Source organism: Ascaphus truei, chromosome 3 (assembly GCF_040206685.1).
Source record: "Ascaphus truei isolate aAscTru1 chromosome 3, aAscTru1.hap1, whole genome shotgun sequence".
Classification (NCBI taxonomy): domain Eukaryota; kingdom Metazoa; phylum Chordata; class Amphibia; order Anura; family Ascaphidae; genus Ascaphus; species Ascaphus truei.
The window spans coordinates 327,832,449-327,976,511 of record NC_134485.1 but is presented as its reverse complement, the minus strand read 5'-3'; the positions used below and the strand labels follow the sequence as shown (position 1 = coordinate 327,976,511).

The following is a 144,063-nucleotide window of genomic DNA, read 5'->3' as shown; positions in this document are numbered from 1 at the left end:
CACCGCCCCCAGCCCCACCAGCTACCGCCCCCCCACTGCCACACCGCCCCCCGGCACCCCCCCCTCCCCCTCTCCCCCTCCCCCTCCCCCCCTCCTTCCTTGGGAGGGAGTGGCATATATTTGTAGATGTATTGGGGGGGAGTGGGGTATATTTGTAGATGTATTGGGGGGGAGTGGGGTATATTTGTAGATGTATTGGGGGGGAGTGGGGTATATTTGTAGATGTATTGGGGGGGGAGTGGCGTATATTTGTAGATGTATTGGGGGGGAGTGGGGTATATTTGTAGATGTATTGGGGGGGAGTGGCGTATATTTGTAGATGTATTGGGGGGGAGTGGCGTATATTTGTAGATGTATTGGGGGGGAGTGGGGTATATTTGTATATGTATTGGGGGGGAGTGGGGTATATTTGTATATGTATTGGGGGGAGTGGGGTATATTTGTATATGTATTGGGGGGAGTGGGGTATATTTGTATATGTATTGGGGGGGAGTGGGGTATATTTGTATATGTATTGGGGGGGAGTGGGGTATATTTGTAGATGTATTGGGGGGGAGTGGGGTATATTTGTAGATGTATTGGGGGGGGAGTGGGGTATATTTGTAGATGTATTGGGGGGGAGTGGGGTATATTTGTAGATGTATTGGGGGGGGAGTGGCATATATTTGTAGATGTATTGGGGGGGAGTGGGGTATATTTGTATATGTATTGGGGGAGAGTGGGGTATATTTGTATATGTATTGGGGGGAGTGGGGTATATTTGTATATGTATTGGGGGGGAGTGGAGTATATTTGTATATGTATTGGGGGGAGTGGGGTATATTTGTAGATGTATTGGGGGGGGAGTGGGGTATATTTGTAGATGTATTGGGGGGAGTGGGGTATATTTGTAGATGTATTGGGGGGGGAGTGGGGTATATTTGTAGATGTATTGGGGGGGAGGGGTATATTTGTAGATGTATTGGGGGGAGTGGGGTATATTTGTAGATGTATTGGGGGGGGGTGGGGTATATTTGTAAATGTATGGGGGGGTGGGGTATATTTGTAGATGTATTGGGGGGGAGTGGGGTATATTTGTAGATGTATTGGGGGGGGTATATTTGTAGATGTATTGGGGGGAGTGGGGTATATTTGTAGATATATTGGGGTGTGGGTGTATTTTTAGATGTATTGGGGGGGTGGGGTGTGTGTTTATATGTATTGGGGGGTTAAGTAAAAGTTCCGTGCGAAAAAAATATTTCCGTTGTTGGTGCGCTATGGATTGGGGGGGGGGGAGGCTGCTCCTTTCATTTGTCCTGGGCCCCATGATTTCTGTTGGCGGCCCTGATCTCACACACACACACACACACACACAATCACACAAACACACACAATCCCACACACATCCCCCCTCACCCTGCATCAGGAGCTAGCTGATTGGTTTACAGCCTGTCACATGGTGAGACCGTCGCCTGAAAAATCAAATTCTACTGACTACAGAGATTCACATCGCTCCGCCGCCGTCGTGCCTACTATAAGCGCATGCTACAGATTCAATGCATTTGTTTTGAAGCGACGTCGCCGGCACTATAAGCGCAGCCTTAGACCTGGTCCCCGCTGGCTACTGCAGCGCCCGCTGTGGCGGACGCTGCAGGGACGAGGGCCCTCCCCTCAATGGCGCCGGGCCCGCTGCGAGGGGGGGCCGCAGCGCAAAATGAGGGGGACTTTATTAAAAAGGAGAATATCCTGTGATGTCAGCTCCTCTGCATAATAAAAGTAACAAATCTGTAACCATGTCCCTGAAAGGCACGTTCTGTCACCACACACTGTATGTTTTAAAGATTATAAGCAACAGATATTGATTTGTCACCTAGATTGGGGATTAAACCGGTCATATTTACACTTGGCACGACCACGGTGAGTGCCTGAATGTATTGATGTGTCTCCCGTGTGTGTAAGAACTGTATTACAGAAGTAAAGTTATGAGTATATTTAGATATTGAAAAGGAGTTTAAACATCATGTGGTGGGAGCTGTTTTACTCTGTCATAAAACTGTCAATCTCACATCTAATTTATTACAGGGGCTGGTTTTAGGTTGTGTTCAATGGGAAATAATTGTATTTAATTGTATTTAAATCTGAACAGAGATTATAATAATCAGATTTCAACAGAGGCGAATTTAGGACTAAATTCTTGATTTCTCATATTCATGATCCAGCAACCTCTCTGGGGAAAATCCATAGCATTTGGTAAGGTATAGGCTTTTCTGTCTGTTTTACCCTTTTATTTTAAGAAGCTGTTCTGCATTTCATTGTAACTGTATGTTTTTCATAACCCTTTTTCTGTAACCTAAGCACGCTATTTTCATATATATTAAAATAATTAATAAGTAATCCTTTGGGCTCTGAATTAACTATTGCACGCTCTGGGGAGAGTATTAAAGTGTTCGGACACATTTGGCTACAACTGATTTTGTGTGTTAAAGTGCATAGTTTTTTCTATAATAAACGGGGCCCTGGGGCCCTGGGGCCCTGGCAAATATTCATCTGACATCTCTTATCATATTTGCATACCCTCAGGTTGTGGCAGTGGATAGATATGATTTGCAATTTAGTAGGGTTAATATTAACTCACTGGTTCCTTGCGGAGGAGAAAGGTGGGTTGGCTAGAGTAGCTGTGTGTATAAACCCTGGTTGCATATCTAAGTCACGTGCTCATTTGTGTGCTGTTCGTGGTGGTATATTGGGACGGATTGAGGAGAGATACAACTCATTCGAGGGACCTTTGCGGAGGTGAAAAGTGGGAGAGCTTGCAAGCGTCAGTATTAAACCTTATCCCGTATGCAGCTCGTGTGCTAGCTGGGTGCCGTACGTGACAGGGCTTAAACTGTATGGGAAGGAACCTAAATAAAAAAAACATACTCCATTTATATAAAAATGAAAAAAAACAAGCAACGTTTTAGAAGCTAAGTGCCGCTTTGCAAGAAAAGTAAAAACGGGAACTAATAACCGGTGGATCGGATTTCTGTTATAGATGTGGAGAAGAAGGGCACTATGCCATCCATTGCCGAAAGAGAGAGAATCTACCTCAGGTCGTTAAGCAGTGTGTCCACTCTCGCTGTAACATGGGAAACGACCTTGGGACCCAGTGAAGGAGCATACTGGGCCCCGTGTGCAGAAAGGCTCCTTTTGGGCAGCACCAGCAAGAGACCATCATACCACCCATTTGCCCAGGGGGCTTCTGGGGCTATCAACGTGAGTGAAGGCGAAGATCGAGGGACAGACATGCAACATACTCTTGAATAGTGGGTCTCAGATATCCATTACTTTCAAAACCCTGGTACGATCGATACCTAAAACATCTGCCGTTGCAACCGCTTGATGGTCATGTGGGGCCCCAGTACCGCCAGCTACCCCTATCTGGGATATGTAGTGGTGAAGCTCGATTTTCCAAAAAAGATAACCGGTGTAGCAGGGCCATTGACGGCGTTTGCCCTTATATGCCAAGACGTTCGCAGTAAGGAAGAAACTGGAGCCAATGCCAATATCTTTGGGCATCTAGCAAAACGGTGCCAGGCCATATGCAGAAGCAACTATGGACGGACGTTGATTATTGATCCCTTATGTTTGAATTTTACCAATGGATGGAAAGGAAAAATATTGCTCAGAGTGAGGGGCCCTTTTGGGGGGAGGTCACATGGGCGTTACCCCACCCTGGTTGAGTGCCACAAAACAGTGTACAGAGGATAACTGGAAAAGTGACCCTCTGATAAAATATAGAAGGGTCCACTCGTGATAGACACATCCCATGGGGGATACCCTGGAGGGCTATTGGTGAAGAGCAGTGTATTATCTGTGTCCACGGGGAAAGTGGAAATGATAGGGGTACAAGTGAGGAATTAGACCACCCAGGATGTGTTGGTGTGGAGGCACAGTAGTGGCCCACTTGTGTAATGCCGAAGTGATGGGCCCAGTCCAGATGAACAAAACCGATGCGGGTAGGTTGACCCCGGATATGTTTAACTTCAGAGACGGTACTGCTCTAGAACAGTGGAAGAAATGTCTGCGGGAGAAGATGACCCAAGGTTTTCTCCACTAAGGAGTGGAATCTAGGAAAGGCCAAGAGAGAGGAGCAGCAGATTCGCCTTCATGATACGTGCCCATTCAGGGAAAGTCATGGAGATTTGGCCCGGCTGATGTGGAGGATATGAGATGACATCTACAAGAATTGATGGGTGACCGCTTAATCTTGGAATTCCGCAACACATACGCATCACCCATAGTTTGGCCCAAAAGAAAACCGGGCAGTAATAATGTGTATTGACTATCGCATGTTGAACAAGGGGACAAATCCTGATCAATATACTATGCCACGCATAGACAATGCCTTGGATTGTCTCACAGGGAGCAAATGGTTCTCGGTTCTGGACCTCCGTAGCAAGTATTATCAGATTCCCATGTGCAAACAAGACCAAGTGAAGACTGCTTTTATATGGCCGTTGGGGTTCTATCATTTCAGTGCATGCCCCCAAGCAGTGTCAGGGGCCCCAACCACTTTCCAGGGACTGATGAAACCTTTTTAGGGTTCTGTGGATACTACAGATGCTTTGTGAATAACTTCTCGACTATAGTGTAGCCTTTCACCCAATTAACTAAAGGCTACCCGCCACCGCGAGTATAAATTGTTTATATATCACACCAAGTACATATTTCCCATTGTCTGACCTCAAGCCACATGTGGCATATCAGGTAGCAATAAAGGACTCGGGCACACACCTCAGCACCAGGTATCAGTCTTGGGCCTAGAAGTAGAGGGGTACATTTAAATCTATGCATCTAGAAGATCTTCTAAACTCATATTGGTAGCCTCCAAAAATGTATATTTATTGTGTATGTGTGTGTGATCACATAACCAGCCAGTCCCCTCCCTCATACATTTCCAGTTGTGTTGTAACCTTCACTGTTAGCCTGGTGTTAAAACGAATGGCCAAATCTGTTTAACCATTCAATGTTTTTCCCTTTTCTTATAAAAACAAATGGTACTGCAAGTTTTACTCATCTACCACTAGAGTGTGCTCTCCTCTGACATTTATAAAAAAAATCCCAATGGGCCCTGAAAACAAGCAGTATTTGTGGAATTCCTAGGGTTTTTTATTTGGGATGGAATCGTTTTTTTTCCCTTTTGGTGCAAACTTGATAAAAGCTAATACTCTAGTAATAGCCACCCATTAAATTATCTCCCTAGTCCTCTAAAACAAATTGTTTTTATTTATTAGAGCATTTATAAGAAAACAATAATATTTCAGAAAACTTCAGGGAGGTTTGCGATGCATTCCTATGCAATAGGTTGCTGGCTCTTCTGTCAGCGAAGAGATTACATCAAATACCATATGGACTCGGGCCCAATGCAGCAGGCATATCGTGGTTTCAACCCCTCCGCATTCTATCAGGTTATGTCAGTTTGATATTCTTTTCTCTTTTCTTGATCAGCAGCTCTTGTGACTTGAGTTATATAGCTCAGACAATTCGCTATTCCTCCCATTCATCTTTCTTGTAGATTCTCTCTCTTGCAAGCAGGATGCTGAACATACTGAAAAACAGCAATCAAGTCTCAAGGGGCTGGGAGAAAGAGCAACTCTTCAGGAATCTCCTGGCCAAACGGGGTACCAGTAGGAACGTTTCTTGAGCATCAAGAGTCTTGAGTCGGAGCCCATTTAAGCTAATGCTCACTGTTAACACAGCTTTAAAGCACAGCATGGGAATCAAATGCAAATCCAGAGAAACCACTCACAGACATGTTTCTGTAACGGATCGGGGGACTCGCTCTTTCCAGCGTATCCCGTCACCTTGGTTCCTCCGGCTAACCCTCCCCTTTCCTTGACTTCCCAGTCTCTGTCTCATTCCCTCGCGGCGCGGTCACGCTCCCGTTCGCAGTCTGCACACATGCGTGGTCCCCTCACTGTGCGCGCGCGTTTCCGGTCCCTGGTCTCCCGTCAGGGGACTCACGCCCCTCGGCGTACCTCCGTCTCCCTACCTGGTTCCGCCGCTCCTTCCCTCTCTCATACTCACCAGCCGAGTACCTCCTCCGCGATCCTTCCTCCACGCCCTGGTACTCGCGCGTCGCGCGCGATTGTGTTACAGAAGGCGCGCGCACCCGCTCTACTTACCAATCCTCCCCAGGTACTGGCTCCGCCCCCCGGAGCTTGCAGGCCATTACCCTAGATTACCTCCCTGTCTCCTCCCCTGCTCTCTCACACCTATCCCTGCAAGCTCCCAGACAAACCCCTGCTCCACCCCTTCCTACTATTTGTCCGCCCTCCTTTATAACCCCAGTCTGTCCTCTCTTTCCTTGCTCTGCATAGCTTTACTGTAGCTCCTGTGTGTGCAGTGTCTATGCCCAGCTCCCTTCTCTGTTTCAGCTCTGGTTCCTGTCCCTGCCCCTGTTTGGATTCCCTTGGTTTGAACTTGAACACTGCTTTGGACTTTGACTACGCTGCCTTCTCCTGCCCTTGAACTCTGGCTTTCGGACATCACTACGCTGCTCTCTCCAATCCCTGGACTCTGGCTCTTGGACAATACCTTCCGACCTCTTGCGCCCCGGACTCAGCAAGTATAACGTTAACCCTTACTCACCAGGCCCGGCAACGCAATTACCACACTCCGGGCACGCCCTCACTGCTGTGGGTGCGTGTTATACAGTACCCTTACCCACCTCAGTACTGGGGACTGGCCAGGTCTGCGGGCATACAGGCGTTACAGTTTCAACCTTAATGGGCATCATCAGTGTGAAGTTGGTTGTACTGCTGGCTTTGCAATTTTCAAGACTGGAGGGTTTACCATCACGTTTTAAGTTATGGTGGGTGAAAAAGGCAACAAGAAACCTCCACCGTGTTGCATATAGCAAATAAAAAGATCACTTGTGAGCACATTCACATGTCTTAGGCATGTCTGCATCCCTGCCTTTCGCCATTATCACCCAGCATACAGTATTTCCACTGCAGCAAGTGATTCTGGGAAATGACATGCAAATGAGCACGTGTCACCTTTTGCCTGAAAAAGCTGTGTTAACAGCGAACATTAGCTTATATGGGCTTCATGTAACAATGGTTTTTCAGGCAAAAGGTGACACGGTGTGCTCATTTGCATGTCATTTCGCAGAATCCCTTGCTGCAGTGGTAACACTGTATGCTGGGTGATAATGGCGAAAGGCAGGGTTGCAGACCTGCTTCGACTACTTGGAGAAGTTGAGCATGGCAGGCATAGCACTGTACCTGGAATTTTGCAGACACAATATGTCCCTAGCCAGAAGATCTTACAATCTAATGTTTGTGCCGGGTGCACAGGAAGACAAAGAGACTTGTCCAAAGTCAGAAGAAGAGCTGACACTGGGAGGCAAACCAGATTCACCCACTTCAAAGGCAATGTTCTTACCACTAAGCTACTCTTTCAGCCCATAAGCTTGACAAACCACTGACATAGGCTGTTCCCATCAGCAATGGCTATTGTCTAATAATCTGCAAATTAGCGAAATAAAAGGTTTCAAAACTAACAAGGTACATGATTTTAGAAACATAAAATTACAAATAAATATACTAATATACTAAAACCTGTCGCTTTTTTCTCCGCAATATCACAAAGATACGCCCTTTCCTCTGTTGCTCGACTGCTAAAACTCTGACTCAGGCCCTCATTCTCTCCCGTCTTGATTACTGTAACCTCCTGCTGTCCGGCCTTCCTGCCTCACCTGTCTCCCCTACAATCTATCCTAAACGCTGCTGCCAGAATCGCTCTACTCTTTCCTAAATCTGTCTCTGTGCCCCCCCCCCCTCCTGAAATCCCTCTCCTGGTTTCCAATTAAATTCCGCATCTCACACTCAATTTTCCTCCTCACTTTTAAAGCTTTACACTCTTCTGCCCCTCCTTACATCTCAGCCCTAATTTCTCGCTATGCACCATCCCGACTCTTGCGTTCTGCTCAAGGATGTCTTCTTTCTACCCCCTTTGTATCTAAAGCCCTCTCCCACCTTAAACCTTTCTCACTGACTGCCCCGCACCTCTGGAATGCCCTTCCCCTCAACACCCGACTAGCCCCCTCTCTATCCACCTTTAAGACCCACCTTAAAACACACTTGCTTAAAGAGGCATATGAATACCACTGTGGATAATACTGGACACATGATACATAAAGCTTGGCCCCCTGCAGACGCACTTACTAGAATTCCCTCCTACTGTCTCTGTACGTTCTTCCTACCTGTCAATTAGATTGTAAGCTCCTCAGAGCAGGGACTTCTCTTCCTTAATGTTACTTCTATGTCTGAATCACTAATTCTCATGACCTGTTATTTATATTATTTGTTATTTATGATTACCTTGTGTATTACTACTATGAAGCGCTATGTACATTAATGGCGCTCTATAAATAAAGACATACAATACAATACAATATACACATACATATATATCTATCTTACTATATATTTCTGAAAGCATTGTATGTTTCTCTGTCTGCACTGTCCCTAGCGGCAATCTCATTGGTCCCTTGGCCCGCCCGCCCCCGCACACCTCTCATTGGCCTGAGGCGGAGTGACGGGCCAAAGGTCCAAACACACACACACACACACACACAGCACCTCAACTTCCACACCCCCCCCCCCACCCTCCCTCTCCCGGTGCCCGAAATAATTCGGCACGGTGGGTCCCTTACCCAGAGTCCCGTTGTCCGGTTGGGCCTGCGCGGATAATGGGGGAGATGTGATCACTAGGAGCCGTTGGTGCGGCTGCTGTGGCGGCCGCTTGATCCCCTCCCGCTCGACGCAGGTGGTCGGTGGTGGTTTGGCGCCAGGGTAAGTGTGCTCGGGTGGGAGCGCGTGTCTCCCGTGTGGCGGGTGGGGGCTCCGGCCGTAATCGGGGGGCGGGTGCGCAGGTTCCCCCCGCGCGTTGCAGCCTCCAGCACAGCAGGAGCGCTGTGGTGGTGTGTTTGGGGTGGGTGGCGCCGGGGGAGCCTCTGACTAACGGCCTACCCACAGGCCCTTCCTGCCGAGGTGAGGGGGGGGGGACAAGCACCGGGACAGAATAACGCTAAGCCCACACCACTCACCGCTCACAGCCGCCCCACACGCACACAGCCACTCTGCTGTTCTCCTCCTCACCCCGCGGGATGGGACGCCGACCGCCGCCGACCAGGGTGAGGTGGGTGAACGGTCACGCGCGCCGGAGACCGAGGTGAGGGAGGGGGGACAAGCGTCGGGAAGATTTGCGGAGCGCCGCCTTCTCCTCCTCACCTGCGGGACCGGGGGGGCGAGGGGGGGGGAAGGAGTGCCGGGGACAGGGTGACCCCAGCGCCGGAGAGAGGGGGGTGGGAAAACAAGCGCAGGGGACAGGGGGGGGGACAACCACCGGGGACAGGGGAGGGAGAGTGATGAGGGCTGCAGGGGGGGAGAATGATGTGGGGTGCAGGGGGGGGGAGAGTGATGTGGGGTACAGGGGGGGGAGAGTGATGTGGGGTGCAGGGGGGGAGAGTGATGTGGGGTGCAGGGGGCGTTCGGCGGGGGGGAGAGTGCCGTCTGGTGCAGGGGGGAAAGACTGATGTAAAGTGTCCCGGGGGGTAACGGAGCTTAACGGGGGGAACCGAGCTGGGCAGGGGGGGGCAAATAAAGCTAGGAACGGGGGAGGGGAGCGGAGACAGAGGGGGAGCGGGAAAATGTACTCCCGGGCAACGCCGGGTATATCAGCTAGTATACATATATATATCATATATTGCTAAACTCTCTGGCAGCAATATGTTTAAATGACCCCTTGTTCAAGAAAATATTAGCCTCTGAGTTAGGGTGACTATATTTGTCCCAACATAATCCGGGACAAATGTTGTGCAGTTGCGAGCGCTGATTGCGCCTGTGTGAACGGCAAGCGTCGTGAACAGCATATTTCGACTGTGCATGCGTGATTGTCACGTGCATGCACGGCTGGCAAGCGCCGATCGCGCATGCGCCGCTCGCAAGTCCCGATAGCGCATGCGTACCTACGGCCGACAAGTGCCGATCACACATGCGTCGCCGGTGCCGATAGAGAACCGGGACAGTTGCCCAAAAAGTAGGAAGAGGCCTAAAATCGGGACTGTCCCAGCTATACCGGGACATCTGGTCACTCTACCAAATCTTGCCAATTTTTTGGAACATTATACCATCTACACATTTTGTTGTAAATTTATACTGTGTACCGAGTCAGAAAATATTACATTGATAATTTCCACTTTACGATATTAACTCCTTGCGCCCCCTGATGACATCCACTGGCTAGTGTGCCGACCCTTGTGACGTCCAACGAATGTCATCAGCTTTTTGCTAATTTCTAGGGAAGATTGTGCTCACAGCTCTCTGAAAGATGCAAACAAAGTGGTAAGAAGTACGAGGGGTACCTTCTTCCATCTGATCTATTTTACACTTTTATTGACAGCAGCATTTTTTGGTGCTCTTCTCTTTTTACTTTACAAGAAATAAAAAGAGCAACAGAGAAGCCCAATGCTGAATCCAATATGACAAAAATACACAGTAAAATACTTCTATATATATTCTCTGGAAAAAGAGTAATTTAGTTTAACCCATTGGCCAAAGCATTGTAAGCCTGTGAGCCACGACAAGGCAGACCCAGTATTAGTATTTTATCTGGTAGTGTTAGGACCTGTGAACTGGGTCTGCCTTGTCATGGCTCACAGGCTTACAATGCTTTGGCCAAAGGGTTAAACTAAATGACCCTTTTTCAAGAGAATATATAGTATTTTACTGTGTATATTTGTCATATTGAATGAAGCATTGGGCTTCTCTGTCATAGTTACATAGTTACGTAGTAGATAAGGTTGAAAAAAGACTTCCGTCCATCAAGTTCAACCTACAGTATGCTAAATTTAGACAACAGATACTTTATCCTATATCTATACTTATTGATCCAGAGGAAGGCAAACAAAAAAACCCATTAAGGGGAAAAATTAATTCCTTCCTGACTCCAAGAATTGGCAATCGGATTAATCCCTGGATCAACATCCTTCCCATGTATACTTATTTGGTATATCCCTGTATACCTTTCCCATCTAAAAAGATGTCCAACCTTTTTTTGAACAAATCTATTGTATCTGCCATCACAGTCTCCATGGGTAATGAATTCCACATTTTAACTGCCCTTACTGTAAAGAACCCTTTGTTGCTGGTGAAATTTCCTTTCCTCCAACCTTAAGTGATGTCCCCGATTCCTTTGTACTGCCCGTGGGATGAATAGTTCTTTTGAAAGCTCCTTGTATTGTCCCTGAATATATTTGTATATAGTCATCATATCCCCTCATAGACGCCTCTTTTCTAATGTAAATAAATCTAATTTAACTAGCCTCTCCTCATAAGTTAGAATGTCCATCCCCTTTATTAATGTGGTGGCTCTTCTCTGCACTCCCTCTAGTTACATAATGTATTTTCTTAGGATTGGTGCCCAAAATTGTACTCCATATTCAAGGTGTGGTCTTACTAATGCTTTGTAAAGGGGCATAATTATGTTTACTTCCCTTCCATCCATTTCCCGTTTGATGCAAGATAAGATCTTGTTTGCTTTTGCAGCTACTGCATGACATTGGGCACTATTGCTAAGCCTGCTGTCTACAAGCACTCCTAAATCCTTCTCCATCAAGGATTCCCCCAATATATCTCCATTTAATTTGTAAGTCGCCTTTTATTCTTGTATCCCAAATGCATAACCTTACATTTATCTGTATTAAACCTCATCTGCCATTTACCTGCCCACGTGTCCATTCTCTCCAAGTCCTTCTGAAGAGAAATTACATCCTGCTCGGATTCTATTACCTTACACAATTTAGTATCATCAGCAAAGATGGAGACTTTGCTCTCGATCCCAACCTCAAGGTCATTAATAAACAAGTTAAAAAGCAGGGGTCCAAGTACCGATCCCTGAGGTACTCCACTCACGACTTTAGCCCAACCTGAAAAAGTTCCATTTATGATAACCCTCTGTTGTCTGTCCTTTAACCAGTTTTCAATCCAGGTGCATATATTATTACTGAGTCCAACTTTCTTTATTTTGTACACCAACCTCTTGTGTGAAACCGTATCAAAAGCCTTTGCAAAATCTAAGTAGACCACATCAACAGCATTACCCTGGTCTTGATTCCTACTTACCTCCTCAAAGAAACAAATAAGGTTAGTTTGGCAAGATCTATCCTTCATAAATCCATGCTGACTATTACTAATAATTTTATTTTCCATTAGGTATTCCTGAATATTATCCCGTATTAAACCTTCAAGTAGTTTCCCTACTATTGAAGTCAGGCTTACAGGTCTGTAATTTCCCGGTTGTGATCTAGCTCCCTTTTTAAATATAGGTACCACATCTGCTTTACGCCAATCTTGTGGCACTGAGCCTGTGGAAATGGAGTCCTTGAATATTAAATATAATGGTTTTGTTATTACTAAGCTTAACTCCTTGAGAACTCTTGGATGTATGCCATCGGGGCCAGGTGCCTTATTAACTTTAATTTTTTCAAGTCGCTTATGAACTTCTTCCTCAGTTAACCAATTGTTCATTAATATGGAGGTTGTGGCTTCCTCCTGCGGCACTACTATTGAACTTGATTCTTCCCTGGTAAACACAGAGGCAAAGAATTTGTTTAATACCTCCGCTTTTTCCTTATCTCCAATAATCTGCCTACCCATCTCACACTGAAAGGGTCCTATATTTTCTTTTCTCATTTTTTTGTTATTAAGGTACTTAAAGAATTTTTTAGGGTTGACCTTACTTTCTATTGCAATCCTTTTTTCATTATCCATTTTTGCTAATTTGATTGCCCTTTTGCAATTTTTGTTACATTCCTTATAATTCTGAAACGATGTCTCTGTCCCTTCTGACTTAAAGAATCTAAACGCCTTCCTCTTCTTGTCCATTTCCTCCCCTACCTGTTTATTTAGCAACATTGGTTTTGACTTATTTCTTTTATACTTATTACCCAAGGGTATACACTGATAAGTGTGCTTTTCTAACAATGTTTTAAAGACTGCCCATTTATCTTCTACATTTTTCCCTGCAAAAACATCATCCCATTGTATTACTACTAGATTAGACCTCAGTTTATTAAAATCTGCCTTTCCAAAGTTGAAGGTCTTTGTTGAACCCAAGTAATCTGTTTTTTGATAATTTATTTCAAATGAGACCATGTTATGATCACTGTTACCCAAATGTTCCAGGACTTGAATATTTGTTATTACTTCTACATTGTTTGATATGACCAAATCCAGAACTGCCCCTCTCCTGGTTGGTTCCTCAATAATTTGGGTCATATAATTGTCTTTAAGCACCCTCAAAAACCTGTTCCCTTTTGTTGTAACGCTAATCTCATTGCCCCTGCCGCTTGTTGTATACATTTGCCACGCTCAATAGCTCTCCTTTTTGACACTTATGTACATATATATTTTGTGGGGGCTCAGGGGTTCCCAAAAGAGCTTGCTGGGGTTCTGTGTGTTGTTTGTTAAGAAATAAAAAGAACCTGACCCACAAATTTGAGGGGTGGAAGGGTTTTTTTGTTTTTTGTTTTAACATTTATATTGAAGGACTCACCTGGCACTAAATGTGTGCATCAATATAGATTAGCTTGTAAGGGTATCCTCTCTAAACAACCAGTTGGTGGTTTTCTCTTAATTAATATCTTTTACTTAGCTCTTACCACGTTTCACATATAGTAAAGCAAATACATTATTATTATCATCCTTTATTTGTAAAGAGCCAGCATATTCCCTGATAACAGTGAAAACAAAAGAAATTAGTGCGCAGCTAATACCCAAAGAAGGGTGTCTTTGCTCGTTTCCCCAAAGTATTTTGTAGCGTCTCTGGACACTGTCAGTAAGCTGATTTATTTGACGCATGTGCGCTGCACACTCCGTTCGGCTGGGAACTTGACACGCACACTGTGCGTTCCAGGAGAAGGTTGCCGGAAGCTGATGGGCGATTTGTGACGTCATCGCCGGGCGCCCCGCAAGAAGCAGCACGCCGCTTGGAGCTGTGTGCTCTGGGACTCCTACTATAGGACATTCACACAACATTGGAGCCCGTAGCAGATGAGACGTTTGCTGACACATCCCCTGCTGTGATCCCCGCAACTGTAAAGTAAGAAGCAGACGAGACGCTTGCTGTTACACCCCCTGCTGGTATTTACCAAGGGTGCTACCTCCGGTCATTACATGGTGTGGTAAACCTAACAACCAACCGCTTGTAATTATTACCTTGATGTACGCAGATTTATTTATTTTTAACCATAAAGTCACGTTTTATACTCTATTACACTATGTGCGTTGTGCGCCTTGTTTTTCTGTTTTTTGCATATTCCCTGATACCCTGACAACCAAGACCTCTGCCAAACTAGGGGTACTTTACAGGAACAAATCCTCCCTAAGTCTCCTGGTCAGAAAGCGTATTGCACAGCAGATGCTAATGTCAATTATTGACTCTGGAGACATAGTATATGGCTCGGCACCTCAAACCCACCTTAGCAAACTTGACACACTCTACAATTCAATTTGTCGTTTTGTTCTCCAATGCAACTACAACACACATCACTGCGAAATGCTCAAAGAACTAGATTGGTCATCACTAGAGTTTAGGCGCAAAGTTCACCTTTCCTGTCTTGCCTTTAAATTCTTTATGGGCAAGCTACCCAGCTATCTGAACAAGCTCCTCACCCCTACCACATGCAGCACTTATCACCTGAGATTAGACTCCAAAAGACTGTTCATGGTCCCAAGGCTCAACAAAGTATCTGGCCGTTCCTCCTTAAACTGAATGACATACAAGTAAGGACAGACAAGCGCAGATACAGAAGGTAATGAGGGCCTTCTCATGAGAGTTTACAATCTAGAGGGAATAAGGGGCAATGTTGAAACAACAATGAAACATAGTACCAGATAGTGGAGTGTACACGTCTTATTTCCAATCACTTAAACTAAGGATTATCTTTCTACCATTAACCATTATTCTTATGCAGCTCTGTACTTAGTACATACAGTGGCGAGAAAAGTTTGTGAACCCCAATGAGGATTATGTAAGTTCCATAGTTTTTCCATGATAACTTTCTTGAATCAAAACCAGTCTATTCGTAAATATCCAATAGGGTTTATATTAGCCAACTCCATATCTTTTGAAACAAAATAATGCATGAATTAGACAAACAATGAGTGATTAAGAGTCAGGGTATGTGCAAAAGTAAGTGAAACCCTGGTTTTATCAGCTAAATTAAATGGGATAATTAGAATCAGGTGTTTAAATATTCTGGTAGATCCACCATATATAAAGATCTGAAACTTTGTGATTTTGGTCTTCACCATACAGGTGTGAGAAAACACGTCATGCCACGATCAAAAGAAATCTCTGAGGACCTCAGAAAAGTAGTTATTGATGCTCATTAGTCTCGAAAGGGTTACAAAACAATTTCTAAGGATTTGGGCTTCACCAATCCACTGTCAGACAGACAGTCTACAGATGGAGAAAGTTCAAGACACAGTAATGCTACACATGAGCGGTCATCCTACAAAATCTATCCAAGAACACACCGGCAAATCATCCAGGAAGTCACAAATAAACCCAGAGTAACATCTAAGGATCTGCAGGCCACTCTCACCTTGGCTAATGTGAGTGTTCATGACTCAACTATCAGAAAAAGACTGGACAAGAATGGTGTTCATGTAAGGATAGCCAGGAGGAAACCACTGCTCTCTAAAATAACATTGCTGCCCATCTGAAGTTCACCAAAAACCACAAAGATGATCCACAAGAGTGTTCTCTGGACAGATGAGTCAAAGGTAGAACTTTTTGGCCTCATTGAGAAACGTTATGTTTGGTGAAAAACAAACACTGCGTTCGAATAGAGGAACCTCATCCCAACCATCAAGCATGGTGCCTCAGGACCTGGACAGTTTGCCATTATCGATACAACCATGAATTCTGCATTGCACCAGATGATTCTAGAGGACAATGTCAGGCCCTTCGTTCGTTAGCTGATGTGAAAGTGGGTCATGCCGTAAGACAGTGATCCTAAACATACAAGCAGATCTATAAAAGAATGGCTGCAGAAGAAGAAATTCCACATTTTAGAATGGCCTAGTCAAAGTCCGGAGCTATGCCCCACCAAAATGTTGTGGCAGGACCTGAAGTGAGCTGTCCATGCATGGAAGCCCTTAAAAGTCACTGAATTAAAGCAGTTCTGTAAGGAGGAGTGGGCCAAAAATTCTAAAAACTGATGTGAGAGACTGACCAGCAGTTAGAAGAAACGCTTAGTTTAAGTCATTGGTGCTCAATGGGTTGCCACCAGGTACTGAATGTAAAGGTTCACATACTTTTTAACACATAGATATTGAATGTTGAATCATTTGTGGATAAATAAATGTTGAAAAAGTATCATGTTTTTATGTCATTTGTTTGACCAGGTTATCTTTACCTATTATTAGAACTTAGATTAAGATCTAATAACATTTTTGGTTTGAAATATGTGAAAATCCTAAGCGGTTCACAAATTTTTCTTGTCACTGTATGTCTGCTCTAAGAGTAGACTTCTTGTCTCTAGCCACTGTTACTGAGGAACATTATACAACTGTGAGACACTCCGCAATTGTATTGGATGTATTGTAGTATAAATACCTATCCCTATCTAAGTTTTTGTATTTGTTTTTTTTTTGGGGGGTGGGGGGTTTGCATTTGTCTACACATATAGGACTTGTTTTACCACACTCACGTGGCATACAGATGCAGCGGCCGTTATTCGAACAAATCATGGCGCGTTTTCGTGTGCGCTGCCATACTCCACGTGGCATTAAAGCGGCCAATCGCCCCAGGCACACGTGTTTATCGCGGTAGCTTTGTTTGGATTTCAAGGATTCTGTTTCCTTGTGTGCAATGAAATGAATGAATTGTAATGTGTACATGTAGGCGGACGCTCACAGAGGTATGCAAGGGAGACTGGTTATGGTGAAATTAAATAAGGCTTTTATTGCGCCTGTTTCCTTAACATCAGGAAACCATCCAAACAAGGGGTAAACAAAGCTTCTATTCACTTGGGAGTATTTCTAGTGAAATACTATACAGTCCACAACTCCCTTTAGATAAGCATGTCTCCCAGCCCCAAACATATATCATGAAATGAGCAGATATAAAAAGTCTTATAAATGAAAGTCTTATCTGTTTGCTGGGCTGCTGTAGGGGAAGCTTCTCTGCTCTCTTGGAACCGCACCCTTGTGTGCACAGGCAATATCAGGCTCCAAGTTTAGAATCTTGTCCCCTTTGTCTTGTGGTCAGCTTGTCGCTCAAGACATCTGTCCTTCCTTGATTCAGCCCAGTTGTGGATTAAGGAATCTCTGCTCTGTCTCCTAGTTCAGCTCAGGTGTGAGCTAAGGAGTCTTACTTCCTGTCTCAGAGGCAGGCTTTTTCTACCACCTGTAATCAGCCAGGTGGTGTTAGTTAATTGCCTACCAGCAGTTAACCACCACACTGCTGGACTAGAGGCACATTTGTGAACAGGGATAAGTACCCTGTTACAGTACAGTACTGTGCAACTGTGTCAATTTCTGGTGTTTAAAAAACAGAACACTAAAATGCCATTTCCTGCACTTGAGTCTTAAGGCGGTACAGTTGGAAGAAATCAAGCGCCATGACGTGGGTATCCCGAAGTATACAACGCGTGAAGTGTTTGAATAACGGCCGCTGCATCTGTATACTGTAATCCATACTGGGGTTAAGTTTGCATTGCATGTTTTACTGTGTTAAACTAAATATGTCTGAAATGATGAACAATGAACTATATGGAAATACAGTTTCCTGGTGCTTCTTTTTTATGAGTGCTGGGAACATCTTGGTCTATTTAGTAGTTGTTTCGATCTTGAGGGGAGGTCCTTTGTTTCCGTGCACCAAATTTCACTAGATTTAACACATCATTTGAGTATATGTCTTTTTGCTGTCTGCCCTGCAGTTCATAAATATTGGCTTCCTTAAAAAGGCAAGTTTTCTGAGAGTTTTTAAACGTCTGAAAGCTGGGGGGCGGAGTCTGAGGGTGAGTGGAAGGGAATTCCAGAGAGTGGGGGCAGGCAGGAGTGAGAGCAAGTAATAAGGCAGGAGGAGAGGCGAATATCATGGGCAAAAGAGGGGAGGTGCATTTAGGGGTACATTTGGGGACAAGGGCTGAGATATAAAGGGGGGCAGCATTGTTGAGACCTTTGTAAGTCAGAGCTAGAATTTTGAATTTAATTCTACAGGATATGGGAAGCCGGTGTAGGGATTTGCCCAGTGGAGCAGCAGAAGTGGAGAAGTGAGTGAGGTAGATGAGCCTGGCAGCAGCATTTTGGATTGAAGTTGGGGCAGGCGGACAAAGGGAATGCCAACTAAGAGAATGATGCAGTAGTCAAGGTGGGACAGGATAAGTGAGTGAATTAGGATTTTAGTTGCATCATGTGTGAGAAAATGGCGTATGTTAGCAATATTTCGGGGTGGAGGCGGCAGGACATAGTGAGGGCTTGAATTTGAGGAATGAAGGATAGGGCAGAGTCAAAGATGACCCCTAGGCAGCAGGTTTCGTATGTTGATGAGATTGTGGTATTGACAGTGAGGGTGAGTTTGGAAGGGGAAAAATTATTAATTCTGTTTTGGACATGTTAAGCTTCCGGTAACGGTGGGACATCCAGGAAGAGATGACTTAGAGACAGTTGTTGACATGGACAAGAGAGAGGGGAAGAGGTCAGGGGAAAGGTATGTAACCCTTATCCACCCCCCCCCTAGACTTATCGGACATATCTAGGGTGTGTGAGGGTGGATTACATGTATTGGGTGATGCATACCTGCGTGAAACAGGAGGGCCTGAGTCTCCCGCGGTGGTGTGGGGGATAACAGGACCAGGCTTCTGGGGTAGTAGCCTCCATTCTCTTAGTGGTGGTGCAGCGCCTCCTCTATATCTTCCCAGGGTATGGGGTAGGATCCGTATAGAAGAGTGACCCCTGGTCCCAGGGTGGATGCTCCAGAATCACACAACAGTCTTTAGTAAAAGGTAATGTCTCTCTTTATTTCTCCGAGCCGCGCCCGGCAGTAGTAGCAACAACAACAGCTGCAACAACAACAGCAATCTCCACAGCACACACGACCCTCCACTCTGTACAGGCCTTTCCTCCTCTCCTTCCCTCCAAGTGTGCACTCCAACAGGATGGACTGTGGTGGGGCCTCAATACCCCACTGCCCACCTCAGAGGGTATCCTCCGGGTGGGGGATGGATTCTCCCCACCACCCCTTCATCGGGGTGAGGGGCATTGGTCCACCTGAACTCGGCTCGCTCTCCAAATGTAATAGGCCAGAGTTCTCTCTCTCTCTCTTGCTTGCTCCCAGGACGGAGCTTGGTCTACTCCTCCAACTCCCAGGACAGAACAGCTCAAGAGCCGGATGAGAACAGCTCAAGAGCGGTCTCAGAACAGACTGTCACTTACAGGAACTGGCTGCTAAATAGTCTTAGCCCCACCCCTCATGATGTCAGCAGGACCTCCCCTCTGTCTCTTGCCTTCAGCAGAGTCAGGGGCCTGCATCTATCACTCAGGGCAGGGCTTGAAGGGGGGAAAACCCATGATTACTACTGGTGCCTGCCCTTAACAGGACTTACCTCAGTAGGAGAAAGATATGTATAGCCTGTGCTGTTTACAGGGGGCTACAGGTAGATGTGGGTGTTATCAGCATAGAGATTATACTGAAAGTCAAAAGATTGTATTAGTTCACCAAGAGAAGAGGTATAGAGTGTGAAGAACACAGGGCCAAGGACAGAGCCTTGTAGGACCCCAACAGAAAGAGGAAGTGAAGACGAAAGAAACACCAGAAAAAGTAACACTAAACGAGCGGTTGGATAGGGGGGGACTTGAACCACGAGAGGGCTGCGTTAGAGAGGCTAATGGAGTGTAGAGTGTGCCAGAGAAAGGGGTGATCAACAGTGTCGAATGCAGCAGAGAGATCCATAAGAATTAGCATGGAAAAATGACCCTTAGACTTAGCTGTGAGTAGGTCGATGGCCACTTTTGTTAGTGCCAGATGGCAAAGAGACAAGCAGGTAGTCGGAAGAGAGAAAGTGAGTTGAACGGTTGTATACAAGTCGCTCTAGTAGCTTGGAGCCAAAGGGCTGAAGAAAGATAGGGTGGTAATTACACATCCTCTTAGTCAATGTCTTCAAAGATATTAGCTGTGTTTCCATAATTGAATCCATATTTATTTCATTAAAATTGTTTTTTTGTAGTTCATAATTACAAATTTCACTCATATGGATCCTTACGGATGTCCAGGCATTTGTACCATCCAGTGTTAGTGTCTCATATACAGGGTTCTACCCTAAAAGAGGCACAGAACGCCTACAAGTAAATGCACTGTGCCTCTTTTTGTGTGAACATCCATGTACTTCCTGTTCACAATGTAAGATCTCCCCCAAACGCATTACACCACAAAGAGGTCTAATTTGGCGAGGGAGACAAACAGTCCTAGACTAACATGAGTGGAAGTAATGAGCAGACTGATCACACTCACAATCAGATGAAATACCAGACACAATTGCCCTTTTTCAATATGCTGTGAAGCTATTTTCTTGTACTGGAGAAGCCTTTTGTCCCATTTATCTTCTATATCATTGGGAAGTGGCTTCATATATTAAATATTGGGGCTTTGGAGAGAGAAATATAGAGAAGCATTTAGGTTGGTGGGTCCAGAGATACCCTTGCACAGAGAGTGCGTAGAAACAAACAACAAAGAAGCTGCTATATTAGAGGTGACCCTAACAGAGCCTGACACATCACAACATGGGGTGGAGTGTTTGTGAGCATGTTTTTAGCAGAGGGTGCTGCCATTTTATTTAGCTTGATTTAATGCTTCTAGCAGTCCACTGATTGTTCTGGGTGTTTTGTATTAAAGAATCCAATGCATCAGCATTCTAAGCATTGCTGAAATACAATTAGACAAAGCCCCGAACATTGATCACACTCACTGCCTTTTAATTCACCCTCTATGCCAGAACAGAATAAAGGGTCACATGACAATTGGACAGCTTTTCTCTCTGTATGGTTCACCCTAATGTTGGTTCTGCTATGTTGTGCTGATGTGTGTGTTTTGCTTAAAGCTGTATGTGACCAGATCCACTTGAAAAATACAACAGAAAAAAAAACCACTGGGACATAGAATAAGGGGTCTGGCTTCTTTGAGTGCACTGGTACAGTAACTACTTTTCATGAAGTATTTAACATAGGGATTAACATAATTAATTGAAGGAGTCAGACTTGGAGAGGACAGATAGATGAAAAGCAGATATCTATTACATAACAAAATAATATCTATATTAATTGTCCAGAAAAAAGACAGTTGTGTGATGCCGCTAATACTTTAGACTAGGGGTGCGCAAACGTCTTGCCTTGCGCTCCCCCTCCCTGCTCACGCCCCACTTATCTGCTCTGAAGCGTCAAATGACACTGCGGGGTCGTGTCACGTGACCCCGTGGTGTCATTTGACGCCTTGTTGCCGAAGCCGCCTGAATCACGGTCAGTGATGTTGCAGAGGGCTCACGCGGTCCCCCGGCATTTAATTGAAATGCCTTGGGGAAGAGCGCAAGGCCTCTGCACCCACCGTGCCCCCCTCCCCCCCAAAAAATCTTGTGCCCCCCAGTTTGCACACCCCTGCTTTAGACCAGTGTTTTTTCCCTAAAGATATCCCTATAATTTTCAGGTAATTTTAAAATTGTACCAAATACAGAAGAATTTACAATGTATCAGATGCGCTGTAAGAGAGGGTGGGGGTTCCTCAGAATTTTACATAGTGGTCCTTAACCAAAAAAAGGTTGGAAAACACTGCTTTAGACCAACAGTGGGCATTTTAACCCCTTCAGTCACACAGCGCAATGTGTTTCAGTCTCTTCTAGCACCTCAAGAATGTAAAATTCTAATCCAGGAGATATCTAATCCATACAACATATAAAACTGTTTTCCAATTATTTTGGAATCAGAGCTGCAAGATGGAAAGCGTCCGTCGATATCTACTAACACCCTGAAATATAACTACAAACGTGTTTTAAGCATCAGAACCAGCTACATTGGTTCATGTGATACAAACTCAAAAATGCTAGGCAGGAACACACACGTCGTACACACCAACAGCTCTTGATTTTAATCCATATCTCTAATAATTTGCTTTTGATGATGTTTTTTTGTTTTTCATTTCTTTTTGTCTATGAAGATGAAAGGGCCCCCATGAATCCCTGAACAATGGTCTCCCAGGCAGCCTGAGAAATGAGGCCCAGTCCACACAGCTGCAGCCCTCACCTTGTCTTTCACATGCTAATGGAGTGTTGGTCACCGCAGCAACAGGGACCTTCACATATGGATTTATAGCCAAGAGCCCTTCACACTGCAAAGTGGGTCCCATCAGAATTTGTCCCTGCCACATATATAACAGTTAACCAATTTGATGCTGGAAAGTAGCTGTCCAAACATCTATTGTTGAAACTCTAGAGTCATGTACCCAGTTTGATTTATGGACCAATCTGCTTGATCTTGAGCTCATCTGAGTGCAAAAGTGGCACTGTCCACTCCAGTCACGTTCACACATTTTTACAAATCCTATTGTGTTTTCTTACTAACTGTAGTCCAGATTCCAGTTGTTTTCCCATGCATGACATGTGATATACATTATCCCTCTCAAGTGCTGCATGGATGAATGGGTTAGATATAATATGCTGTGCTATTCCATATCTCTATATCCATATGTTGTAGGCATACCTTATGACCATTGCCTTTTTTACTGCAGAAACCCCGCTCTCTGGTTAGGGTCTTTGGAAAGGGGACCAGGCAAGGCAAGCAGAGGAAGATGTGGTGGAGAGGCGGTTCCTTTAAGAGGAGCTGTTTTATACAGAGGAGGGATTTGCCATGAAAGCACCTTGGAAGAGAAGCACTAAACAAAGCTTGGACCTCAATACTTCTAGTCTACTGCACTACAGATCTCAGAAAGAACCTGGGCAGGATGGTTATCAAAGAGGTAAGAGGAGCGGCACAAATAGCTATTCTTCAAAGATCTGCAATCTCCACTTGAGTCCTTTCTGTTATTCATCACCTGTCACCCTACCGTCCCTCATTTCACTACTAAGTAGATCCTTATTGTTTTTAAACACCACCAGTACTTACCCCATGTCCCTCCTCTCCCCCCTCCCTGCTTCTTACCCTTCCACTGGATTACTCTTCTTCTACTTACCCTTCCCTATTTTTTTCCCTTTTCTATCTCCTATTACAAGCTATTTTTATTTTACCACTCCCCTGTTTTATTCCTCTACTTTTCCCCCTTTCTGCTCGTCTGTCATTCTCTCCATCTCACTCATCATTTTCTGGCCTCTCAGCATTCCCTTCTTTGGTGTGTCTTAAGTATCTGTTCAGCATGGTGAGTAGTCATTACTACAACAGTTACAGTTCATTAACTTTCATTTAAGTGAATGGAAGTTCCTGCATCATCAACTACATGTAAACATCTTACACTAATAAATAGGGAGGTAAGTTTCCAGCTCCCACTACTTCCTTCCCATACCTTTCTCTGTATCTGGTTTGAATCAATAACTTCATTAAGTGCTGCATGTCTCATGATTTGTGATTTTTTTCCTCTATCCCCATTTATACATGTTCTGTTTATGCAAAGTACAGTATATCAAACCTGTGCGCTGTCTACAATTATTTTGACTCTTCTGTTATCAATCTTATGCTAGTCCCTATTTTTATTGTGTTCTTTTCATTCTTTATGATCAGATGTATAGATCATTCGCCTGTAGAATATATGTTTATGTAATTCTATACCTTTGTGTTCTAACTATTCACTTTATTTTTGTTATTAAATACTACCTGTTCGTTTCAAGGAAGGAATCATTTAAAGGTAACACAACTTCTGTAGTTAGCAGAACCTTTAAAATCTGAGAAGTAAAGTCTACTTCATGTTCAACAATTTTCTCACCCCTAAAATCTAACTTGCTGCAATATGAAGCAATTTTAAGTATAACTATAGACCTCTAACCAGTTGAAACTCTTTTGGGTAGGAAAATCACCATTACCCAATTATAATACTTTTAGCCTACTACAAATGACTGTGTCCCATGGATGGGCATGTTTGAGGGTTCGAAATCCAAAATTCGCTAATGTTGCATTCAGTTTCATTCAAGCAGTTAAAGAATTCGACATTTCATTCAAACTCTGAGTTGAATATTGGAAAACAAATTTTCGAATCTGAGCAAAATTTAAGCCAAAATCCCCCCCAAAAAGGCTCATCCTTTCGTTTGGTTTAATGTGATTTTTTGTTGTTGTTTGGTTCTATTAGAGTATTTTTTTTGTGTGTTTCCTTTTTCTAAAATGGTCAAAACCACACGGAATAAAACATGAAAAAAAATGTCAACATTTGAAAAAATTCAACCAACATTTGAAAACATTTTTCCCATCATTCTATAACAATCCAAAATCAAAACACACCTTTTTTTAGAACTACAACCAAAACACGAAAATTTGTTAGAGCCAAAACACCAGTGAAAGTACCCACCCGTAATACTATGCATAAGGTCTTTTATGTTGGATTAAAGTCCAAGTGTAAAACAAAATGCCAGGTATGGTGACGCTCTGCAGCTGTTTTTTTTGTTGTTGTTTTTGTAGGATGGAGTAGCTGTTCCAGTTTATTAGTGGTTGTAAGGGAGTTAATGTAGCTAACAATATCATAGCTTAATTTGAGCATCAGCATTCCAGACACTTGATGACAAGTACAAATTGAATGTTAAAAGGGGGTGTACAGATCTGAACTGTTTCTCTGCCAGAGGACGATGCCAAGAAGACAGTGAAGATGTTCTGTCCTCTATACTTTACACTCAATTTGTAACTTTCATCAATTAATTTTTGACCTCCTAGTTTGTGTTGCAGGAGCTGAGGAGGCGCCGCTTCTGGCGCTCAGTGCTGGCGGAGGCTCTGGGAACATTCATGTTGGTGGCTGTAGTACTGGGGGCATCTTGCCTTGAGATGGGAAAGACTGAGTCGCCCTCGATTGCCCCGGCTCTAGCAGCAGGACTGTCAGCTGTCAGCCTGGTGCAGTGTTTCGGGGAGATCAGCGGTGCCCAATTGAATCCAGCCATCACATCAGCCCTGGTGTGCGCTCGGAAGCTGGACCTGCTCCACGGTGTGGCCTTTGCTGTAGCTCAGTGCCTTGGTGCCACATGTGCCTCTGCTTTATTCTTCCTGTCTGTACCAACGTCCGTCAGCAACCAGCTGGTCACCAGAGTAAGTTGTTACCTGCTGCATAAATGACCCTATATCATAGTATAAAAATAGCTAGAATACTGGCCAACTACTATTAAGCTGCAGTCTATTCATTGCCTGTCAATACAGTACTTTCCTTCCATGACCCGTCTCTGCCTGCTGTCTCCTTCCCTTCATCCATCTATAGGGCTTTTCTTTGAATAAACCCTCATTATCTAAATATAACCACAAACAGAAAAATAAATCAAAACTCTCAGCGTACTTAAAATTGGTCCTTACTAATCTCGGAATACTCTTCAAACCTTGAACCCACACTCAATCTTGTTAATCAGGGAGAATTTTTTTGTTCTACCTGCTCTTCAATAAAGCTCCCTCAACCCAATGTATGTCAATAAAAGATAACAAATTATCTTCCTACAGATAGCATGCACCCTCGACCAATGCAAAAACAAGGATGGCTTAATCTAAAAAGGATTAACACACTCAGAGTATGCTTCTAAAAGGTTTACCATAGAGTGCTTATTTTACGTACAACAAAAAAATAGGGCACATTATTACAATATTAAACATCTACTAGGCGCCAGATAAAAAGGAAAATGATAAAGGAAAGAATAAAACCCACGAGTTGCTCAAAGATAGATTTACCTGTGTGACAGACAAGTTTGACATATATTTATTAAGTAACAGCTTATTAGAGAAACGGGTTTACTTTTAGTGTTGTCTAAATTTAATTTAGATTAATTTTGTTTAGCACTAGGCCTACACTTTACCAAAGCGTAGTATCCATGGCGACCAAACTCTTTGAAACTTGACCACAGAGTCCTTTATATAGGCCAGATTGTTCAGATGCAGAAGGTCTTGTTTGATACTGATACTGTTTAGTTTTGATGAACCCTGGAACTCTGTGAAACCAGCCATTGTTTCATCAGGAAGTCTATAGTCATCACTGTCAACAATCCTGACACTCCATCTGTCTTTATTTCACAGGTGAGTAGCAAGGGAAATGCTGGACAGGCTCTAGGCATGGAAATTTTCTCTACCTTCCAACTGGCTTTCACCATCTTTGCTGTGGATGATCACCGGCGCCGGGACATTACAGAGCCAGGGAGTCTCGCCATTGGCTTCTCCCTCACTGCAGGCTCTTTAGCAGCGGTAAGAGCCACCATTCCCTTTTGTGTATCGGATATCAGTGTTCATTAGTGTCTTCAACACCAGTAAAGGCATTTGACCATACTGGGAATGAAAACTGCAATGAACTACAGTATGTCTGTATATTGTGCCTACATTATAAGGCACTCAGGAATGACTGAATAGACAAATGAATGTCCCAACACAAAGGCAGGATGGAAAATAGTAGAAAAATCTAGTGATGATCAAAATAAAATCAGCCATGTGGTATTTGTGGGTGATAGTGAAACTCCTGTACAGTACAGCAGGCACTGTAGTGAATTTTTAGGGCACATAGACAACATGGGGTTGGGAATTGCAGGGTTATTGGCTAGGCTGCTAATGTGCTGAGAAGGGGTAAAATTGTCTTTAAAGAAGGAGACCATCTCAAGGAAGCTCCCTGGTGGAGAGATTCATTGTGGCTCTGTTATTTTACATTATGCAGCGTTATGTACACTATATCAAATTCCATGTCATACATACATTTTTAGTAAATGTACAAAGAAGTAAGACTAAGCAGTTCTTGGTAGAGCTATATGTGCCCACATAATAATAATATTTTTGTAAAAATCAGTCATCTGTTCTCGGGCCTTAGCAGGTGTCTGTAGAAAATCATTGAGAGAGCTTTTAAGTGAACAGTATACTGACCTCCACACAAATCTCTCTACTTCCAAACCTTCCTCCATCTCTGCCATTCTTCTTTACACCGCTCACTGTCCTTCTCTTTGTCACCTGCTTTCTCTACCCTGTGTTCTGTCTCTCCCATGTTCCTTTTTCCTCTCTCTTCCCCTATGCAGGGACAGTTCTCAGGTGGCAGTATGAACCCAGCAAGATCCTTGGGTCCAGCAGTGGTCACTGGAATTTGGGAGCATCACTGGGTGAGTGTCCATCACGTGGCTCTGCCACTGGATCTAGTAAAATGACTGTCCCTCGGGGGACATGCTGTCCATTTATGAACTCTTAAAGGGTGCTAGTGGCCGTATTTGTCACAGAGAGTAAGCTGTGATATAGTTTCACGAACCGACATATCAATAGTACAAGGTTTTCTTCTGCATTATCTTGTGAGCATGCAGCGGTATGAAGGGACAGGCCACTGATAGATTTCAGTATGATGAAGGTCACTTCATAATAGGGAGGAAAAACAGTAATGTGTCAACTCCCCTGGGCAGTGGCGGATTTCCCATTAGACCCGGGCCTACGGGGGCAATATTTTGGGGCGGCAAATTTTGCTGTTTCATTTTTATTCCCCCCCCTCCTGTTTACAGAGGCCCCACTCTCTTCCCCACTGATTGCCGGGGGAGAGCGTGGGGCCTCTGTAAACTTCTTATCTTCTCTTTCGTGCCGCCCTCCTTCTTCAGCGTCGTGGCCTCAAATGACGCTGCCACATCACATGGTGTCACATTTCCATGGCAACAAGACATCTCATTGCTGTGGCAAAGCGACGTCACGTTCCCATGGCAACGTGATGCCACGTGACATCGCAATACCATGGCTACGTGGCGTCGCAGCGTCATTTGAGGCCGCGACGCTGAAGAAGGAGGGCGGCACAAAGGAGGAGGTGGTGGCCTGGGCGGCACCAAGGTAAGTGCCTATGGTCGGCGGATTTGTAAATCCGCCACTGCCTCTGGGCCAGGATCAGTTATGCTGTAAATCCCATACATAGTGCTACTAAATCTGTGCACATTATATAATATGCATTATTATTATTATTATTATTATTAAAGTATCGCATTCTATATGTCTATACTGCTGGAAGAATTATAATGCAATTTGAGATGACAGTTTTCATGCTATTTTTTTTATGTTATCCTTTAGAAAATTAAACAAAAATCAAGGTTAACCTAAAACATCCTACATTAAAGATCCCTGTTCATTAGGACACATGTCACTGCTTGGGCCACAATCCCATGTTGTCTGCCGAAGAACAACCTTTGTAAACAACGTAACAATCGAATCGGCTTCCTTAGACGTACCTAATCACGCCAAAAGCAACAACTTTATAATCTTATTTCTCAATAATGACAGATTTTATTTCTTCGGGGCCTCTGTATGGGGGTGTTTGTCAATCAAATGTTTTCTTTGCCCTGATCCAACCCTGAAAAACAAAAAAAGGGGCGCAATAAAGAAAACAAAAAGCAAAATGAGTACTAGTAAAGTCAAATTTATATAAAAAGCACACTTGGTGCTTACAACATTTAAAACATCACTAAAAATCATTTCAATATGAAAAAAACCACATATAAGTGTTGTGCACCGAATTACTAATAACCACAGAGTATAGGATCCTGTAAAAACAGGACCACTCAAACCCAAAGGATTCAGTTCTCTCTGCAGGTGGTGTATTCAAACAACTTAGCTTGGGGTTGATATCCTCGTGGAGTAATAAAAACAGGTACACGGCAGCTTGCGAATCTCCGTCGTCATGTGTTGCGTAATGAGGTCACCTCTAAGCGTTTCGCGCACCAATAGCGCTTCATCAGGGGGTGGTCTAAAGTATCCTGAGGTGGGGCTTAAATACCAGCAATTCTTTTTAACCTTAACCCTCTTTGGTTATTATACCCTTTAGGGTTATATGTATTTGCTCATTTGTTTTTATTAGCTTCAGCATTGTTCGCACTGACAATGCGCTGATTGGTTGGCTTCTTAGCAATGACCTGGTATTTTCCTGGTTGGCAAGCAGGCATAGACTTGCTGGTATTTAAACCCCACCTCAGGATACTTTAGACCACCCCCTGATGAAGCGCTTTTGGTGCGCGAAACGCATAGAGGTGACATCATTACGCAGCACGTGACCCCGTGACGACGTACATTCGCAAGATGCCGTGTACCTGTTTTTATTACTCCACGAGGATATCAAACCCAAGCTAAGTTGTTTGCATACACCACCTGCAGAGAGAACTGATTCCCTTGTTTAGATCTGGGAATCCTTTAGGTTTGAGTGGTCCTGTTTTGACAGGATCCTATACTCTGTGGTTATTAGTAATTCGGTGCACAACACTTATATGTGTTTTTTTTTTTCATATTGATTGATTTTTATTGATGTTTTAAATTTTGTAAGCACAAAGTGTGCTTTTTATATAAATGTGACTTTACTAGTACTCATTTTGCTTTTTGTTTTCTTTATTGTGACCCTTTTTTTGTTTTATACAGTATGTATATAAGGGACCCCGCTGATCACGGGAGAATGGGAGCTGCAGGGAGATAACAACAACAATTCTGAGTTGATAAAGAACGTTTGGGACAGCGCGCTCTGAATACCTGTTTCCTGATCCCACCCTGGTCTTGTCAGAGAGTCAATACAAATAAGCCGTCTAGGACAGTTGGTCGCAGCCTTTTTGCTGTGACCAAGTGACCACCAGCATGAAGCTGCTGGTCACCTCGCTGCAGGCACACTCAGCCGCCAGCCGCTTCACCGCCAAGGTAAGTCTTTAACCTTAGTCCTTAGCCTAATAAACCCCGAATCTTAACCCCTATTACTAACGCTACCCCCTACCCTAAAAACCTTTACCCCTTACCGTAACCGCTAAAACCACTTATAATAACTGTCACAGAAGCCCAGAATCTACCCCCGGGATCAAAGCACCAGACAGGACAAAGCAGTTCAGTAAAGAGTATTTATTCCAGTCGGAGCCAGCAAGCACAACACCAAACACAGATCAGAGCTATACTTACTATAACAGGGGCATACGGGGGAATCCTAGCCGACTAGGTGCTGGGCGCCACATTGAAGGCGTACCCAGGGTTTGTTTCCACACTCCGTTGGGGTAGGGACCGTCCAGACCGCTGGGGTAGGGACCGTCCAGACCGCTTTGGTACACTTCTCGGTTGCGTAGTTTCAAATTCCCCACTCAAAAAACCTGCTCTCTGCTTTTCCGGCAACCCATAGTCCCATAGCACAAAACCATTTTTGACTCTCCGGCTGGGCTAGGATCCCAGCCTTGTTTTCAGGTGTCCCTGGCACAGACTCAGTTCACCTACACGTCAGGATCAGAATGACCTATGGAACACTGATCGGGTTCCCCTTACATAGATTCCCTGCTACCTTCGGAAATCATGCTAGACGGGCTGGGGCCAATCAGGAAGCGAGGGCTCATCTGCATTGTACAATCATGGCTGAAGGTAGTAGGAGCAGAGTTATGGGGCTTAGGAGGGCCAATGGGAGCAGCGCCTACCAGCGCCTACTAGCCTTTTATCCAGACATTTGGGCTGCATAAAGGGTTTCCCTGCCCGGATTGTCCGGAGACCTTGCTATGCTTTATTGTGGGCAGAAACACATTTTGACACTTCAGTACAGTTTATACACTCAGGAATAAAGAATCACAGTTACAGGGTATACAAGGGGCTACCGGGCATATAAAAATGGGTTAACTCCGGTGTCTGGTGGCCAGATGAGCCACATGGAAGGATAAACTTGGAACTGGACTTAACCTTTATTATGCTGATCCCTGGACACCCTTCCATGATATTGACCTCCTACTCTAACCGCTAAAACCCCTAAAGTTAGCCCCCTAGCCTAAAACTTACATTACCATTGAAGTGGCCAGCAACGGAAGCTCCAGCTGCTGCAGTGAGGGATTTCTCTGTGGCCAAACTCTGGCGGGTACTTGGTCATGGAGAGACGACTGCGACCAAATGTCCCATTATGAAAAATAGGGGGTGGTGGAGAGAGAGCGGCCCTGGTTATGCAAACTGTTGCTGAGCACAGTGATATCACACAAAAAGAAGCAGCCGGAAGAAATCTAACACCCCCTATCCCCAAGTCTCATTTTACCATGTTAACAAACTAACTTTAAAAGTTATTATTCATTTATTGAAATTACTTATAGGTGTCATATTTTGGTTATTAAAAAAAAAAAAGTAATCAACCACCCAGATGCAACCCCTTAAATATTTCACTGGCATTAGTACACTTAGGTCCATGAAGTTGTCTGATTATACTGAGCTCTGCTGTCCCCTCAGGTTTACTGGATTGGTCCCATGCTGGGCGCATTCCTGGCCGGTGCTTCTTATGAGTTCTTCTTCGCCTCCAGTGCCTCACGGGAGAAGCTGGTTGCCTGCCTCACCTGTAAAGACATTGATATAGTGGAAACAGCAAGTGTGTCACGCTCCTCCCTCTCCACCGCCACGCAGACTGCAGCACGCACACGACAGCCCGAGCGCAAAAATGAGCTCAGTTAGCGGGTGGGGATGTGGCGCACAGGAGAGAATGTGAGAGCTACAGAGGAATAACTTCCAGCTCCATTGTTTGGCAATGCCTGATTCATAAAGGCCAAATTATACAGTGAATACTAGAATATAATTCCAATAAATGTAATAATACATGGTCAGCCATGAACTATTACATTTATTTGAATTATATTTTACTGGCATGTTTGCCTTCTATATAACTTATTTATGGGATCATCTGCGTTCCCTGGACGAGGCTTCTCACAGCATTGGATGCAGCACCCTCTGAGTTTACTTTGTGTGATTGTGTAGTGTCATCTTTAGGGATCAGTCATAGGACTTTCATATATTTGCAACATGTATTGGAATTGTTATAAAATAAAAAATCCTCAGGCATTAGTTTCATAATTATGCTGTGTTTGATAGCTCTTTATTCTTAAGCCTGAAAACCATACAGCACAATAGAAAAATAACAAACATTACACAACCCATAGTGCATTTGTTATGGGCTACTAACATTTCTACCTGCTTCTTTCTAAGTGAGAAAATATTGCAGCAGTGTCCTGGGTTATAAGATGTTTTATTGATTGCCATTTTTAAGAGACCCTGAAAAATAATGGAGAATTATAGGAGAATTTCACAAAGAAGACCATGAGAAGAATAAAAAGGCAAAGTAAAGGTGATTTTTTCTGACTACAGGGAACTACATCTTTTAGGTAATGAAGAAGTTAGTAGTTGGGTTACCATCAGTTATCAAAACCTCGCGAGATAATATGCCCAGTTAGTGAAAAAACGACTGAGTCTATTGATCTGTTGCAGAAGTATAACAGGATTGTCAAATATATGAACCTGACAGGCATTGGCATAGCTAGCTATGCGCAGGCCCCCGGCAATCATTTTTTCAGGGCCCCATTAATATTAATACTGCCATGGCGACGCGTCGCCGAAAACAAGGTAAGTGAGTTACAGAGGCCTCACGCGATTCCCCGGAATTTAATTAAAATGCCTTGGGGAAGAACGTGGGACCTCTGCAACCACCACGCTCCCCCTGAAAAATCTTGTGCGCCCCCCTGTATTAAGGCATAATTGGTGCCGTTCTGGAACATAACATACTGCACCAGATAACAGAACAATTGTAGGAAACAATGGATTTTACTCCTGGTAATGTGCACAAAGAGATGAAAGACTGAATAACTGGAGCTGTGATATACACATGAAAAACTACAAACGAGATTAAGAATACTTAGCTACAGCTCAAATAAAATCTGGCACACAAAACAAAAAAGCTGGTGACATAAGGAAAGGCTAAATAAAAAAAAGGCATTAACCATAATATAAATAATAAAAATAAAGAGTTCAAAAGAAAAATCTCACAATCAAAAACGGGAATATTTACAGAAAAAGATACAAGGGGTGGGGGCAACGTTTCGGGATAAACCCCCATCTTCAGGCCCGTTCCCACCGGTTATAAGCACCTGTCACAGGGAACAAATACACAAATATAAATAGCCTTCATATGTTACCAGCAAAACACGGGCATAGATTACCTATCTATGATCACCTTGGATATTACGTCGAAAAACAGTCAAAAGAAGCAAAGGTCTGTAGCTTTGGAGCATCCGTAGTGAGCGCTGCTCAAAAGTATCTGCACCAGATATATCAGACACAATCTATCTTTCCTGACAAAATTATTGATATAAATACATCAATTATGGATATCATTATCCGACAGTATTAGACTTTTGATATAAAGGCTTTATGGACACTGCGGATCTGTTAGCATCCTGTTCATGGGAGCAGAAGATATTGTACTTAACATGGCTGCACCTGAACTACGAATTACAAGTGTATACGTGGACATCCAAAAATGCAACTAAGTTTACATCATCCATGCAAGCCTCATTCTCAAGGGCTTGCTGTAAGAAATCTATTTGTCTCTTGCCGTTCTTGTCATTTTACGGTATAGAGCCATGCAGACCACTAACACTGTGTAAATGTCCATGGTGTAAACGTGTGATGAAGCTCTTCAGGCTGTCCTCGAGAGGAGGCAGGCGAGGAACAACCACAATGTGAAGAACTGCATACCTCGCATCGCTGTCACCATACACTTTTGTGGACATATTGTCTGCCTGTATTTATATCCCAGGATTAACTTGAAGACAAGGTGTACATGCTCCTTTCTGTACAATATTCTAAACTACAATCGTAAAATACAAATCAGTGATGATGGTACAAGGGCAGGGGTCTGCAACGTCTCAAGGAAGAAGAGCCATGTTAATGTCTTTCTCCAAAATATTCAGAGAGCCGTGTAACAGGGACTTATCCCTGTTTAAATAAAGCAGCGGCAGATCTCTGAGAATTCAGCAGAGAGATAGTTAGTTAATTGCAGCCAATCAATTAGCTAGTCTCTACTGTCCCGGCCGAGCTGAGTCTAACAAAAGACGGGAGCTGGCCGAGATCGCAGCGGGCTAGCCGCGGGTCCATTCTCCGGTTTAAAACCGGAGTTTCCCGCGCTTTCCCACGCTTCAATAGATAAGCGCTATGGAGCTTACTATTGAAAGCGCCCGAGGCGCGGGAAACCCGGCCTGGTTTTCGGCGGAGACTGCCGCGCGGCGCCCGCGTTTTTTTAAAACTGCGGTGGCGGCCGCTTTAGATTAAGCTCTGCCGCCACTGTACCTGGACTAATGAGAGCTCTGTAAAAAGCCTCATGTCAGACACAGGAGAGAGATTCCTTAGCTCACATTTGGGCTGACATGAGGAGAAGGACTGCAGAGATTTTCCTCAGCAGACAAGATGCTGCAATGAGCAGAGAGTCTTGAAGCACACAGGACAGTGTGTTGACATCAAGACACGAGGGGACTAGACCTCTATACCTGGACATGGACATTTCCATAGCACACAAGGGTGCTGAGCCAGGAGAGCAGTGGCTTTCCCCTACAGCTACAACAACAGAAACAGATAAGAGACTTTCCTGATGGACTGTTATATATATATATACATATATATATATATATATATATATATATATGTAACGGATTTTCTGACCTGGCCTGACCCACCCAATCTCACATTGGCCCCTGTGGTCTAACCAGCCCCTATTACATGGTCGTGTCTGGTGGTGCACCTGTTGGCAACAGGACTCCTGAGTCTCCCGCATGATGTTGTGTGGGGATTGCCAACCCAGACAGGCAGCTGAGGTAGTGTGCATGAGTCCTACCTATATCCAGTGCAGCGCCTCCATCTCATCAGGATCTCTGCGTCCGCAGGAAGATGTGACTGATGAGGAACTCCTCTGTGGTGCCTCCTCCTGTGCAAGAACTTCACACCCACACAGCAAGGATTTGTTGAACTGGAGCATCTTTATTGTATTTGCGGTATGGGCTAGCTGCCCCTCGCAGTGATGAACTCAGCCGCACATCTCGGCGTGTGATCCCTTCAAAGGTACACCCTCCCAATGGAGTGGGATCCCCTCTCCCCTCAGGGAGTACACCCCTGTGCCAGGTCCCTGGACACAGTATGGCGTTGATCGCTTGATGCTGATTGATATAGAATGAGGCCCCTAGTTACAGCACTAGTGAACCTCCTTTCCCCCAGGTCTCAACGCAGATCTGCTCCTTACTCCAACACACTAACTTTGAGCAGTGTTGTGCCTTATATCTCTCAGGAGGCAGGCACATCTCTGATGTCACTAATGGTGGACTCAAGAGTATGTAGCCACTCCCATCCACACATAGGGCACCTCACCAGGGTGTGAGGGCAAACCTCCATGATTACTGCTGGCATCCCTGTAACTTACCAGGCCTTACTGCCAGCAGGAGAGGAAACTGCAGTCCATTTTACAGCATGGCTACATATATATATATATATTTTATATATATATAAATATATATATATAATATATATTTTTAGGTCCAAAGTGGAGTAGGCCTTTATTTTGTTTCTTTTTGTATGTGTTGCTTGTTAAAGGAACAGGCGCAATAAAGCCAAGATTTAATTTCACCCTAATCAGTCTCCATTAAATGTACCTCTGCACAAATCTCTTACAAGCCGCAACACATGCATGAATATTACACCCCCACACACACATACATATACTGTATAAGCATAAACATATGACCAACTTACTTTAATCAGAATAAAATGCACCTCACAATAATAAGTTCCTTTATTTAGTTTTTTTTCATTGTTTTTCTGTGCAAAACAATTTCCATTTACAAATACACAATACAGCTCAACCCCGTTATAGCGCGATCCGCTACAATGCGGCTCCTGATTTCAAAAGCCAAAAAGCAGAAGATCTCCTACCTTTCTTAATTCCCTTTTGCCTGCTTTTCTTGATTCTGTGCTCTTGCTGCCGGTGCGCCCCTCCCCCCCCTCGGCTCCGGTGTCATATGACCCAGAGGGGTCATGTGACGTCATGTTGCCATGGCAACGCGATGTCACCCTGCGGGGTCATTTGACGCCGAGGAGAAGGAGGGGGGGGGGGGTTGGGGAGCGCCGGAGGCGAAAGCACACAATCAAGAAAAGCAGGCAAAAGGGAATTAATCGCTTTGTGGTGGGGTACAAATAATAATAATAGCAATCAAAATATTTCTCTCCCGGCTGGTTGAGATTGATTCTGCCTGCTTCATCGATAGAGGTTAGGGATACCTACTGTGCACTGTATCATGGATGGAGTTAGATTACATGTAAATGTAGGCCAATAATTCATGCTGTTATCTATAACTTGTGGTGGATAAGCAACTTTTTTCCTTGACTGGTGTACACACGCACACACGAGGGACAGGAGAGAGCTGATGCCGGGTAAGCCGAGATACCTGCGTGGGGGTGCCCCAGCGCTGCCGGATCTTGGACAGCTGGGAGAGTTATCACAGCTCTCCCCCTCCGGCGGACATGGAACCCATGATCGCGGCCATTTGTTTTCCGCAATCTGCTTATTATAAAGCGATTGCTTTGGGTGGACCCCGAGCACCGCATTATAACAGGGTTCAGCTGTACATACATACATACACTAACCCCCTCAAAAAACACCTACACGACCCCCAAATACATATACATATATATATATCAACACACAAACACACACTTACGTTGGGCCTCTTTCCCTCACTGTCCTGCCGGTGGCTGCGGGGGGAGGGCTGGTCGAGCCTCTTGTTGCCACCGCGCCGACGTCTCCCCAGCTGCTCGACTTCCTCTCGTGTAGTGTCCCCCGCCGGGCTCTGTGACGTCGGCTCGCGCCGGAAGTTGCGACATGCACTTGGGGATCGGCAACCTGCAGAGAGCTGGAAGTAGGAACAGAAAGAGCTGCAGGTTGCCTTCCCCCTATACTAGGGGTATGGACGACCACTGCTTCCTTATTTGCAAACCTGAGTACTACTTTTAACGAAGGTGGATTTATGTTAGAAAAAAAAGCTATTTTTTTACAGTTTTTATTAAATAAATATTGGTTTATTCTTTCTAAATTAGGTTCACAAAGCTTAGCAATGCATTTCAGGACCCTCCAGGCATCAGAGGCATTTATGGATGAGTAACATATTTCAGTAGATCTCTTCTGCAGCAAAAGTGTTAGCTAGGTATATATATATATATTAATATATATATATATATATATATATATATATATATATATATATATATATATATATATATATATATATATATATACACATGTCATTGTATATATATTGTTAATTGTGTTTTGAAGCTTCTGAATGCTGACACTGCAGCACACCGTGAGTGAAAGAAACCTCGCACACAGCAAGCGCTTTTGTTTGCAGAGGATGCTCGCACAGCGCTTTGCAAACAATCCTAACCGCACATAGGATAATCCTGCAGGGGGCTGTGGATTTAGGATCTCCCTCTTCCCCCCACCCTCCCCCCGGATGAGAGGTGCCAGAGAATTGTCCACAGAGGCAGAATCACACTTCATATGCAAACTGTCAGTCCAACAAAATCAGTTGTGGAAGGTATCAAAGGAGAGATTGGGAGTTATTAACCCGTGGTGCCCTTCACAAGTTAGGGTACCACTGGAAAATTCCTATCCTCCTTCTAAATTGCCAGTTTATAGGGTCAGGGATACAAGTAAGCACAGTTACCATCATTATCTGAAGATCTCTTAGTGTGAGTAGTCTACACTGCAGTAACTTTGCAGCTGTTAAATTACTTTCCTACATATAGTCCATATTTAATGTATATATTTGTAATATCTACTTATATCCATTTGAATGTGCAAAATGATACCCCAACTAATGTGAAATATTCCATGACATTATTTTGGGGTATATTTTGTGAGGTTTTAAGGTTAGGGTTTCTGATGGTATACTGCAGCAGTGCCCTATTTCTATTTTAACTGTGTAATCTTGATGCGTATACTAGAAAACAAAAAATACAAGTGCGCAACTATATAACCTCTAATGTAAAATAATTAACCCATTAACCACCTATGTGATAATATAGTTGAAAAACAACCTCTATATTGGAGATAGGCGTCTGCAGCTATATTGATAGGGATGACACAACACCCCTAGAGCAACTGGAATACAAAAAGAACAAAAGCGCAGACGCACATAGTGAAGTATGTTAAAATAAATAAATATATATTGTTAGGGTAAGATATCTGCGTACATCAGATCAAAGCATAATCAGCATTTCATGTACAATGACATGGGTTACCCGACATCACACAGCCACCGCTGGATCGAAGGATATCCACTTTGCTGTCTTTAAGGAGATCTTTGCCTGGGAACACACCGCCACGGCACTTGAAGAAAACCCTCCACTCGTCTCCCAAGGTCCAGGTGAGACGCCCCTAGAAGTCAGGGCCGTCGGAACCGCCGCTCCGTCTTGCTGAAAGCCGATGGGACGCCCTCAGGAGTCAGAGCTGTGGCTCCAACAGCTCTCACCTGGACCTTGGGAGACGAGTGGAGGGTTTTCTTCAAGTGCCGTGGCAGGGTGTTCCCAGGCAAAGATCTCCTTAAAGTCAGCAAAGTGGATATCCTTCGATCCAGCGGTGGCTGTGTGGTGTCGGGTAACCCATGTCATTGTACATGAAATGCTGATTATTCTTTGATCTGATGTACGCAGATATCTTACCCTAACAATATATATTTATTTATTTAACATACTTCACTATGTGCGTCTGCGCTTTTGTTCTTTTTGTATTCTTGATGTGTATAATGCCTGGCATCATAGGTCATGTGCAAATCGAGCTACAAAACTGTGCCGGCAGATCCACTTAATAAGACACCACTGGGTATCTGGGGCACAGGAGAAGCTTTGGATGAGATCAACACAGCCCTGAAAGCATATAAAGGGGGGCCGCCAGGCAGCAATACTCATACTGTAGCAGTGTATGGTGTCATAATCAGCACAAGCCACCAGTCTGAACCTCCAGCTGAATACTGCACTCTGCATGTGGAGAAATACATCAAATCTGCTGCCTAAATATTTCCCTTTCCGCTGCAGGGTATCAACCTGAGACCATGCAACATTTCACTCATTTCCTTGTATTATTCTGCATGGCCTTTCCTTATCACACCCGTCACTGCATGACAGACCCCGCAGATCATCCCGATTGATCCTTTTGCTTCCAGACCAATATATAGCTGGGCTCCAGCAGTCAAGAAGTTTTATTGTTATATTACTCCCTGACCAGCCAGAAGCAATACCCACCAGACCTATTTTGCAAGTGACTAAACGCTAAAGATCTGGGGTAATGCAAAGTAAGATTAATGAACGGCACAAGAGTTGTGTGTGTGTACTTACACAATTGCAAATGCATATATTTATGCATAGTTATATGTGTCCATGTATTAGGTACTAGTGCAGGACAAACTAACATCTGACCAGAACCTGCCGGTGTGGCCTTATATCATGTGCTGCCAGTGGGAGGGGCAGCATCAATATGAAGAGTTAAACACTAGCACTCCGACACTCTGTCCCTCCCCTCGGGGGGTGGTGTGTGTCTGTATGGGGGGATTAAACATGTCACAGCCGCTGCCCCTTATAAATCCCCCCGCCACTCTATAAACAGGTTGGGGGGGAAGTATCCACAGCAGTTGGGAGTTTGGAGCAGTCACTCTGCCCGTGGCTTTTTTGGGGGCTGTTTTTTTTTTTTTTTTTTTTAACGTTTCGTTTTTCTTCGTGATTTTTCGTTAAGTTTGTTTTACATTCTGAAATAGCCTTTAGATTTATTTTTTATTCAGCGGGTTTCCCATTCCATTTTTGGGTTAGAACCCCCTCTTTCCCACCCCCCCGCTGCCCGGGCCCCTTCACTCCTCCTATCCTCACACACATCCCGCAGCCATGTGGGAATTCCGCTCGTTCTCCTTCTGGAGAGCGGTTTTCGCCGAGTTCTTTGCCACCATGTTCTACGTTTTCTTTGGCTTGGGCGCATCCCTGAAGTGGGCAGCCGGGCCAACTAACGTGCTGCACGTCGCGCTGGCCTTCGGCCTTGCCCTGGCCACCATGGTCCAGTCTGTCGGCCACGTCAGCGGTGCCCACATTAACCCTGCGGTCACCTTCGCCTTCCTCATCGGCTCGCAGCTGTCGTTCTTCCGCGCCTTTTTTTACATCGCAGCGCAGCTGCTGGGCGCAGTGGCCGGAGCTGCAGTACTATACGGCGTCACCCCTGCAGCTGTCCGTGGCAACCTGGCTCTCAACACGGTAATTACTCACCAGCGGTAAAAAAACTAGGAGGGGGCTAAATATTGCCAGGATGTCAGTTGTGCACAGTGTCACCCAATCTGTCCGTCATTTCCTCTTTACTTTATCTTTTTTAATTGTTACAAGACTGCACATGCCGACTGGGAGTAGGGAGTTTAAGTCTAAGTGAGTTGGAATTTCCGGCAATGACAGATCCACGATTTAAAATTATACATAATTGAGGTAATATTAATGTCAAAGGCAGATTCTCAAGGGCGGTGACTCCTATTCAGAAAATGTGCACTATCCCTACAGGATAATTAGTTTCTGCTCTGTGAATAAGGATCCCCCTGTGTGGTAGGGATAAGCACTTTAGTTCATGCAAAGGTAAAAGTTGGAAAATTGGACTCTGCCATTAATACTTAAGTAATTTGAGTTCTCACACTCCTCATCCTCTGAGCACGATTTCACTGTGAGATTTAAACACATCATTCCTGGTTGGAGCAGAAAAGAATGCATTTCAGTAGGCAGAACTCGGTGAGCATGTCTCGGCACGCACAGCTCTGCGATTGAATATTCATTTCGCACATGAAGTCCAGCTTGACGTGCATGCTGCGCTAAATGTAATTAATGACATATGCAAACACATGTTTGCCTAACGCTTTCCTGCTGTTACATTTTTTCATTTTCTCGATTACTTTATCCCTAACACGTCACTTTCTATTGTGCATGCAATGTCTTGTATATAATGTATAACCCTGCTCACTTAATGTAACGATCTATTTGTAACCATGTATTGGTCATCATAACTCTGGCATTTGTCAACCTAAGGACATACTTGAAAGCGAGAGGTAACTCTCAATGTATTGCTTCCTGGTAAAACATTTTATAAATAAATAAATATCACCTGATGCGGTGAACAAGTGAGCTCCAGGCACTCGTGTTGCATTCTCCATGACTGTACAGTATTTCTCTTCTGGTGTTAGAGCACTCTCTTCCTGTGGCAGAGAGTACTGTAAGAGCAAATGATTGATTTAAATTAACAAACCCTTACCTTAAAATTACAGTGGATTGCTGCAACTGTTCCCAGATATAGGGTATCCTATAGGGTATCTACTGGTGCTAGATTTGTCATAAATAGTAACCAAGAAGAGACAAAATAGGAAAAATACACCTTTGATGCTTAAAGCCAGATGGGAAAACGTAATTTAATCCAATGTTTTTTCTTCTAAAAGAGAACTTGATATATAGATATTCGGATACTAGGTGTGCCTTTAATATTTGGGGCATTAGTATGTTATGTGTAAGTGCTTACTGGGCATTAGGGAAATAGCAGCTAAGGTGGTTGGAGTTCCAGATTTAGATACTAGGTACTCCAGTTATATATAGCATATATGTATTTTCATGAGTACAATTAGTATGCCTATGGGAATTCACGTGGAGTAGATATCATGCGTCTGCATGGTTGCCACATGGTGTTCGATTTTTTCCGAACGGGTCCAGCCTGTCATGTTGGTACTGTATATCAGACAGGCATGTTAAAAGGATTAAAGGCGTCCTTGGAGTGATAATTAGATATCAAATCTGATAGCTGAGGGAAAGGTCCGTGCAGGATCCTCTGACGGTGAAGGGGTTAAAAAAAAGCATCATCCAATTTGTGCTTTCAAATCTCCCAACCCAGTTAGAAATAAGCTGGAGTGGCTGGATCTGTTCCTGAGCTGCGGAGTTTGGTGGGAAACCTACTGTATACTCTATGCTTACGGCTTATGTTAAACTCATGCCCTATGGTCAAACTGTAAAGATACTATGGGGTCCCACAATTCCTTTTATTTACAAACAGTTACCACTACTTTTTGTATTCACAATTCAGCTTTCTTTTTAAGAAGCATAATAATTAATGTCAATAATATACACCTTTCTCCTAAAAAGTTTAAAATGTCTTGAAATCCTGAGACTGCCAAGCAGGCATGCAGGCCCTTCTGGCAACGAGGGGCTTGAGGTGAGCAAAATTCCAAAGGAGCACTCACAAGACTTCAAAAACTGCCACGTGTGCTCTGCATACAGTAGCAGTGTGGTCCAGTACAGTACAGATCCAGCAGACAAGCAGGAAAACGTGGTATCAGGTTACACGTGAGAGCCAGTCTGCTTGTCTGCTGGATTTCTGACGAAGAGATACTTCTGACCATTTATCTGTCTGTTTCTTTGGCTCTGTTGTGTTCCTCTCTATCATAGGCTTGTTATATAGTCCTCGCTGCTGCACATGCGGGCACGCGCCCTGCGTTGCACCTAGGGTTGCCAGGTGTCCGGTATTGAACTGGACTGTCCTGTATTTGGATACTCTGTCCAGTAAAAAATGAGAGGTACTGTAATACTGGACATGTGCCCGGTATTTTCCTCAATGACATAGTGACCTGATGCGCCTTTCACCATTGAGTCTAGTATTTTCGGAGAAGCCACCTAGCAACCCTTGTTGCACCTGGCGTGCGCGTTTAGTTGCTAGGGTGCAAGCGGTGATGCGCGTGGCTGGGGGGCGTAACTCTGGCATCACAACGTTAGGCCGCGCTGTGATTGGTTCGCAGCGTGGCAGCAGCGCGAAAATAAAATTTTACTGTACTTTCCCAAGTCTGCCGCGCCACCGCTCACGCCGTGCACGCGCGTGTCCCAAGTATATAAACGTCAGGCTAACACAGCCAATTATAAATGAGGCGCGCACGGTAGCGCACGCGCGCGCACTATATTACACGCCTTAGAATGTAAATTGCAGAGTTTGCAAACACACAATGGAATCTGAGGGGAACCTCTGGGATTCGGATGTCAGAGTCAACATTAATAGTGTATGATCAATCAAAACATACAGTATCTAAGCGTGATTACCTATGTTACCCGCTTGTGATCAGGGGGGACTGCAGCAGGTCTCCAGTGAATCCTGCAATGTGTTGCTGACATCTAGCAGCCAAGAGTTTAATAAAATAGCATTAAAGAGGAATATGGCTGTGCATTACTAGGCTAAGATCTCCCTCCCCTTTTTCTCCGCCCCCCTACTTTTGTTTTTGTAATATTTGTTTCCCGGCTGTGTTGGAAATGTAAATGACTGATGGATGCATAATTATAACCATCAAGCCAATCAATGATGCAGCAACGTCCCCCTAACCGATTGCTGGATGAAACATTGTAGATTCGCTGTTTTCTGTTAAGGCCGCACTCATGGTGGTGGCGTTGCTACGTACGTGCGCGCGCGCACTTCCGGGACTCTTACCTGATTTCCTATTGCCGTTCCTCAAATACCCGCAGCACTGTAGCGCGTCGACGCTGCTACATTTTGGCCCGACAAGTAAATGTGAGATTTCGGGCTGCCGTCGCGTGATGTCAGCGTCACGTGAGCCGGTTCAGCTAATGAGGGCAACCCAGCTGCGGGACGCGTCCGTGACGCGTTCGCCAGGCCCCCGCTCGCCTCCCCAATCTCCTGCAGCCTAGTGCACACATCTCTGGGGCTGCAGGCGTGCGCGCACCGCCACCATGAGCTCGGCCTTACTCTACAAAAGTAAATCAACCCCTTTTGCCCTCGCATATATGTAAACGCTGTTATTGGAGACGGCACCTATGCACTTTACTTTACAAAGGTCGCTGCCATTTGGAGACATTATTTCATTTATTTTTCTCCACAGGATTATAGTAGCACTGTTTACACTGCCGATTTTTTTGATAGTGACAGCTTTGTCATTTTGTTGTTTATAATTATGTTATTTATGTGTTTGTTATTTGGATTTCTTTTCTATGATTCCGTTTTTTTTTTATACATTGGGTTGTTTGTATATTTTTCGGAGGGGGGGAGGGGTGCATTTTCTAATTTGGTGATAGCTATATTAATAAATATATCATTAAATGAAGGCATTCCCATAATGTTACACATTATTTTTTCGCAGAGTTGTTCTATTGTTATTTATTTAAAATATGGTAACCAGAGCACCAATAGTTAAAGAACAGGGAGTTAGTTAGCATCTTCCGTACAGGAGGGGCCCCCCATGAACATGGAGAAGGGCTACAACAAGCCACACACAGTGCAATGTAATGATGTAAATTATTGGATTTCAGGGGCTTATTGTTTCTGTTTTATAATCCCCCCGTCATAGCTCCACCCCGGGGTGAGCATCGGGCAGGCCACCACAGTGGAGATATTTCTGACTCTGCAGTTTGTGCTCTGTATCTTTGCCACTTATGACGAGAGGAGAAATGGCCGCCTGGGCTCCGTGGCTTTGGCTATTGGATTCTCCCTCACTCTGGGACACCTCTTTGGGGTAAGTCGCCTGCGCGCTGTACCTGCTGAGCCGTGCGTGTGCACGTGCGGACAGGGGAGTATGGACTGTGTCAGCTCCACATTTATGTGAGAAAATGGAAGAGCCACTGAAACGCAAGTTCTCTTAGGGCTGTTATGTAGTGTGTGCGGCCGTGCGCGCGCGCGTGCCTGTTCGAAGGCGCGTGCACGTGCCGCATGCTTTTTGTGTGTATGCTGTGAGCTGTGAAGGTACTGTTTGTGTGTGTTTGTGTTTGTATGTGTATGTATATGTGTGTGTGTATGTATGTGTAATTTATTATTTCTTTAAAAAAAAATTGGTAAAAATTAAATATTTATTACATTTGTACAGACACACAAATACACACACACATACATTACATTAGCCGTGATCACGTACATCATTTTGTGAACATCCCTTATTCTTATGCTTTCTGAAATAACTGAGGTCAAATCATATATGTGACGATCACTAAGGATAGCTGCTTCTGTGAGTATTGTTAAGGCTCCCCCATTATTAATGCATTATAGGAATTAGTTGTGCACACTATAAAAGAAAGCAGTACACATTGCGTGGGAGGGGGGGAAGGTAGGAGGCAGTTGCCATCATGGTGGCACGGTACCTGTAATGGTTAACGGCAAAGTAAAAGACTTGGAAGTTTTCAACACTTGTAACCTCCAGGCTAAACTCCTGGACTCACACTGATTAGAGAGCCTCTCCCTTTCTCTCCAGGCCTTGTTCTGCAGCTCTCTCTAGCACAGATACAGTATATCTTAACTCTCTATGTATCTCTCTCTAGATGTATTACACTGGAGCCAGCATGAACCCAGCACGATCTTTTGCACCTGCGGTACTCACCAGAAATTTCACCAACCACTGGGTAAGGAGACAGAGAGAAGCAGTGGAACAATATCAGAATGGAGATATACACCACCTTTTGTTTTTAACATATATGACCTCCCCAACGACCTCACAAGCCTACCCCTCCTGAGTCCTGCACATTACACCCATATCAGCATGTAAACAAGATGCAGTTGCAAGAGACAGCATAGCACAGCACTGTTTTACAGCCAGGAGAACCTTTAAATAATACAAACGTCTATGCCGTTGAAGGTACATGCATACACTAAATTCATCTTTTCGATGCGAATGCCATCGCAATCTTCATCACACTCACCATCTTGCAAAATACTATTTGTCCCCTTAGTCTTCAATGGGATCAGCCATTGAATTAATGGTCTGAGTACTATACCCATGTCCTCTTGATTTGGTTTATTAAACTGTGGTTGCTCCTATGGATCACCTCCAGCGCATTCAGTTTGGCTAAACTCTTGAGCAGGAAGAAATCAAATGGTTGAAATGATGTGTTGTTATAAAAGGTATTTGTAGACACATCAGGGAGATACCTAAATACTGAATCAAAGAGCCTGGGTATAATAATGTCTTCTTGCCTTGTTTTATCCGCACCACTTTCAAAGGAAAAAGCAACAGTTGAAGGCTTCAATTTGGTTTGGTTTCAGTTTAGTTGGATTCGGTACCCGTTAATCTTTTTAGGCGATTCAAAAATGGGTTGTTCCCTTATCTGGGATTGAAGTGAGATTTTGGAGAGGTAATATACCTGTAGGAAGCTGTCCCTAGATTAAAGGTATTAAATCCGTGCCTGCTCTAACGTATAGATGTGTCAAAGCTTCAAAAGACTGGCCAGGTTCAAGCTGTTCTGATTCATCCTACAAGCTTTTAGAAACTCCATCCCAACAGATTTTTGATCCAGTGAGAAATGCAAAAGTAGTGCCACGTGAGACTGTGTTTATGCTGTCTGTAGGCTGTCATGTGAGAATGAGGCTCAGCATGCAGACAATCTCAGAAAACGCAGAGTATAAAGCAACGCTGAGCCATCTGACCTCCAGCTATCCCATGTTGCTTGATCTTACTGCAAAACCTTCTTCACACATGATAAATTAGTGCTTTAGTTATCAAACTCCAAATGTAGTCAAACCAAAACACAAAATATGTATAGTTATGTTTTGTAAATAAACATTCCTACGAGCTTTTCTGACACACAGGAGTGTTAATAAATTAGGAGTTTCAATAGCTATAGTCTAGCCATTGAAAAGTATTACGTGTGAACCCTGTGCATGCAAAGTCTGTTGGGGCAAAATAAGAACTTCTGATTGGTTAATGTCCCAAACATAATTCATCATCGTTGTTTCACCTTATACAAAATTATTCTCCTTGCTCTCGTCTGTAGGTCTACTGGGTCGGTCCTATCATTGGAGCAGCACTGGGGGGTCTGGTGTACGACTTCATCCTCTTCCCCAGGATGAGAGGCCTGTCCGAGAGACTTTCAATCCTCAAAGGGGTTCGGCCCGCAGAGCCAGAGGGCCAACAGGAAGCGACGGGCGAGCCCATAGAGTTGAAAACACAGTCCCTATAAATGAAACCTCTGCACACCCACATAGCAGGACACAGACACTCACACGCACACACTTTGGGCCTAGTTAGCGTAATATCCGTCATTGGGTGTGTGTTGGGGGTGGAGAGGGATTGGGTTATACTTTGAAAGACGTTTCTTTTCTTACCGGCTGTGGGTATTGTGTTGAAGTAGAGGCAGAATGAACGGTTAATGTGCTTGACTTTCTCAGTGGCGTGGCGGAGGAGGGAAAGAAGGTGGGAGGGTTTAAACGGGCAACACAACTCAGGGGCATAACAAATTTGTTAAAAAGGATCAATCCTCCCTGCCAGGGAAATGTGGCACTTAAGTGGGCACTAGATGATAAAGCAGCGCCTAAGTACATTGTTGCTTTGCAAACAACGGGTATCTAATTAATTATAGGGGAAGGCCACCTCCTGTTCTCCCCAAACTTCTCCCCCACCCTCCTAGCTGCGCCTCCGATGCTGCTGTACATCTCAAACACATTTCTTTCTACTGCGTTTCATTTTTTGCTGGTTTAAGGAAATGTTTTTTTTTTTTAAGCGGGTGGGGAAAAATACGGGCCAACAACCCTTTTATTTTACCTTAGCCCCATTGAGCGATTCTGTAGATATCTTGTAAGTAAAGGTGTTTCTCCATTAACCTATATCGACTGCATTTTAAATCCCTCCGTGTGGCACTTTTTACCCTGTAATCTAAAAAGGAAACCATGGTGTTTTCCCGACACAAGTTTGTGTATCACCTGGTTACTTTCCATTGTCAGGGACAAAGGGGTTAATAGTTAAGGGAGGGTCAGAAAGGAATCTTAACATTCCTAAAAAGGGTGGCAGGGACATTGCTTGCTATACAATTAGTATTTATTACTAGTGACAGCCTCCCCATTTAACAAGCATGTTGTAACCTCCATAGTAATCCAAAGAATGATGGATATGATGGTATCCTCAGGCCTGTTTCACACAGACGTATGCAGAGCCTTTCCCACAGATCCCTCAAACCTCTCTCCAGCCCCTACTCAATATGCTCTGCAGAGGAATTCCATTTCCTTCAAATGAATGGGACTGAAACCTTCTCCAACACGGGAAGACGACTTCACAGCATATTAAACTTGGGGGTCTCTGAGACTTACAGTAGTTAACTGTTTAAAGCTGCAGTTCAAGCAATATCCTACGTGTGTTTTTTTTTTTTTTTTTTAATAAATCAGTTCTGTGCTATGAGAAAATACTTGTAGTATTTAAAAAAAATGTTTTAAAGACATTTTTAATGTTTCTAATGTAGGAAGCATTTCCAAAGTGACAGCCCCCTTCCCCTTCTGATAGGCTCTGGCTCTTGAGCCCCGCCCTCTCTCTAGCAGTGAACCAATGGTATCTAGTAACTGCCCAGTCAATCATATTCTAGGAACTACATTGCCCAAAATGCTGTGCAAGAACTGAATTAAATAACCCTGAGCGAGCGAGCGATCGATTACAGGAGAACGGATCGATCTGCAGTTGAGCTAATCACTTGTCAGCGTGCAGATTGTATTCATGCACATATTGAATGGGAAAAATATATATATATTTTTTTTAAACGACAGCTTGAACTGCAGCTTTAATTAACATTATCTATTTCTGATATCGGGATCTCAAAACGAAATCTCAAGTGAGAGATATTAAAAAAAAATATATATATATATATATATGTATATTTATTTATTTATTTATTTATTTAACCCCTTTACAGCCCAAAGGTCTGCAACACTCTAACCAATAGATTAATATATTATTATATTAATATTCTATACGGTCAGGATCATCGGGCACTAACTGGGATAAAAGAGAGGCGCTACTAGTGATCTGCACATTGAATTCCACAACCAACAACACTGCAGTTCTGCAGAAGAAAGGGTTTCACGTTTCAGACAGGGAATTGTGGGTGCTTAAGAGAGCAGGAATCAGAGGAGTGACAGTGCTTGTGAATACATTTGGACCACAATTAAACAAGTTTAAATAAGAGAAATGGGGTCTGTGAATATACTTGTATATGATTATTGCCCTTCCTGAAACTGTACAGAGTTGCCTTTAGAATCACCCTCGGTTTGGTGGTGTACATAAAAATGTCTACACCAGTAGAAACTATCCAACCTAGGCCCAGAGTCACTGAAGGTGGCTAAACTTTAGAACAAATGAACTCCCGTTCATGTGAACGTGAAGTGGAGTTAAATTTGTGCTAAAGATTAGTACTGTACTACAGTATTTGGTGAATCTGGGCCTTAATCTGCACTTGTTAAGAAAGCGGGAATGCATCTTTGAAACTACTAGTCTATAGAAAAAAAGAAGAAGGAATTAAACCGAATATATTGGAAAACGGTGACATGCTATCTTACTTGTAAAAAAAATCTTGCAAATCTTTCAAAGAAATGTAGCTGCACATATACAAACGTAGTCAGACATGGTTTTGCAGCTGCCGTTCTATGCTGAGCTAAGTTTAGTTCTAGGAGAGGTGAGTCGGGGTACTGGATATACTGGAGGGCTACCTTCTTAAAAGCATAATACCCACTATCGCTATTCAACTGCATGGCCATTAACAAGTGAATATAGCTTATAAAGCGAGGATTGGCTAAACCTGTCCCCAGAAATCTGGATGAGGTAGTCCTACTCTTGTAAATCAGTTTTTAGAGGCTGTGCTCATCACGCTAACTGTATTTGTAAAAATACATTTGCCTACCCATCATTATCTACTAGCTGCCTTTGTGGCATTTGTGGGAACGGGACTGTTTATCAAACATCATAAAGAACTGCAATCAATTGATCTCGTGGCAGACTAATTTATGAGGTGCCTTAGGAGTGAATGGGGAAAGTACCCCGCTAACTTCTCCCATGTTAGGAAAGGGTAACAGTGAGCAATGTGACGGGATTAGCATTTTTGTTTGGAGACAACATAGATTGATAAAGCTCAACATTTGAAGCTCCCAGAATCAAAAGAGACCTGTAATGCAATGTGCTGCAGGCTTGTTCTGCGCTGAAGATGTAAGGAGAAGAAGAGCAGACCTATAAAAAGCCTGTAACTCTGGAAACATCTGCAAAGCACGTTAGCACCATGGTTAATGCCATGCTCTGCAGATCCCTTTGTCCCACCAGCGATTCCATCAAAATAGCCGGGTATTTTTCACTGCTTTGGTGTGGAAGAATTTATTACAATGAATCTGAACTTTTTTTTAATCTTATTTTGCTCTGTATTTATTTCCTTCAGGTTCGGTCTCCGCTTTTAAGGGCTTTGCAAATTTCAGTGGCAGAGGGATTAAAAAAAGATTGAAATTATATATATATATATATATATATATATATATATATATATATATATATATATATATATATACATACATTAAAGAGAAAATATGATTACATGAATAAAACAATAGATAGATATATACTTGCAGATAGAACCCTATAGTTATCTACATCTTTATTCATTCAGTTAAAAAATATTTAATCCCAAGATAAAAATGTTTATGCACAATATTTCAATATGTATATAGATATAGTACACTTGTGGATTCTTCTACTGTTAATAGTGTGGTCATTTGTTCCAAAAATCTGTACATTTATCCCATCTAATTTCTTTCAAAGTGATTTGTATTGCCTGAAAACAAATCATAAGACTAAAATGCCCTAGGAAGCATGCAAAAAATGCCCCAAATCCTGAAGCTGAAAAGAACTGCCACTGGTTTATGATCTCTACTGTCCTTGGGGACATATAGTTTTATTTTAAATTTAATTTAGAAAACATACATTATCTGTATGTATCATTATGTAAACGGATCATATTATCATTGCTTCCCTTTGTTCCCTGTCAATACATTCTATAAATATGTAAATATAAATACATATGTATAAATATATATGTGTATATATATGTATTTATCCTTTATCTGTAACTCTGGTAATTGGCTCAAAACAGGACCATAGGATTTGGCATCTTTAGACAATATAAATTGATCCTTTCTTTGGAACCTTCTTCAATAAACGTTTGAATAACTTAGCAGTGGATCTCCGGCCCTCTCAGTTCTCAGTCTAATACAGTATGTGTTTACCTCAACACTGCATTTTCCAGAAGGTGAAAAGGACCATAGGAGCTGAAACACCTGTCTTTCCAATGCAGTGGGAAGTTCCTGACCCAGACATGCAGTGGGGTGTCACATAGTGATGGAAGAGTAAGGGTGGGGGAAGATATATCAGCCCTACAGGTGCCATGCATGGGAGAATCATCCTTACACCAGCACCCACCACATACAGTACTTCTGAGTACTGCAGTTCTGCAGAATAAACACTAAAAAGCTTCAAATATGTTTAGCTGTTCAGAAGCATCCAGTGACCCGTGATTTATCTCATCCATGTTCTGCCGTTTTTTACAATCCTACAAATTTTTTATGCGGAGTAGACCTGCAATCCCCTAGAGCAGTGGTTCCCAACTCCAGTCCCCAAGAAACCCCCACCGGACAGGTTTTAAGGATATCCCTGCTTCAGCACAGGTGGCCCAATCAGTGGCTCAGTCATTTTGACTCAACCACCTGTGCAGAAGCAGGGATATCCTTAAAACCTGACCTGTTTTGAGGACTGGAGTTGGGAACCACTGCTCTAAAGTCAATAGCATAATGAGATCCCACAGTGGTCAAAGTGCAGTGCAGAAAATAGTGATTCTAATAGTAGTACTAATCAGAGACATTGTTAAACAATGTTGTAAAGCTCTTTAGCGCTACCATTTAACATACACGTTTCAGTCAATTAAAAGGGAACTGTATCATGGTAATTAAATGATTGGTACGCACACTAAGCGCCCAAACACTTTGACCTCACTTTGTAGTCAAACAAGTCAGGAAGTGGCCATAAGGTCAGAGCCTCTCCATCTTCTGAACAAGAGGCCTACAATGTATTGCTTTGCAATGCGCTGCTGGCTTTGCCTGGCACTGACGGGCTTGTGCCCATTACAGAAGAGACATATGCCTCAGAGTCTCCATTGCCTCTCCCATGGTTACACATATAGTCAAAATGCAACTCTGGTCCTTCCCCTGTCCTAACTTCTCATCCCTGGCTTTCACTCCTGTTTTTTTTTTTTTTTTTTTTAAACACGGCTGCTGAGATTTTAGAGCATTTATTCTTGGATTTCTGTGACAAACGTCCCATAAAATTCCACTAGTTATTTCCATGCAAAAACTTGTTTTAAATGATTTATTTTGGTGTTTTACCTATTTTAAGCATCTTTGGTGGGAGGCAGAAGGGAAGAAGCCAGAAGAGTTAACCCCTCCAACACCAGAGACTACAGCGCAATGCAGTTCTTTCCAGCTGTAATTATTTCTTATTTATTCCTTATTTTTATATAGCACATAATTGTACAAGGTAGGCTAACACAGGCACAGTTACCACTAACCTGAAGCGCTTGCAATCTAAGTCTGGCACCAGAGTCATAGTGCCCGCCCTGGAACAATATCTCTGCGGAGAAACAGCTGGGGCTCGGATTCTAAACTCTTCTGTTTAGATCACAATCGCCAGTCTATGACAATAGCATACTAGAAAATAGAAAGAAATTGTATTGTTTAAATTGTGATCAGTTGTTAACAAAATAAACTGGTGATGTTTTCTCTGATGCTTTTTGTGTGTTGTTTGCTCAGGGCTGAAAATGTCGGCGTTCTTACTGACCAACTTTATTTCTCAGGGGGATTCTTACATTTAGGTGACATTTTTTTTATTGTTTATCTACTACAGTACTTCCCTGCAAACATTTCTCTCAACCCAATGCAAGTCACCCAAATCCTCTTGATAAATGTGTCCACTTGTGGACCAGCATAATAGAGTGTGTGGTAGAGTCTAGAAAGTTACAATATCATTACTCAGGTCATAGACAAACAGGAGTTGATTTACCATTGAATATTATCACCATGAAGAGCGGATTACATATAAAAAATCAACTGCAATTACCTCTAATAAGAGATTTGGGGGTTTCAGACTAAAAACCGCCAACGTTAAATAAAACAAAGACAGGAAAGTTTGAGGGTGGGGCAAAATCCAAGCTCAATGAAAAATACATGGAGAAGAAACGCTGACAGGAAAAATACCAACAACACAAACACGAGGTTGTCCTATATTGCTCTCATGATTACAAAATGTATTACATGCATATCAAAAAGTTATTATTAACAGTCTATCCCAAAACATAAAAAATGATCTACACAGGTCTAAAAGTACATCTAATATGATGGACTGAAAGATGCAAGTAAGGAGACAAGGCAAGAGTAACAGCAAGAGTAACAGCAAGAGTAAACTGAATAATGACCATGTCAGTTACTACATGTATACAGTGTTGTACGTATATAGGTGCATGCTTGCTTCTACTCTATGATGGACTGTGTATGGCTAAAAAGTGCTATACATACCGGTCGGTCTCCAACAGCTATATCTTGCACAGACTCATACACCCTTCGCGTTAACTCATTAAATGCAATTAAATACATTCACGGGGGGGGGGGGAGGGGAGGGTTCATATGTAGCCCAATAATATAGTGAAATAGCATGCAATTGTGCAAGACCCGTTACTTAATGTTAATGCTCAATATGGGTTGACCCTCATATCACAGACGCGTAATGAAACAAAACAATATGTCCAACACAGGACAGAAAATGAGTGAAATATTCTGAGGTAGGCTTAGTTGGAATACATCCTGAGATTCCTAACCACACAGCAGATAACACCGGTGTATTGTATTGTATGTCTTTATTTATATAGCACCAAAAGTGTACTCAGCGCTTCACAAAGAATACAGTACAGGGAATTATAATAATACAATAAGTGCATCAAAAATCAGACAATGGGAAAGGAAATCCCTGCCCCGAAGAGCTTACAATCTAAGGTGTAATATATCCATGTGGTCAAGTGACCATGTAATAAAGTGTTTCAATTTAACTTCAAACATCAATAAAGTTAACACAGCTAATGCACCTCCCCTGTAATGATCTGTGTTTCTCTTGTAAGGCAGCTTATAGGAATGAACACTTTACAGATACTAGTGACTTTTATAAATGTACACTCGCATAAACACAGGCTAAATGTCTCATATACATATCCTCATATAGATTTTCATCTTAAAATGCTAATTAGCATCACAGCACAAATGTGAGCGTATTATATCTAGCAGCTTCTTCTTACACACGTAACAAGGGCAGCACACATGGTGTACTGCAGCCTGCAGGGCTCTAACCAAATGTGGCCGGCGAAGGGTTCTGATGTGGCCATAATCTGTTTGCCAGTGCTAATTTCATACTTGTTGCTTAGGCAGCAAAGTGCACTATTTCACACTGAAACTCACTTGTAAGTTAAGGTAATATAAATATATATGTGTAAGGATCCGCGCCGCGGGTACACCCGCTTCCAGCGCCTCCTTACCTTGTCTCCGTGCCGCCCAGGCTCCCCGGCGGCGTGCCTCACTCCTCGCTGCCTCCTCCACGACTGCTCCCGTACTCCCGGGTCGCGCGCGTCACCCTTATGGGCGCGCGCGGACCCAGGCTTCCATTTACTGGCGCCGTGCGCGTGACTCCGTCTCCTCAGGTGCTGCGCGCGCATCACACCCTTCCCTGCCCCTGCTCCATCAGGCCCCAACAGCAGTACACGACAATCTTCTGCCAAATGCAGTCCCACTCTCAGCTACCCACTGAAGGATGGTCCCTGGACCTTCACTACAGGCCAAGGGCACCCGCAGCAGTCCAAGCTCTTCCCTGCCCCTCTAGCAGAGGCAGAGTTCACACTCACTCTCCCCCGAAGGAAAGAGGACCAGAGAAGGCCCAATAGTCAGGCTCTTGGCTGTGTGACCTGCCTCTCTCAAGGGGGTAGAAGCACTGCTAAATTTAGGGCAGCACTGCCCTCTTACGTACAGCCAGGAAGAGGTCTTCAGGTTTGTCCCATGATTGGACATGCTCAGACCTGATGTCTCTGTCTCCCACTGTCACTCAAGTGCAGCACCAGTGAGTGGGGAAAACCCATATTGACTACTGGCAGCCTGATTTTACCAGGGCTTTCTGCCAGGTAAGGGCAGTAGGGCACGTTAGTAGCCAAAGGTGGCATGGCTACATATGTATTGGGGGGGGAGAGAGTCTCGCATATTTTAGCATTGTGTCCAGTATTTTTGGACAAGCCACCTGGCAAACCTATTTGGGAGAAATACAGAACAGGAAGAGGCACAGCTTAACACAGGGCCTATCCAATTTGCAGTCGATGGGCCAAATCTAGCCTTCGCAGGGTTTTTTGTAAGTGGCGCTCAGATCTGACCCTTCTCATTTTAACACAGCTATTAGAAGTGAAATACAATTGTTTTGCCCCCACAGTAAAACTTTTCGGTTAATAAAAATAGATGATGCAAATGTTAAACTTTTTTTTTTTTAAACATACAAATGGTTACTTTTTGATAGAAGTGAAATAGTTTTGAATGTTTTGTTAAATCCCGTCCCCTAGGGAAAAGTAACTAGAGACCCGGCCACGTCCATAGGACAGGCCGCGCTGAGCCGTGCGGACGCTCGGCACTGAGCCCCGGCATCCTCAATGAGGATATCTTCAGAGGGGGCTCACGCGAGCGTCCGCAGGCGTACTGACGAGTTGGATTTTTCAGCCGACAGCCATGCTGTTTTTCAGCACGCTGTCTGCTGAAAACATCCAATCAGCGCGAAGCAGCGTCAACATCATGGCGCTGTGACGTCAGCGCCGTGACTTCGGTGCGTCGCGGGCAATTGGTCCAGCGACGTCACTGCCCGCCTACCGATCGCGGACGCTGGCTCGCCTGCATGGGCATGAAATCGCTCATACTTGATCAGGTGAGCATCAGCGTCCGCGCGGCTCCACGTTCTGTCTCAGCCTAAAATCCTATATTTAAATGTAATACAAGAGCGCATAACACACCGTACAAAACAGAATATTTATTATGGTAGCAAGAAGCACCAACCCAGACACCCAGGTTTCCTCACACAGTGTAAATAAATGAGCAGCACCCAGGTTTCCTCACACACAGTGTAAATAAATGAGCAGCACCCAGGTTTCCTCACACACAGTGTAAATAAATGAGCAGCACCCAGGTTTATAAGCACAAAGAAAGTGCCAAATGAAATCCCGGCGCGCCGCCTGCATGAGATTCGTTTATACAGCAGGAGGGGTGCTATGTAATATTGAATCTCCCTTATTTGCACCTTGTAAAGAACATTAACCACTTAATTAAAAAAAAAAGTATCATTTATTTTCTGTGAAAATCGTGCAACATGCCGCTAACCATCGAAGATTTTTAGTGCACACAGAGCTCCCCGCTCCCCAAGAGAGCGGGATCTACCTGTGTGCAGCCGCAGAGCTAGCGCGTGCGCGCCCCCTGCTGTCGGGAGCGCGGGCGTTGCGTGCGCGCCCCCTGCTGTCTGAATGGGAGCGCGGGAGTTTCCCGCGCGTTGCCATAGTGACGGGACCGGGGAAGGAAGTGAAGCCTGGTGAGAGAGGAGACCGGGAGAGACAGCCACACCACCTCACGACAGGGGAGGCCAGCCGGTAGGTGGCTGCAGAGACACAAGACTCGCGAGTGTGATGGGAAGCGGGGAGACCTTGTAATGACTTTAGCCTGAGAAGTGTCTCTTCTCTTCCCCCCTCCTGCAGTCCCAGTATCAGGGGCCTCTTATCGCCTCTGCACTGCGGGTGATGTGAGTAACTGGCTCACCATGTCACAGTGCAGGTTCATTCAGTTAGGAAGGTTTTTTTTTTAAACCTATGTAATCCCGCTCAAAGTGCTGTGGGGGTTGTGACTCTTATTGTATTGAGTAAAGAGAACCCTGAAAACTGCCAAACACACTGTCGGGGGCAGATACCGGTGGAGCTTCAGAGCTGTCACCCATCTCATTGTTGTTCTTATGCTTTTGTTGTGCTGATGTTGTAATAAACCCCAGCATGGAGCAATCGAACATGTACAAAGTAAATACGGAATTCATTGAAAACATGTTTTTACTTTAAAGTAACACAGTACAGTCAGTGCTGTGCATGCTATTTTTTTTATGTGCAGGCCTGTGCCACAGGGGAGCTTGTAATCTTAAGTGTTTCTACCTAGAGCACCTAGAATAACTTTCTTACCCAAGGTTACAAGTTCCTGGCACTGGGATTTCAGGCAGCTTCACCCATTCAGGCACAGATTCACTAAATTACGTTAAACTGTAGCACACCTCTTATAACACGTTTGCTGCGGAGGGGGGGGGGGGGGGGGTGTTGCAGTGCAGGGTGCTGCCAGCTACCCGTATGTATGGTGAAGCTACTAAAAAGCTCTGAACAGATAGTGAAATGGGAATCCAAAGGAAAGAATGCCCCATAAATAATCGTAATGTAGTAATCTGTCTGTTTCTTGACTGTGAGGGTAAGTATAGCGCTGGATCCGTTTAAGAATATGAGGGTAAGTACAAGCAGGGTAAATGTCAGCCAGGTATTAGAGTGAGAGCTGGTAAGGGTATATATCAAAGAGGAATAATATTGTTTTACCTCTATGTCCCAGTCCAGTGTATACCTCTCCTTCCTGGATGGCTGTAAATCCCTTTGCTGTGTAAGGCACTGCAGAAAAAAAGTGCCGTCCTCCTGTTAGCCTGAGCCCGTTGGAGCTCCCGAGTGTCGGAGCTGCCTGGAGATGAATCCTCCGCTCCGCTCCGTCAGCTGCTGCAATCCTGTAGTCCCACGTGGAGGTATCGGCGTCTTCCCGTGGTTCCTAGCAAGAGATCCATCTGGCGCGCCCTCACCGAAACTGTGCGTCCGTCCAATTAACAGATTGAACACGAGCAGGAACCGATTGGTATAGGACAGCCAGATCCAGAAAAAGCACCTTCAACTCACCAGGTAAGTGGAAAAATAAAAATCGTTTATTGCACTACATTAAAAACAAAAAACAGAACAGGAAAAACCTCCCACGTGTTTTGGACTATACAGCCCTTTCTCAAGGAGTATCTCCTTGAGAAAGGGCTGTATAGTCCAAAACACGTGGGAGGTTTTTCCTGTTCTGTTTTTTGTTTTTAATGTAGTGCAATAAACGATTTTTATTTTTCCACTTACCTGGTGAGTTGAAGGTGCTTTTTCTGGATCTGGCTTTCCTATACCAATTGGTTCCTGCTCGTGCTGCCAGCTACCCCTCTGCCAGTGAAGAGGTCAGGTGTTGCAGTCATCAGACCTGCCAACTCTCACAGCCTTGTCTACTACGTGGATCTGCCGGTCATCTTGATGCTCTCGGGACGGAAAAGGACGCTACACATTGGCCTCTGGATCTGACATTATCCATGACTCTCTGTGCTCCAGTTAGCCTGCAATACTTACTCCATGCTGGCATCCTTTTGATGCTTGGGCTGAAGGAGTAGCTCAGTAGTAATGTCACTGCCCTTGAAGCAGGGAGACCCAGTGTCACCTCCCCTTCTGACCTTGGGCAAGTCACTTTATCTTGTGCACGCCACAGGGACTTCATTGTACATCTTAAAAAAATGAATCTTTTTCACACTTTTTTTTCCTTGGAATCCCAGGAGAAGACACAACTCCGACTTCTAAACCGTATCATAGGGAAGGGCAGTAACATAAACAATTTACAGGGGAGATGAATGGGCAAATATGAGACGGGATGACACTGGTTCAAATGATTCACTAACATACTACGAGACCCTGGCAAATATATATTAATGACATATTTTGCATACTTCTCTGATGGTGCCAGTGAATAGATGCAACACACACACCCCTGCTCTGTTTGGGGCTGCTTGGGCACTTCTCTTCGGTGCCCACTGCCATGGATACACACAGGAGAATAGAAAATTGTATTTACTGTCTTAACGTAATTTTCTTTTCCTGGGTAGTTCTCTGTGGTAGTGTGCACCATTTTCCTAGCCCGGCTATCAGGATGTATACACACACACACACACACACGTTGAAAAAGAAAGTACACCCTCTTTGAATTCTATGGTTTTACATATCAGGACATAATAACAATCATCTGTTCCTTAGCAGGTCTTAAAATTAGGTAAATACAACCTCAGATGAACAGCAACACATGACATATTACACCGTGTCATGATTTATTTAACAAAAATAAAGCCAAAATGGAGAAGCCATGTGAAAAACTAAGTATACCTTATGATTCAAGATAATAAAAAAAATGCACAAATGCGCACCAGGGATTAATGGAAGGTAATTTATTAAAAATACACAAAAACTGAGGGGATCCAACCCCACCTCAGAACAGCTGTGCAGCTGGACGGCTAAGTACTACCAAGGAGAACACCTAATGGAGACTAAACCCTAAGTTGCACAGTATACAAATACAATAAAATTTATATAAAAAACATGAAAGAAAAAAAAAAAACATGAAAACAACCTATCAACAGATTTGTATAGAAACCGCCATAGGGTTGGGCACTGGCAAGGGGAAACGGACACTCACACTGAGACAGTCAGCAGACTCGCGGTGTCTGCACAGGATCCGGATCTCGGCACCGCGGAGATGGATAAAACCGCTGCTGTCTCCTACAGGCTCCATCTCAGCTTACCAGCATACACGCGCAGGATGACCTGTCGTGACCTCTACGCGTTTCGTACCAAGTACTTCGTCAGGAGAGGTAACGGCAGGTCATCCTGCGCGTGTATGCTGGTAAGCTGAGACGGAGCCTGCAGGAGACAGCAGCGGTTTTATCCATCTCTGCGGTGCCGAGATCCGGATCCTGTGCAGACACCGCGAGTCTGCTGACTGTCTCAGTGTGAGTGTCCGTTTCCCCTTGCCAGTGCCCAACCCTATGGCGGTTTCTATACAAATCTGTTGATAGGTTGTTTTCATGTTTTTTTTTTTCTTTCATGTTTTTTATATAAATTTTACTGTATTTGTATACTGTGCAGCTTAGGGTTTAGTCTCCATTAGGTGTTCTCCTTGGTAGTACTTAGCCGTCCAGCTGCACAGCTGTTCTGAGGTGGGGTTGGATCCCCTCAGTTTTTGTGTATTTTTAATAAATTACCTTCCACTAATCCCTGGTGCGCATTTGTGCATTTTTTTTATTATCTTGTATTTCGGGGTGCCTTCCCCCCTTTCTAAGGGGGGTTCACCTAGATTTGAGAGTTTCTGGGGAGACGCTTTATGTACATGCTGCAAAGGGATCATCCACACCATCACACAGCACGAGCGCTGAATATCCTGTTTTTTTTTATACCTTATGATTCAATAGCTTGTAGAACCACCTTTAGCAGCAATACATTGAAGTAATCGTTTTCTGTATGACTTTATCAGTCTCTCACATCGTTGTGGAGGAATTTTGGCCCACTCTTCTTTACAACGTTGCTTCAGATCATTGAGGTTTGTGGGCATTTGTTTATGCACAGCTCTCTTAAGGTCCAGCCACAGCATTTCAATCGGGTTGAGGTCTAGACTTTGACTGGGCCATTGCAACACCTTGATTCTTTTCTTTTTCAGCCATTCTGTTGTAGATTTGCTGGTTTGCTTGGGATTATTGTCCTGTTGCATGACCCAATTTCGGCCAAGCTTTAGTTGTCGGACAGATGGCCTCACATTTGACTCTAGAATACTTTGGTATACAGAGGAGTTAATGGTCGACTCAGTGACTGCAAGGTTCCCAGGTCCTGTGGCTGCAAAACAAGCCCAAATCATCACCCCTCCACCACCGTGCTTGACAGTTGGTATGAGGTGTTTGTGCTGATATGCTGTGCTTGGTTTTCGCCAAATGTGGCGCTGTGCATTATGGCCAAACATCTCCACTTTGGTCTCGTCTGTCCAAAGGACATTGTTCCAGAAGTCTTGTGGTTTGTTCAGATGTAACTTTGCAAACCTAAGCCGTGCTGTCATGTTCTTTTTAGAGAGAAGAGGCTTTCTCCTGGCAACCCTTCCAAACAAAGCATGCTTGTTCAGTCTTTTTCTAATTGTACTGTTATGAACTTTAACATTTAACATGCTAACTGAGGCCTGTAGAGTCTGAGATGTAACTCTTGGGTTTTTTGCAATTTCTCTGAGCATTGCACGTTCTGACCTTGGGGTGAATTTGCTGGGACGTCCACTCCTGGGAAGATTGGCAACTGTCCTGAAAATTTTCCACTTTTTAATAATCTTTCTCACTGTAGAATGATGAACTTTTAAATTGTTTGGAAATGGCCTTATGGAAATCTTGGCCAGGGCACCTGCATGGTCCGTGGAGAAGCTTCTTGCACTATCCCCAGCCTGGGCTCTTATTTATAGTATTTTGTGTTGGGCTTCCTCCAATCAGTGTAGTAGCAAAATGCATACTTAACTGATGAGTTGCTTCCTTTGCAGTAAACAACTCTATATATGGTAAACATGTGACAGGAAGAGAGCTCTGCTAACTCAAAGAACATGTTATGGCATACTTCAGCTAATAAGTGGTACTTCCCAATACACAGGGATTGCCCCTTTAAGTGGTACTGGAGTATTACCTTATGTGCTTTTGAGAGAATGTGATGCCTTTCGGTGGTCATGTAACATACACAGCCTCATACAAGGGAATGAGACATCCTGCAGAATTACCCTTTGATAGATTATATCTGCAACTCACCGAGTGGCAAATTATCTGTGATTTGCTAGTGGTGGAAATAAATTAACATTTAATCTCCAGATCTGTGCCCGGTTTTTACAAAAAAAAAATTCTCTTCTAATTGAGTGGAGTAGGTCTCTCTTTATGTCTCTATTTATAGCATTAGCCCTTATGACCTTTTTGGGAACGGTATGTGATTTTTGATTGATGCTAGACAATCTGAACGGAAGTGTACGGTGCTTCGCTGTCATTTGCGTTACTATGGGCCTGGCTGCGACTACGTCATCATGTGCTGGTTCCCATGTGCATCAGCAATGTTCTACGATTTGCTTTTGTGCTGCTATATTTAAATTGCCTGATATATACTATTTTTTATTTTTTTTAAGCATTTGTTTCAAAGTAGTCCATTCACATTTTTCTGTGTGTGAATTCTGCTTGGAAATCATAGTTACATAGTAGATGAGGTTGAAAAAAGACATACGTCCATCAAGTTCAACCTATGCTAAATTTAGACAACAGATACTTTATCCTATATCTATACTTACTTATTGATCCAGAGGAAGGCAAACAAAAAACCCCCAGAGTCATACCATCCAATGATATCTCATAAGGGGAAAAATAAATTCCTTCCTGACTCCAAGAATTGGCAATCGGATTAATCCCTGGATCAACATCTTTCCCATGTATACTTATTTGGTATATTCCTGTATACCTTTCCCTTCTAAAAAGATGTCTAATCCTTTTTACACTTTGCACAATCTTGTGCGTGTTCCTTTTTTAAAGTTGCTTGAATTTTGGGCCTTATGACAATAATCCAGGCTAATGCACCGTTTTTTGCATTCATTCAATGCAGGTTAATTTAAACCCTGAACCGAGCTCTACTAGATTTTCAGTTCTCGACGGGAGACGGTAAGAGGCCCTGGCTTTTTACTTTCTAGTGTAGTTTAATTCACAAACGTAGTAAATATCGGCCCAAATTCTTATCTTGGTATTTTCTAAGAAATCTTCTGCAATAAGACATGCAAGTCAATGGGCTGGAAGGTGTCCCATGGCTTGGTAAATATGGGCCATCATTTCTTACAGAACAACATGTATGGGGCACAAAGAAAAGATGACATGTTTTATTATGCATAATGTTTTTTTTATGCAGGAAACGGCAACCTTTTGATTGGTAAAATCGTTTGTACTTAACATATGGCTAAGAATTCTTTTATTAAACTTGCCCTTTTATTCTCTCTTTTCGGACAGGCTGGCATCCCAAGAAGTTCCTGTTTCCTTTTACCCAAGGCAGGTGAAGCATTGGACGTACAGTATTTCCTTACGTTTGTGAAGCATCAGCTCCTTGTCGGGCTGACTTAGTTAGAGCTCAGACCACCAGCGCTCCCCTCTCTCTCACTCCAGTAACAGGCTCTGCATCCCCTTTTTTCTTCCAACGTGGCAAGCGATTTTATGGACTAGTACATGATGAATTGTGAATTGTTAGCAACGTGCAGTGCCTTGGGGTACCTGGAAGGAGATACTTACCACAAAGAGCCTGATTGCCTTGGTGAGTATAGGTTGGGAAATGTACGCATCTCCACTCCAAATGGGACAAGCTGTTTGACTTCGTTCAGTGTACCTAGAAAAAATAACATGATCTGTACAAATTGCAGGTCATATGTTCTTGGTAAAATGCCAACTAAGTAAATATTCCACAATGATCCGGAAAGTTGCATTATGCAGGGGGAAAACCGTTAATGTAGGGGGTGTGTGTGGGAAAAAATCCTTGCATAACTCCACATGCTTCACCTAAAAAATAATTCACCAAGCATAGTCAATGTGCAAGGTCACCTAACCTTTACATTCTGCCAGTTACTGTCATTCTGGCAACAATTTGGTCAAATCAAATGTTGCAGAAAAATTTAAACTTTTTCAAAAATGTTCTGAATAACGCGAAACATAAAGAAAAATAGCAAAGTTTTGCAAAGCACATGTGGAGTTATTCGCACATCTCTACTATGCTATCAGTTCTATCAGTGTGATGAGGATCCCATTACAACAACAAAATCGTCCTCTTACCTAAAATAAGGGGAATTATAGATTTGTCCCAGTGTATGCATAGAATTTGTAAATTTGTCTGATGGCAGTATTTATTTTTAATATCTTCTAGGGGAGCACTTAAGTTTTTGTTCCTGGTGGTTATTTGTACAGCATAACATTTATTTAGCAGTTCCTCTGAATTATGAAGGGGTATAATGCTGGCAGACCTTTCACGGTCTTTTTATTAGTATTGCCGTTATTAGTGGTTACACTCTTGGATATAATTGAGTTTTTCATTTGTTGTGTTGCTTTCAATCATGCAATCCTTTAACCCAATCTCTATTGGATTGCTGTGGTTGTGATTGGTAACCTACTGTATTTCTTACTTTGTGATCTCTCAATTGATCCCTCAATTGGTACAATTGATACATCCGTTCCAGTGCAACCAAGGGCAACGTTTAATTTATTTATGGTTGTAGAAGGATCAAACCAAAAATGAGTTAATTGATCTGGAGATGAATTTCTGTACATTTTAACCTCTGAGGCATCACAATCTCCCGTCTGTTCCATCTAGAGAGCGTGAAAGACTTGATTCGCTACCTGCGACATGAGGATGATACACGAGATATCAGACAACAGCTAGGAGCTGCCCAGATCCTGCAGAACGATCTATTGCCATTGGTCACTCACCACCACCAGGACAAGCCACTGTTTGATGCAGTGATCCGGTAGTGTAACCTCTGCTTTAACTTGAAGCGGGTTAGCTCGGTAATCCGTTCTGTCTTACTGTTGTTTGGATGAACTGACCCACGCGTTTACAATCTATATTTCCTGGTAGTCCCCAAGGTAGTGGTCATCAGTGGTCTCAAGGAAGCAGCAAAGGAACCTGTGAAGCCAGTGGTGAGCACTGCCATGGAACGACCTTCCAGGAAAATAAAATTACGGTAACATCTAAATCAAAGGAAAAAAACAGACGCACAGAGCACACCATGGGTTAATAGAGAATTTATATTTTTGTGTATTATAGTCACATTATGTTGCTTATGGAACAGTAGTTACATCGGTCATGAAGTCCAGAGTAACTTCATATTGCACTATTTAGTTATATAGTTTACCTTTCTAGTTTTATTACAATATGTACATCACTTATGGAACACTAGTCATAAACAGAAACAAACAGAAAGGTTCCCTTAAGAATGCACTCGGATGGATATAGTGAGGTAAGTGAAATATAATTAAAATAAATGTAATAATAGATACACAATAAAACGAAATTTGTATAGAGGGGTGTGGTAAGAAGGTCCAAGACCACCCCCTAATGACAGACCAAAAAAGTATCCACATAAAGTAAATAGGAGAGGAGACCTAAAGTAACACTACAAGTGGCCAGTTGGTATATATGCCACGATATTAATTCCAATAGAGAAAAGTACCCTCCTGCAGTGGAGCGGCACTATTAACTAAAAAACTGGCAGCATAATAAAATAATATCTACCAGTGCTACATCTATAGGAATATAATCAAATAGCACAAAGGTAGTAACCAAAAAATGGCCAATAGTACATACAGAATATAGTGTCATATAACTTGAGTAGCGGCGTGTGGTCACAGCTCAAGCGCACTATGGTGTAGAATAATAACCTACTAACATATTATTATCAAAATCCATAAATGAGGACACTAGTAAAGACATATAACCCTAAATAGGGCAAGCATAAAGTATGCATATATAACGCCCTGAGGCACGGTTCAAAGACCATATCAAGTTATAGCCTCTTGAACCTTAGATGTCAAGAACACTTACAAATGTATGAGAAGCAAATGTCCATGAGGTAATTTAGGCAGAGTCGTCACACATCATCACACAGAAAGTGTAATGAGTGTCATAATAGTGTCCTTAAAATAAAGTCAGACCCTAAATGAGTGTGACAGACAAAATGTAGGAATATATGCTGATAGAGATTCCAGCCGCAGTGTGGCTGGCGCGTGTCTCCGTGTACCGAGCGCTGAGGGGTGACGTCACGTCCTGAAACCACCTGACATATGTTTCGCGCTGGAGTGACGTCACCCCTCAGCGCTCGGTACACGGAGACACGCGCCAGCCACACTGCGGCTGGAATCTCTATCCGTGTTCCTTCTATGGCAACATGCAAGAGCTCCCGCTGATTGTAACGAGCTAAGTACATTGTTGCTTAGCCCACCTAATACTATACAATGTTACTATGCACTTGATGGGGCTTTACCAGGAGCATTGCAACTCCGTGTTATACTGTATTGGTAACTGACAATAAGTATGACTTCTGATGTCTGTATTTTTCTTAAACCTACTATAAGCGCTATGACCTTGTAGCACTCATATTTTATCAGCATATATTCCTACATTTTGTCTGTCACACTCATTTAGGGTCTGACTTTATTTTAAGGACACTAGTATGACACTCATTACACTTTCTGTGTGATGATGTGTGACGACTGCCCTAAATTACCTCATGGACATTTGCTTCTCATACATTTGTAAGTGTTCTTGACATCTAAGGTTCAAGAGGCTATAACTTGACACGGTCTTTGAACCGCCGTGCCTCAGGGAGTTATATATGCATACTTTATGCTCGCCCTATTTAGGGTTATATGTCTTTACTCGCGCGGGAGCTGCTCTTGCTCTCAATAGAATTGAGAGCAGGACTCGGGACGAGCGATACGGCACGCCCCCGGCGGTTCAGCCAATGAGGGCGAACCTGCCGGGTGACGTCATGGCCGCGCCCCCGTCACTCCTCCGTCACGCCCTCCCCGGTCTCTGCTCCTGCAGTGAGCTGCAGACCGGGAATCGGCTGAACGCGCTGCCAAAAGCGCGGGCGCGCGTTACAGCGCCGTGACCGGGGCCTTAGCCTTACCCGTACACATTTATTGTTGGTGTGTATTTTTGATGTATTAATAAATATTGTGTTATATTTTTTACATATAGTTTGTCTCTTTTGAGCCTCATTTACATTGGTGATTCTAATAATCACCTTTTGGCTATATAGTTTTATAATTGTACACAATGCCTCTAAACATGCACAGTGTTGCGTAATTATCTATTAACCCTCGGTGGGCTGTGTGCATCTCTGTTTTTTTTCCCGTTGCATGGTGGGATCGTATTAGGGCGTTCTTACACAGGAGTGACAGGGAAGTACCCCCATGCATCCAGCAGCAAGGGGCTTATTCCACTTGACAGCACGAGCGGTGTCTCTGCTTCCAATAACATCTAAATCAGTTTGCTCTTTTCTCTGTGCAACAGTCACGGGAAGCAAATCCTGTTAATCCGAGCCATGTACAACATTATTCATTTGTTTTTATAATCAATGTCTGAACCACTGATTGAGCCACCTGTGCTGAAGCAGGGATATCTTTTAAACCTGACCTGTTGGCCCCTCTTCAGGGCTGGTAGTTGTCCACTGTCCTTAAGTGTTCAACTGCATCAGCATATAAAGTATGTACTGTTAAGGTCCTTTTCACCGGTGCTGAGGAGAAGTAGTCCTAGTAGCTACAATTAGTCTGAGACTAGTTGGCAATTTCGCACATTTTAATGTTTCTTTTCACTTTTAAACAATCACTGCCCCCAATCCATTGTTGGCGCCTAATGCTCAGGAAATGAGTGGAATGGGGTTGTTTATATGGAGCGTATGGATATCATTTCCCAAAATCAGATTTAAAAGATTTTTAGGACAAGTGTTTTATTTTCATGTGTTCTTTCTGTCACTGCATATACTTCTTCCTAATATTAAAATTGCAAAACCTAGTTTGCAGTCAAAATGCACACATTCTGCTACTGATGATGGGTAAGGAGAGACGAGTAGCCGGCATAGTTTTAGACTTGAGTAGTGCCTGTATAACGCATACGTGAACATCTGGGAACAGGTCTATGCCTGAAAACATTCTCTTGCCTATACTTCAATCTTCAGTTCTAATATAGGTCATTATTTATTGAATTATTAATGATGCACTGATTATAACTTTATGGATATATCTTTGTGTCTCTTTCCGGTGTATGTCTTTTATATGTGTCTGTTAATCATATACTGTAATTAGTATTCCAGATGGAGAGTGCACAACTCCCCACACCTTGTACATAGCGTAGAGCAAGTCAATATAATAGTGTTGTAAACTACAGAAGCAGGAGTGTCTGAATTTGAAATGTTGAATCAAAGGTGGGACGTGTTGAAATTTGTTGCATCTTGGCACCTTTTTTTGTTTTCTGCGTTTTTGTTAAATAAAATTGCGACAGATAATTAAAAAAATGATGTGTGAACATGGTAAGCAGAATATTGGGAAGGGCTTTATTTTCTCTAGCTACACGCTCGTGTTGTGTGAAGTCCCCGTCTGGACAAGGACAGGGTGAGATAAAAGTATAAGGAACACTTGATTGACACGGTCTGAGCATTTTGTTCCCCAACTGAAAAGAGCCTAATGTGAGAGAGATCGTGCTCCTCATTCCATGCAAAGTGTGTTTTATTTATTTTTATCCTTTCTCAGGTTGATGGTGAATCTGACTCAGCCAGCACTTCTGTGTTTTGGAAAGGTACCTCAGGATCCTACATTCCGACACCATTTTCTGCAGGTTGTTTCCTATTTACAAGCTTACAAGGAGGTGAGTCGACATGCTTTGCATTGGGTGTAATGATTTCAGTTTGAGCCTTAGCTCTGCATTATTGCAAATCTGTAAGCGAAAGAGCAGCCTTTCACAGTAGGTAGTAAAGATAACTCGCATCATTAAGACTGGGCATATATTTAGTTGCTCCCATTATAGAAGAACAAATATGTTGCTTGATCCGAGCACTGAAATTATTAAAAAATTTTTTTACCTGAGGCGAATGTGTTTAAATGTTATATTGGCATGTATAAGATTACATATGACACGAGGTTAGGAAATTAAATCTGCAGTTCAAGCTGCCATTTAAAAAATAAATAAAAATGTATATACCCTGTATATTCAATATGTGCATCAATACAATCTGCACACTGAGGGCAGTTCCATTCTGCCGCAGACCATGCAGAGGCGTCCACGTGGGACGCGATCACATTGCCTAAAGGCATTGATTGCGCCCATAGACGACGCTGACACGCGCGAGCGGCAGCAGGAGGTGGCGCGCGTTGCGCAAGACATCAGTTGAAACTGATTTCTTGGCGCAACAGGCAGGTCACGTGAGCCAGCTCTGTCACGCCCCCCTCCCTATGGAGCGTATTATGGACGGGAAACGCACCCGCTTTACGCGGGTGACGTCACAGCCTTCGCCCGTGCGGGCGAAGGCTGTATGGCCTTGGCCTGACAAGTGATTAGCTAAGTTGCAGATCGATCTGTTCTCCTGTAATCGATCGCTTGCTCAGGGTTATTTAATACAGTTCTTGCACAGCATTCTGGGCAATATAGTCTTGGATTATGATTGTCTGGGCAGTTACTAGATACAATTGGTTTACTGCTAGAGAGAGGGCGGGTCTCAAGAGCCAGAGCCCATCAGAAGGGGAAGGGGCTGTCACTTTGGAAATGCTTCCTACATTGGAAACATTAAAAATGTCTTAAACTTTTTATTTTTATTTTTTATGCTACAAGTATTTTCTCATTGTACAGAACTGATTTATTATTTAAAATAAATAAATCGTAGGATATTGCTTGAACTGCTGCTTTAAATAAATGTGTGTATATATCAGAATCTTATGTGCTAACAATAGGTGGTTGCATTAGTTACCCAATAGTCTTGCCAAGCAATAAAGGCAAAATAACATGATGCTGGAAGCATCACTATAGATTAGATTTATTTTCAAAAGTTTGATACAACATATCAAATATTATGGTTTAGTAAACTTCAGGAAATTCTGGATGTCTGTTTCTTTACTCGTGATGCAATGATATAGGATGAAATCACAACAAACTCTTTACATAAAGCCACATTATTCTCTTTGTTAGGCCTTTGCAAATGAGATGCTGTTTGGAGTCCTGAGTGAAAAGCTGTATGATTTGCTGCAGTTGGTAAGTATCAGTGTGAAGATTAAAATACATGTTTCTCTACAGCGAACTGAATTGCTTCCCTATACCCTGTTCAAAGTGGCAGCTTGATTCTAGTTCCCCAGAAGCCTGAAAACAATTCTTCAGTAAATCATCTGAAGTGTTTTAATTTTTTGTTTTTTTTCCAAACTGGAAAGGACTGGGAGCAACGGGAAGAGGAACATAACTTACTTATTGAAAGGATTCTTCTGCTAGTGCGTAATATCCTGCATGTGCCTGCTGACCCGGAGGAGGAAAAGGTAAAAGAACGGGACATTTCAACCTTTCTGCGCACTCATCTTACATAGCAATATGCAAGTCATTCTGCAACAATTCAGAGCCTGCACTTCTATGGTCTTATAAAGAAGGAACGTTTGTGGTCTTCAAATATTTAGCATAACGATACAAGGAGTATAGTGTTTATACTAAACCAAATATTAGCTTTCACAAGAAAGACACACAGATTCCCAACAAGCTCTGAGAAACCCCTACCATTACCACATAATATATATGTATATGTGTCCAAAGGAGTGCTAATGTGCGTGGCTAAATGTATACAACAAAAAACAGATGCCCAAAGCTACTTCCAATATGACAAAAATACACAGTGCAAATACCTACATATTCTTTTGAAAAAGGGTCATTTAGTTTAACCCTTTGACCAAAGCGTCTTAAGCCTGCTGCCACTATCAAGTCATGACCGTCCAAAGGGTTAAACTAAATGACCCCTTTTCAAGAGAACATGTAGGTATTTGCACTGTGTATTTTTGTCACATTGGAAGTAGCTTTGGGCATCTTTGTTTGTTTTTTGTTCTATCACAAAAGTCCAGTTTTCAACTGTACAAATAGGAACCAGTCAAAAAAGTTCTTAAAGTGCTTTTTAATGTATGCATTTTATTGCACTTAATGGAAAAAAAAAACCAATATCACGATCCATATGCGAATATACATAAAGCAGTCTAAAAAGTCTTATGCAACACAGAGTAATACACTTGTGAAGCAGGAATGCTTTAAAAGCAGTACATTTGCTTTGAGGGAAAAAAAAATAATAGTAGGGGTCTGTCTTATTCCAAGTCAGGTCCCTTATGGTGGGTAACTTCATGTGAACCAAATTTCCTTCTTCCACCTCTGTCAATATGAAACCTCCAAAGGTCCTATCCAGTGTCGATCCATCTTCCACTGGTATATGTTGTTGGTGCCGTTATCCGCATGGTCCCTGCTCTAATTAAAGATGAAGCTCCATTCTGCAGCAAGCAAGCCTGATACGAAATTGTGCCGGAACTCCATTCAGCTTCTGAGGCTGATGGGAGGCCTCAAGTATGCAGATTCAAATTATGATTACAGTTATTTACTTGCAATTATAATTATACCTAATATTTTAGGTAATTCATAAATCTTAGAATTGTTGCATTATGTTGCTAGAATGCCATTGGATTGTCATGGAGATTCTGCCATATATAAAGCTCCCTGAGAACGATAGCCTTGAATACAGCAGACTTCTGTCCCACTTACATTCTGTGTTATATTGAGTATATCATTGTATTTGCCCGTCTTTCCAGGCTGCCTTGAAAACCGGCTGTGTGGCTAATTTCCTAACGGAGGATGTAAAACAAATGTGAAGCATTTTCCTTCTTTGCAATAAATCCTCTCTAAGCCCGATTTTTTTACTTTTTCAGAGTGTGGACGATGATGCCAGCACCCACGACCAAATTCTCTGGGCAATCCATATGAGCGGGATGGATGACCTGGTAAAGTTCCTGGCCAGCTCTGAGACGGAGCAGCAGTGGAGCATGCACATGATGGAGATTGTGTCTCTTATGTTCAGAGATCAGGTGAGACAGAGGAAAACCACCTATTTTATTGTACAATAGGTGCTGGAAAAATTGAGGTGCTAGTGGGAGCAGATCCTGGAGAGTAGTATTGCAATATAGGAATTGTATTTTTTTTGTACGTCAAATTATACATTGTAATTGTGGGCTTTTAAAAAGTATTTATTTATTTTGATATAAATTAGAATTACTTCTTACTAGTTGTCTTGCGAATGCATCTTAGGCTGCGGCCAGGGTGGAGCGAACCGCTCGGCTCGATCAGAGTGATCACTCTGCCCTCGTCCAGGGTGAGTGCGTGCGTGTGCATGCGCACGCACGTACCCGTGCGCTTGCAACTTGACAAGACAACAAAATTTGATTTGGCTGCTCATTGATGCGTCACGTGAGCGGTTTGCCCAATAAGGGCGAACAAGCTCTGTGATGTCAAGGCCGCACCCTCCCGAGACACGCCCCCCCTTCCCCGCGCGGGCACAACTAGCTGAACAGAAATCGCCCGGCCAAGTGGAACGCATGACGTCACTACACTCGAGCGCAAGAACCCCAGATCCCAGCCTGGCCGCAGCCTTGGCCTCCACTAAAATAAGACGTGGAGTTTTTACATAAGAATAGTGAATTACCTGATGATGAACCAAGTGTGTAAACGTCTTACTATCCAGAACGCAGAGCATCTGGCTGCGACAGGTCAGGCACGCAGCGTTAAGGAGAGAGGCACTGACATGAAGGATCTGGAGATCCTGAGGCAGCGGGAAATGGCAGAGAAGAAGAGCAGAGTGTTCCAGCGCAGCACCCGGTGAGTCCTGAAACTCTGGAACATATTTACAAGGAATCAGAGGAAATTGGGACAATTAGTGCTATTTTTTTCTACATTATTCCTTTGGGATAAGCATCTGTGCTCTGCTTGAGTTTTCATGTGGCGACTGCTTCTTTTGTATCTATATCTATATCGATATATACCTTGTGATAGTTTAGAATAAATGATTTGGGAGTTCTCCTCTCTTCCTCAGGTCGGCAATACTGATTAACAAAGAAATCTACGGCTAAAACAAGTAGAAAAAAAAAAAACAGATGTAGATAAGGTAGGATGAGAAAGTGGTGTTTGAAGACATGGAAGGGTAATAAAACAATGACAAGGAACAGCATGGAGGGGGTAGGGGTGTGTGTGGGAGTGTCCTTTGACGCCGCGTTGCCATGGACACGAGTGACGCCGGCAGAGTCAAGGTGAGTATAGAATTGCAGAGGCCTCACGCGATCCCTCAGCATTTAATTGAAATGCCTCGGGAAAGAGTGTGGGGCCTCTGCAACCGCCCGCGCCCCCCCAGAAAGATCTCCCGCCCCCCTGTGGGGCGCGCCCCCCACTTTGCACACCGCTGGTCTATTGCCTTCTTAAAGACACTGATAATGGCACAAAACCGTGCAACAACACACGTTGCAAACTCTGCAAACATATATGCCAAGATCCCACAGCCAGTCACAACCATTGAACACTCAATGTTAAAGGATCATACTGTCGCACATCCAGGAATGTGGTTTATATGATTCAATGCAACAAATGTGACCAAGGATGCTACATTGGGGAAACCAGCCAAAACTTCAAGGCAGAATGAATATGCATAGACACTATACAACACCACGAAGGAGGAAGATACTGCTCACCAGTGGGACATCATTTCTCACAACCAGATCATTCCATAAATAATTTAAAAATCAAAATCCTCAATGGAATGTTCAAACGCACCCTAGAATGGAAAACATTTGAACTCAGAATGATAAGACTATTTGACACCAAAACAAGGGGGCTTAATGCGGATATAGAGTTTCTCTCACTATCACAATTGTTTGTAATTATCCTGCCTGACAATGTTATCCACACCTTCCCCCCCCCCCCCCACACACACACACACCCCTTCCCCCTCCATGCTGTTCCTTGTCGCCGTTTTATTACTCTTCCAAGTCTTCAAACACCACTTTCTCATCCTACCTTATCTACAGCTGTTTTTTTCTGCTTGTTTTAGCTGTAGATTCCTTTGTTAATCAGTATTGCTGACCTGAGGAAGAGAGGAGAACTCCCAAAAGCTTGTCCTATGACACAAATTGTTAGTCCAAATAAAAAAGGTATCACCTAATACTGAAGTACTCATTTATTCTGATATATAATCTGCTTTAAAATGCAAGTCTTTTAATGGTGTAGTCTCCTCTTGCCAATTTTATATTACGCCCTCTGCATCTGAGACTAGTTTTAGATGATGTGTCGCATCATCATTGTTTATCCTCTTCCTCAGGCATTCTCGGTTTGGTGGCTCTTATATTGTCCAAGGCTTGAAGTCTATAGGAGACGGAGATGTAATTTATCACAAGGGACTGCATAATGTAAGTAGCCTCTGCTCCTCTGCTCTTGTACCAGGTGTACATCAAATTTCAGGTCATGTGTAAATTTTATAACTGCTTCTCCGTCTCAATTGGGAATTCAGATTCTTGTATTATGAGTTCAGCATGGCGGAGTATTAACTTCAACTATTCACCTCCTCTGGAGTAACGACAAATAAAGACTTAAAAGCAGTTTGTTTTGTGTAGTGTGCAAGACTTGAGCAATTTTTTAAGTTAAGCTAAAAACTAGACAAGCTTTTACACCTTGCTCTAGTTGGTACAGCTCAACCCCGTTATAACGCGATGCAAGCTTGGCTCGCAATTTTCGTATTTAGGAATACTTTACAACACGAATATTGATATCTTAAATACTTTATTGTACAATGCATACAATTGTACATTATTTCTAACGCGATCCTCTTATAACGCAATGTGATTCTTTGGACCCCAAGCACAGTGTTATAAGGGGGTTGAGCTGTATTTGTGATATCTTGGTGAATTCTATTCTTGCTTGGCCTCCTGTCATAAAGTAATTGTAATGCTTCTTACATTTTTGATCCTTGAAATAGTTTAAGAATTATACTCATGACCTTGGTAAGGCAGTGAGGAGAGTCCCCAAGAGAAAGCAGCAAGCAAAGGACACCGAGGCCCTCCGCCGCTCTGCACTCAATGTCCGTCTGTTTCTGAAGGAGTTTTGCATTGACTTCCTGGAGAATTGCTACAATCGTCTCATGTGCATTGTGAAGGTGAGTCTGGGAGGGAACAGTGCAACATTACCAGAGCGAGAGGATATTGCCAGGGCCACTATCACGTAAGTGCAATCTCAAGAAAACGTAAATAAAGTGTTTATTGATTTTGGATGAACACGGTTTCCCCTCCAGGTCCATGGCAACAGGATGCTAAGAGGCATCGTGACGTCACGTGGTGCCATGTTGCGGGGGGGGGGGGGGTGAGAATCGTGATGGGGGAAGGTAAAAATCGTGATGGGGGGGTGGTAATTTTAATTAATGTGTGGCCCGAATCTGCTTTCCTTGGAACAGTTTGTCCCGTTTCACTTTATAAGTTGTGTAGGCCTGCTTTACACATAGTAGATGCGGTTGAAAAGACCTATGTCCATAGAGTACAACTTATGTTAAATTTAGAAAAACGATACTTATCCTATATTTGTATTTCCAGTATTTTGATCCAGGGGAAGGCAAACAAAAAACCACAGTGAAACATTATCTAATGATGTCTCATAAGGGGGAAAAATACATTCCTTTCCTTTCTGACTCCAATAGCAATAGATCAGTATTGTAAAGTAGATGAGTTGACTTTTTAATTTATTTTATGTGATATGCACCAGCCCAACAGTAGTAAAACATTAACTCTCCTATGTAGCTATGAGATGAGCAGATGCAGCTGTAACCCAAAACAGTAAGGGCTAGCTCACACTGCCTGCTTTAGAATAAAGGGAAGCAAGGAAATGCAACAGATCACTTCCTATTACCCCAGATTAAGAAAATCTGTTTTATATAGCAGGGGTGCGCAAAATTTTCTGGGGGGGTAGAGCGCTTACAGAGGCCCCGCACTCGTCCCCACAATATTTAAATGAAGTGCCGGGGGAGCAGACGAGGCATCTAAGTTCCTTACCTAGTCTCCAGCGGGCTTACATGATGCCGCGGGGTCACATGATGCCGCGGGTAACATGGCGTCAGAAAACACCGGAGAAAAGGTAAGGGCAGGGGCGTGGAGAGAACAAAACTTTGCGCACCCCTGTTTCGTGGTTTAGTTTATTTAGCTTTAGTTGTCACTATCTGCCCTAGTTATTTGCAGATCACCGTGCACGTCTATTTTTAAAGATCTCTTCACCAGATTATACAGTAAACTGTCTGTCTTAATTTCTGGATTTTGTCCTGTTCGCTGCGTTTTGGAAACGGTGTCCTATTCTTGAAAATTACGTAAAAACAGAAGTTAAAATTGTTGCAAACAACATTCCTCGCCAAAGCACGTTGCTCTCCAGCCGGCAACACAGATTCGTACTTAATAATAATAATAATCCATTTGTTAGACCATTTCTGCCACTGCTAATACAGTATCATAAAATATTGTTACTAGTCCAAAAAGAAATGATTGCATTCTACTTGTAAACAGAGTTCTGTGTTTTTTTACCAAATTAGCTTTTTATTTCACTTTGGAGAATACGCAGGTCTAGCGTACAGTTGATAGTGAGAAATACAGTGTTATTGAAGTCAATGTAACAGGCTCGGCTTTGGATTTTGGATGAAATTACAGTTGCATTGAAAAATATTAGCTGATAACAATGCAACTGAATTTACAGAAGAAAATAGTACAGTACAGTACCAATGCGATTTCACAAAGCTGGCCATGTGATAATGAAAATCCTGCCCAGCAAGCAGGCAGCACAGGTATGTTCTGCATACTTCAGAATAGTGGTTGCTGGTTTCAAGTACACATGTTTTTGGTCTCTACTAGATACTGAGTAAGGCTGCACTTATAGTGCCTTGCAACAGCGATGCGACGTCGCTCCGAAACAAATACATTGACTTATAGTAAGCGCGGGAGTGACGTCGCAACCAAAAATTTTGAAGCTGGGTAAATTTGATATTTTTTTTTAGAGACAGTCGCCACATGTGACTGTCTCTAAACCAATCAAATTGCGCGGCCCGCCCCTTTTAGTGACGTCACTGGCCTTGACGCCAGCAACGTCTTATCAAACTATAACTTTCGCTGGTGGCGATGGGTGATGTCATCAGTCGCGTCGCCAGCACTATAAGCGCTGCCTAAGGCTGAGTTCAGACGGGCTGCGATGAGACGTGCGTGCGCACGTTCACCACTCTTAAGCTTTGGTGTGTGGGAGTTTTCAAACTGGAAACGACACCCGGCGGAGAAGTACAGCGTTGACGTCGCTGCAATTGAAGGAGACAACTGCGAAGTTGTAATTTCAAGCGGCAGCCGCGTCACATGCACTTCGCCAGCCAATCACAAACACACACACTTTTTTTTTATTTTTTTAAATTCAATGCCTGAGTAGTCCCTTCTCCAAATCGGTTCATTCTGTCTGCTGGGCAAGAGCACACATCGCCCAGCAGACAGAGACGGGGACGCGCTAACGCACAGTTTCCTGTCTGAACTCAGCCTTAGATGCCTATGATTCATTCCAGTTGCTCAGTCTCCAAATGGTATAAGTGACCCTGCTTCTTCAATGGGAGTAAAGTGTCATTCTGTTGCTCTTTGTTGTCAGATCACATCAGTTCAATTTCAGCTTTGCCACATTTTGCAGTAATATAAACATAAGATGTCTCGGGCACATGAAATTGTATGACTTACTACTCGATACACTGTTGAAAGCCATCTCGTGCAGATCAGATTTTTTATTTTTTGAAAATAAAATATTTGTTCATTTCTCTTTTGCCATTTATACGTATCCCCGTGTATACACACCTGCTATGTATACACACCTGCTAACATTGTTGTTTTGTGCATGCTGATTGCGTTGTGTGAATGCTCTAGTACTCCATGAGTGATCCATTCTCAGTCAGATTAATATCTTGTATGCTGGTCTGGTGCATAATGCCAGCAACTTCTATATTTTATACGCTTTCCCATTTCGCTGCAGGATCACCTAATTCGCGAGAAGGCCCAGAAACACGATGAGACGTACTACCTGTGGTCTATGGCCTTCTTTATGGCCTTTAATCGCCTCTTCCGCTTCCGACCGGAGCTTGTGTCGGAGACGGTTAGCATCAGGACTTTCCACTTCATAGAACAAAACCTCACCAACTACTATGAGATGATGCTGACCGACAAGAAGGAGGCCTCCTCCTGGGCTCGCAGGTGAGAGAAGCACAGTGACGGGCTATGCGAGAGGGTTTCCTTTTACCATGTGTTAATGCTTATAGACTATACAACAAGGTTCTGCGCACAGATGCTGTTGGGCACTTACCTAAAGATGTTGAACTAGTCATCGGACTTCAGAAATGGCTGGTCAAATTCCTTACACACTCCTTTTTGTGAATCTATGGCCAATTATAGTATGTCCCTTCCAGCACACCAAAAAATGAGTAGAACATTGTTCCAGGTGAATATATCACATTTTACTTAGATGCAAAAACATCAAATGTACAAGTTATTTTTACAAGAACTATTCAAAGACCCATAACACAGACCGCCGCAGCTAAATCACTGTTTTCACACACCAAACATATCAGACATTTTATAATACAAATTAGTTTTCTATTTTTGAGGGGGGAAAAAATCTATATTTAATGGTGATTAGGGAAATGATACCTTCTAGATTTTTTTTTTTTATTTCTTGCCCATCCTCGGATAAATCCGTAGTGTACTGAATTAGTGCTGCTGACACAACCGTTGTTTTATTTTTTTATTTGCACAAGCTGATATGTCCATTGTTTTTCCTACGCTATTGCAGGATGCACCTTGCTTTGAAGGCATATCAGGAGCTTCTCACCACCATTAATGAAATGGATCATTCCAAAGAAGAGGCTGTCCGGGAAAGCAGCAAGATCATTAAAAGTGAGGCTTCCTTTCTTTCTGGACTGCAACACCCTGTGATTAGCTGCAGCTGATCTTTGTTTTTTCTGTTCTTCTACACATACCTAATGTTTCCCTTCCTAAAATCTACCCAACACATACATAAAACTATTCTGTTTGACAGAGGCACAGCCAGACCCTCATTTGACATAAATCGAAATAAAGTTTTCATTGTCATGCTGTTTCACTGCCTTACGTCCCGCCTCTAGGTTGGTATCTATAGGAAAATGTATGAGCAGGGAAGATTTAGATCTAGACAACTTGACTTCTTTTTCTTGAGCTTTGCAGCTTTCCCAAATGAATAGCTGCCACAGTGCTGCACCTGGAAGTGTATGTTGAAATTGCAGATGGTGCGCATTTACACACGCACACTGGCATTTACACACGCACACTGGCAATTACACACGCACACTGGCATTTACGCACAATAATAGGCTGTGAAGGGAGTTAACACTAATTATCAGTTCTTTTCAAACTATCCTACAGAGTTGCATCTATACTGGCCTCATTAAAGCCATCACAACATGCACAAAAGTACATTCTCGCCAGTCACAGCCCAAATCCTGCCTGCAAGCTAAGAATTATACAAGATCAGTCTCAGTCATTCTGAAGTAATGTGTGTTGATGGAAATGTACTGAAAATACTTAAGTTCTCCACTCTTTCTTGCTGCCGACGAAAGGAAAACCCATAACCAGAGACTTTGAGTCCTGCAAAGATTAGCATTGCAGAGCACTCCTGATCTGAATGATTTCAGATGCCATACATCTTGCACCATTCATTTAATTGTGCAGCGTCTTTTCTTTTTCTAACATGCCTTACAATAAATGTACCTCCACTTACCCCATACAATTATTTTCCCCACAGATAACATTTTCTACTTGATGGAGTATCGGGAGCTATTTTTGGCCCTTTTCAGAAAGTTTGATGAGACCAAGCAGCCACGTTCCTTCTTAAAGGATCTGGTGGAAACCACTCATTTGTTTCTCAGGATGCTGGAGAAGTTCTGCAAAGGGAAACGGAATATTGTGGTCCAGGTGGGTTAGAGCAATAGCCCAGAACTGCAGGAGAGGAGAGAGAATGCAAATGGGAGGAAAGGGACAGTCTCCTTTGTAAATTATGTAGTAGATCTCTTTATGTACAATGAATTGAATTGCAGCACACACTCGTTCACGCGCACACACTCGTTCACGCGCACACACTCGTTCACGCGCACACACTCGTTCACGCGCACACACTCGTTCACGCGCACACACTCGTTCACGCGCACACACTCGTTCACGCGCACACACTCGTTCACGCGCACACACTCGTTCACGCGCACACACTCGTTCACGCGCACACACTCGTTCACGCGCACACACTCGTTCACGCGCACACACTCGTTCACGCGCACACACTCGTTCACGCGCACACACTCGTTCACGCTCACACACTCGTTCACGCGCACACACTCGTTCACGCGCACACACACGCACGCACACGCACACGCACACACTCGCACACACGCACTCGCACACACGCACACACTCGTTCACACGCACACGCACACACTCGTTCACGCGCACACACTCGCTCACGCGCCCACGCGCCCACGCGCCCACGCGCACACACTCGTTCACGCGCACACATGCACACACTCGTTCACGCACACACTCGTACACACGCACACACTCGTACACACGCGCACACTCGTTCACGCGCACACTCGTACACACGCACACACTCGTTCACGCGCACACTCGTACACACGCACACACTCGTTCACGCGCACACACGCACACTCGTACACACACACACACTCGTTCACGCGCGCACACTCATTCACGCGCGCACACTCATTCACGCGCGCACACTCATTCACGCGCGCACACTCATTCACGCGCGCACACTCATTCACGCGCGCACACTCATTCACACGCGCACACTCATTCACACGCGCACACTCATTCACACGCGCACACTCATTCACTCACACGCGCACACTCATTCACTCACACGCGCACACTCATTCACTCATTCACACGCGCACACTCATTCACTCATTCACACGCGCACACTCATTCACTCATTCACACGCGCACACTCATTCACTCATTCACACGCGCACACTCATTCACTCATTCACACGCGCACACTCATTCACTCATTCACACGCGCACACTCATTCACTCATTCACACGCGCACACTCATTCACTCATTCACACGCGCACACTCATTCACTCATTCACACGCGCACACTCATTCACTCATTCACACGCGCACACTCATTCACTCATTCACACGCGCACACTCATTCACTCATTCACACGCGCACACTCATTCACTCATTCACACGCGCACACTCATTCACTCATTCACTCATTCACACGCGCACACTCATTCACTCATTCACTCATTCACACGCGCACACTCATTCACTCATTCACTCATTCACACGCGCACACTCATTCACTCATTCACACGCGCACACTCATTCACACGCGCACACTCATTCACTCATTCACACGCGCACACTCATTCACACGCGCACACTCATTCACTCATTCACACGCGCACACTCATTCACTCATTCACACGCGCACACTCATTCACACGCGCACACTCATTCACACGCGCACACTCATTCACACGCGCACACTCATTCACACGCGCACACTCATTCACGCGCACACTCATTCACGCGCACACTCATTCACGCACACTCCAGGAATTTTGGATCTACTTATTAGAAGTCCTGGTATTTTTGTAGGTGAAATAGGTGTTGGAAACCTTAAGGAAAGAAGAACGAGCTTTCATTTAAACAAATCAATAATTATAAGAATTATATGGAGTTTCTTGTTCACATCTTAAACATTAATTAAATTTTCTTTCTTTTTTTTATCACTACAACTTAATGAGATGGATAAGGTTTCTTTGGTAAGATGGCTGGTTAGCAGTGCACTACAGATTGCCTTCAGTTATAAGCTAGTTGGTATAGCAGAATAATTGCAGATAAGAGTAATTTTGTCCCACCTAGAATGTGCTTTCCTTGCATGCTGCAAAATGTAATGAACTCAGAATCTCCTTGTTTATTAGGCAGGGGCTTTAAATCATACATATGCCAAAACCAGCACAATATATTTAGGGACCTAATTGCTCATACATCTGTTCCCTCTTATCCTATTAATGTTGGCACATAGAGGATGTTGTATTTTTCTCTGAAGCAGCCTTGCAGAAATATACTGATTTACATTGTAGCTGGGTTACGTATCAAGATATTGGCTACTCTGGCAACACACAACACTAAATCAGTGAGCATAGTTACATACAGATGCAGCGGCCGTTATTGAAACACTTCACGCGGTGTATACCTCAGAATACCCATGTGATGGCGCGCGATTTCTTCCAACCGTACCGCCTTTACACGCGAGTGCAGAAAATGGCATTTTAGTGTTCCGGCTTTTAAACGCCTGAAATTGACACAGTAGCACAGTACTGTACACATTACAATTCATTCATTTCATTGCATATAATTGCACACAATCCATGAAATTCAAACAAAGCAAACGTGATAGACACGTGTGCCTGGAGCGATTGGCGGCATTAATGTCGCGTGGAGTACAGCAGCACGCACGAAAACAGCTCCGTGATTTGTTCGAATAACGGCCGCTGCATCTGTAGTAGATGAGGTCAATAAAAGATCTCCATCGCGTTCAACCTACGGTTAAAAAATTAACCATGGAAGTGGCTCCTGTCACCAGATGGAGTTTAGCTTCATGGTAAATATACAGCAGTTAGGCAACTCTGAGAAGAAGAAAAAAAGACAGTGGCATGATCTATATTACAGAAAAAATCATTTATCCCCCTGGGCCACAGGCAGTAACATTGGATTGTAAGCTCTTCAGAGCAGGGATTCATGCCCACACCGCTCTTTGTACAGCGCGTTTTTCTTTTTTCCCAATTCTTTTGACTTTGGTGCCGTCCTAACTTATAGTTTTTTTCCCCTCTCTACTCCTTGTACTGCCATTGAGGCCTGGCAATGTATAAACACTGGCCGCTGAGCTAACGTAGCCTTTGAAACCCTACTGAGTTCTTCTTCCGTTGTCTCCTCCTCTGAAAGAACCGAAGGGTGAAAAAGAAGAAAAAGAAAGCTGCCGCACGTCGTTCTTCCCCAGAGGCGCAGCCCAAAAGTCCAGAGGAGCTGGAGGAAATATGGAAGACTATTTCTGAGCAGCTCCGGACCGGCACCATGGTAATGCATGCTCACTGCTGGCCAGGAATACGGGTTAATGATGGCATCCGGCTTTTATTTCCTCTGACGTTAATCCGTCCTGTATTGGTAGTGTATCGGTATTCTATGTGACCTGCTGTCTTGCACATGTTTAATGCATATGTAATTACACTTCTTTACACGTTTGTGATTATGAATGAAAATCGCTGTGGTTTGTCTGATTAATTTCGAAATGGGGGGGAGGGGGGGAAGTGTCTGTATATATTTTACTAAACATCGTTAAGCGGTAAGGCAACTTCCAAACCATCCACATTAAAGCTGCAGTGCAAGCAGTATGCTACATGTGTTTTATTTTTTAATAGAACAGTTCTGTACTAAGAGAAAATACTTGGAGCATTTTTTTTTTTTTTTTTTTTAACAATGCAGACATTTTAATGTGTTTTTTATTGTAATAAGCCTTTTTTTTTATAGCAGCCAAGTCGCATCCCTTTCCTCTTCTGAAACAGACTCTGGCACACCCCTTTTTGAGCCCTGCCCACTCTCTAGCAGTGCACCAATTATATAAAGTGACTGCCTGGTCACATGATCCTCCTCACAGAACTTTGTCATATAAATATGCATTTCACTGACTGCAGAATACTCCTCTGCAACCATTTAGTGAGCCCCCGAGCCGAATCTTCGTCAATCGATCGGCAACTTAACGAATTACTTATTGTGTGGATTGTATTGACGCACATATTAAAGGGAATTTTTTTATTTTATTTTTTAAACAGCAGCTTGAACTGCTGCTTTAAGAAATAAGGTGCCATATTTCGTAGTACCATTTGGCCCATTGTGTACATTTATATGTAGTCTGCTCTGCTATTTACTTGGTTAAAAGTTGTCTAATGACTTGTCTTGACACCAGTAGACAAGCCGATGTCACCGTTGCCTGTTCTCCGTGCTACTGCGAGAGATCACAGCAGGTGTAAGCCATCCACTGATAACTTTTTTTTCTTCAGTTGAAAAAAATTAAGGGCGTCAAAAGTTCCCAGGGATTTTTATAAAAGTGTTTCCCTGGTAAATAAAAAAAATGCTTGTTGTTTTTTAACCATTTAAGTTTATTGAAATTAAATTAAAAAATACTTCCATGCTGTTTGATGGACTTGATTATTATATATTTTAAAATGTGTTTTAATTATTTGCCTGTCATGATAGCCGAGGTTAAAAATGTTGGCTTCCTTTCGACCTGAACAGGGCTCAGAAAGTCTTCCTGAGACCATTGTGCCCTTTGATGCAGCCTCTGAGATACCAGTAGAAGATCAGAGGGCAGAAGCTTTGGTGCGAATCCAGAATGGACTTCTAACTGGCCAGGCACCAGAGTCGCTTGTGCTGCTGCGCTCTGCCAGGTGAACTTCTGAGCCTTCTCTGCATCTGCTAACTTTCTTGTGAGAAGCAATGCCAGGGCACCCTCCCAGGAAAATATATACATTGCCCTGGCACACTCCACTTGTGCTTCTCATCTTCACCATTACACCACGAAACAACCCAAGTGCCTTAAGTTGGTAAATGGATGTTCTTTCACTTTGCAGAGAGGTCTGGCCAGAGGGAGATGTTTTTGGATCCACAGAGCTAGAACCCGAGGAAGAATTTGAGCTGTTGAAACAAATCCTGTTAGCGGACCTGCCACGTAAGTACCAGTGGCTTTTTTTTTTTATATATATAACTTCAAGTTTATTAGAAATTTTTCATTACAAGTTGAATCGTGAACACAGGTAACATATACAATCACAGTATTACATTCTGGTACGATACATTTATCCTCTTCTTTGGGCGTGGAATAGAATAATAGCAACAGAGGGCCTTCTTTATGCCGAAGGGCCGGAAAGACATTTAAACTTGGGGGTATAAAAAAAAAAAAAAAAAATGAGGGTGAGGGAGGAAGAGAGGGGAAGAAAGGGGGGGGAGGGATAGGGACGCGGGCTCCCAAGGCTTCTGTGTTATAGTCGGGCCGGGGTTGCTTTGGCCTGTCTCCTTATGGTCTAGGTTGTGCCGAGGCACTGGGTGAGAACTAGGGTCTGGGATCCTGTTATGCCAAGATCACACTCTTTGGGGGAGAGTGCATTTATGGTTATCATTGCCAAATTGTGGTTACCTCAATCCCAGGGATATCTGTCTGTGCCAGCCAAGGCGTCCAGACTTTTAGATATTTGGTGCCAGTGTCATTAACTAAACTTGTTAATTTCTCCATCTGACATATATACCATAATCTATTCCGAATCTTGGGGATGTTTGGGATCTCTGGTTGTTTCCACATAGCTGCGATCTCGCACCTCGTTGCTGTTGCGAAATGGGCAACTAGTTTGTTTCCAGCTTTGGAGAGTCCCGGCCATGGTCTATTCAGTAAAAATAGCCATGGGTCCGGGGGAATTGCGAGGTCAAAAATCCACTGGATCCAATGTCTAATTTCCTCCCAGAGAGGTGAGATTCGAGGGCAAGACCAGAGCATGTGTAACAGGTCAGCCGATTCTCCACACTGTTTGGGACACAGCGGGGAGTATCCAGGGACAAACCTTGATAATTTAAGCGGGGTGAGGTACCATCTCATTAGTACTTTATATGCATTCTCCTTCAAAGTCGTACAGATAGAACTCTTAGCTGCGGCTTCAAGTATGGCCTCCCAGTCGTCCTCCTCTATTTCCTCTCCTAGGTCTGTTTCCCATTGGACTCTTTATGCTAATTTTTGTTATTGTTGCGTGTTCCCCGAACCGACCACTTCTCCATATATCTGCGATGTAAGTCCCCGTGTGTCTGTTTCTGTTAGACAGAGCTTTTCAAATGTGGTTAAAGGTGGGTAGGGGGTGTTTTTGTTAAAGTATGCTCTGATCTGGAGGTATCTGAAAAACTCGGAGTGGGGGATATTTTTTTCGGATCTGATTTGTTCGAATGTTTTAATTTTATTTGGTATACCTTCCAGATCCCTTAATCTAAGGTATTTATATTTCTTCCAATTACCTGCCGCGTTTTCTGCCAGGCCCGGCGCGAAGTCTGGATTGCCCCATAATGGGGACATCAGTGAGTGTTTAGAGGTCAGGCCATGTTTAAATTTAGCGGACTCCCAAATCGACAGCGAGTTAGCCACAGAGGAAAGCGGCCGTTCAGCCCATTTCACCGCTGTTTTAGGTAGCCATAACAGGTTGTTTAACTCCAATGGGGAGCAGGCTATTGTCTCCAGGTCCCGCCATCTTTTCAATGCTGGGTTGATCTGCCATTGTGTGAGTTGACACAATTGTGCCGCTTTATAATAAGATAACAGGCAAGGTACCGCTAGTCCCCCCGTCCGAATGGTCTTTTTCATAATTGTCTTGTTTACTCTCGGTTATTTTCCTCCCCAGATAAAATTGGAGATTTCAGACTGAAGTGAGAGTATGTCCTTCAGTCTCAGTGGCACTGGTAGAGTCTGAAACAGGTATAGGATACGGGGAAGGATATTCATCTTAACGCTATGTATCCTGCCTATCCAGGAGATCTTATGGGGCATCCACTTTCTCAGGTCCTCTTTCAGTGTTCTAATTATTTTGGGATAATTTGCTTCGTATATGCCCTTATACTCCTTAGTGATGTAGACTCCCAGATATTTAATATATTTTGATTGCCAATTAAAATTGAAGTTCAGACTCAGTAGTTTTTCCGTTTCTTTTGGGAGGCTTATATTTAGGGCCTCGGATTTGGTTTGGTTTATTTTAAATCCTGAGATTCTATTAAATTTCTCTAGCAGGTTGAATAAGTTCGGCAGAGAGGTGAGAGGCCTAGAGATCAATAATAAAATATCATCGGCGTACAGGGCAACCTTGTGGGATTGTGATTGGATGGTAATCCCTGAGATATCCGGGTTGTTGCAGATCTGCGCTGCTAGGGGCTCCATACATAGGGCGAATAAGAGGGGAGATAATGGGCATCCCTGTCGAGTGCCACTTTGGATTTGGAATATGTCAGATGGGAAACCCTGATGTATGACCCTAGCAGCGGGGCCAGAGTATAGCGAAAGTATTGCCGCACTCACCCGCTCCCCAAAGCCAAAAGCTCCAAGCGTCTGTTTTAAGTATGGCCAGTCAATCCTGTCAAAAGCTTTTTCTGCATCCAGACTCAACATCATAACTTGTAATTTTTTGTTATTGGCTATCTCTGTCAGATCAATAATTCGTCGGGTATTATCCGCAGCTTGTCTATTTTTAATGAAGCCGACTTGATCTGGATGTATGAGTCTGGGCAGGATAAGACTTAATCTATTGGCCAGTAATTTGACATACATTTTAACATCGGTGTTAATGAGGGAAATTGGCCGATAGCTTTTGCAATCCTGCGGATCTTTACCTGGTTTATAAATCAGTGATATAGACGCCTGAAGCATCTGCGCCGGGAACGGGGCTCCCGCCAAGACTGCATTAAACGTTCGGAGCAACCCTGGGGCTAGGTTCTTACTGAACTTCTTATAATACAGCCCCGAGAAACCGTCTGGGCCTGGGGCCTTTGATGGTTTGAGGTCAGTGATGACCTGGGTGATTTCCTCTAATGTGAAATTTGCCTCTAGTACCTCTCTGTCCAGCCCGCTCAATCCCGTCAGTTTGGAGCCTGTCAGAAAATCTTCTACCGCTCTTGATGTTTTGGGATTATGTGCCACTTTCTCCCCATTATATAAATTCTCGTAAAATAATTTAAATTCCTCTACTATACTTTTTGGGTTGGATGTGGTGGTTCCGTTCTTTAACCGGATTGCCTGTATGGTATAGTTGGCCTGTTTGGTACGTAATTTGGGCGCTAGCATGGTATCTGGCCTGTTCGCCTTTTTGTAGAATTTCCTCTGCGACCAACTCAGGGCCTTGTCAGCCTGTGAGACCATCAAAAGATTGATTTCGATTTTAGTGTTTTTTTTATCTCTGTCAAGACCTGAGGATCAAAGTCCTGCTTATGTCTTGTCGTAACGGCGTGAAGTTTGGATTGGAGCACAATCATTTTTTTGTTCCGCTTTCTCTTCCTCCGGGCAGCAATGCCAATTAGTGTGCCCCTGATGGTTGCCTTATGGGCCTCCCCAGAGGGTAAGGTCCGAGCTTACCGACCCCAGGTTGGTAGAAAAAAATTGATCTATCTCCTCTCCCACTGAATCGCATATGTCAGGAATTTTAAGCAGTGACTCATTAAGCTTCCAATTCGCCCCGGGTCTGTCAGAACGGATTTGGGTGCACCTGAGCTCTATTGGTGCATGGTCAGACCACGAAATATCATGGATCCCTGCATGGGAGACCCAGGGGACCAGTCTACTGGAGATGAAGAAGTAGTCGATTCTACTATAAGCATCGTGGGGGTGAGAGTAAAAAGTGTAGTTCTTTTCAGAGGGGTGGAGTTCCCTCCAGATATCGGTAAGCTGGTTTTGTTTGAGACCTAGCTTCAAAGAGTCCAGGACTTTCCTCCGACAATTTCTGGAGATGCCAGACCTGTCTAGCTTCGGGTTCAATGTTAGGTTGAAGTCCCCAGCTAGAATGATGTGGCCTTTGGCCACTTGGCTGAGTTTATGAAAAAATTCCCGGAAGAAGTCCTGGCTCTGTTCACAGGGCGCATATATCGAGGCAACTGTGATCCATTGTTCCTGTATCTTCCCGACAGTTATCAAAAATCTGCCCTCACTATCCCTTCTGAGGGTTTCTAGGGCGAATGGGACCCTGTTATGGAAGAGGATGCCGACCCCTCTCTTTTTTTCAGCCGCAGAAGCTAAATAGAATTGTGAATATTGTTTATCCAAGTACTTTGGTGAGCTGCTGCGGCTGAAGTGAGTTTCTTGAACTAGTAGGATGTCGGCCTGTTTTCTCTTATCTATGAATGCGGCTTTTCGTTTTGTCGGGTTGTTAAAACCTTTTACGTTATTAGATATGGGGAGTGGGATGGGAAGGGTGGGGAAGGGACAAAAACAGCGAACAAAGAAAAAAAAAACCTAAAGCCGTGTCTGGATGGATCCAGAGTCGGCTTATCTGTCCTACGTGTCGGACAGCCACCTGACCCCTGGAGAATGGGTGTCTAGGTATACTTAGGGCTGTCATCTGTAGGACTGAGTGGTTCCCCTGGACTACTTCCATGGGAAACTTCTTGAGGCGCCGGCAAACTACCAGAGTTAGTTCACGCTGGCTATATACCACTTACGTGGCACATTGTAACAATTCAACTTTATTGATGACCTACTAACCAAGACTAACTGTGTCGTGTAACTTTGTGTAACGTCACTTAACTTTGATTCCGTGGGCGTGACACGGTGCCCGGAGATCCTGCGTCACCCACCGGAACTCGGCGTCCACCGCTGGGGCCGTCCTTCTTTTCTTTCCTGCCCGGTGGTAGTCCCTGCTTGCGGCGACTCCCAGCAGTGGGGGCCAGGCGGCGCAACGGTCCGCCGTCCAGGTAGGCGACTGTCCAAATACTCGGGCTGGAACAGGATCCTCCGTTGGGTATCCCCGGGCCTCCCAACACTCTGCTCGGTTTCCTTCATAAACAAAGATTAACAGAACATAAATATTCCAATAGCACTTGCAAACAATCCTGTAAACATGAATGTTATGAACATGGAAAACATTAGACCAATCCTTCCTAACGGATTATACCCCCAGCTTCCCACCTCTCTGCTCTATCTGATGGCTATATAGGGACCCCCCGTGAGGCTGTTATTACTAGGTAACCCTGCTATCCTTCTATTGATTGGGGCCCCTTGATACTTCTCATGGGATCAGCCGCGAGTTTTATTATCCTCCCCCTCCCCTCCCTCCCCCCCTCCCTTCTGTAGAGCCTCAGTGCGCCGCTATCAAGTTGATCCTCGCCGCAGTCTTCACTCTCCTACAGCCGGGGAGGAGTTCCGGTGTCCGTGGCTCCGGAAGTGCTCCCTCCCCCGGAAGTGCTCCCTCCCCCCGGAAGTGCTCCCTCCCCCCGGAAGTGCTTTGGCAACCGGAAGCCTCCTAGTCGCGAGGGAGGGGGCGCTCACTGCGGCTCCTCTGCTGCGTCCCTGGGATGACGTCGGCGCCGTGGCTCCACCTCCTCGCTGAGCGCACCCTCAGGGCTGGTTCCCGCCATTGGAGTTCCTGAAGGCCGATGACGAAGGCTGCTGCCATCTTGATCCTGCAGTTCTTAAGGGTGACCACCAGGGGGGTATGATGAAAAGTCCTCGTGGGCCGGCCATTTTAAAGAGAAGTGGGGAAAGGGGCAGTGTCTCCTTTAAGCCATGTTTGGTCCATTCTACTGATGACAGCCTCGGGATTTCACGAGGATTCAGCTGCTGCCGTTCCCACTCTGTTCCAGGTCGTCTCCAGTGCTGGTGCTTCTTCCGATTCGAGATGAGGAGGCTGGGAGGGACCCGGGCTGGGTGCCTTCTGTGGGTGTCCTAGTTTTTTCAAGAACGCGTCCCCGTCTTCAACCCTCCGCAGGGTGTTCGCCACTCCGTTCTTAACCACCAGGAGGGCGAACGGGAACAGCCACCTATACCGGATGCCTTTATCCTGCAGCACTCTGGTCACTGGTCCGAGGTTTCTCCTCCTGGCTAGGGTTGCAGGGGAAAGATCCTGGTATACCTGGAGCTTTACACCTTCAAACTCCATGGCCCGCGCTTCCCTTGCAATCCGGCAAACTGCATCTTTGATCCTGTAGACGTGGAAGCGCACGATAATGTCACGCGGGGGGTCTCCAGCCTGGGGTTTAGAACGTAAAGCTCTATGACACCTGTCGGGGTGCAGGTCCTGTTGTGTTTTGTCCGGTAGCAGGTGGTCCAGCCACTTCTGCATAAAATCCTCCGGGTCATTAATGGATTCAGGGAGGTCCCTGAATCCATTAATGACCCGGAGGATTCGCCGTTGTTTCGCCGATCGCGATTCTCGGCGTCTTCCTGTTTATCTGTAAGATCCCTGATCTTGTTTTCAAGTCGGGCAACCACTTGATTAGTTTGCTGGAGCGCTTTTGTATCGTCGTCCAGGTCCCTGCGCAGATCCCACAGCTCTTTGCGGAAGAAGTGTTTCATTTCTCCGCAAAATTCACAGAGATCCTTTCTGGTAACCAGCTCTTGGTCGTCCGCCCTCGGAGCTGATCTCTCGCGGTCGGAGTCTGGTTGCATTGTTAGTGCTGGGGCTTCAGGGCCGCTTGCTGCTGCTGCAGAGTTTTTGTTAAAATAAGTTGTGACCGGGGGTCTTTTGACTTTGATCTTGCCTTGGTCGGCATCTCTGAGTGTTCTGATTGATAAATCTTATTTGCTGTGTTGTGTGGGGTCGCTGAAAATGCCACTTTTAATCGATATTTGAGCCGGTGCGGAGGGAGCTAGGGAACTAAGCTTCCATGCACTCTGGCTTCGCGCATGCGCCTCCACCAGTGGCTTTTTTTAATGGTGGATTTCCTACCCACAAATCCCATAGGCTTTAGCTCTTTAACTCTTTGGACTTGTTTGTGAGAGCCGTGTGGTGGAAAGCCTCTCACTCAGTGACTTAAGTAATGTGGAAAGATCTGAAAAGATACTCCAGAGCATACATCCTAAAATGCTGTATACCTCTTACCAGATAATGAGTAAACCTTACATGACAAACAGTATTGTAAGTCATATACTGTATAAGTGTCGAGATAGGAAAGGCTTACAAACGCTACAGTTTTCCTTGTGTATACACAAGTACATATTGACCATTTAAAAAGTATCGCTGCCTGCACTGAATCCACACTTCTCCAAGGCTACAACTGTATGCTGGTGCACACATGACAACTTAAAAGGAATTGCTTCACCTTATTCATATTATTCTGTTAACATGTTTATCAATGGCTTATCTCTGGGACTGACTGTGACGTAATATAATGCTAGTACCTATGTCAATATACAAATATGTGCACCAGATAAATATAATCAATGATTGATATATTAAATATAAGCAGTTGTGGGGAAAAAAATAGATTCAAGAAATAGCATACAACCTAACAGACCAATCAATGAGGGATTAGGGGGTACAAAATGCATGCTTGGTCCTGTGCAGTTTAATGCCGTCATTAACCATGTTCATATTTTGCTGCGGCTTCCCCAGGTGTTTTACTGACCAATTTCTGTTTCCGTAGTTGTACCATTCACTGACCCTTTCAATACCAGAGAGGTCTGTTACTCATTGCTGTCTGATTTGGCACTGAAAGGGTTAAGCTATGACTAGAAAGTTTAAAATGTACCTTTATATACAGTAGAGGCAACTCTTATTCGAACAAAAACCAGTGGCAATTCCCCAAAAAACCCAGGAAACACCCAGGTACATTCTGAATACATGCCTTAAACTTTCCTGAAACTAGCCCCAGCATTCCTGCATTGATTAATGGCCTATCAGATTAACAGCGGGGGTCCCTGGCAGTCCCATTCAAACTGAATTGGACTGCCAGGGATCCCTGCTGTGTTAATCCTATGGGTCGTTAGTCAATGCAGAAATGCCTTAAACGTGCCTCAAACTAGCCCAGAACATACCCAGCACATACCCAGCACATACCCAGAATGTAACCCGGCTAGTTTACGGCAAATGTTAGAATAAACGTTGCCTCTACTGTACTTGTGCACTATTCAGTACCTTGGTCCTCAATGGCCCTTGGCATAATGTCAAGGATGTCATTTCTGATCTTGGATCAAGACCGCAGGGGCGTATTTTTTCAATTGCTGTAGTCTCCAAAACAGCATTTTCCATTGCTGCTTCTTCCATCATCAGCGCAGCAGTAGGAAACTGTGTGTTAAGATGTTCATGTATTGGAACTGGTAGGAGTTGATCCCACGGGCCTTTCTAAATTTAGGGAGTTCGTTGTATGGAAAATATGTGACCCACACTCAACGATTCATCTCTTTGACACAATGATTTGAACAACCTGATACCTGACACTGTGTATTAAACACTGTGCAATTGCTGAAAGGTTTGATAGAATATTTGCTTTTATGCACCAATTGTGCACTGGCTTGATTTACGTTCTTTCAGGGGTGGTATACAGTAGGTCACTTATAATCCCATGTTTCTCTTACAGGGAAAACATTGGCTGAGCCAGAGGAACTGGTAGAAGAAGAAGAGGAAGAGGAGGAGGCGGAGGAAGAAGAGCTTACCTCAGTGCAGGTGTCTGAGAAGGAATTTAACTTTCTGGATTATATGAAACGGTAAATTGTGCCGGTATAAAGTGATTCACTATACACCAGTAAATAAAATCAAAGGAGCGTGAACGATACTTTACACTTTAAGGAGAGTTTAACCTTTTTGACATTAAAGTTTTAATCCTGTGTATCACCATGCCCCTCTTCCCACCTGAGAACCTCACCATCTCTCTAAGGCACGTTCTATAGTGCCGGGCGCGTGCTACACCGTGCGCGCGCGCGGAATTTTAGTTGGCTGACAGTCAGCCTTTCTACACAAGGGCAGCGCGCGCACGGCAGGGAGAGGGGAGCCGACAGACAGCGACGAAGATGAGGAAAATCATCTTTTCGCGCGCGCGTGCGTGCGTGCGTGTGTGTATGATTGCAGAAGTAAAAAAAAATTTTAACTTTTTTTTTCTTTAAAAAAAATCTTATTTAGGACTTCCTTTCACTCACACAACCCATGCACACACATATACTCACACATATACTCACACATACACATATACACACACACACATATATACATTACCTGCAGCTCACGGCTCTATAGACAGGAAAAGCATGCGGCACTTGCACGCGCGTTCGCATAGGCAGGCACGGCCGCATGCTGTATATAACAGCCCTAAGGTTCCCATTTCACACTGCATAGTGTCTCCATCCTTCAATATGTTGTCTTCTTATATTCCAATATGTGCATTTATGTTTGACTTGCAGTTAATAAAAGGTTTTCAAGCATTTTAAATACTATCTGAAAAGTTGCCTGTCCTTTTGCATAAGCCACTCCTGAGTCAAATACAACACACCATAATTTCCTACTGAAGGGGTTTAACATATCCTTGATCAATGAAGCGCACTTATTTTAGGTCAAAAGATACTTTTGCAACTTACATTGAAAGCATGCTGCTTTATCTGGCTAACGCTAACCCTCTTCTGAGTTAGAGCACACACAACCTGAGACAGACGCACAATGGAAAAGCCGAGGAACAGAGTAGGACATAATTGTGTAGGAAAGGGAAAATAGACAATATGAATTGTTCTCATCTGTGTGGGATTTGAGATGAGGAATTTGAATACAGAAACCATGTTGCAGTCAGTATTTCTGGGTGAATCACACGGTTAGAGGGTATTTGCATACTTGGTGTTTATTTTGTTTTTGTTTTTCTCCTTTGGGGGGCGGGGGGAATGGTGCTGTAGATTCGCTAGCTGTAACGTGGTGAAGACCTATGTCCTTCTGCTGAAGACCTATCAGCAGAACAGCACTCACACCAACCACTGTGTGGCAAAGATGCTGCACCGCATTGCCTACGACCTCAAAATGGATGCACTTCTCTTCCAGCTCTCAGTCTTCTGTCTTTTCAACCGTATCCTAAGCGACCAAGCAGCTACCGCCTACAAGGTAATGAATGGATGTCCCAGGCACACCGCTACTCTATTTTGTATAGGGCTGTGCGCATAAGTGCTTGTCTCGAGCTTCACTGCCATTAAGCATACTAAGTGGCATTCTGCCTCTCCCCACAACCGACATCACTTCCCCTGTCTATCCATTAGAAACCGCTGTGTAATAAACAGTTCTCAACAGTAAAATGGAAATGCTTTCAATTACCGCCTTTTTCAGTCATTGGGTTGAAAAAAAAAAATGTAATACGCAAAATAATTTTGTAATCTCCACCAAAATAGTTTTACATTATTATTACATCACCCACATTAATTCAGTTTGCACATTCTTTCTAGCCAGTATTAGGCTGAGCTCAGACAGCAGGCGATGCGGCATGCGCGCGCACGTCCGTCGCAAATTTGGGTTGTGCGATGGGAGTTTTCAAACGGAAAACTCCACCGGCGGCAAAGTGCAGAGTCGTTGCTGTGACATTTTGCCGCCACAACCCAAATTGAACTTTTGGGCTACAGTCGCGTGACGCGAGCTGGTTCAGCCAATTAAGGCGAACAAGCTCCGTGACGCGTTCGTTACACGCCCCCAAACGCCGCGATCTGGCTCCTGCTGTTTGAGCACAGATCGCTGTGCGGAGGGGGCACAAACGCTAGCAAGCTGCCGTAGAAGTCTGTCTGAGCGAGCCCTTAGGACACACAGTCCCAGCAAGCTCAAACAGTACATATAAATGTGAATGTTTGTACTCCCTGATGCCTTACCCTGATGTACTGCAGAGCTGTTTTGTGCTATTACTTAGTCCACGTTACATCTGGGATCTGACATTGGTGTTTGTTATTTTTGAGTGGGACTGTAGTGTTGGGGGTGTCTCTGATTATCTGGGTTGTATAGGGATTGTGTGCTCTTGTACCTCACATTATAGCAAATTCTGTGTATGACTTTAACCAGGTCCATTTCTTAACTTACACAATTAACTTTAGACCAGCTGGCCTCATTGGGGAGAGGTTCTATTTTAGACCCCTTTTTCTCAACAGGTTTTTCTACATGAGGTTATACTAATTATGTATATCTTGCTCATGCATGTTACTGTTTGAATGAGGTTTTCCCACTGACATCTTGAGAGGGTGGCATCAGGGACTGTTTTAACTTATATGTCTATTTCTTGAGGTCATCAATAACATTTGTATGTTTATATAATTTTGAGTATATCTGAGTGCTATTTTTGGAATACTTTTCTCTTTGTTTCCATTTATCTTTGTTCCAAGCACCATTAATGGCTGTTATATCATAGTTTATTTACTAAGTTGGGTACTCTTTATTTTGTGTGTGTGTGTGTGTGTGTGTGTGTGTGTGTGTGTGTGTGTGTGTGTGTGTGTGTGTGTGTGTGTGTGTGTGTGTGTGTGTGTGTGTGTGTGTGTGTGTCAAAAGGAGTGCTACTGAGCGTGGCAAATGTATGTAACAAAAGACGGGAGCCCAATGCTACATCCAATTGACAAAACATATATGGTAATATGTATAAAGTTAAATACTCCAATAATAATATTTTCTTGGTCATATAGTTAAACCCTTTAGCCAAAGCGCTATAAGCCTGCATACCAACGTAAATGTATAACCAAATATACAGGTCCTAACACTACACTGTGAACCTTTCCTTTTACCTCTGTATGAGGGGAAACAACCATAGTAGATCCTGTTCATACAGCAACATGAGAAAACCTCCCAAGTTATAAAGGTGGGGAGGGGTGAGCTCTGGGAGGATAGGCCACCTACCTACAAACATTTTTTGGTTCTTTGTGTATTTACAATGCAGTGATTGCTAAATGCTGCATTAATGCAGTGGGTACCATTACTTTCATCATTCCAGGAGTTGGTAACCTTCTCTAAGTATATCCTGAATAAATTCTTTGCCCTCGCTGCCACAAACACCAAGGCATACGTGGAGCTTCTTTTCTGGAAGAACACAGCTGTAGTGAGAGAGATGACCGAGGGCTACAGAAAACTTGGAGAAGGAGAGAGGTGAGGCAGCGTTTTACAAGTTGAGCCAGTGGATGGGAAGAAAGTGTTACGCTCTCGGAGGCTGACGAGCCATATTATTCCACTGCTAATGGTAGTACAACTTTTGTCTCCCTCTTCATTAATACAGTGATGGAAACCGCAAGCGTTTAAAATGGACTCCAGAGGAGGAAGCAGAGCTCAGGGGTCTTTATTTGCAGTATAATGAGGTGGAAGGTAAGAGCTGCTCACAAAATGTTGTCCCCTGAGATTCCTCTATGTGCCGTTACTTGTGCTTTACTGTTAAAATATGCTTTTAAACATTATAAATAGCAGCTCTTATTGTAGCAGCTGAAACGCTACCTGCTCTCCAATAAAATTGAAAAAAAAAAATCAATTTCACCTTAACTAATTGAACATTTCAGTGACATTTGTATTAATGAGATGTCTCTCAGCTGTGGTGCTTCCAAAAATGCATATGTAGGTATTAGAAGATCCTCCCTTTGCAGCTTAATGTCGGGACACTAGATCCCAGCTGGCAATTCGGAGATCTCCAGAAACGAAAAATACACAAAGCGCATCAGGGATAAGTGTATGGTTATATTCAAATTAAAAAGTAACATCTGTCGCTTACAATCATAAATACAATAGTAGGCCTCCATGTTCGTTGTAGCAGTTGAGCAAGGAACGTGACAACTAACCTTGGTGGGACCATAGTGCCGTAGTCCCCCTGGATTTGTATTCTCAGAATCGTCTACTTATCCCTGGTACGCTTTTATGTCTAGTTTTCCTGCATTTTTGTTCATACTTAATTTTAAAATGGCTATAGAAGTGCTTCTTCACTAAGCAGGAGTTCTTTGTTAAAATTACTATAGTAAGAAATGTAAAGATTATGTAATTTAACTGCATTGTGGTCTGGAAATATGGCATTTGTTACGGTGAGTGGAGAAAGCGGAGATAAATCTCCTAGTCCAATGCTCTGAGACATCAAAAGCATGCATCACAATTAGTAATTTTTTTATCCATAAAAAGGTGTTTGACAAGTCCAGGTATAAGATATATATATATATATATATATATATATATATATATATATATATATATATAACAAAAGAACAAGGCTGCGCCTCTGCTAATGGTTGGCTTATATACAATGGAACTAGCTGAAATAGTTCAACACTGTATAAATAGGTGAATTACTAATTCTATGGAATATCTAACATAAAAATTAAAATATAAATGAAAAATATATACAGTAATATAAATGAAATAGCAATGAAACCTGTAAACCATAAAATAAAAATAATAAACAATTAATACTGCGAATATATGTGTCCAAAAATGGAAAAAGAGTGTAAAAACCAGTCCTCAGAAAAGTCCAATAGATGGTAAGTTCTGGTGTAGAGGGTCTCCGGCTGCTCTCAAAGTGGACAAACCACATCCACAGGGAATCTAAAAGAAAAGGGGGAAGAGAGAGCGCACGCCCATAGCGTAAAATAGTAAAATTTGATGAGGGGGAGGGGAGAGGGGGGATAAGAATTGCACTTACAAAGGTACAATAATAACAAGCATATTGTGATATATAATCACCACCATCCGGTCAGAAGCTGCAGTGTCTTGGTCTTTGCAGTCCCAGGATGACGTCCCGATCAATGTCCAGGGTAGATGATCTCCTCTCTGCCTGTTTTGGAGTCCTCTAAAGTAGCTCCGAGATTGGAAGCCTCTGCAGCAATCGCGCGGATCAGTCAGTCCCAGCGCGCGGTGATGACGTCAATGTCCCTGCGTCTGACGTAATGACGCTCCCTGACGCGTTTCGTCACTCAACGGGTGACTTTCTCAAAGGGAAGTCAGAGGGGAAAGGTCCGGTATTTTATACCCAGTCCAATGACCCTAATGATTTAAAACACACCCCTCTCAGCTGAAAAGGTACTCATTGTTAATGGATATCAATCACAAAGCCTTAAATCGTATACTGAGACTTTAAGGTGAAGTGGAGATCAACTATGAAATTAAACAATGAAATATGATGAATTATATATAAAACAATTAAAAGACAATTAAAAAACGCCACTTAAGTATGTAAGGAAAATAACCTTACAACCAACATGCATTACTAAAACAATTACTTGTGAACCATTTACAAAAGATATAGAAATGTCACATATCACTAAACCAATCAGGTATATGAAGCTCTATGGATCCCAAGGGGGAATATCCCCCCTAATGTATGAACATATATAATGGATAAACCTGCCAATACCTTACATCAGACCCATAACCTGACTAACACTACATATTAAACAATTTACATTAAAAATAATAGTATTAATAACAGTATAAAACTCAGCAGGAGAGCCCTAATATCAATATTGATTTCTGTATAATCGCCAGTATTATCATTCTTAGGTCCTGCAATAAAGCAGACATCTAGGATAATGGAATCTATAAGCCATGAACAAAGGAGGTATCAGGGGAATGAACTACTAATATGAATAAACTAAATGTGCTAAATATAGTGGGTATATATAAATGAGTGTAAAAATGTGAATAAGATCAATCATGAATAATGTTTTTACACCTAGTTAGTATATTGTAATTCATGGTTCACAGGCAATAGCACACACATATGTTTAGTAAATCATTATTCATGATTGATCTTATTCACATTTTTACACTCATTTATATATACCCACTATATTTTGCACATTTAGTTTATTCATATTAGTAGTTCATTCCCCTGATACCTCCTTTGTTCGTGGCTTATAGATTCCATTATCCTAGATGTCTGCTTTATTGCAGGACCTAAGAATGATAATATTGGCGATTATACAGAAATCAATATTGATATTAGGGCTCTCCTGCTGAGTTTTATACTGTTATTAATACTATTATTTTTAATGTAAATTGTTTAATATGTAGTGTTAGTCAGGTTATGGCTCTGATGTAAGGTATTGGCAGGTTTATCCATTATATATGTTCATACATTAGGGGGGATATTCCCCCTTGGGATCCATAGAGCTTCATATACCTGATTGGTTTAGTGATATGTGACATTTCTATATCTTTTGTAAATGGTTCACAAGTAATTGTTTTAGTAATGCATGTTGGTTGTAAGGTTATTTTCCTTACATACTTAAGTGGCGTTTTTTAATTGTCTTTTAATTGTTTTATATATAATTCATCATATTTCATTGTTTAATTTCATAGTTGATCTCCACTTCACCTTAAAGTCTCAGTATACGATTTAACGTTTTGTGATTGATATCCATTAACAATGAGTACCTTTTCAGCTGAGAGGGGTGTGTTTTAAATCATTAGGGTCATTGGACTGGGTATAAAATACCGGACCTTTCCCCTCTCCTGACTTCCCTTTGAGAAAGTCACCCGTTGAGTGACGAAACGCGTCAGGGAGCGTCATTACGTCAGACGCAGGGACATTGACGTCATCACCACCGCGCGCTGGGACTGACTGATCCGCGCGATTGCTGCAGAGGCTTCCAATCTCGGAGCTACTTTAGAGGACTCCAAAACAGGCAGAGAGGAGATCATCTACCCTGGACATTGATCGGGACGTCATTCTGGGACAGCAAAGACCAAGACACTGCAGCTTCTGACCGGATGGTGGTGATTATATATCAAAATATGCTTGTTATTATTGTACCTTTGTAAGTGCAATTCTTATCCCCTCTCTCCCCTCCCCCTCATTAAATTTTACTATTTTACGCTATGGGCGTGCGCTCTCTCTTCCCCCTTTTCATATATATATATATATATATATATATATATATATATATATATATATATATATATAATGTTCAAAAGTAGGTCATTGTTGCTCACAAGGTGGGTTATAATATAGGCAAAATAGATGTCTTAGGATGTAAGGATATCCAAATAATGGACCCCAAACCCATAAATCTAAAAGTCCATAAACCCTAGAGCTAGACCTAAATCTCTCTCATAACTGTACTCACGACCTCCATCCGAGAAATCCTGGATTCTGCGTGCTCTCAGCCCCAAACAAACACAATGTAAACCTCCTCCTGGCGTGGGAGGGGTAATGGCGGTGCACTGCGTGTCAAACGCCGAGTGATGCGTTCCAATTGAAGGAAATGCGGCTGAAGCTGGTAGTGGTATCAATAATCAGCAATTTATTGAACGTGAGACAGCATTGTTAAAAACAGGAGTCAGGGAAGAAGCCTCTGACGCGTTTCGTGCATGTACTGCACTTTCTCAAAGAGTAAAACCCTCTTCAATGTGCAGAAGTTTTATGGGACGAGTTACCGGAAGTCCCGCCCCTACAGACCTGCGATTGGTGCCCCACTCGAAAGCAGGGGGACCAATGATGGAACCAGCAGTCTGAGTGGCAGTTCAACCGGCCATACTCGCTCCATAACTAAGGCACATGCAAAAATGTAAACAAAGAAACCGAAGACATTTAAAACTTATTATCAAAATAACACAAACAAAACAACATATAAACATTCATGTGGGTTAATAGGCAATGGATGTCAGATGAAAGATGTATTTGTATAACATTTATTATGTAATATATTTGAAATAATAATCTAATATTTATGACAACACTAACCAATTAGCCACATGAAACCCACATGAGTGTTAAAAATTAATAAAAGAAAAAGAACACTTGACTTGTATAAAATCATTATTAAAGCATAACTGATCATGCATATTTTGGTATCATGTAAACGATTATACCTTGTTAAATCTGACAAATTCATCTTAATTAAACATATAATATTTAGTACGTCCTAAAGAGTTTGACACATTAATCGGTATATCTTGTACATAGATACCAAGTTAGTCACTTGACAAATGTCAGATATAATAAAAATCAATTGTATAATAGTTGGAGAAAAGTCATTACATAGGAGCTGATGACATGTCCTCCCATGGGAATAGAGGGGGAGGGAGAAAGGAGGAAGATAGAGAGGGAAAGAAGGGGAGAAGGGAGATGGATATTTCACAAATGAAGAGCATAAGTTATTTTTCACCAAACAGATACATCAAACATAAATAAATCTAGGTGATAAAGTGCTTCAATTCCCAGTCCGTATTGATTCCTATCGGACTAAGTGCATTCAATGAAAATATCCAAAACATTTCTCTCTTATTGAGGATACTCAACCTATTACCTTTTCTAATAGGTAGTGGGATATGTTCCAGAGCATTGAATGAGAAAGATTCTAGATTTCCTTTTGCACATTCTACAAAGTGTCTAGAGACCGGAAATCTCATATCTCCCTTTTTGATTGATCTAATATGTTCCATGATGCGGTTTTTTAGTGGTCTGATGGTTCTACCTACATACATTTTTCCACAACCGCATCTAAGGGAATATACAACATGATCAGTGTTACATGTGATCAGAGTTTTTATTCTGTATACATCTTTAGTAACTTGGGATGTAACTGATTTCATAGGTCTCGCATATTTGCATATGCTACAAACCCCACATTTGTGGAAACCTCTGGGGGGTGAAAACCCTCTAGTTTGACTGACTGGGGCTGTATACAAGCTTGGGGATAAGTATGTTGAAAGAGTATTGTATTGTATGTCTTTATTTATATAGCGCCATTAATGATCATAGCGCTTCACAGAAGTAATACATGTGGTAATCAAATAAATAACAGATAATATAAATAACAGATCATGGGAATAAGTGCTTTAGACATAAACGTAACATTAAGGAAGAGGAGTCCCTGCCCCGAGGAGCTTACAGTGTAATTGGTAGGTAGGGAGAACGTACAGAGACAGTAGGAGGGAGTTCTGGTAAGTGCGTCTGCAGGGGCCAAGATTTATGTATCGTGTTCAGAATATTCACAGTGCTATTCATATGCTTCTTTAAGCAAGTGTGTCTTAAGGTGGGTCTTAAAGATGGATAGAGAGGGTGCTAGTCGGGTACTGAGAGGAAGGGCATTCCAGAGGTGTGGGGCAGTCAGTGAAAAAGGTATAAGGCGGGAGAGGGCTTTAGATACAAAGGGGGTAGAAAGAAGACATCCTTGAGCGGAACGCAAGAGTCGGGATGGTGCATAGCGAGAAATTAGGGCTGAGATGTAAGGAGGGGCAGAAGAGTGTAAAGCTTTAAAAGTGAGGAGAAGAATGGAGTGTGAGATGCAGGATTTGATCGGAAGCCAGGAGAGGGATTTCATGTGGGGAGATGCTGAGACAGATCTAGGAAAGAGTGATTCTGGCAGCAGCATTTAGGATAGATTGTAGAGGAGACAGGTGAGAGGCAGGAAGGCCGGACAGCAGGAGGTTACAGTAATCAAGACGGGAGAGAATGAGGGCCTGAGTCAGAGTTTTAGCAGTCGAGCAACAGAGGAAAGGGCGTATCTTTGTTATATTGCGGAGGAAAAAGCGACAAGTTTTAAAAATGTTTTGAATGTGAGGGGCGAATGTGAGAGAGGAGTAGAGTGTGACCCCTAGGCAGCGTGCTTGGGCTACTGGGTGAATGTTTGTAGTTCCAACAGTAATGTGGAAGGAGGTAGTAGGGCCAGGTTTGGGAGGAAGTATGAGGAGCTCTGTTTTAGCCATGTTGAGTTTAAGGCGGCGGAGGGCCATCCAGGATGATATAGCAGAGAGACATTCAGAAACTTTGGTTTGTACAGCAGGTGTAAGGTCGGGTGTTGAAAAGTACATTTGTGTGTCGTCGGCATAGAGGTGATATTTAAACCCAAAAGATGTTATTAGGTCACCTAGAGAGAGTGTGTACAGAGAAAAGAGAAGAGGTCCCAGGACAGAGCCCTGGGGTACCCCCACAATAGAGGAGGAGGAGGTGTTAGCAGAAGAGACACTGAAAGTACGATGGGAGAGGTAGGATGAGATCCAGGTTAGAGCTTTGTCTCGAATACCAAGAGTATGGAGAATGTGAAGGAGAAGAGGGTGGTCCACGGTGTCAAATGCTGCAGAGAGGTCGAGTAATATGAGCAGAGTGTAATGACCTCTGTCTTTGGCAGCATGGAGGTCGTCAGTTATTTTAGTGAGGGCTGTTTCCGTGGAGTGAGCAGTGCGGAAGCCAGATTGTAGAGGGTCTAGGAGAGAATAGGTGTTGAGAAAATGGAGCAAGCGAGAGAATTAGCGTTTCTAAATGCGAATCTAGGTCGATTCTGAACAAACGGTCTGAGAGTGGAATCCAGTTGGAGAACATGCCAGTGTCTAGAAATTATTGATTTGATATCGTCCGATTGACGACTAAATTGTGTGACAAAAAGCATGTTCTCTTCATCTGGACTACATTTCAGCAATTTATCTGCAGGTCCATCTGTTTTACATCTAAATTTCTTAGACTTAGTTATCTTAACTTTTAATAACTCATCTCTTGAGGTCATATAAGCATTCTCAAAGGCAGTCTGTATGCAGTCATGATCATAACCCCTTTGTTCAAATCTCTCTGCCAGAATTCTAGATTGGTTAATAAACATATCCAAATTAGAGCATATCCTGCGCAATCTTAAAAATTGACCTTTTGGGATCCCTTGAATGAGGGATCTTGGATGATTAGTTGTTGCTCGCAAAAGAGTATTTTTTGAGTTCTCCTTTCTATATCTATATAGATATAGATATAGATATAGAAAGGAGAACTCAAAAAATACTCTTTTGCGAGCAACAAGTAATCATCCAAGATCCCTCATTCGAGGGATCCCAAAAGGTCAATTTTTAAGATTGCGCAGGATATGCTCTAATTTGGATATGTATTTATATATATATCACTCTGTATGGAGTTATTTAGATCAATGAACAGGAGAACATCCAGGTAAGTAATATGCTGTATATGAGTGGTATATGTGAAATGTAGATTATAAGTATTGTTATTTAGGGTCTCCACGAATCTGCTCAATGTGTCTGTGTCACCGTCCCAAATTAATATTAAATCATCTATAAATCTACACTAAAAAATAATATTGTCTCTAAATTTATTTGTCACTAAATATTTGTCTGTTCCCAAAAGCCCATAAATACATTTGCATACGAAGGTGCGAACGAAGTGCCCATTGCTGTGCCCCGTTGTTGAAGAAAATACTCTTTGTTAAATAAAAAATAATTGTGCGTTAACAGAAATAAAATTGATTCTATAATGAAACGTTACGGTGAGTGCACTGAAGATGGATTTTTCTGGAGAATACGATCTCTTTCCGATCATTTTGTTGTTGGTCATGAACAGATTGGGTTGGTCGAGGAATTCATGGCTTAATACAATTCCATATTAAAGATGTTATGGAAAATGTGATTGTGTATACTGAAGAAAACAAAATATAATGGAGGCCCTTTATATTAGTGATAATAGTCACATTGCTGCATGTTTGTATGGAGGATTTCTCATTTTATACAATGGATGGAAGCAGGAGAGGAAGAATGCCAATACAGGTTTCTGTAATTGATTGGTTGTGCATTTAAACACTTCTCTGCAAAGCTTTCCTTGATTTCACCCTTCTCTTGTTTTTCGATCATAAGATGCAGATGTGGTGGACCGTATCCTGGCTAGCATTAAGCCCGGGACTCGGACTCGGAAGCAAATCATAAACCACCTGGTGCAGATGGGACTGGCTGATAGTGTCAGGGACTTCAAACGGGAGATGTGGGTAACACGTATGCAACAGAACAATGCCCTTTGTGTACCTCTGATTATATATGTATGTATAATTAGTACATGCTGAAGGATGGAGCATTACTAGATTTGGTAATATCAAACAAAGTACTTCAAGTCCGGGAACATTTGGGTAAAAGTGATCATAACATGTCCTCATTTTAAATAAATGATAAAAAACTATTTTACATGGGTTCAGCAAAGACTTAAAATTCTAGGAGGGCAGATTTTAGTAAACCGAGGAATAATCTACAAGGAATGAATTGGGATAACATTTTTGCAGGGAAAATGTGGTAGATAAATGGGCAGTCTTTAAAACACTGTTGGAAAAGCACATTTATTAGTGTATACCCCATGGTAATAAATATAATAGAAACAAGTCTAAACCAATTTGGCTAAATAAACAGGTCGGGGAGGAAATGGAAAAGAGACGGGCGTTTAGGCCTTGCCCCCGCTGCATGCTGCAGCGGACGCTGCGCTCACCAGAGCCCTCCCCGCAACGGCGCCGGGCCCGCTGCGAGGGGGGGCCGCAGCGCTCGCGCGAGAGCTACTCCTGCTCTCAATAGAATTGAGAGCAGGAACTCGCGTCGAGCGGCTAGGCACGCCCCCCGGCGGTTCAGCCAATGAGGGCGAACCTGCCGGGTGACGTCATGGCCGCGCCCCCGTCACTCCTCCGGCACGCCCCCCCCCCCCCCCCCCCCGGTCTCTGCTCCTGCAGTGAGCTGCAGACCGGGGAATCGCCGGAACGCGCAGCCGAAAGCGCGGGCGCGCATTAGAGCGCCGTGACCGGGGCCTTAGCCTTAGATTCTTAGACTGCGCTTATAGTGCCGGCGACAGTGATGTGACGTCACGCTGCGGTCGCTGGAAAAAACAAATTGACTTAATTTCCAGCGATAGCAACCAAGCTGTCGCGTCGCTTCTACTAGAAGCGCACGCGACGGCGGCAATACATTTGTTTTGTCGCGTCTCCGGCACATAAGCGCAGCCTTAAAGTCAGAAGGGACAGAGGCATTGTATCAGAATTATAAGGAATGTAACAAAAGATGCAAAAGGGCAATCAAATTAGCAAAAATGGATAATGTAAAAGGATTGCAATAGAAAGCAAGAACAATCCTAAAAGTTCTTTACGTACCTTAATAACAAAAACATTAGAAAAGAAAATATAGGACCCTTTCAGTAAATTATTGGAGATGAGGAAAAAGCAGAGATATTAAACAAATACTTTACTTCTGTTTACCAGGCAAGAATAGTGCCATAGGAGGAAGCCCCAACCTATAAATGAACAAACATTTGGTTAACTGAGGAAGAAGTGCATAGGCGGCTTGATAAAATTAAAGTAAATAAAGCAGCTGGCCCCGATGGTATACATCCAAGAGTTCTTAAGGAGTTAAGTTCAGTTATGACCAAAACATTTAAATTTAATATTCAAGGACAGCATTTGCACAGGGTTGTCGTAAAGCAGACTTGCCTATATTTAAAAAGGGAGCTACATAACAACTGGGGAGTTACAGACCTGTAAGCCTGCCTTCAATAGTGGAGAAGATACTTGAAGGTTTAATACGGGATAATATTCAGGAATACCTAATGGAAAACAATTATTTATAATAGTCTGCATGGATTTATGAAGGATAGGTTATGCCAAACAAACCGTATTAGTATCTTTTGAAGAGGTAAGTCGGAATTTAGACCTGGGTAATGTATGTATGTATGTATGTCTTTATTTGTATAGCGCCATAAAATGTACATAGCGCTTCACAGTAGTAATACATGTCATATAAATAACAAATATAAATAACACATCATGGGAATAAGTGCTTCAGACATACTGTAAAAGTAATATTTCGGAAGAGGAGTCCCTGCTCCGAGAAGCTTACAATCTAATTGGTAGGTAGGGAGAACGTACAGAGACAGTAGGAGGGAATACTAGTAAGTGCGTCTGCAGGAGGCCAAGCTTTGTGTCATGTATGTAATGTAGTTGATGTGGTCTATTTAGATTTTGCACTGGCGTTTGATATGGTTCCTCTACAAAATAAAGCAAATTGGACTCGGACAAAATGTTGCATTGAGAACTGGTTGAAGGACAGACAAGAGTTGTTATAAATGAAACCTTTTCAGGTTGGGCTAAAGTCATGAGTGGAGTACCTCAGGGATTGGTACTGGGACCCCTGCTTTTTAACTTGTTTATTAATGACCTTGAGGTTGGCATAGAGAGCAAAGTCTCCATCTTTGCTGATGACACAAAATTGTGTAAGGTAGGATAATCAGAGCATGGTGTAATTTCTCTCCAGAAGGACTTAGATAAACTGGAAACTTGGGCAAGTAAATAGAAGATGAAGTTTACTACAGATAAATGTAAGGTTATGCATTTGGGATACAAGAATAAACAGGTGACTTGTAAATTAAATGGGGAAAAATTAGGAGAATCCTTGATGAATAAAGATTTAGGAGTGCTTGTAGACAGCACGCTTAGCAATAGTCCCCAAAGTCATGCAGTAGCTGCAAAGCAAACACGATCTTATCTTGCATTAAACTGGGAATGGCTTGAAGGGAAGTAAACATAACTATGCCCCTTTATAAAACATTAGTAAGACCACACCTTGAATATGGAGTACAATTTTGGGCACCACTTTAAGACATTATGGAACTAGGAAATGTGCAGAGAAGAGCCACCAAATAAATTAAGGGGAAAATCTCATTTATGAAGAGATGCTAGTTAGATTAGATTTGTTTACATTAGAAAAGATGCTTGCAAGATGGGATATGATAACTATATAAAAAATATATTTGGGGACAATACGAGGAGCTTTCAAGGGAACTATTCATCCCAAGGGCAGTGCAAACGACACAGGGTTATACCTTTAAGGTTGGTGGAAAGGAGATTTCACCAGCAACAAAGGAAAGGGTTCTTTACAGTAAGGGCAGTTACAATGTGGAATTCATTACCCATGGAGGCTGTGATGACAGATGCAATAGATATCTTCAAAAAAAGGTTGGACATATTTTTAGAAAGGAAGGGTGTCACTGGAGACCAGGACTAATACCAGGGATCAACTCGCCAGACAGAAACACAAGAGTTTATAAAATTAATTTATTGGAAAGAAGAATCACACAACTATACAGATAAACAGATAACACACCTACTCGCAACTGGAGAAACTGGGGTATCTATAGTCCTAGGTGCAGGGACCTCCCTATCCTAGAGAGAGTTTCCCTGATCTTTCCCCACAGGAGGTCTGGACTGGACTTTAGTCCTGGCACCAGCACTGGAATCCTCTCTGGTACAGAAACTTGAGCTGCAGCCCAGTCCAAGCTAACAGCTCCTGCAATTCCTTTAGTGACTTCAGCCTAACTAGGGGTCTCCCCCTCACCACCTTCTTATAAACTAACCCAGGGGTGCGCAAAGTTTCCTTTATGCCCCCCCTCTGTCTCCCCCCTCTGGCTTGCGCACTCCTCCCCTGCACGGCTCCAGCGTCAAATTACTTTGCTGGGTCATGTGCGGATGTCACAGCACCCCGCGGCGTCATTTGCCGCCGGGTTGCCATGGAGGCATGTTGCTGGAAGGCAAGGTAAGGTAAGTAAAAAGTTAGAGGCCTTGTGCGATCCCCGGCATTTATTATAAATGCCTTCGGGGAAGCGCCTCCCGGGTTCAGGGTGGACGCTACGGCCACAAGCTTCCGTGCGCACCTCCGCCACGTGCTCCTGCAGCTCAGCGATCTGAGACTAAGCTGCAGGAGTTGGGTCGCGGTGTTTGGGGGCGTGGCAAACGTGTCACACTGCTCACGTGACGTGACTGTACCCTGAAATATAATTTTGGGTTATAGCGGTAAAATGTAGCAGCATCAACGCTGTACTTTGTCGCTGGTGGCGTTTTCAGTTTGAAAACTCCCACCGAACAACCCGAAATTGTGACGGACGTGCGCACGTTGCGTAGCATCCACCCTGAATTCAGCCTAACAGCCGGGCCCCACTTTGTGCACCCCTATACTAACACGCAACATTCAAGGGCCAGGTGCTGTTTGTGCCCAGACCCTGATTGGTGGTTTAAACAGCAACATTAGAAAGAGCAACATGACAAACTGTTGCAGGGAAAGGTTGCAGACAGCTTTTGCAACATTTCTCCTGCAACCAAAATTAACCCCTGGTCCCTGAGGTGCTGAACCAGGCAACATAATACAGCTTAACCCCGTTATAGCGCGGTCCTCGGGGGCCACCGTATTTTTTTTATTTTTGTGGTGGTACCGTGTCCGCCAGAGGGGGAAAGCTGAGAACTCTCCCAGCGTTCCCAGGCCCGGTGGGGCAGCGGCAACAGCACGCAGCACTTACCCGGTATCTTGCAGCTCTTCTCCCTGTCTCTGCTTCCGTCTTGCGAGAGCAAGCTCCCTTAAAGAGACTGTGTGTGCGCGTGCAGTGTGTGTGCAAAAAAAAAAACTTACCATTTTTTTTAATTCAGAGTCCACGCTCAAACCGCGTTATAAGCGGATCGCGCTATAACGGGGTTGAGCTGTATATAGCTATACATACACATAACATAATACAGGCATACCCCGCTTTAAGTACACTCACTTTAAGTACACTCGCGAGTAAGTACATATTGCACAATAGGCAAACGGCAGCTCACGCATGCGCCTGTCATCAGATCCTGAACAGCAATACCGGCTCCCAACCTGTACCAAAGCTGTGCGCAAGCAGGGAGACTATAGAGCCTGTTACACATGTGTTATTTACATCAGTTATGCCCGTATATGATGATTGCAGTACAGTACATGCATCGATAAGTGGGAAAAGGGAGTGCTTCACTTTAAGTACATTTTCGCTTTACATACATGCTCCGGTCCCATTACGTACGTTAATGCGGGGTATGCCTGTACAACTGTATTATTGATAGTATGGGGTAATGCAGGGCTTGACTTTTATTAAACGCTGTCATATTTACCCCTACCGTCACAGAGGGTTAACAGGGATATACCAAACAAATTAACATGGGAAGGATGTTGATCCAGGGAGTAATCTGATTGCCATTATAAGGTGTATGGAAGGTATTGATTTTTTCCCCCTATGAGCTATCATTAGATGATATTTCACTGGAATTTGTTTGCCTTCCTCTGGATCAAAATACTGTAAGTTCAAATATAGGATAAAGAATCTGGTGTTTAGACTTGGCATAGGTCGAACTTTTATTTCTTTTCCAACCTCATCTACTATGTAACTACTGTATGTACATAATGACACATCTTGGTCTGTAGACCATTTCTGTCTGGATAGAAGTACTAACGTCTTGTACTTGTTTAACGCACTACGAATCCTGCAGAAGGACTTTCCCAAATGCCCTCCTACTGTTTCTGTACATTCCTCCTACATACCAATTACGTGTATTGAATGTCACCCTGTGAGAGAGTACTTGGCAGGACATGTATAACAGGACATATATATCCATGCAACAGTTTCACCTTCCTTTTTATTTTCCTGGAGCGCATATATATATATTATATATACAGGCATACCTCGCTTTAAGTACACTCACTTTAAGTACACTCGCGAGTAAGTACATATCGCCCAATAGGCAAACGGCAGCTCACGCATGCGCCTGTCATCATGTCCTGAACAGCAATACTGGCTCCCTACCTGTACCGAAGCTGTGCGCAAGCAGGGAGACTATAGAGACTGTTACAAATGCGTTATTTACATTAGTTATGCACGTATATGACGATTGCAGTACAGTACATGCATCGATAAGTGGGGAAAGGTAGTGCTTCACTTTAAGTACATTTTCGCTTTACATACATGCTCCGGTCCCATTGCGTATGTTAATGCGGGGTATGCCTGTATATATATAAATAAATATCTACTATATATATATCTATATATCTACTTATCTACTATATATTTATGAAAGCATTGTATGTATGTATGTATGTATGTATGTATGTATGTATGTTTCCCTGGTGTGTTCCCTGTCCCTAGCGGCAATCTCATTGGTCCCTTGCCCCGCCCGCCCCCACACACCTCTCATTGGCCTCACACACTCACACCACCCCCTTGGCCCGCCCCCCACACCTCTCATTGGCCTCACACACTCACACCACCCCCTTGGCCCGCCCCCACCTCTCATTGGCCTCACACACTCACACCACTGTTTCAAGGCCCCCTTGGCCCACCCCCGCAAACCTCACCACTGCCTCACTCTCCCAGCCCTCACTGAGCTTTGGGAACGCACCTAACTCTCACTGCTCTGGGAGACGACGCTTCACAGCTCTCATCTCTGAACGCACTAAACCCTCACCGGCTGCTACCACCAAAAGGAATCAGGTACAGACTCTCTATATATATATATATATATATATATTGTGTAAGTACCTGAAAACCGCAGGACACAACACAACTCACCTTCAGCCTCATGCGACACACTGCTTCACCGGAAAAATAAAGCCTTCCTGTCGGCACCAAATTTATTCATATACCTTGCAACACAACACTCCAAAAACACTCCGGTGCCTCACAAACCCACCACCCCACACCCCCCACAAACCCCCACCTCCCCCACAAACACCCCCCCCCCCCGACTCACCTTCAGCCTCATGCGACACACTGCTTAACCGTTAAAATAAAGCCTTCATGTCGTAAACCCCGTTATAACGCGGTCGCGGAAAATACAAAATGGCCAGCGCATCTTCACCCCTTCACCCCGCGGGACGTGAGATGGGAGGGGGGATGCCCCTCCGGTCCCGGCTTCCCCCTGTCACCGCGTGACAGCCCGCGGGGCAGGAGATGGGAGGGGGGATGCCCCTCCGGTCTCGGCTTCCCCCTGTCACCGCGTGACAGCCCGCGGGACAGGAGATGGGAGGGGGGATGCCCCTCCGCTCCCGGATCCCCCCTGTCACCGCGTGACAGCCCGCGGGGCAGGAGATGGGAGGGGGGATGCCCCTCCGGTCCCTGCTTCCCCCTGTCACCGCGTGACAGCCCGCGGGGCAGGAGATGGGATGCCCCTCCGGTCCCTGCTTCCCCCTGTCACTGCGTGACAGCCCGCGGGGCAGGAGATGGGAGGGGGGATGCCCCTCCGGTCCCGGCTTCCCCCTGTCACCGCGTGACAGCCTGCGGGACAGGAGATGGGAGGGGGGATGCCCCTCCGGTCCCGGCTTCCCCCTGTCACCGCGTGACAGCCTGCGGGACAGGAGATGGGAGGGGGGATGCCCCTCCGGTCCCGGCTTCCCCCTGTCACCGCGTGACAGCCCGTGGGGCAGGAGATGGGAGGGGGGATGCCCCTCCGGTCCCGGCTCCCCCCTGTCACCGCGTGACAGCCCGTGAGATGGGAGGGGGGATGCCCCTCCGCTCCCGGCTCCCCCCTGTCACCGCGTGACAGGCCGCGGGACGTGAGATGGGAGGGGGGATGCCCCTCCGGTCCCGGCTTCCCCCTGTCACCGCGTGACAGCCTGCGGGACAGGAGATGGGAGGGGGGATGCCCCTCCGGTCCCGGCTTCCCCCTGTCACCGCGTGACAGCCTGCGGGACAGGAGATGGGAGGGGGGATGCCCCTCCGCTCCCGGCTCCCCCCTGTCACCGCGCGACAGGCCGTGGGATGGGAGGGCGGATGCCCCTCCGCTCCCGGCTCCCCCCTGTCACCGCGTGACAGGCCGCGGGACGTGAGATGGGAGGAGGGATGCCCCTCCGGTCCCCGCTTCACCTTCTCCCCACCGTTGTCCCCGCTGCATGCGCAGGAGGGGGGGGGGGAGCGGGTGTTGGTGCTGGTGTGTGTGAGAGTGTGTGTGTCAGTGTGTGTGAGTGTGTGTGTAAGTCTGTGTAAGTGTCTGTGACTGTGTGAAAGTGTTTGTGAGTGTTTGTGAGTGTTTGTGAGTGTTTGTGAGTGTGTGTGTGTGTGTGTGTGTGTGTGTGTGTGAGTGTGTGTGTGTGAGTGTGTGTGAGTGTGTGTGAGTGTGTGAGTGTCATAACATTCACATGACATTAACCGTTTACTATACAACATTTACACATACTTATTCACGGTTCACATCCCGGGCAACGCCGGGTCTCTCAGCTATTATGTATGTGTATATATATATATATATATATATATATATATATATATATATATATATATATATATATATATTGTGAATAAGTGAATATAAGGCGCTAACAACTTAAATATATACAATAGTGATACGTGCAAGTGTAATATAAATTAATATAAGTGCTCAAAAAATAAACCCTGCTCAAACCCTCTGGTAGAACCTGTTTCCAGGGTTCCAAGTAGAAAGATGTATTTCAAACAATCCAGGAGGAGCAAAATATAGGGAAATAAAAAACAGAAAACAGTGCAAATTTAAGTGCAGACGTTGAGACTATGATGAAAATATAATGACAATATCTTGGCTCTGTCGGTCTATCTACTCACAAGATGTAAGTGGTAAGTATGCAGTAGGCAGATTGGGCTGCCACCCCAGGTGGTAGCTGTGTATTGTGGATATCCCTCCAGGCTTATCTCGTCAGGGTAACCATGGTGTACATAAGGGAGGAAACAAAGCTACATAGCGCGATCTGTCTTTCCAAAAACTTTATAAAATGAGTATAAGCATATAAAATGTGCACTTACAATGTGCCAGAATTAAAAATGCATTTATCACAATCACAGTGATTCTAGGGTTTTTTTTCCGATCTCACCGCCTCCTCTCTGGCTCTGGATGTCAGCCGTCTGCAGCCTGGAACACTCAGCTCCGTTTCTCCTCCGGTGCGTGTGACGTCACTGCTCAGTGGAATGTACAGCTACGGATCCCTCACTAGACCAAAACACCACTCTACGCGTTTCGCCCAGCTCAGCAAGCTGTCAATGGCTTTGTCAGCTGCTGAGCTGGGCGAAACGCGTAGAGTGGTGTTTTGGTCTAGTGAGGGATCCGTAGCTGTACCTTCCACTGAGCAGTGACGTCACACGCACCGGAGGAGAAACGGAGCTGAGTGTTCCAGGCTGCAGACGGCTGACATCCAGAGCCAGAGAGGAGGCGGTGAGATCGGAAAAAAAACCCTAGAATCACTGTGATTGTGATAAATGCATTTTTAATTCTGGCACATTGTAAGTGCACATTTTATATGCTTATACTCATTTTATAAAGTTTTTGGAAAGACAGATCGTGCTATGTAGCTTTGTTTCCTCCCTTATGTACACCATGGTTACCCTGACGAGATAAGCCTGGAGGGATATCCACAATACACAGCTACCACCTGGGGTGGCAGCCCAATCTGCCTACTGCATACTTACCACTTACATCTTGTGAGTAGATAGACCGACAGAGCCAAGATATTGTCATTATATTTTCATCATAGTCTCAACGTCTGCACTTAAATTTGCACTGTTTTCTGTTTTTTATTTCCCTATATTTTGCTCCTCCTGGATTATATATATATATATACAGTGCTTGACAAATCACCCACAAATCTACTCGCCGAACCAAAAAATCTACTCGCCACCTAGTCCCGCCCCAACCCCGCCTCTAGTCCTGCCCCTAGTCCCGCCCCCAACCCCGCCTCTAATCCCGCCCCCAGCCCCGCATTTAAAAAAAAACATAAATGAAATAAATTGAATAAATTCCTAGTAAGAACATTCGTTTTTGACATAAGTTTATTTATTGTATTACATTATACTACAATTAGTCCTTGGTGTGTGTGTGTGTCTGTATGTGTGTATGTGTGTGTATGTGTGTGTGTGTGTGCGTGCGTGCGTGTAAAAATGTAAAATCAAGAAAAAAAGCCAGATGTGAATGACTAGTTCCCTGCACTCCTTAACCAGTGCCTGGACGTCTCCGCTTCACAATATTTAAAGCAGCAATCCCGCCTGGAATCTTACCTGATCCGCAGTCCATCAATGTCCAGGTACCCTCATTCCCGCAATGTTATACATTGAAGTGGATGTGTTCCCTACCTGTCTTCTGGGTTAGGGAGGGTTCCGATGTCTCCTGTGTGAAGCTTGAGTCAGATCTGGAAGAAAGCAGTATAGGTTATTTCGGTGTAGTATAGGGCAGTTAAGATATACAGGGTAAATAAGATATCCAGATCCAGATTGTGAGACGGAGAGAGAGGGTGAGAGAGACGGAGAGAGAGGGTGAGAGAGACGGAGAGAAAGGGTGAGATGGAGAGAGAGGGTGAGAGAGACGGAGAGAGAGGGCGAGAGAGACGGAGGGAGGGTGAGAGAGACGGAGGGAGGGCGAGAGAGACGGAGGGAGGGCGAGAGAGACAGAGGGAGGGCGAGAGAGAGGGTGAGAGACAGAGAGAGGGTGACTGTGGGGGGATGGGGTGACTGGGTGGGATGATTGGGGGTGTGGGGTGACTGGGTGGGGTGATTGGGGGTGTGGGGTGACTGGGTGGGGTGATTGGGGGTGTGGGGTGACTGGGTGGGGTGATTGGGGGTGTGGGGTGACTGGGTGGGGTGATGGGGGTGTGGGGTGATTGGGGGTGTGAGGTGACTGGGTGTGGTGATTGGGGGTGTGGGGTGACTGGGTGGGGTGATTGGGGGTGTGGGGTGACTGGGTGGGGTGACTGGGTGGGGTGACTGGGTGGGGTGACTGGGTGGGGTGATTGGGGGTGTGGGGTGACTGGGTGGGGTGACTGGGTGGGGTGATGGGGGTGTGGGGTGACTGGGTGGGGTGATTGGGGGTGTGGGGTGACTGGGTGGGGTGATTGGGGGTGTGGGGTGACTGGGTGGGGTGATTGGGGGTGTGGGGTGACTGGGGGGGTGGGGTGATGGGGTGTCTGACTGGGTGGGGATTACTGACTATGACTGACTATGACTGACTGGATGGGGGGGGGGTGACTGACTGGGTGGGGGGGGTGACTGACTGGGTGGGGGGGGGGGTGACTGACTTGACTGACTGGGTGGGAGGGGGGGGTGACTGACTGGGTGGGAGGGGGGGGGTGACTGACTGGGTGGGAGGGGGGGGGTGACTGACTGGGTGGGAGGGGGGGGTGACTGACTGGGTGGGAGGGGGGGGTGACTGACTGGGTGGGTGGGGGGGGTGACTGACTGGGTGGGTGGGGGGGGTACCTCTGGTGTCCTACACATTCTCTCTCTCTCATACACACACACACACACACGCACACGCACACACACTCTCTCTCTCTGTCTCTCTCTCTCTCTCTCATATACCCCTCTCTCTCTCTCCCATACCTCTCTCTCTCTCTCCCATACACACACACACAATGTGACAGAGAAACACCCCGCTACTACCTCCCGCCCTGCGTGGGCAGCAGGAGCACCGGAGGGAGGGGGGAGAGACACCCGAGCCGCGCGGGCAGCGGAGGGAGGGGGGGGGAGAGACACACGAGCCGCCCGGGCACCGGAGGGAGGGGGGGGGAGAGACACATGAGCTGCGCAGGCACCGGAGGGAGGGGGGAGAGACACCCGAGCTGCGCGGGCAGCGGAGGGAGGGGGGGGGAGAGACACACGAGCCGCCCGGGCACCGGAGGGAGGGGGGGGGAGAGACACATGAGCTGCGCAGGCACCGGAGGGAGGGGGGAGAGACACCCGAGCTGCGCGGGCACCGGAGGGAGGGGGGAGTGACACACAAGCCGCGCGGGCACCGGAGGGAGGGGGGGAGTGACACACAAGCCGCGCAGGCACCGGAGGGAGGGGGGGGAGAGCCGCACGAGCCGCGCAGGCACCGGAGGGAGGGGGGAGACACCCGAGCTGCGTGGGCAGCGGAGGGAGGGGGGAGTGACACACAAGCCGCGCGGGCACCGGAGGGAGGGGGGGAGTGACACACAAGCCGCGCGGGCACCGGAAGGAGGGGGGGGAGAGCCGCACAAGCCGCGCTAGCACCGGAGGGAGGGGGGGAGTGACACACAAGCCGCGCGGGCACCGGAGGGAGGGGGGGAGAGCCGCACAAGCCGCGCTAGCACCGGAGGGAGGGGGGGAGAGCCGCACAAGCCGCGCTAGCACCGGAGGGAGGGGGGAGTGACACACAAGCCGCGTGGGCAAGCGGGAGCACCGGAGGGAGGGGGGTGAAGCACCCGACCCACGCGGGCAGCGGGAGCGCCGGAGGAAGGGGGGAGAAACACCAGTACAGTACAGTATATATAAATATTTATTACAGTGCATTAAATTCCCCCCCACCTCAAGCATCTGTCCACATCTTACCCATGCAGAGAAGGAAGGGCGGTTTGAAGTCCTGGCAACTCCAAGCCGCGTCACAGCCAGAGGGATTTTTTTTTTTGCGAGCAGGGGATTTTGTTTTTGCAGAGCAGGAGAAAAGCTACTGGCCACGAGCCAATATCCGATCGCAGCTGGCGAGTTGGCGACCGGGTTTGTCGAGCACTGTATATATATATATATATATATATATACAATACGATACCGTTTGGAAACGAAATCAGCAGGCAGCACTCCAGAATTGAACAAACAAGAAACTAAAAATTGTGTAAGACCTACGCTTCCGCACGCTTGCGGAGGCGTGCGCGAGCCCCTGCTAAAGCTGCTCTCATTGCGGCTGCAGGGGCTCACTGCCGAGCAGCAGCACGGGTCAGCACCTAAGCGCTGACCATGCCCGAGGCCTTAGCCAGATTTGATGTAATTAGAACTCTCTCTCTGTTTCACTATCCAGATCACTAACTTGTGATATTTCTTTCTTACAGCAAGGGGACCCGCATTGTTCTGTGGACCGAGGACCAAGAACTAGAACTTCAGCGCCTTTATGAGGAGTTTGAAGGAACAGATGGTAAGTCGATAAATGTTTTTTTACTAATGTATTGTCACAACATTGTTGCTGCTTTTCAGTGTATGTGTTGCCTTACTGTACTAAGATAGCACACCGAGCCTTGCAGGACAGCAGCTCTTAGGCCCGGGTTATAGAGGGGTGGGGAGTTCCGAGCCGCGCTGACGCTGAGGCTCGCCTGCTGAAATCTGGGCGATTTCATGCCCATACAGGCGAGCCAGCGTCCGCGATCGAAGGCGGGGGGAGACTGAGGGAGGCGGGGCAGTGACGTCGCTGGGCCAATCGCCCGCGACGCACTGACGGCGGCGTGACGTTGACGCAGCTCCGCTCTCATTGGATGTTTTCAGCCGACCGCGCGCTGCAAAACAGCTTGGCGCTCGGCTGAAAACTCCAGCGCCTCCGCACGCCTGCAGGGCGCATGGGCTCAGCGCGGAGCGTCCGCACGGCTCATCGGGGCCTGTCCTTCTATGGACTCGGCCTTATGCTATTTCTTGCAGATTTAGAGGTTGCTCAAATTTTCTGCTTATTTTTTTTTTCTTCTGTATTGCACATAATCTGTCTCTGATGGTGATGTACCGGGTACACGGCTTACCCGGCGCTTTTTCAGCTACCTGAAAATTACCTACTGTAGGTAATTTCAGAGCCCTTACCTGCAGCTGGCGATGAAAGGTGAGGAAGACCGCGGCGACATCTGGGAGCAGCAGCAGACATCCTGGTGGCGGTGGCAGCAGCCGAAGTGATTGCTCAGCCGGCGTGAGCAGCAGGAACACAGCTGATGCATGTGACCGGAGCAGGAGTGTTCCTATTGGACAGCCGGCACCTCCCCAGCTGTCCAATAGGAACGTTCCTCCGGTCACATGGTTCCCCGGCTCCCACCAGCATCAGCTGTGTTCCTGCTGCTCTCGCTGGCTTAACAAGCACTTCGGCTGGTGCCAACGCCACCAGGACGTCTGCTGCTGCTCCCAGATGTCACCGCGGTCTTCCTCACCTTCCGTCACTGGCTACAGGTAAGTGTATGCTACCCGGCAAAATTGAGGGCTCGGTACAACACTAGTCTCTGACTCTCACTCTTAAATAAATGTTTTATTGCTATTTCTGACATTGTATTAATGCTTTTGTTTCTCTCCCCCCCCCCCCCTTTTCTCCTCTCACGGTAGATATTTTGGGGAACATTATGAAGCATGTGACTGCCAAGCGCTCCAAGGCCAGAATAATTGATAAACTAATCAGCATGGGACTGGTGTCAGAGCGCAAGGAGCTCTATAAGAAGAAGAAGAAGAGAAAAGGGAAATCATCTGGCATGGTACAGTCACCACTCGATCACGCACTGTATGAGCAGGCATCTGCAGTCTATGCTTCTTTACTGACTAGATCCTGTTATGTAGTCTCATAGTCTCTTCTTGGGAAGAGATTGAGAAAAAAAGTTTGCGCAACGGCCGTGTCATGTGAGCGGTTTAGCCAATGAGGGTGAAACGCTCACGGCCACGCCACTGTCAAGCCTCCTCTGCTCTCCCTCCCCGGTATAATCAATATACGGCTCGGTGCAGTGCTGGGTGACGTCACAGAATAGCGCTGCCACCTTGCAGGACTAAAGCTGCGGCCAGGGTGAGGAGACGCGCGCTCACGCGGTGTGATGTCACGGTCTGCCCGAGCAGAAGCGATTGGATGTCCTGCTTACTGGGTGCGCGGGGGGCGTACCACATACGGGAGGGGCGCGTCACTGACCGGCATGACGTCACATCCTCGGCTCCTTCGGATTGGTGTTTGTGACTGCCGTTCTGTCATTGGCTCTTACCTGGTCATGTGACGCGTCATCACGCCGGAAAAACTAATTCTAGTTCTACCGTCTCTGCAAGCACAGCTCCGGCCCAAGCACACGTGCATGCAACAGCACTTAGGACGCTTCCATCAGGAACAAGGTATTTAAATGTGCCAAGCGCACACGCGCATCTCTACATCCTGGCCGCGGCCTAAGGCCGCACTTATAGTCCTGGCGATGCAACGTCGCATTAAAACAAATGTATTGAATCCGTCACGTGCGCTTATAGTAGGAGCGGCGCGATGGCTTGGTCGCGATTGCTGGAAGTCAATTCAATTTGGTTTCGCCGTTGGAACGAATATAGTGCACGCGACGCGATGGATCCCGTCGCAGTCGCCACCCGCGAAAGTTGTATTTCGCGTTGCAGGGACGTCGCAAGCAACCTGGCCATTGATTGGTTCAGAGGTTGTCACGTGGCGACAGCCTCTGAAAAATCAAATTTGACCAGCTTCCAAATTTTCGCGCTGCCACGTCACTCCCGTCGCTCTGCGCTTACTATAAGCACACGCGACGGCGGCAATAAATTTGTTTTGCCGCGTCGCCGGCACTATAAGCGCAGCCTAAAGGCGGCAGATTTTCCCCGCTTCACAGACAGTCCACAGGTTTGCCGCATCCCCCAAGCCTGGATTGGAGGAGATGGTGAATGGGTGAGGCTACAAGCAACTGCACAGTGCGGCAACAATGTTTCAATTCCCTCTGAGCCACTCTGTGCAGCTGCTGCCTGTGAGCAGAGAGAAGAGGGCAAGCTGCACAACAGCAAAGCAGCCACTAAGGTGAGTGAAGGGTGGGGGGAATTCCATTTTTTTGTGTGAGTCTGAGTCCATAACTCTACAAGCTTCACCTAAAAAACAAAAAAGTCTGTGTGACTGGATGGGGTTGGGGTTCCCTAGAATTTCAACATTGAATTCTGGGGTTCCCTAACCAAAAAAAGGTTAAAACCCACTGTGATAGTATATAACCTATGTTGGATTTCTTATGTAATCTTAAGTATTAAATAGGTATGAGTGAATATTGATTTGAACACTGAAAACTGTCTAGTTATCCTAAATAATTGCATATATGTAGGAAATGACAGTTCAGTCTTGCTGCCAGAATGAAAAAAAGTATTTTTTTTGGACCCTCTTGTACAATATGGAAAAAGTATCCTCTGGCGCATTGACTGGGCGTCAAATAAAAAAGCGTGGTACAATCGGCAAAATAATGAACCGAGGTCCTAAAAGGACAATAAGCATGGGGTAGGGGTGCCATTTTGTGTGTGTTGGGGTAGGGCTGTCATTTTGTGTGTGTGAGGGTACCATTTTGTTTGGGGGGGTGCCATTTTGTGTGTGTGTGTACTGTGTGGGAGGGGGGTGCCATTTTGTGTTTGCTGCGTGGGGCGCCATTTTGTGTTTGCTGCGTGGGGCTGGGGCCATATTGTGTGTGCTGCGCGTGGGGAATCCTTTTGTGTGTGCCGCAGGGGAGGGGTGACTAAATTTTATGTAGTGAAGAGAGGGCCGTATTATGTGTATTGCGAAGAGGGCGAGATGAAAAATGATGGGGTAGCAAAATTATAAATCCGCCACAGGACATGCACATGATGAGTATAAGGCTGAGTTCAGGGTGGCTGAGACAGGAGGTGGAGGCGTCAGACTGCTGGGCGAGGTGTGCACATCATCCCCAGCAGGCCTTTTCAAGCGTTCAGGAGGCAGGTCTGCAGACCTCAGCTTAGGGATGGGTGTTGCAGGGTAGCGGCTACCCTGACAACCGCTATTGAGTTTAAACACATTGTTTCGGACGTGCGCACGTCGCGAAGCAGGCACCCTGAACTCGGTCTAAGGCCGGGTTCAGGGTGCTTACTACACGACGTGTGCAAGATCGTAACAGTGACATGGTTTTCAATCAACCACGTCAGGTTGCAATTTCTTGTGGTGGCAAAGTACAGCGTTGTCGCTGCTACATTTTGCCGCTACAACCGAAATTAATTTTTTGGGGGCGGCAGTCGCATCACGTGAGCTGGTTCAGCGAACCAGCTCCATGACACGTTGGCCACGCCCCCAAACACCGCAACCCGACTCCTGCAGCCTGAACACAGATCGCCGGGCTGCAGGAGCGTGCGGTGGAGGGGAGCTCGCAGCCGTAGCATGCACCCTGAACTCGGCCTAAAAGTCATCGGCCAGCATAGTGGGCTCGTAACAGCCTAGTGGAGAGACAGTATAAACCGCGTTCCTATTGAAGTCGAGCTATTTGATGTGTGAGCTTAATCAGCTGAAAGGCTCCAAGTATTTATTTATTTTTTAATAATTTAATGGTTAGTTTGTAAATATGGTAAACTGACTTAGGCCGCGCTTATAGTGCCGGCTACGCGACGTCGCCCGAAAACAAATGCATAGCCGCCGCCGCGTGCGCTTATATGATTTGTCAAGGGCTGTCGCCTCGTGATAGCCCTTGAACCAATCAAATGTCAGGAAACCCGCGACGCCTGGCGAAATATAACTTTCGCCTGTGGCGACGGGGGACGTCACCCATCGTGTCGCCATCAACGGCACTATAGACGCGGCCTTAGGAGGCGGTTGATCTCTTTTTGCTACTCGCTGTGTGTGATGTTGGTGTTTTTAACAAGAATTTGCACATGCAAAGCCCCCTCCTCTCCTTGCTCCAATGAATGGAGCATACAACTTCACTAGCAAGGGGGAGAATGATTTTACAGTGTATTTATAAGAGGTTACTACAGGAAAAAGTGCTTAAACCCCCACATTTAGTGATTAGTGCAGTTTTCATTGGTATAAGCACTGACCCTTTTAAATGATGTATCTGTGCAGATTTCCACTCTGTTACACCCTGTATGTGACCTGTATAGAGAGATTCCCAGATTGTAATGCTCTGCATTACATATGAGAAAAGATAACTCGTTCACTTTAAAGTCCCTTTATAAAAGATGCCATAATAGTTGCTGCCCGTGGTTCAGTAGTCTTCTAACTCACTTGCACCCAAATCGTATGTTTTTAAGAAATCTAGCTTGTTTCTGTCCATATAATGCTTTGTCTATTCACAGTCTGAGGAGGAGTTTCTCCGTGACCTTGGAATGGATGGGAAAGATATAGATGTGGAGGAAGATGAGGAGGAGGAAGAAGAAGAAGCAAGTGAAGAGGAAGAGTTGGAGGAGGCAAAGACTGAGGATAGTATAAAAGAAAGTGCAGGCAGAAAAACTGATTCTTTTGTGGATAAGAATATACAAAGGCTCATGCACAGTTTACAGCAGGAAGGTGAGCCAACTTAACCACTAGTGCGGTGGTCACTAACCTTTTTTACATTGTGCACCCCTTGCAAGAAAATATTTGTTCCACTGACCTATAATTAATAGATCTTTATTGCCTACTCATCATTGCTAACAAAACTGTTTGACCGATCCCAGTCAGTATACTGTCCTGAGCTCATGGTAGGAACACGTGTTTAATAAGGCTCCAACCTGCACCTCACGGACTGCCAACAGAATGTGTGGTATAGCGGTCTCCCACTGCGGGAGCTTCCAAAGTCAAGCCCCACAATGCCTTGCTACTGTGGATGTAAAGCATTGTGGGGATCAACTTTAGAAGCTCCTGCTGTAATTGACAGCTATGTCACCCACGCTATGCTGCAATTTGGGGGCTTACTAAATGCAAAGTCCCCACACAGGTACTAATACTGCCTGGGATCCACCATTACAGATTTTTGGGGCAAACCGCTTGGACACACCTTACGATCCCTAGGGGTTTCCAAACCCCCTGTTTGGAATCACTGTACTGTTGTCAAAATGCACTACAAAAATATTGACGAGATTACATTGTAGTGTTTCACTGTTCATCCGCTTGTTCCCTGACTTTGTTCCCACCTCACAGATTTTACAGACTTTTGTTCACCCTTAATCCCACAGGCATGTCCAGTCCCTTGCTGTGGCTTCAGAATTGTTTAAACCGGACTGCAGAGGACAGAGAAGAAGATGGTAAGGGGTAGGCAGGAACACAAAGGTGGTGGAGTGGTAGACCACCAATTAAACTAGTCCACACTTTATAAAAAGTTTCGGACGGTGGGACAAGTCTCAGTGCCTCACAACAGTGTTTTCAAACTAGTTCAATATGGCTTTTCCACTTATGTGGGAATAATAACTTTATATGGCGCTTTTTTCCTAATGAGACTCAAAGCGCTTCACAGATTTAAAGCTAACCGATAAGAAAAATTAAAGTAAAACATTCAAGCTATGAAAGAAAATACAAGATAAAAATATGGAATAAACAGAATATAGAATGGAATCATATCGTGCTGAGCTGTGTGTGTGTGTATGTATGTATGTTTATATATATTTTTTTATTTTTTTTTAAACTTTCATTTTTGCAGAACTTTTACTTGATTTCAATGGCATCAGTTGTTACCCGTTGCTAAACCTATTGTTTTAAATTTGTTTGTATGGCAGCATTCATTTTAATCTCTCTGCGAGGCAATTATAATGCAGAAATTAAGGAGTAGAGAGGATTACGGCTGAAAGGTTCTGGACATATTCCAATAATATCTGAGGTCTGCTCTCCCTCTTACTGGTATTGCAGCCTTAAATGTCAATGTGTTGGTAGGGCCATTATGTACGAAAGTTTAACTCCAGGGTTATAGAAGATGCAAATAAAGTCTATGCTCCTGCTTATAAGGTACTGTGCATGATTTGGGGACCTCAAAGAAAAAGATGACATTATATAATTAATTGGCTGCCATTTCCCCTCTACCAGGTTCTTCTCAGTCAGTTCCCCTTGTGCCTTTAACTGAAGACAACGAGGACGCCATGGAGAATAAGACGTTCCAAAAGCTGCTGAAGAAGCTGGGTGTCCGCCCCCCAGCTAACCACCAGGTAACTGTCCACAGGTGCTTGTAAGGCTGCGCTTATAGTGCCAGCGACATCACGGCAAAACCAATGCATTGCCGCAGACACGTGCACTTATAGTAAGCGCGATGGATTGGTCGTGATCGTTAGAAGTCATCTCTATTTGATTTTCCAGCGACCGTCGCCAGCACTATAAGCGAAGCCTAAGGGTGGACGATAAGAAAAAAAAACAAGAATGATATCAATACATTAATCTCTATAAATATTTGTTAAATTAAAAGTCAATAAATGTTCTAGTAAATCTAAATTAAACGTGTTATCAGAATAAATAAATGTTCTTTAGCTTTACTAGTACAAAGGGCCCTTCATTTACAAACTCTTTCCATGTTTGCACTTCACATTTTCTCACCTACACTACTCCCATCGCCCTAAAATCCCCCTCATTCATCCACCCCTCATCCCATCACTCTCATCCTGAGATACTCCCTGCATTGAAAACACATTTAATTTATAAAATGTTAAAGAACATAACATGTACATAACATTTTTTTTTTTTGTACAATTCCTATACAGTATATTTTTAGCACCTTTTATAAGTGAAAGGTGTTTTTAAATGGAGGGAGTACCTATGGGTGAGAGTGAGGGGGGTGGTGGGAGCAGGGTATGGGGAGGAAATGTGAGGTGCAGACATGGAAAGGTTTGTAAATTAAGGGATTAATCCCTTTGTTACAGGATGGATTTGCACCAAATGTCTCTGCAATGCCCGTCTAGTTTGGTAGTGAAAGGGTTAATAAGAGGTAGGAGAAAGGGGTTAAGAGGTACGGGGCGGAGTAGTTGAGGAATTTGAGGCGGGGCAGTTGAGTCGAAGGGAGGAAGAAGCCTTGAGGAGGGTTGAGTCCAGGAGGGAGGAGAAAAAAGGGGGGATGTACTAGTCCCAAGGAGAGGAAGGGGTTAAGGGTCCCAGGGGGAGAGTAAAAAGGGGATGTTAAAGATCCCAGGGAAGAGGTTAAGAGTCCCTAGGGGGAGGAAAGGTGAGTAAGTTGTGGGGCGGGGTGGTTTGAGTCCCAAGGAGGGTGGGTTAAGAGTCCCAGGGGTGAGGGGTGAAAAGAGCTAGTGAGTAGAGGGGCTTACCTTTCTTCCTTAGCCTTCACACGGGGCTGCCAGACGCTCCTCCCTCCAGTTAGAAGGCTGGCCGGTAGGAGGTAGAGAAAGCAGCGTGTCTGTCTGCAACTCTGTGAGAGACGCATAGCGCCCCCAGACACCATAGTAATACCGCGATAACACGTGATCTCCCACATCGGCATACAGTTAGATGTTAACGCGGTATTACGACCATACCGGTATAGTTCACAACCATAGGTGCTCGCTATCTTTGTGACCGTCTCCACTGCCATCATCTGAAACAGGTGCAGAGACGAGCCATCAAAACTAATCAAGCGAGTGGCAGGTTTGACATGCAGAAAGACTATGCAAATTATGAGTTTTCTATTTTAGAAAACAAATGATTGAATTTAAAGGAAGATATTTTTTTATTTAGAAATAAAAATCATACAGAGCTATACCAAACAAAATGGAAACTTAGGCAGACCCAAGGAGTGATCTTGACTTCCATTTACTAGTCAAAGTAATTTTCCCCTTGAGAGATATATAACTGGCAAATAGTGGACGGTTCCCCAGAATAAATATATGATGAGCATCTCATGCAGTTAGAATTAAGCAAGTGGTTGAACACGATGGGCATAAGGCCCCCTTTTTCTCCTTAGACTGTGTTACTTGTCTCACTGATCTAAACCTCTCCGTAGTTAACATCCTCATGGGTGCTCCTAACTTCACTCTTGGTGAGATCTTAATTCTTTAATATTACAAACGCCCTGATCTCTGAGACTAAGCTACTCAATGTTAGTCTCCATTCATTTTTATTTAACAGGGTTTGAACCAAGGGTGGTCCTGTGATGCTTGCATTTTTAAGTGCCAGTGTTCTCCCATCCCGGGGAGCAAAATGGGCAGCAAACCGTAGACCAATAGGAAGCTACAATGAAAGACGTTGCAGTGTCCTATTGGCCACCGTGGTGCCATCTTTACAAGACCAGGCAGTGCACGGGCACCTAAAACTGTGAGTATCCTGGGATCCCGGGAGTTCCAGGAGCTAAAAAAAAATTGGCGTGCTTCAACTCTGGAGGGCCATCTATTTTGAATCCTGTTTTTAAAAAAAAATTATCAAAATGTTGGGCGAGATTGCTGCTTTAACTAAAACCTGAAGTATCTATTGTTATAGCCTGTTATGCGCCTCACTTATTTGACACCAAGGTTTGAGCTGTCCAGTGTTACAGCCTCTGAGGCCATTCACCCTGTAACACATTCCCTCAGCACCCGGTTATTGAACCCTTACAGACTCTTCTGTCGCTAACGCCAAGCTTTTAGCTTCCTGGTTATTATATCCTCAGACTTCTCACTCTGTCAACAAGTTCAGAGCTTCCCAAGGCTACAGGCTCACAGCTCCACTGACATTAATCTGTTCCTGCAGGAATCATTTTGGCGTATCCAAGGTAAACTGAGCCCCGATCAGCTCCGCAAGGCAGCAGCCTCTCTCTCTCCCCCTTCTACAGAAGGTGCTGATGAGGTGCCTATGGACTCTGAAGATCTGGGTTCCAACCTAGAGCAGAGAGCGGAGGCTCTGCGAGCCCTCCTACTGGCACGGAGAAAGAAGACTACTTCAACTGTACTTGAAGGTAATTAAATGGGCTCCATGTGAATGGATATTCCAGGCAAAAGGTGACACGTGTGCTTATTTGCATGTCATTTCCCAGAATCCCTTGCTGCGGTGGAAGCACTGTATGCTTGGTGATAATGGTTGAAAGGCAGGGGTGCAGACCAGCCTAAGACATGTGAATGTGCCAACAAGTGATATTCTTTATTGGCTATATGCTAACGGTGGAGGTTTTTTTGTTACCTTTTTCACCCACCATAACTGTGTGTGTGTGTGTGTGTGTGTGTGTGTGTGTGTGTGTGTGTGTGTGTGTGTGTGTGTGTGTGTGTGTGTGTGTGTGTGTGTGCGCACATACCGCCCGACAAACTGGGCAACTGACACCTGCGGCGGGGTCCTGACGGCATCTCCCGGCCTTCTCCTGTCTTATTCCTTTTCAAATTCATGTCTTCCCCCTGCAGCAGTAGTAAAAATGGCCGTGCTGCGTCATATGCCGTCGCCTTGCCATGGCAACGGTACGCGGTGACGTCACGCAGCGTCATATGACGCCGCATAGCCATTTTGACTGCTGCTGCAGGGGAAAACCATGAATTTGAAGAGCAAGACTGTGAAGACCGGGAGACGCCGGGGACACTGCCGCAGGTAACCTCTCGACAGTGGCCAAAATGCACGGGGGGGGAGGGGTGTGTGTGGCAGAAAGCGCACGGCCCACAGTGTAAAATTGTTACACATTTATTGCTTGAAATAGGGGAAGGGGAGGAATAAGGCTCACTCACAATCAAAACATATAAAAGAGCATTTTGTGAACATTGAAGTCACCGCCACCTGGGAGGGTCCTCCAAACGAATTCTCCACATAGATTCTCATGGTACAGGAAACCGGATCAGCTGCCCTCCCGAGGTGATGATAGCTGAGCTGCCGACAACACACACAGGACACTACGTTCTCTGAGTCCCGACAGACTGAGCACAATAAGCCTCTCGAACTGCCAGCCAATAGCAGCAGGGACGCGGTCTGGCCAGATTCCTGTCCCACAATGATGACGTAATGATGCTGCCTCCTGGTTACGTCCTGACGCGTTTCATCTCACCGAGTTTCTCAAAGCCACTTTATTAGTGGGATGCTTCTGGCTCAATATATAATAGCAGGTTGCTTAGCAACCAAAATCTATCCTTGGTTCAGTAGCTCCCTACACCCTGTATAATGACCATAAGGAATACAAATAAAATTGAAAACCGTATAACAATTTATACAGCAATAGCTACATAGCCTAATATCTTTGCTGCATCAACAATAAAAAAAGGAGGGGGGAAGAAATTAGGGAAAACTAATCTTTATATAAAACGACCATGCATTAATTATTATTACTAACAAAAATGGTTACATATACACATAGGAGTAGCACAATGATGGAATACAATAAGGCATAGATATGATATAACCATACCACCTCAACTATAAGAGTGGGTGGTAAGGTGGTGCCTCTGAATGATCCACAATATTTATAAGCCCACAGCACATGAGTACCATGTGGACATGTTTTTTAATTGATAATAGATAATAAATGGATGGACAAAATATCTACCTTAGATGAATCCGTAATAGGATCCATATCCACAATGTGTACTATATGATTCCATAAATGAAATGTGGGATTGAGGCAATCAAATCCCATAAAACAGTTGGACCTAGCGACGGGGAGAGCGGGGGAGGGGGAGAATACTTTTTTTTATTTGTACTAACAATTTATGTCATAGGACAAACTTTCGAGAGTTCTCTCTTCCTCAGGTCGGCAATACAGATTAACAAAGGAATCTATGGCTAAAACAGTGTTTGGGAGAGCTCGGGGGGGAGGAGGGGGAGAATAGATGTTCTGTAGATAAGGTAGGGTGAGAAAGTGTTTGAAGACATGGAAAGGTGTAAAACGTTGACAAGGAACAGCATGGAGGGGGAAAGGGATACATATATATTTGTACGGTGTGTGTCTATGTATATACACACGCACATATACATATCTACGTGTGTATATTTATATATGTGTGTATATACATATATATATATGTGTGTGTATAGACCATACGATACCGGTTGCAACATGACATCAAGGGACAGCACGCAGGTAAGTAAATCATACTTTTTCTATATTTGATAGAAGACACAAAAAACAAAGTTTCGGTCCCCCAGTGGGACCTTTCTCAAGGTGGTGCTATGATTTACTTACCTGCGTGCTGTCCCTTGATGTCGTGTTGCAACCGGTATCGTATGGTCTGTTATTGCTTTATGGGATAAGCACCAAAACTTATTTACTTGCAAATGGTGTGCGCACACACACGAAAACATAAAAGTATACCGCATCAACACAGTGCGTCACTGTTGCCCAGAAACTGTCTTAATTTAGGATATAATAACAATCGACAGTGGTGCTAAAGGATATTGGATATGTATTAAAACGAGAAAAGCATCCTTATGAAGAAGCATACGGGCATACCAAAGAAATGATAACAATACAAATGTATTACTGTAGGTTTAAAAACAAGGGGAGAAAATTAAGAGGAGGGGGACTCACATCTACCAAACATGTATTCCTAGAGGCAAAGGTACATGAATAAGGCAAATTAAACACCAAGAGTAATCAACAACAAAGGCAGCTCTAAATCAAGCATGCATGTATATCATTGCACAAACTGCAGATTTGTGCACATTCCATGGGGAGATAGCTGTTGTTGAAAATAGTAACTGCAAAAAATGGAGGCAATAATTGGCCACGTATTAAAGATGTAAATACATCACCATTTGAAGCATAGGAGTGGGAGTCTGTGGAGTGGGACCCCTACCTTTTCCATGACTGGAGGCTTTGGTTATTCTTTATCTGGCCTTTTACACCTATGCTTCAAATGGTGATGTATTTAAATGGTGCTTGATTTAGAGCTGCCTTTGTTGTTGATTACTCTTGATGTTTAATTTGCCTTATTCATGTACCTTTGCCTCTATGAATACATGTTTGGTAGATGTGAGTCCCCCTCCTCTTTTAATTTTCTCCCCTTGTTTTTAAACCTACAGTAATACATTTGTATTGTTATCATTTCTTTGGTATGCCCGTGTGCTTCTTCATAAGGATGCTTTTCTCATTGTAATATATATACACACATATACATGACGGGGGGGCTGGGGGAGTTGCCGCTCTCCTGCTGCACCTCTCTCACTCAGTGTGGGGGTGGGGGTGCAGCCGGCTCTGGTTAGGTCTCTATTTGCCGCCCGGCATCTCCCTTGCTGCTGGCATGCCTTCTGATTGTCTCATGCTGGGCAAAGGCAAAATGGATTCCACTCTCCAAAGACCGTCCCAGTCTATACTTCACACTTTTCATACATCCTTTGCTTCTGCATCTCTACTGTAACTCCATCTAGCATGTCGCTCACCATTTTCTAATGTGTACTCTGTATACTAATTGAAAACACACATTTCATTTTTCAGAACTGGAGGAACCAGAACAGCTGCCACGAAATATTTCCTTAGAGCCTGACACCCAAACTAATAGGTGAGAGGAGCACAAAATGAGGATCACTGCAGAGAGGGATGGTTGGCCTATTTATCTGATTTCAAACAGTAGGGCAACGTGAAAGTCAATGTGATAAATATGTTGGGCGGAGTCCTGCTGTGAATAGGGATGGGTGAAACTCAAAATCGTTTTTTCCATAATTCCCTGGATCATTTTGACAAAATCAGTATCGCACACGGATTGTATACTTTAAAATCCGGGCGGATTCTTTGAAATCCGTCATTGAATACAATACATTGTATTAGCAGTCGCCAGTTGTGTATATATATCCCCTCAAACGTCCATCCAAATAAATTAGGGAGACATGCCTGTGCTGAAAAACGAGCCCACCTGAGGTACCTGATTGGGTGATATGCTAATGGTATGCAAAGTATATTTAAATGGGTCCCCTTCCACACTTTCTAAAAGGATTTCCATACCAACTATATAGAGTTGATAATAAGCCTAAGGCACCAACATAATGACTTGAAAGGTGTCAGATCCAACAGGACTAGAACCCACAACCACTGCTTTTCTAGGACACAGCTCTAGCAGTGTTAGCTAAACCAGCTGATGGCTAGCATCACTGTCTGGGGGGGGGGGAACTGAAATTGTGGATGCTCTTTTGGAGAGTGGTTCGCGTAAATCTGCGGACCAAAGGAACCGGCCAATCCGAGGCGGATCCAAATCCACCAAAAAAAATCGCCCATCTCTTGCTGTGAACACAATAATAGGGCTTCTGAACATTGATCTATTTTTCAGGTTTCAAAACGCTCTCTTAACTGTGCATAATGGGCCTGTGGGTGTGGGATCAAGCTTTTAAGTTTAGGTTCTTTTTAAGGCCGAAGCCACCAACCAAAAGAAACCGCCTGGTGGACAGTGATGATGAGGAGCCAGTAACCAAGGATCAAGGTTTGTGATTTAACTTTCACATTATTCATTTGCCTCTTCTCTTTTATAACATAAATTTGTACATAGATTAATGTCTAATCTTGGCCATTCACTCAAGCTGCTTTCCTTTGCTTTTAACTTTGCACTTTTGCTGATTTCAGGGGAGGAGCCTCTGGAGCTTGGCCAAGCAGCCTCCGATTCAGAGGCCGAAGAGGATTTCCAACCTACAAAGAAGAAGCGCTTCCACATATTGGATTATGAGGAGGAGGAGGATTGATGAGTGATGCTTCTTATTCAACAAGCATGAGGGTCGGAAGCTGTATGAACCCCCACATACCATATACAATATATGGGATACAGCACTACAGCCTCCACGGGCTGAATCTCTTCTGTACCCTTAATTATTGGAGTTGCCCAACACTCCTCGTTTCTTAGACTCAATAACTGGGGAAGAAAATGTGAATTGTATGAAGATAGTCCATCTCCACCTGTGAGCTCAGGCAAGAAGGGGAATGGGCTCCATGTTAAAAAAAACGGCACTGGATGTGCTATTGTAAAAAAGTTTAAAATAATGGTTTTAACCCTTCTGCTCAAGTGGTCTATAACATTAACACCTGTATTGCTGGACCCTCTTAATAGCAAAGAGGTTGAGTTATTGATGTTTTGCTCAAACATTTGTTTTGTTTAATAATAGTTATTTTTTTAATGAGTGTCGATTTATATATTACATATGCCATAGCAACAATAAATAAACATATGTATGAAATGAATTGTCTTTATTTGGAGGACCATACATCTTGAGAGGAAAAATAGCATTTGTAAAAACTCGGCACCCCAAAGAGTGCTTTGAAGAAGTAATATACTTTATGTTCCTTACTTTGTGTGTCCGGATAGGCAGTTCAGGATTCGATGTATGTCAATAATATCACCAACTCAAACTCTTAAAAGAGATGTATTTGATAACTTTTTTAATTGATCGTACATAAGGTGCACAACATTCTGCCCTGTATGTAATGGTACTAAACATACAAAAAACCGTTGCAGGAAACTTGACTGCAGTTTTCTAATCTGCACTTTTAGCTTTTTCTGGGGGGTTTTCCCCCCTCTGTTAGGCTTTGGTCCCGCTGCGTCCGGTGGTGCGTGCGGCCGCGCGGCTGCGGGCCACCAGCGCCTTTCCTCCAGTCTGAAGGTCCCCGCTGGCTCCTTCAGACATGGATGACTGCGTGCTGTGACGCGTCAGCCGGCCGATGCTGCAAGCTTCTGGTGATCAGAAGCGCTGACGCGTCACGTGGTGCAGCAGTCAGCCAATGAGGAGGGAATAGAGGTGGCTATGGGGAGGGAGGCGGCTACCCTGTGTGCAGCCGTGCATAGCGCCGACCCCTCCCTTCCCCCCTCCTCTTGTGCCCGTTTCGTAGGCTGCTCCGGGAGGGACGGGAGGGACCGACAAGTTGGGGGGGGGGACAGCACGAGAGCCCTCCCCTCAAACCACGCCCCCCCCCCCCCCTGCTCAAACCACGCCCCCAGCTCACGCTCCCTACAGACTGCTGCAGCGCTGTGCTGTGGGGCTGTGATGGTCCCGCCCCCTCACATCATGGCTGCGCCCCCCCTCCCACCTGTTTTGGCCACTCCACCCCCCCACCGCTTTGGCTCCCTACAGACCGCATATCGCGGTCAATTGCCTGTCAGCGCGCCGACTGTCTGCAGTGCGGGCGCGCTGACTGAGGGAGCGGGGCCTTAGCCTTACTGTCTCAAACCAGACATTTTACAAGCCCCACACAATATGTCTGTTCCATGATCTTTAGCAATTGTTCCAGATTTCCTTTATGTGAACTGAAACATAGTTAGGCTCGTAATTAACTTTTTAACATAATTCTATAAACATTTCCCCAAACTTTTACAAATCCCTGCTGTAACAGAATGAGTACAATTTCCAGCATCCCATGTTGATGGGTAAGGAGACTACTACATAGAACAGAGCAATCCACAACAGGAGCTACTCAATAGATTAACTCTTCTATAGCCCAGTGGCTCTCAATCATTGTGACCGTATGCTATAGATCAGTGGGCAAGTGTATAAAGTGGTGTGGGAGAGGTCATTGACTGTATAGTGCTGCATTATGGGTACGGTCATGTTGACATTTGGCTTGAGCGTTCAATGCAAAGTCTGCCTTCAAATAATCTGGCTTTGTACTTGGTTACTAAAGCGTTGATCTTTTTTAATGCAATGAGAAAAGATGGACTTTAACCTGTGGGAAGAGGTTACCAGGGTCATGTGTTCACCGGACAGCTCTTTGCAACTTTCAATACTTGTCCCATTGTTCAGCTAATTGCAGCAAGAACAGCAGAAGTCGATCATACAAGGGACTACAGATCTTCACGGGTGCAGTATAAAGTGAGTTTTACCCCATATTTCTGTTGTCCGTATTTTTATATGAGAAATACATTGAAATGTCTGCTTTAACATCAGCAATATAGTTAGTTGGCTTGTTTGTTTTAACAACTCAAGGGGTGTGTAAATACATTTGTGGCATCTTGAGACCTGAGCAGTTTCATTCCTCCCTCAAGGTTTTTAATCATTGGCTAACAAGTGTCACATCATTTCCTAAAATCACATCTTCTTGTCAAATGCAATTGTATTTTTGCCACTGAAAGTTCAGGCAACCGCTGCAAGTTTTTGCTGAACTGAATTAATATCAATCGTGAGGAAACTCCATTCCTAGGAGGGATAATACCAATTTAAACAAAAAAAAGTGTGTGTATATATATATATATATATATATATATATATATATAGCAACTGTAAGTATTCCTGTATATTCATTTGCATGTCTTAGACAGGTCTGCAACCCTGTCTTTCACCATTATCACCCAGCAAACAGCACTTCCACTGCAGCAAGGGATTCTGGAAAATGACATGCAAATGAGCACACAGTGCCACTTTTTATCTCATGCTCACATTACATGAGCAACCCTTAGTCAATGCATGCTGCTTTAAACACAGCTTTTAAGCAAGGACTTGGGAGATGCAAAGTCAGTGCTGTTTGCTGGGTGATAATGGTAAAAGACAGGGTTGCAGACCTGTCTAAGACATGCACATGAATATACAGGAATACTTACAGTTGCTTTATGCTTTACTGTGGAGGGTTTTAGTCACTTTTTTTACCCACCATAACCTTAATAGTCGTGGTTATATATATATATATATATATATATATATATATATATATATATATATATATACCGAGAGAGACCATACACATTTTAAGTTATGGTGGGTGAAAAAGGCAACAAAAAACCTCCGCTGTTGGCATATAGCCAATAAAGAATATCACTTGTGAGCACAGTCACATGTCTTAGACAGGTCTGCAACCCTGCCTTTCACCATTATCCCCTAGCATACAGTGTTCCCACTGCTGCAAGGGGTTCTGGGAAATGACATGCAAATGAGCACACAATATGTCACCTTTTGCCTGAAACCCATTTTTACATGGAACCTTATAAGCAAATGCTCATGGATGGGTACCATCTGCACTTTCTTTCTCTCTTTTAAATAATTACCACCATTAGTCCAGTGATGAGGTTAAAGTTATCTAATAATTATTGTTAACAGTAATCTGAAGAAAGTAGAATGCGCACTTTTTTTTTTTTTTTTAATCTCCGGTAAAAAATGAAAGCATTTTAGAAGACTATTTATTATTGTTTCTTTGTAAAGCGCCAACATATTCTGCATTGCGGTACAATGGGGGTACAGAAATGTGATCAATGCATAAACAGAGTTACATACAAACATGGAAAAAGATGCACAGATGCTAGCAGGACACTACTTTTTGTAAGTGAGGGATGAGGGACAAAGTTGAAACAAATAAGTAAAGAAACTGCTCATTGTGGGATGAGTTGGAGCGGAAGGGGGAGTTGGATCAGCGGTGCGCAAGTTGGGGGGCGTGCGCCTGATTTTTTTTTTTGGGAGGGTGGGGGAAGGGCGGTTGCAGAAGTCATGTGCTAGGCCCCTGCAACCTCTACTTACCGAGGTTCAGACGGCTTCAGGACGCGTGACCATGGCAACGTGGCGTCAAATGACACCGCGGGTCACGTGACGTCACACGACCCAGCGGTGTCATGACGCACGAGGTAAGGCAGGGGGCGCACCGACAGGAGAGGAGACAGGGTGGGCGCAGCAAATAAAGTTTGCGCGCCCCTGAGTTAGGCTGCGTCCATAGGACTGCAGCCGTGCGGAGGCTGAGGGAAAGCGGGTGCTTTCCCTGGCCTTGGTCCGGGGGCGTGTCGGGGGGGAGGTGGCCTGTGACATCACGGAACTGCTCACGTGACCGGCCCTGCGCTCCCGTGAGCGCGAAAATCTCATTTGAATAAGACCTACGCTTCCGCACGCTTACGGAAGGGTGCGCGAGCCCCTGCTAAAGCCGCTCTCATTGCGGCTGCAGGGGCTCACTCAGAAGCGTCAGCACGGGTCAGCGTCTAAGCGCTGACCCTGGATGCAGCCTTAGATGCTGGGTATGCCAGATATCTTTTAATAAAAAGTGAGTTTTCAGGGCGTTTTTAAATATCTGAAAGCTGGGGGAAGAGTGGGGTAGGGAATTCCAGAGAGGGGTGTAGCATGGGAGAATTATTTTTGCTGTGTGAGAGAGAAGGTAATAAGGCAGGAGAAAAGGCGAATGCCTAGAATGTAGGGGGCATTTAGTTATCGATTTGGGGCTGAGATGTAAGGAGGGGGTTAGCGTCGTTGAAAGCTTTTGTAAATCGCCTGGGGTTTAAAATTTGATTCTAGAGGATCTGGGAAGCCAGTGTACGGATTTGCGTAGTGGACCAGTGAGTTAGGTAAATGAGTGGCCGCAGCATGTTGGATTAATTGGATTTGGGATAGGCAGACGAGGAATACCAACTAGCAGAAGGTCGCAGTAGTCAAGGTGCGATAGGGTAAGGGAGTGAATTAATATTTTAGTTACCATGAGTGAGAAAAATACATCCTGGCAATATTTCAGTGGTGGAGATGCAAGACTTTTTGTGAGAGGCTTAATGTGAGGAATGAATGTCAAACATGACAGCTAGACAGTGGGCTTGGTGTTGATGAGAATGTGATATTATTGATGGAGAGTTTGGATGTAGGGGTGGAAGGGAAAGCGTATTAGTTTGGTTTTGGACATGTTGAGCTTTAGATAATGCTGGGAAATTTAAGGTGATTGCAGAGAGACAGGTGATATCCAAGAGAATGAGCAAATAAAAGTAAAAGAAATACCAGGACACCGAATAAAATGTTCAAAAATGTTTATTCAATCCAATACAACATTGTAATAGGATCATAGTCAGACTCGAATTATCACAATTTACATACAATGTATATACAAAAGTGACAAAATAAATTACTGACGACACAATAAAGACGTAAATACTTTCCCATAAATTGAGAAAAACAGTGAGCTGGTGTATTAGTGACACACACACACGGTGGGGAAGAGGTCCGGGGAGAAAAAGTAAATCTGGGTGTCATCTGCGTAGAGATACTGAAAGACAAAAGATTGTATTAGTTCAGTAAAAGTAGTATAGAGTGAGAATAGCAGAGGGCAAAGGACCCTTGTGGGACCCCAACAGAGAGGAAATGAAGATGAGACACTAGAGATGGAAACGCTGAAGGAGCGTTTGCATGGGTAGGATGCAAGCCAGGAGAGGCCAATGGAGTAGTGTTAAGGAGAAAAGAGGGTGATCAACGGTATCGAAGGCAGCAGAGATTTCCAGGAGAATTAGTAAGGAGAAGTGACCCTTCGACTTGGTTGTGAATAGTTCATTGGCCACTTGTGTTGGTGCTGTCTCAGTGGAGTGTATAGGATGGAAACCAGATTTCAGTTAAGCAGGAAGTTGGAGAGAAAGGGAGTCAAGACGGTTGTATACAGTACAAAAAGCTAAAGTAGCTTGGAAGCGAAGGGAAGAAGAGAGGGTGGTAATTAGAGAGGGGGGCTGATTCAAGAGACGGTTTCTTTAGAAGGGGCGTGGTGAGTGCATGTTTAAAAGAAGGTGGGAATGTGCCAGAGGTGGGAGAAGTTTAAAAAGGTGAGTTCGAGTGGGGCTTAGTGCGCGCGGTAGTGGAAGAGACGTGAGGGAATATGATAAAGGGGGCAGGTTGTAGGTGGGTGAGATGAGACAATTACATTTATACGATATTAAACAAATAACTGCATGATTTGTGGTACTGTCCCTTTTAAACACTTTATCTGTTCATTCTAGTAAGTCCTTATCTACTGTCTGATTGGCGTATCCTCTTTGATCAAGGATGCATCATATCTTCACTTCCCTACCATTCCTGCTGCTGTGGCCATGCCTCAGCTGCCAGCCCAACAATACCAGTGTTCTGCCTGACTCGATAATAGCCAGTGAGTCTCCAGGAGGTGGGCACGGAAGACCTGACGGTGTATTCCCGACCAAAGATTACTCCTGGGCAAGAGGAAACCAGTCCTGTCCCCAACTCCTGAAGAAGTCTCTCCAGTACCTCAGGATACTTCCTTCTCTATCGGTGCAGCTTGTCGGCCCAGCTCTTGGACTCGGTTTGGTGCAGGTGGGATGCTTGGCAGAGATTGAATCTTACCATTTAGATCTGTTCATGGATGAAGATACCAAGGAGATGTTAAAACTGCTCTCTAGCCAATGGAGGACTCATATCCGTCCTTCTGGTCCCTCTAGGAACCGGAACAACTTGGACATGGAAGTTCTGGGATTCAACTTGGACTCTCTTTCTCCTTTGTCTAGTCGCCCCCATCATTGCTCTGGCTTTGGGCAGGAGAAAGCAGGGGTATGGTTGAAGGGTTCAGATTTTTCTGTTCACAGGTCCTTGCAGGAGGCTCAAGTGCACTGTAGCAAACTAGGTCCATCTTGTGCAGGTGTTGCTTTGGACAACTCGGGGGAATATCACACTGTGGCAAGGAATGGTGGCTATATTCTGCCCAAAAAGGAAAGAATGTTGTGGCTCCAACGCTGCTCTGGTGCCCATGTGAGGCGTCGCGCAGCAGCTTCTCAGTGCAATAATGAGATGGAGCAGGGTATATATAGCGTAATGCAGTGGGTGCCTATGGTCAGTGGCCTGTACAATGCAGGCACTGCCATCTACTATGCCACCCAAGATTGTGGGGAGCAAGCAAAGGAGCGGGCAATAGAGGCATCTCTTGATTTGGGATATGATGCTCTACTTGCTGTCACCGGGGGTTCTGCTGGGGCTGTTGGCTTGGGTCTAGGGTTGGTCTTGAAACCAGGATTAAAAGCTGGAGTGAGGAAAGCCATTGAGTACTTCAAAGAAGTGCCACAGCATGGCCAAACCGCACAAAGCGAACGCTGAAGCATGTTACCATAGAGCAGTGTTTCCCAACTCCAGTCCTCAGGGAACCCCAACAGGTCAGGTCTTGAGGATATCCCTGCTCCAGCACAGGTGGGTCAATCAGCGGCTCAGTAATTTTGACTGAGCCACCTGTGCTGGAGCAGGAATATCCTTAAGACCTGACCTGTTGGGGTTCCCTGAGGGCGGGCGTTGGGAAACACTGCCATAGAGGCATACAGATTCTTGTCACATTCTCATGTTCTATCTAGATAATATTTGATAAACTTTGCTCAATTTTCACATGGAAAGAGGCTGGTATGATGCTACCCCTACTTATAATTGGGGGTGGTGCTCCCAAATTTAATAAAAGATAAAGCAAGCATTTGTTTATGGGCACTCAGTCATTAAAAGCAATACATTTATTACAAAAATATTTAGAAAAAACAATAATGTTCCAACAATCCCCAAAATTAGGAATAGAATGTAGTATATTTGCCAAATGGAAAAGTTGACGAGCCTGGTTAATGACACTGGCACCAAATTTCTAAAAGTCTGGACGCCGGGGCTGGCCCAGACAGATATCCCGGGAGTGGAGATATCCACAATTTGTCAATGATAGATATAAATGCGTTCTTGTTTGATTGGTGGGATGGAGCGGGAAGATATGAGCTCACAGACAAGAATAGTTATTTTACCAGGACACAGAAAAGGGCCTTTGAGGGTCCCAGGAGCTTTATGCCTCATAAAGGGGACAGATAGTAACCTTGGAGGAACGGCGGAGGAGTGGACCCACACCCAATCCGTCCCCCCTACCCCCCCCCCCCCACTCCCTTCCCTTTGCCTTCCGTCCCTTATTTTATTTTTATCCCCAATTAAATGTTGCTGTGAATTTCAAGATCTTCATTATTCACTCATGATGTTTTTAGATCACCTGTTAATTAATATGCTTTGATATGCTTCGACATTATGATAAAGGTTGTATGCAATGGCATGTGTTCAAAAACAAATTCAATAAAAATTGAAGTTATAAAAAAAAAAAAAAAAACAATAATGATTAACCTGGTGCAAAATCAGTTCTTTCATAAAATATTATTGTATACGTGCTGAAGCAGGTGATCGGACCATTTTCAGCCGAAATTCCCCAATTGGCTGCTTCGGCACATATAGAATCGGCCCCTATGTTGTCGACATACAACAAGCAGAACAGTGGCCACTAACCTATACATTTCAGAAGAATGTTGACGTGTACAGTACTGCTACCAGTAGCCTCTTCTCTGCTGCAGTGTTTCCCCACTAATCTGTTACTTTTGCCTGAGCTGGGAGCTTTTCCTTATAAACGCATAAGAGATCAGCTAGTTTAAAGACCACATTTAAACACTTTACAATTTCCATGGTGCTGTTACTGACCTGGTGTAATAGAGGTTAGTTTTGGTACCATCACGCCTTTAGAATCAATTTTCTGAAGCGCCATCTATTAACATTGACTCCAATCCATTGTCTGATTTAGTTTTGTTCATTACACACACATAGTGGACCAAACAAAAAGAAATTCTATAGAGCACTGCTACATTGATGCTGGTAATTATGCCACCATCAACTTCTGTTTCGATTGCGTTTACTGCTCACGCAATTCACCCTTCGAAAATTAGCAAAAGCATGATGATGTTTTCTGACATAGAGCCGGCCCTTGTGATGGGGTGCAGTTGCTGGGGCGTAGCTATAGCCCAGGGGCCCGCTCTCCCCCTCTGTCGGCGGCCCTGCTGACCATCTCTCTCCTCCCCCAGATAGAGGCAGGCAGGGGGAGATGATAGTATGCAGAGGAGCAGCCGGCAGATAAGCTAGGAGTTGCATGGAGGTAGAGCAGGACAGCCCGGGAGGAGCGCGCCCCAAAGTCTTTCTTCCAGTGTCTATGCTGCTACAGCGCGCTCCTCCCGGCCGTCCTGCTCTGCCTCCGTGCAGCTCCTAACTCCTCTGCTGGCTCCTCCGCTGCTTAACTCTAGTGGCCCTCATCTCCCCCTGCCTGCCTCTATCCCCACTCTGTCCCACAGGTAGGCATGGAGGAGGGGGAGAGGGATGAGGAGGGATAATATGTGGAGAGATATACTCCAATTTAAATCGAGGCATATTGTTCTCTTGAATCTACTAAATTCCTTCATTTATAATGGGGCCACTGCACGGTTGTAAATGGGATTATCCAAAGACCACTCCGGTAGCTGTTTATTATAATGACATGATAAGAATCTGCATACAAACAAAATACGTGACATTTGAGAACACTACATCTCTAGCTTTCTAGCTCAAAGTGCAACAAAACTAGAACAAAAGTACATTTCTAAACCGAACGTGCATTCATGAATATAAAGTACAACCCTATGTCTGTATCACATCCTATTGTGTCCTTTTTTATTTAAGGATTTACCAATTATCACTGATAACGTACCAGGTTTCTTTAATTAAAGGACATCCGTATTAACTGATTTACACCTGTTTATCAATCAACTTCTTCATGTTTTTTCTGGGTACTTATTTATGTTAAACATGAATGCCTTATGTGGTTGTTGTGTCCTCCAGCTCTGATTAAAGCAGTTCCTGTAAAACACATACAAATCATCCTCACACATCCTCTTTCTATCCATGCTTCTTCTCGCTTCTGGGGATATCTCACCCAATCCTGGTCCCTGTCTTATTTGCATGGGCGTCCGCAAGGGGGGACGCTTGCCCCCCCCTGGATCCTCGCAGTCGCAGCATTAATTTAATAAAATATGCTGAGGGAGGAAGAGGCAGCTGAGCCGCGGCCCGGGATTGGATGGGAGGCGGGGCTAGCTGCAGCAGTCACGCAGGGGTGGGGGCCGCCACGTGCTCTCCCGCGCTGACCGCTGTAACTCCCCATCCGGACCGGCACCCAGACTCTCCCTCTGGCCCTGCTCCCTCCTGCACCCCGGCAGACGGCAGTGTGGCCGCATTATCGCATAAGGTAGGGAGTGGGACACGTGGGACCAGGGAGAGGTGGCATGGAGATGCGGGGGAGAGACTGAGATTGGGGGGGCAATTTGGCAAAGAAGCTTGGGGGGGGGCGAGGGAGATTGGGGGTGGGGGGAGGTTGGGGGGGCAAAGAAGCTTGGGGGGGGGGGCGAGGGAGATTGAGAGATGGGAGATGCAGGGGGGGGTGAGATGGGAGATGCATGGGGGGGGAGAGATGGGAGATGCATGGGGGGGAGAGATGGGAGATGCAGAGGGGGGGGGAGAGATGGGAGATGCAGGGGGGGAGAGATGGGAGATGCAGGGGGGGGGCGGGGGGAGAGATGGGAGATGCAGCGGGGGAGAGATGGGAGATGCAGGGGGGGGGAGAGATGGGAGATGCAGAGGGGGGGGAGAGATGGGAGATGCAGGGGGGGAGAGATGGGAGATGCAGAGGGGGGGGGGGAGAGATGTGAGATGCAGGGGGGGAGAGATGTGAGATGACGGGGGGGGAGAGAGATGTGAGATGCAGGGGGGGGGGAGAGATGGGAGATGACGGGGGGAGAGAGATGGGAGATGCAGAGGGGGGGGGGAGAGATGTGAGATGCAGGGGGGGGGGAGATGCAGAGGGGGGAGAGATGTGAGATGCAGGGGGGGGAGAGATGTGAGATGCAGGGGGGGAAAGATGGGAGATGCAGAGGGGGGGGAGAGATGGGAGATGCAGAGGGGGGGGGAGAGATGTGAGATGCAGGGGGGGGGAGAGATGGGAGATGACGGGGGGAGAGAGATGGGAGATGCAGAGGGGGGGGGGAGAGATGGGAGATGCAGAGGGGGGGGAGAGTGTTTGTATGTGTATATGTGTATGTGTCAAATATAATAAATAAAAATATTTTTTATTTGCAATGGTTTTTTATTTTATTTAAAAAATACATTATACACACGCAAACACACGCATAAAAACACACACACAACACACATGCAGGGGGGGAGAGATGGGAGATGCAGAGGGGGAGGAGAGAGATGGGAGATGCAGAGGGGGGGAGAGAGATGTGAGATGCAGGGGGGGGAGAGATGGGAGATGACGGGGGGAGAGAGATGGGAGATGCAGAGGGGAGGAGAGAGATGGGAGATGCAGAGGGGGGAAGAGAGATGTGAGATGCAGGGGGGGGAGAGATGGGAGATGCAGGGGGGGGAGAGATGGGAGATGCAGGGGGGGAGAGATGGGAGATGCAGGGGGGGAGAGAGTGTGTTTATGAATAATGTGGTGCAACTGCATGCAATGGTGTTTTTTTAATATTTAATATTGCTTTATTAACCTTCAAGCTTTCTCAAATTTGCTTGAAAATGCACCATTTGCCCACTTTTTTTTCAAAATTTTCTCGGGGGGAAAACCCCCCTTATGCTGGTTGGGCTCGCTCGCCACGGTGCACTCACCACCACTTTCACGCCGGGCACTGGCCGTTAAAATTATGCCCCCCCCTGAAAAAATTTCTGCGGACGCCCATGCTTATTTGTACTTGCTCTCGTCCTTGCCTGTGAAATGCAACTTCTACTCATTCTGGTGTCAACCCCTCCAACCTCATACCCATCCCCTGTCACCCTCCCTCCTCTCTCCCTTTCTCCTGTGCCCTTTGGAATGCTCGTTCCCTTTCTAGCAAGTGCCTCTCTGTGCATGACTCTCTCTCACTCTGCTCCTATTTGCTATAGCTGAGACCTGGCTCACTCAGTCTCTGACTCTGCTCTGGGAGCTGCCCTCTCTTATGGTGGCCTTTCTTTCTCCCACACTCTGCGCCCTGATGGCCTCTCTGCCGTTACCGAACCCTTCCTATTCCTCCCTCTCTTGCTTTTCCCTCCTTTGAGGCTCAGACTGTCCAGATCTTCTCTCCTCTCCCTGTCCACGTGCCGGTCATCTATCGCCCACCTACCTCTACTCATCCCTCTTCTGTCTTTCTCTCTCACTTTGAATCCTGGCTCTCTTTCTTTCTCTCCTCAGACTCCCCTGTTCTTCTCCTTGGGGACTTCAACTGCCACATTGATGACACCTCTCTCCCTTGGGCTTCCCGCTTTCTCTCTAACCGTCTTTTGGCCTTCAACAGTGGACTGCAGCCAGCACCCACAAAGATCGCCACTACCTAGACCTGGTTTTCACTAAAAACTTTTTTCTCTCCATTTCTCCTTTTCTCTCTCTGACCATCACCTCATCTCATTTTCTCTCTCTCTCAGTTCACCAACTCTCCATCTACCTATTTTGGTTCTGCAGAAACCTGCACTCTATTAACCTACAAGCTTTTGATTCCACTTTACGCTCCACCTTCTCCCCTCTCAGTTCTGCTCCAGACCCCGACAACCTGGTCATGAACTACAACTCTGCCTTATTCTCCTCTCTTGATCTACATGCCCCGCTTTCTCTCTGTCGTCCTTGCCCTTCTAACCCCTACCCTGGCTAAATTCCCACATGCGCATGCTGCGTTCGTTCCTCTGAATGCCTCTGGAGGAAATCTCACACTTTCGCAGACTTTCTTCACTAAACACTATGCTTTCCTGTTTCAACTCTGCCCTCTCTCGGGCTAAACAAATCTACTTTTCTCAACTAATCAACATGCACAAGTCTAACCCGCGCCACCCTCAGCTTCCTCCATCTCACCTCAGGACTTTGCTGACTATTTTAAGGAAAAGGTGGAATCCATAC

At 44.6% G+C, this 144,063-nt stretch overlaps 4 protein-coding genes across 6 annotated transcripts; all 4 read left to right on the top strand.

Moving 5' to 3' along the window:
- The first annotated feature begins 21,086 nt into the window (after nucleotides 1–21,086).
- Nucleotides 21,087–32,022, top strand: LOC142489876 (aquaporin-4-like). Of its 3 annotated transcripts, XR_012799958.1 has the most exons (8): nucleotides 21,087–21,226; nucleotides 22,243–22,420; nucleotides 22,813–23,040; nucleotides 24,945–25,298; nucleotides 26,265–26,429; nucleotides 27,242–27,322; nucleotides 29,595–29,864; nucleotides 31,404–31,537. XR_012799958.1 is itself a non-coding variant. In XM_075591403.1 (7 exons), the coding sequence occupies exons 3-7, from the start codon at nucleotides 23,026–23,028 to the stop codon at nucleotides 31,620–31,622; spliced, it is 834 nt and encodes a 277-aa protein (XP_075447518.1). In that variant the 5' UTR covers nucleotides 21,087–21,226; nucleotides 22,243–22,420; nucleotides 22,813–23,025; the 3' UTR covers nucleotides 31,623–32,022. The 3 variants fall into 3 exon arrangements, 2 of the variants coding, with proteins under 2 accessions (XP_075447518.1, XP_075447520.1); XM_075591403.1 differs by lacking the exon at nucleotides 29,595–29,864 and having other exon boundaries at nucleotides 31,404–32,022; XM_075591405.1 differs by lacking the exons at nucleotides 22,243–22,420; nucleotides 29,595–29,864 and having other exon boundaries at nucleotides 21,102–21,226; nucleotides 31,404–32,022.
- A 7,577-nt stretch (nucleotides 32,023–39,599) lies between these two features.
- Nucleotides 39,600–52,595, top strand: MIP (major intrinsic protein of lens fiber). Its single transcript, XM_075591402.1, has 4 exons — nucleotides 39,600–40,274; nucleotides 44,384–44,548; nucleotides 45,345–45,425; nucleotides 46,794–52,595. The coding sequence occupies exons 1-4, from the start codon at nucleotides 39,915–39,917 to the stop codon at nucleotides 46,977–46,979; spliced, it is 792 nt and encodes a 263-aa protein (XP_075447517.1). The 5' UTR covers nucleotides 39,600–39,914; the 3' UTR covers nucleotides 46,980–52,595.
- A 3,811-nt stretch (nucleotides 52,596–56,406) lies between these two features.
- TIMELESS (timeless circadian regulator) lies at nucleotides 56,407–131,867 on the top strand. The gene is made up of 30 exons (XM_075591401.1): nucleotides 56,407–56,519; nucleotides 62,777–63,074; nucleotides 64,122–64,275; nucleotides 68,060–68,174; nucleotides 69,489–69,551; nucleotides 69,725–69,826; nucleotides 71,243–71,398; nucleotides 72,052–72,185; nucleotides 73,675–73,762; nucleotides 74,329–74,505; nucleotides 77,379–77,596; nucleotides 78,192–78,295; nucleotides 79,179–79,348; nucleotides 82,415–82,546; nucleotides 83,762–83,913; nucleotides 84,097–84,194; nucleotides 92,552–92,678; nucleotides 93,849–94,050; nucleotides 95,903–96,054; nucleotides 96,182–96,267; nucleotides 104,506–104,629; nucleotides 117,250–117,332; nucleotides 118,487–118,632; nucleotides 122,180–122,390; nucleotides 123,038–123,106; nucleotides 123,879–123,997; nucleotides 126,495–126,699; nucleotides 130,147–130,210; nucleotides 131,052–131,122; nucleotides 131,263–131,867. Exons 2-30 carry the CDS (start codon nucleotides 62,990–62,992, stop codon nucleotides 131,376–131,378), a joined length of 3,723 nt encoding a protein of 1,240 aa, XP_075447516.1. The 5' UTR covers nucleotides 56,407–56,519; nucleotides 62,777–62,989; the 3' UTR covers nucleotides 131,379–131,867.
- A 1,489-nt stretch (nucleotides 131,868–133,356) lies between these two features.
- APOF (apolipoprotein F) lies at nucleotides 133,357–139,399 on the top strand. The gene is made up of 2 exons (XM_075593404.1): nucleotides 133,357–133,493; nucleotides 137,336–139,399. The coding sequence occupies exon 2, from the start codon at nucleotides 137,382–137,384 to the stop codon at nucleotides 138,435–138,437; it is 1,056 nt and encodes a 351-aa protein (XP_075449519.1). The 5' UTR covers nucleotides 133,357–133,493; nucleotides 137,336–137,381; the 3' UTR covers nucleotides 138,438–139,399.
- Nucleotides 139,400–144,063: the final 4,664 nt, after the last annotated feature.

Bases quoted from the DNA above. Each gene is read 5' to 3' on its own strand.
- LOC142489876 (XM_075591403.1), top strand. The intron at 26,430-27,241 runs GTAAGAGCCACC...TCCCCTATGCAG, and splicing joins CTGCAGGCTCTTTAGCAGCG to GGACAGTTCTCAGGTGGCAG. The intron at 27,323-31,403 runs GTGAGTGTCCAT...CTGTCCCCTCAG, and splicing joins GAATTTGGGAGCATCACTGG to GTTTACTGGATTGGTCCCAT.
- MIP (XM_075591402.1), top strand. From the start codon at position 39,915: ATGTGGGAATTCCGCTCGTTCTCCTTCTGGAGAGCGGTTTTCGCCGAG. The intron at 44,549-45,344 runs GTAAGTCGCCTG...ATCTCTCTCTAG, and splicing joins CTCTGGGACACCTCTTTGGG to ATGTATTACACTGGAGCCAG. The intron at 45,426-46,793 runs GTAAGGAGACAG...TCTCGTCTGTAG, and splicing joins GAAATTTCACCAACCACTGG to GTCTACTGGGTCGGTCCTAT.
- TIMELESS (XM_075591401.1), top strand. From the start codon at position 62,990: ATGATGAATTGTGAATTGTTAGCAACGTGCAGTGCCTTGGGGTACCTG. The intron at 72,186-73,674 runs GTGAGTCCTGAA...CCTCTTCCTCAG, and splicing joins GTGTTCCAGCGCAGCACCCG to GCATTCTCGGTTTGGTGGCT. The intron at 74,506-77,378 runs GTGAGTCTGGGA...ATTTCGCTGCAG, and splicing joins GTCTCATGTGCATTGTGAAG to GATCACCTAATTCGCGAGAA.
- APOF (XM_075593404.1), top strand. From the start codon at position 137,382: ATGCATCATATCTTCACTTCCCTACCATTCCTGCTGCTGTGGCCATGC.